Consider the following 144179-nt stretch of genomic DNA (forward strand, 5'->3'; position numbering starts at 1 on the left):
ACTAGATACTAATAGGTATACATTTAAATCGTATTTGGGTGGGGCAATAGGTCAAAAATCCCTAGAATTATATACTCTTCTCCAATTCTAGTGATTGTTTTTTTTTGGCTTAAAATATGTCTTAAGAAATTTATTTGTTTCAATTTTAATTTATGATTTATATTGTGAAAAAATTATTAAAAAAAAAAAAACCCATCTTCTTCACTTTCCCACAATCATATTGAAATAAATCATATTAAAAAAACTTAAAAGCATTAAAGTATAAAAAACTAATAAAATAGATATATTAAAGATAGACATTAGCAGAACATATTATATCATTCTGATAAATTCTTTAAACAGCTCCGCCTCACCATGCTCCACCGTATATAGATTAGATTGACTTAACTTCTTCGGCATATCATGTGTTAGAGTTAGTGACCCGAATTCTTGTTGACCCGACTCGAAAAGCTCGCGGTGCGACCCATTTTGGTGAAACTAATTTTGGAGAAAAATTTGGGGCTCTGTGGTGGAAGCGGAGATCTCGGGCCGGTAGGCTCGAGATCGTAGCCCGACGGGGATGCGGGGGCAGCGCCCCCCGCGGTACGGACCTGTTCAATTTTAGGGTTTCTTCTGTACTATATATACTTAGTTTTCGGCTGTAATTAGGGTTTATGGTATCGCGCAGTCAGGCTCAGCTTTTGTACCAATCTTTCGATATTGGATTTGCTTCTCCCTGCCCGTGGTTTTTCCCGTCAAGGGTTTCCACGCTAATTGTGTGTTTGTTCTTCGTTTTCTTTGTTTCCGTTGATATTTGTTTTTCTCACAATTACGTAACAAGTGGTATCAAAGCCGCGTCAATCTATTTGGGAATTTTTTTCTTTCGATCATGGCAACAAAGTTCGACATTGAGAAATTTGAGCGCAACATGAGTTTCTCCATGTGGCAAGTCAAGATGAAGGCGATTTTGACACAGAACGGTTTACACAAGGCGTTGGTTGGCAAGGAGCAGATGCCGTCTTCGTGGGATGCCGAAAAGAAAGCCGAGGTTGATGAGCGTGCCCTATCCACCATTCAGCTATGCTTGTCCAATGAAGTTTTGAGGGAGGTCCTTGATCAGAAGACAACAAAGGACTTATGGAACAAGTTGGAATCTTTGTACATCACAAAGAATCTCACAACGAAACTGATTGCGAAGCACCGTCTATACACCCTTTCTATGGTTGAAGGTACATCTATTAAAACACACATAGATGATTTTTCTACTATTTTGTTAGATCTGGCGAACATGGACATTAAATATGATGATGAAGATCAGGCCCTAATGCTACTGCGTTCCTTACCCCCATCGTATAAAAATTTTAGGGAGACTTTGATTTACAGTAATAAAACCCTAAAATTGGAGGATGTGAAAGCTTCTTTATATTCTAAGGAGTTGTTTGATAAGGAGTTGACCAGCAGTTCGGATAACAATAATTTTGGGAGTTCCGGAGGAGAGGGTTTGATTGTTAGAGGTAGAACATCATCTAGAGATCAAAATAACAATGGTGGTAGTCGGCCAAGATCGAAGTCAAGGTTCAGAAACCTTATTTGTCACTACTGTAAGAAAAAGGGGCACATCAAAACTGAATGTTGTAAGCTTCAGAATAAAAATAATGAAAAGAGTAAGGAACATGCCGAAGCCAGTGTCGCACATGAGGAAATTGAAGATGGAGATGTTTATTCAGTGACTGAGGATAGTTCGGGCAAGCAGGGATGGATTTTGGATTCAGCCTGTTCGTTTCACATCTGTCTCCATAGGGATTGGTTCTCTTTTTATGTTCCGGTGGATAAAGGTGTTGTGCTGATGGGAGATGATCATCCTTGCTGTGTCATCGGCATTGGAACTGTAAGGGTGAAGATGCATGATGGAATTATTAGAACACTATCTGAGGTACGTCACGTTCCAGATATGTCTAAAAATTTAATTTCTTTATTTGCTTTGGACAAGTCTGGCTGTTCTTTTGCTGGTGGAGGTGGAGTTTTGAGGGTTCTGAAGGGTGCTTTGGTGGTGATGAAAGCTAGCCTGGTTGGTACATTATACAGGCTACAGGGGTCTGTGGTAATGGGGTCGGCTGCAGTTTCAGTATCCATGTCAGATTCTGATGTTACTCGTTTGTGGCATATGAGATTGGGCCATATGAGTGAGAAAGGTTTGGCGATGTTGAGCAAACGGAGTCTGCTTGGTGATCGGAGTATTTCGAAGTTGGAGTTTTGTGAACATTGTGTGTTTGGGAAGCAGAAGAGAGTTAGCTTCAGTACTGGAATTCACAAAACCAAAGGTACTCTAGACTACATTCATTCAGATCTTTGGGGACCCGCACGTACTGCTTCTAAGGGTGGTGGCAGATATATGTTGACCTTCATTGATGATTTCTCCAGGAAGGTCTGGGTATATTTTTTGAAGCACAAGAATGACGTATTTGCTATCTTCAAGCAATGGAAAGCTTTGGTAGAGAAGCAGACGGAAAGAAGGGTGAAGCGCCTTCGTACAGATAATGGATTGGAGTTCTGTGATGGTGTTTTCAATGAGTTTTGTAGAAACGAAGGGATCGTTAGACATCTCACAGTTAGAGGAACTCCGCAGCAAAATGGTGTGGCTGAGCGGATGAACAGAACTCTTATGGAGAAAGTCCGATGCATGCTGTCGAATTCTGGGTTAGCACAGGACTTTTGGGCAGAAGCAGCTGCTACAGCTTGCTACTTGGTGAATCGTTCTCCATCGGCAGCAATCGATTGCAAGACTCCTGAAGAGGTATGGTCTGGAAAACCTGCTAATTATCTAGATTTGAAGGTATTTGGATGCCCTGCCTATGTTCATGTTAATGATGGTAAGCTTGAGCCTAGATCGAAGAAGGGCATATTTCTTGGTTACCCGCAGGGTGTAAAAGGATATAGAGTTTGGCTTCCTGATCCAAAGTCATCTAAGGTTGTGATTAGCAGGGATGTTGTGTTTGATGAGATGGCAATGCTGCATCCAAAAAGGGAGCTCGTTGTTTCAGACAGTGTGCCAAAGCAGGTGGAGTTTAGGGTGGAGGAAGTAAGTACTTCACAGAATGGTTCAGTTTCAGGCCCATTTGAAACACCCACTCATGTGGAAGAAGAGAGAATTGAGGAGGTGCAAGAGCATTCGATTGCCAAGGATAGACCTCGCAGGGAGATCAAGAAGCCCTCTAGTTTAGCAGACTATGTCACTTTTGCTTGTGTTGCAGCACAGGAGATCGAGAGTCCCAGTGATCTTTGCAACTATCATGAAGCCATTTCATGTGAGGATTCTGCAAAGTGGTTAATTGCTATGCAGGAAGAGGTGGAGTCGCTTCATAAGAACCACACTTGGGAGTTAGCATTACCTCCAGAGGGTAAGAAGATTGTGGGATGCAAGTGGGTCTACAAAAAGAAAGAAGGCATCCCTGGTGTTGAAGATGCGAGGTACAAAGCACGTTTAGTAGCGAAGGGGTATTCACAGGTACAGGGAGTTGATTTTAATGATATATTTTCCCCTGTCGTTTAACATACTTCTATTCGTGCTTTGTTAGCGCTAGTTGCTATGCACGATTTAGAGTTGGAGCAACTAGATGTGAAGACCGCTTTCTTGCATGGTGAGCTTGAGGAGACAATTTATATGCAGCAACCCGAAGGTTTCGAGGTTGAAGGAAAAGAGGATCATGTGTGTTTGTTGAAAAGGTCCTTGTATGGTTTGAAGCAATCCCCTCGTCAGTGGTACAAGCGGTTTGATGGGTTTATGTTTAGCCATGGCTATTCTAGAAGCCAATATGATAGCTGTGTGTATTTTAGGAAGTTGGAAGATGGCTCATTTATCTATTTGTTGCTTTATGTTGATGATATGCTGATAGTGGCCAAGAAGAAATCCGATATCAACAGATTGAAAGCAGAATTGAGTGGTGAATTTGAGATGAAAGATTTGGGAGCGGCAAAGAAGATTCTTGGTATGGAGATTGAGAGAGATAGATCTGCAGGTAAACTTTTCTTGACTCAAAGATCTTTTGTTGAGAAAGTTCTGGAGCGTTTTGGAATGAAGAACGCTAAACCTGTAAGTACTCCATTAGCTACTCATTTTAGATTGTCTGCTGATATGTCACCACAGTCGGATAGAGATATTGAGTATATGTCACATGTTCCTTATTCTAGTGCTGTTGGTAGTTTGATGTATGCTATGGTGTGTACCCGTCCTGACATTGCACATGTTGTTAGTGTTGTGAGCCGGTATATGGCTAATCCTGGCAAACAACACTGGCAAGCTGTCAAGTGGATTCTAAGGTACTTGAGAGGCACTACTAACACTTGTTTAGAGTTTGGTGGAAGTAAGGAGGGTGTACGTGGATATGTTGATGCAGATTTTGCTGGGGACCTTGATAGAAGGAGGTCCACTACTGGTTATGTATTTACTCTTGGAGATACTTCTATCAGTTGGAAGTCTGTTTTGCAAGCAACAGTTGCACTATCAACTACAGAAGCTGAATATATGGCTATAGCTGAAGCGGTGAAAGAAGCTATTTGGTTAAGGGCGTTGATAGGTGAGTTGAGCTCTGAGCAGGAGAGTACGGTCATCAATTGTGATAGTCAGAGTGTTATCTATCTCACTAAGGATCAGATGTTTCACGAGAGGACAAAACATATAGATGTTCGGTATCATTTTGTACGTGATGTTATTGCTCGTGGAGATATTGTTGTCAGCAAGGTGAGTACTCATGATAATCCTGCTGACATGATGACCAAGGCACTTCTAGTAGCCAAGTTTGAGCATTGTTTGGACTTGGTTGGTGTTTGTTGTTGAGTTTTGCCTTTAGGGGCTTTTGTGGAAGAGGATGGCAACTTTTATCGAAGATTGGAGTTTTGTATGTTTTTTATTCCTTATATGGAATTCGTGTCAAGGTGGAGATTGTTAGAGTTAGTGACCCGAATTCTTGTTGACCCGACTCGAAAAGCTCGCGATGCGACCCATTTGGTGAAACTAATTTTGGAGAAAAATTTGGGGCTCTGTGGTGGAAGCGGAGATCTCGGGCCGATAGGCCCGAGATCGTAGCCCACCACTGAGCCCGACGGGGATGCGGGGGCAGCCCCCCCGCGGTACGGACCTGTTCAATTTTAGGGTTTCTTCTGTACTATATATACTTAGTTTTCGGCTGTAATTAGGGTTTATGGTATCGCGCAGTCAGGCTCACCTTTTGTACCAATCTTTCGATATTGGATTTGCTTCTCCCTACCCGTGGTTTTTCCTGTCAAGGGTTTCCACGTTAATTGTGTGTTTGTTCTTCGTTTTCTTTGTTTCCGTTGATATTTGTTTTTCTCACAATTACGTAACATCATGCTATACTAGAAAGCTCTTGAGCATGCAGCCAAGTAGCTGCTGTGGCTGCTTTCTTTTTTTATTTTTATTTTTGGGTATTACACGTACAAAATCGTAACTAAAATTTTTATTTAAAAAAAAAAAATTTCCATCTTCATTCCATAGAAACAACCATATAAATATATATATACATCGGACATAACACAAATCGACTACATCACAGTATGATAATTATCATAAAATAAAATAAACATTATCTTAGAAAAAAAAATAAAAAAGAAAAGGATAGCATTGAAGAAAAATGAAAGTAAGAATTAATTAAACAAATAGCCAAAGCACCCCCTGTAAGAGCAGCACACAAAATAGCCAAAGTAAGTGTTATTTTATTGAACATATGATACAGCTATTTATACAAGGATGTGAGCTTTATCTAATGGTTCAAAAGGGTATCAGATATATATTGACTAGATATACATTGGCTGGTATAACAGATACATCAATCCACACGTAAGCTAAGAGACCTATCCAAGGGACCTATCTCAATTGCACAGACTTATCTTTATCATCCCCCTCAAGCGAAATGGGGGAAGGACCACATCGAGCTTATCTCGAAGGAACTGGAAACGGGCAGAGGAAAGGATCTTAGTGAAAATATCTGCCACTTGGTCAACGGAAGGAATATAACGAACCTCCAAATTGTGATTTAAAACTTTATCACGTATGAAGTGGACATCAATTTCGATATGCTTGGTACGACTATGAAACACCGGATTAGCAGCCAGTGAACCAGCACCCTTGTTATCACACCAAAGTGCAGGAACTGCAGGTGAGAAGAGATTGAGTTCTAACATTAATTGGTGCAACCAAGAGATTTCAGCAGCCCCTAGAACGAGTGCTCTGTATTCCGATTCCGTACTAGATCGGGCAACAACTTGTTGTTTTCTTGAGGACCAGGATACCAATGTGTTGCCCAAAAAAATACAATAGCCTTTGTCATAAGAAAATTTGTTTGATCTGTAGGGTCTTAAATAAGGATAACACTCACCACCCAAAGAGCATTTTAAAAAAGAAAAATCAAAATTTTTATTAAATAATTTTTGAAAAGGTCATGAATCAGAATTGAGTACTTTGGTAGGTAATCTATTTATTAAAAAAGTAGCATTGAATCAAAAGATAAGTCCGTGCAGTTGAGATAGATCCCTTGGATAGGTCTCTTAGCTCACGTGTGGATTGATGTACATGTTATACTAGTCAATGTATATCTAGTCAATATATATATCTAATACCCTTTTGAAACAACTTTAGGCAAAATAATATTAGAAGGATGACCTAATCTAAAATGCCATAATTGATGAATAGAAAAGGTAGAATTAAAATTATAAAGCTATCCAGGAGCATTATTCAATGAAGCAAAAAATAAATTAATATTCCTATGAGGAACACGTGACACATTGGGTAAGAGCACTTGATAGAGACCATCTTTAACCCTCTTTGAAGCAGTACCTTCTTCGTATCCTTGTCCTTCACAAAAACAAAATCAAAATGGGAATTAAACTCCATAATAGCATTATTATCAGATGTTAATTTAGATATACTCAAGAGATTTCTTTTAATTTTTGAAACATGCAACATATTATTTAAATGAACTTTTCCATGAGGAGTATGAAAAGAAGAGCAACCAGTATGTTTGATATCCAAACCTTGGCCATTACCGACAATTAGTTTTTCATCACCATAGTAGTCGCTTCTCTCTGTAATATTGGATGGTTCAGAGGTGATGTGGTTTGTAGCTCCACTATCCATGAGCCATTCTGGTGCTGTAACCATATCAGGTGAAGCATAAAAGACATTATTGTTAGATTGAGCAGTGAAAGTATCATCAAACCGATGCTTGCACTTGTCTGCTCCATGACCCGGTATTTTGCAAATCTGACAAACAAGTCTATTTGGAGTACTACGACCACGGCCCCTTCCACGTCCACGTGTGGTCTGATTTCCTCTATTGTTGAACTGATTATTGGAATTATTTCCAAACTCATACGCCCTGTTGGAACCATTATTATGTCCAGTATTGCTAGTTCGGCCATACCTTTTAGATTGCTTATTTGCAATATTGGCTGTCAAAATATCAGATGAGTTTGCTTGTAGAATCCAAGCCTCTTGATTCAATAGTAGAGATTGTATTTCTTCTATATCATACGGCATGCGGCTAGAATTTATATTTGCAATTACAGCATCATACTCCAGAGGCAATCCTGCAAGCAACTGCATAACAAAGTCTTCATCAGAGATATTTAAGCCAGCCATAATTAAAGAGTCAGCAATACTTTTCATTTTAGTGATATAAGATGTCATTGTGAGAGAGTCCTTCTTGGTAGTTTGAAATTGGATCTCGAGTTGCATAATTTTGGCTCATGATTGGCATCCAAATAGACATTCAAGAGAATGCCAGAGTTGATGAGAAGTTGCTGCTGTTGAAGCTTTAGTGATCTGGGTCAATATATCAGAGGAAATCGACGACCGAATCCAAGCAAGAAGAGCTGATCTAGATGCCTCCACAGGTAGAACTCCGAGTTTGGAACTTGCAACTCAACAATTTGATCATTGTCTGTTGAATATGTCGTCACGGTTGGTGGAGGAGGAGTAAGGCTTCCATCAATGAAGCATTCCATATTACCACCTATTATTGCTGCTTATACTTGAGACTTCCAGATGATATAATTGTTTTGTTCTAATTTAAATGGAAAGCTATATGTGGGCAACGTAACTTCAGAGAGTTTAGGAATTGTGGAAGCTGGAACAATAACAGAGGAGGTTAAACTAGCCATTGGATCGGTAATACTCGTATGAGTTTTATGGCACTGATACCACGTAAGAGCAGCACACAAAATAAGGAATAAAGTAAGTGTTATTTTATTGAACAGATGATACAGCTATTTATACAAGGATGTGAGCGTTATCTGATGGTTCAAAAGGGTATCAGATATATATTGACTCGATATACATTGACTGGTATAACAGATACATCAATCCACACGTGAGCTAAGAGACCTATCCAAGGGACCTATCTCAACTGCACGGACTTATCTTCATCACCACCTAGTGGTTGCGGGGGAGCAGTATTAATAGCCAAGATGAAGGATCAGTTTCAACTTATGATGAGTTTGAAAGAATATCCATGCTCCTTCATCTTTGATTGCTTGATCATGAGCTTCTCCTTCAAATCTGTTTTGATGTCCGTTACCTGTACCATTCTGAGGTTAGCCAAGCTCCAGAGTTCATCTGGAAGATTTCTCAAATCTGCACATCCATCGATAACCAGATGCTGAAGGTTAGGCATTGCATGTGTCTCCAGTTCCCACGTTTCAATATCTTTTAAACCAATCATTTTAAAGACTTCCAACTGCGGAAATTCACCCGCCATGAAATGTAGCTGCCGAGACGAAATATCACATCTTTTAATCTTTAGGATCTGTAAGTTGGCAAGTTTCCCAAGACTTTCCATCAAGTGGTTTGAGTCCAAGAATTTGCAACTTTCAAATGTAATCTTGGTGAGTTTTGATGATGATGATGGGAACAAATCCAACCGTTGCCCGAATTCGAACCAACTCAATTTCAAGATTTGCAGGTTTTGCAAAGACTCTAGACTTGCCAATGTTTCTGACGCCACAGATTCATCAATCTCGCTTTCCCATTTAATTATTAAATGCAGTTTCCTCAAATTTGGGAACAAAGATTTTCGAAAGAGAATGGAAGTTTTCTCATCAACTTGTACACAGGAAAGGACTTTCAGGTTACTTAAAGTGTGACCAACTTTTGAAGGTGGTTGTAATTCCATTCTAGGACTCACATAGAGATATCTTAATTGCTTCATCATCCATATCTTATTTGGAATGCACATACCAATCTGTGTCAATTGAATTGTTTCAAGATATGGAAGCTTGCATATGGAAGCAGGAAATGATTCCGAAACAAAAAATGGACTCCGCACAACAAATATTTGCTTATGGCTTGCCCAAAATGCTATTTTGAGGTATCTTAGAAAAACTAGTTGTCCTATTTCATTAAGAAAAGTAGGCGATAGATGAGATGAATACATAACCTCAACGGACAACAACCGGATAAACTTAAAGTTCTTCGAAGCCCATTTCAAAGGGTTGTAATGAAAATATGAGGTAAATAACAACAAAGACCCAACAGAAATTGAATCATTGATAGTGCTTGGGGAGGAAATGCTTTCAGAATCAATGTTACCTTGTATGGATAGTCTTCGAGGGATGGTACTACTTGATGAACATCTAAGGTCAGCATTATTCACACGAACCTCATAAAATTTCTCTTGAATGCTCATCTTTATGCAGAAATCTCTTACAAGATCATGGATACGACAAGTCTTCACGCCTCCGTGGCTTCTCCTACTTGCTACCTGGATCAAACTTCGATCGATGAGCTGTTCCAAGTAGTATTCAGCAACATCAATTTCATCCATCTTTCTGCTGTCATGTTGAATAGATATGAATCCTTCGGCAACCCACATTTGAATTAATGTCCTTGCAGGGATCAGAAAATCTTCAGGGAAGACACCGACATACAAGAAACATAGTCTTAATTTACGTGGCAAGTGCTTGTAGCTCAGAGCAAGAATATCTGAACAATGATTGTTGTCATCGTCGATGAGGAACCAATTGACATTGCCAATAAATTTGGACCATGTTTGTTGTGTCTTCTCTTTGTTTGCCAGAATACCTCCCAATACCACAATAGAAAGTGGTAAACCTTTACAACTTTCAGCAAGTTGCCTCCCGAGACTTTCTAGATTTGAAGGATATTTTTCTCCTCGAAACACCTTCTTGCACAAGAGTTCCCAACTTGTTTCCTTATCAAGAAATGGTAAAAAATAAGGAGGAGTTGAGCTAGCATGCGAGGCAACTTCTTTTTCCCGACTGGTGATTAAAATTCTGCTTCCATTTGAGTCGTCGGGAAAACATGCTCTTATCTCATCCCAAAAGTGAGGTTTCCACACATCATCCATGACGACAAAATATCTCTTTCCTTTCAAGTTGTCACGCAATGTGACTTTAAGTTGTTCGTCAGACATTTTATATGTTTTTTCGTCTGATATATGCCCAACACACTCCAATATATCAAAAATCAACATCCTGGTTTTGTATTCTTTAGATACACTAACCCATGCATAGTGATCAAAATGATTCTTGATATGATTGTTGTTGTAAATTTTTCTAGCAAGCGTGGTCTTTCCCAAACCACCCATGCCTATGATTGAAATTACCTTGCGTTGTAATCTGCCTCGATCGAGAAGCCGATAGACCAATTTTGCTGTGTCATCACCAAAGCCCACCACATCCTCTTCCTCAACATTTCTCCGGCGTTGTTGAAGTGATTGTTCTGCCTCTTCATCTGCATGAGATTGAGCTTCTATGCCAAATGCTGTTTTATTGGCATAAATATTCTCAATCTTTCTTTTGATGCTGGGGGTTTTCTCGGCAACATGGTGAAGCACGGCTGCATGATCAAAGCAATGGAGCAGTTTCAGCAGCAGGTTCCTCCTCCGTTGCTTAATAACTTGAGCCATGTATGTGTTTATGACATCCTCAGCCTCAAAAGCAGTGTCTCTGATTTGGTTGATTAACTCCTTCACCATGTAATGATCATCTCCTTTCTCTTCAGAATCTTTGAGAAAGGCATCCATAAAGCCAAAATCATCTTGAAGCAAATTGACATCGTCCTTCACTCTACGAAACAAATTTGCTTCATGGATGAGCAAATTTTTCAAGTTCTCCAAGGCAAAACTAGCAACAACGTCAGTCATTTTTTTTTTCTTTTTTTTCTTTTTTTTTTCACAACAAAGCTAATTGTATGCTTTACAAGTGATTAGCAAATATGTTTAAATATAGAAGAAGACATATACTTATCTTTGAAGAGGGTTTTGGATATATATGACTTTACTACATAACTTATTTGTTCCTTAATTTCCATGATTATTTGCTGGAAAGGAATGAGATACTAAAGCAGTCTAAAGAGTATGCCTTACAAAAAATAAAAGAAACAACAAAATTCCTAACCTCCATTGTAAACAAGAATTCAAACTAAAAATCTTGTTTTGCACGTTATTATTACACTTCAACATTCACCATGAGAGAATAAAGCACTTGAAAAGTAGTGCTGACCCTTTACGCAAAACGTTGGGGAGAATATATCTAATTTGACATCTTTCTCTCTCTGTAAGAATGGTATATTATCATGAGGAATCAAATGGTATATTATAATGAAGAATCAAGAAAACTATGAATATAATAGTATATATTTTTATATATGTATATGTATATATACAAATAAATTAGTCCAATGCTAGTTGAGCTATTAATGCTCTTTAATTTTGCTTTGAGATGGTAGGTCACATATCATGTTAATTATAGAGATTAATTTTAGCTTTAATATGGACTTTGTGCATGTATACCGAGTTGAGACTTATTTTTATATGGCTAATGTGTTTATAATTTTATATATTTTTAATTTTAGATTTTGATCTAGTATTTTAGTGGTAAATGCATAATACTATCAACATTTTATCTATTTGGTGATATAGCAAACACTATGATGATACTGATTAAAAAAGAAAATTGTATTTGAAAATGCGGCAATTTTGGCAACAGATGGAAATTTTTTTTTTTTTTTTGGGGGGGAATTTACCTCTCTTAACTTATATTGGGATACATGATGGTGATGTGTGCTATGTCATACCAGCAATATCTTTTCAATTAAAAATCCTAATTTAAAAATGTAATAGAAAATATAGCAACCTTTAATATTTATCACATTAAATTTGTATATACCCAATATTAATACTAGCATATTTCATAATCGATGCTAATGGATGTTACTCCCTTCTAGGATGTTAGTTTTTAATCATTGATTGAGATGATCATGCAAATTTGAAGTATTCACAAACAGTACAGTTTCCACTACAGAAGGCAGCATGGTGCCATTAGATTAGAATCATGGATAGATATATAAGTATATATAATTTATACATATATATATATATATATATATAGAGAGAGAGAGAGAGAGGAGTACTATTTAATCAATATTAAACTCATTATAATTATAACGAAAGAGGCAGTTTCGCCTAAATCAACATTTGAAACAACATGAAGATGATAAGAGTTTGGGGAGAAACAATCTGTTTTTTCACCCATACAAAAGAATTTCTTTCAAGTCACAGTTACAGTATGCTACGGTTTCAGAATCCTTTAATCCAATTTCAATTCTTCCATTCTACACGCCCATCCATTCAATTCAGGATTTTAATCAATTTAGAAAGCATATCGAAGATGGTATTTTCTTTGTTATTCGCTCTTTCATGCCAAACCAATAATAAACAGAAGCATTCAAAATAAATCTCGTCTAACTTTATCAAATTAATCTTTATTAACAATCGAATTAGATGTGGCTAAATAGATTTATTTTTTGGCAATAATCTGGCTCAGTAGATTAGTACATATCGGTTTAGATAAAATCATATGATTTGAATTGATGTTAACTTCCAGTAACAAATGAAAGCTCCAATTCACATATTTTAATGAAAATTTGAGACGGTTAAAAAAGGTGGCCACAAGTCATAACAAATTGCTTCATATATTAGAGCAATCACTGAAAAATGTAGTAGAAGAGCAAATTAAAAAGAGACAAATCATGCAACTTAATTCTAAACAACTAATGAAGCAAAAAGCCTAAATGGACAGCAAGGGAATGCGTACTTAAAGACAAAATCCCCAGCCCGGCCTCTACCAAAACCACCATCACCACCACGATAACCTCCACCACCACCGCCACCAAAGGATCTACCACTAGATTCGGACCTCTCAGTAGCATAACTCACACGAATATGACGCCCTTGTAAATCCTGAAAATCAGTATTTCACGATTACCATATACTTATTCAAAAATAAGGTAATAGTTCTTAAAGAAATATAATACATTAGATTATCATCAAACTCTATTTCTAACCTGGCCATCCATTGCAGATAGTGCCGAGCTAGCAGAGTCATCGCTGGAGAAGTTGACAAAACCGAATCCCCTAGACCTCCCAGTATTCCTATCAATAATAACCCTCGTTGTAGAACAAAATCATCCACTTAGAACAATAAAAACGTGGAAAACATCGTAAAACCAAAAAGATATTTCACTAGGGAAAAAGGATAAGGCAGGCAGCTAAAGAAGGAACCATACCCACTACAATCATGGCAAATCCCACATTGCAACAATTAGTGGGGAATAAAAAAAGTAACATAAGCATGAATGAAACTGCCAGGATCAACCCCAAGTTTTTATTTAGTACTCAAAACCTAACCCGATGACAAAATATCCTGCAAAGCACAACACTTGTACTTCTGAACAAATGCACAATGCTCCCTCACTGTAATTAATAACTATTTTCTGGAAGAAAAAGAATATCCCTGAAAATGGGAAAACCGAATATTAAAACCATTGGTAAGTTAATTGTTAATGGTTTTGAAGCTCTGTAATATTTCTGTGTTGTGCAGAAAAATATGAGAGAGAGAGAAAGAGAGGTTAGAGGAGAGAATTGTGTGAGCTCAGCTCCCTTTTCATTCAATATATCAGTATTTATCCAAAATGTTTACATCATTAAAATGATCATTACATTTATGTCATAATAAAGATTCTCACTCACATTTTCATGCACTCTCACTCTTTTACAATTCATAATGACACCTGGCATATGAGCCAAAGTGGGGATACACCTATGCAGCTCACTTATCCATGTCAGACCCTATCTCTGCGTCAGCACAGGAGTTATACTTCAACACTCCCCTGTAACCTCTGTGCTGAAACAACTCCTAGCTTGTCTCTCAAGAAATTAAACCGATCCCTTGATAAAGGCTTAGTAAATATGTCTACAACCTGTTCTTCAAAAGAACAATATGTCAAGTCAATCACCCCATCTTGTAAGGCTTCTTTGATAAAATGATACCTCCTATCAATATGTTTGGTTTTTTGGTAAAAAACTGGATTTTTAGTAATGGCAATAGCTGAAGTATTGTCACAATGTAGAGGAGTGGCTTCAGCTTGCATTTCACCAAAATCCTCAAGTACAAACCGAAGCCATATTGCTTGTGCAGTTGCTTCTGATGCACTAATATATTCTGCCTCAGCTGTAGAAAGTGCTACACAATTCTGTTTTATCGAGGCCCATGAAAGTACTCCACTTCCAAAACTAAAGGCATATCCAGATGTGCTTTTCATGACATCCACAGATCCACTCCAATCACTGTCACAATATCCCACTAACACAATTTGTTTTCCCTTGACATATTTTATTCCATAGTCTAAGGTACCTTTGACATACTTTAGTACTTTCTTTGCTGTACCAAGATGCTTCTTTGTGGGACAATGCATGAATCTTGCTAGAAGACTTGCAGCAAACATGATATCTAGTCTTGTAGCCGTAAGGTATAGAAAACTTCCCACAATTTTTTGATACACCTCTTCATCTGCAGCTTCACTTCCATCTTCTTTGCTAAGTTTCTCATTTGTAACTAATGGTGTGAGAACTAGATTGCAACTTGTGAAGCAAAACTTGTTTAGCAATGTGGAAGCATATTTCTTCTGGTGCACGAAAATGCTTGAACCTGTTTGTATTACTCCCATGCCAAGAAAATGATGCAGCAATCCTAAATCTGTCATTTCATATCGTTTCATCATGTATTCCTTGAACCAATGAAGCATCTCATTATCATTTCCTGTATACACTATGTCATCAACATATATAGCAATAATCAATATGCCTGTTTCTCCCCTGGTCCTTGTATAAAGAGTGGCTTCACTTTTGACTCTTTTGAAACCCACTTTCACACAAGTATGCATCAATTTCACTGTACCAGGCTCAAGGCGCCTGTTTTAAACCATATAGAGCCTTGTGCAATTTGTATACCTTATCTTCATGCCCTTCAATCATAAATCCATCCGGTTACTCTACATACACCTCATTTCACAGCATACCATTTAAAAATACTGATTTAACGTCAAGCTTATACAATTTTCAACTTTTGCGAGCTGCCAAAGCAATTAAGGTTCTAATGGTATCAAGTCTAGCAACTGGGGCAAAGGTTTAATTGAAATCCACACTTGGTTTTTGTGCATACCCCTTAACCATTAATCTGGCTTTATTCTTTTGAATTGAACCATCTAAATTGAATTTAGTCTTGTATACCCATTTAACACTGATCACTGGCTTATCTTTTGGTCTATTCACCAACTCCCATGTGTTGTTTTTCTCAATCATCTCTAACTCATTTGTCATTGCCTTGATCCAAGACTGACTTTGAGCTGCCTCTTTATAATTTTCAGGCTCAATGATACAATTATTGCATTTAGCCAAAATATCAGTACGACTTTGCCATTTTACTGGTGTATGTTTAGAACTAACATGCAATCTATCAGTTTTTGAATGAACAGAACTCATACTTGAACTTTCATACACATTTGACATACCACCCTTGCTATTTGTAGCTCCTTCTAAACCTAAAACTTCTTGTCCTGACTTTTCTGGGGTATGATGAATATCTTCAACCACTGGATTCCTTCTCGAAACCTTACAGTTATCAATTGCTGCAGAAATTACATTTTGACTTCCATTACATGCACTTTCCTGCCAATCCCATGAATTTTCTTCATCAAATACAACATCTCTGGACAAAATCAGCTTCTTAGTTATAGGATCAAACACCCTATAACCCTTCTTACAAGTTCTATATCCTATAAAGATCCCTTTTATGCTTTTAGGATTCCATTTTTGCCTTGTCTCAGCTGGAACATGGACATAACATAGAAAACCAAAAATTTTCAGGCGTGCGATTCCTGGTTTTCTTCCACTATAAGATTCAAAAGGAGTTACACCATCAAGTGCTTTAGTAGGACATCTGTTAAGCAAGTACACAGCTATATGAACAGCTTCTCCCCATAGGTAATAAGGCATTTGTTTATCATGCAACATAGCCTTAGCCATTTCAACAAACTACTCTATTCTTCCTTTCAACTACTCCATTATGTTGTGGAGTGTAGGCTACTGTCATTTGTCTTCGAATAGCCTCAAACTCACAGAATTTAATAAATTCAGCAGATATGAACTCTCCTCCTTTTTCATTTCTCACACATTTGATCTTAAACCCACTTTGAAGTTCAACCATGGATTTAAATTTCTTGAAGCAAGTAAAAGCTTCAGATTTATTTCTTAGAAAGTATACCCAAACCATGCGTGTATAATCATCTACAAGAAGCATAAAGTACCTGTTTCTAGCAAGGGTTTCTGTCTGCATTGGACCACACAAGTCAGTATGAACCAATTGTAATGGCTGACTTGCTATCCAGGCCTTATTCTTTTGAAAGACTTCTCGATGCTGCTTTCCAATTTGACATCCTTCATATATTTTCATGGTTTCCTCAAGTTTTGGTAATCCCAAAACCATATCCCTCTTCTTTAACTCCAGTAGTGCATTCAAGTGTAGGTGTCCCACCCTTTTATGCCAAGTTTCCACACTGAAATCTATTTGAGCTGTTAGAGCAAACTGTTGATAGCATTGGTTTGTCTTTGCTTCAACTTTCACAATAGAATTTTCTAATATAGGTCCATCATATATATAACACATTCCTCCACCAAACATTAGATAATAGCCATGCTCATCCATTTGACCAACACTCAACAAATTTTCTTTCAAACCAGGTAAATACATTGCCTCTTTAATTTGCTTCTTGCCTCTGTCAGTATCAATCACCAATGTACATTTCCCATCTATGCTTTCTAGTGTACCATTGGGCATTTGAACTCTTCCATACAAATTCTTTTTAACATCAATCAAAAAATCCATATTCCTTTTCATATGATTGCTACATCCACTGTCTATATACCATTCACTGCCCTTACTTGACTTTTCAAGCTCACTAGCTGCATAAAACATGTTGCCTATCAACTCCATTTAATTTGTGCAATTTGCTTTCTGCACATTCTTCCCATTTATACACTCTCTTGCCCAATGCCCAAATATGTCACAATTATAGCACTTTGGTTTCGCTTTGAATCTACACTCTCCAAAATGGTATTTGCCACATGTTCTACACTGTGGTTTTGAATTTTCTTGGTTACCTCCAACGTGCCATCTGTTTCCACCATGAACAGTATTCACAGAATGAGCTTGGTTTCCATGAAATTTGTACTGAGATCTCTGCGTCAGTTCCCACTTCTTCTCTCTTGAAGTCCAAGTCTTCTGGAATTTAGCTGCATTGGAGTGTATTACTCCTTTGTTTTGTGTTTTAGAGTTTGCAGCATGATTGTTCACAAATAAGGTGGAGAAGGCTTTCTCTGTGAAATCAATGACATGCAAGTCAAGTGTCTGTTCTTGGCTTTTAAGAATTGCAACCACTTCTTGAAATTCTACTGATTCCAGATCCTTAGTATTTTCTATTATCAAGCATATAAGCTCATAAGGTTTAGTCAAACTAATTAAAACCTTTTGAACCAACCTCTCATTAGATAAGCTCTCTCCGAAGGTTTTCATCTTATTTATCAAATCATTCAATCTAGTAAGATAACTAGATAATGTTTCATCCTCTTTCATTTTGGTATATTCAAATTCCCTCCTTAGACTTTGAGGTTTTACAAATCTTACCTGTTCACCACCATGAAATTCTTTGTACAGTAGCTCCCAAGCTTCTTTCGAGGTTTCTGCATTTACTATCCTTGGAGAGATCTAATCTGAAACAGCACCTTGGATAATTCCCAAGGCCTTTGCATCCTTTATGTAAAACTCCATTGCTGAACTTCCTTCAGCTTCTTCACTTTTTCCCTTTTTCTTCTCATCTGAAATCGGGATTCCTCTCTCCATAAATCTCCAAAGCCCATAAGATTTGAAGATAGTCACCATCTTAATCCTCTAGAACTCATAATTCTCACCTAAGAATATCGGAGCTCTCACTTCAAATCCAACCATTGTTTATGCTGATCTTACAACACAAGAAACCAATATTTTCGATTTTTTTTTCAGACTTGCTCAAATTTGTTTTTTTTTTTTTTTTTTTTTTACCTCATAGTTTTTATCCCAGTCTCAGATTTGATTGAGAAGCTCTGATACCATGTTAATGGTTTTGAACCTCTGTAATATTTCTGTATTGTGCAGAAAAATACAAGAGAGAGAGAAAGAGACGTTAGAGGAGAGAATTGTGTGAGCTCAGCTCCTTTTTCATTCAATATATCAGTATTTATCCAAAATGCTTACATCATTAAAATGATCATTATATTTCTATTATAATAAAGATTCTTTCACTCACACTTTCATGCACGCTCACTCTTTTACAATTCACAATGACACCTGTCATATGAGCCAAAGTGGGGATACACCTATGCAGCTCACTTATCCATGTCAGACCCTGTCTCCACTTCAACACAGGGGTTATACTTCAACATTAATAACCATAAAATTCTAACTTAAAATAAAGTTGATTTTATATCTCATTCTCAAGACACTAGAATCTACTAAAAAGAAGTCAACTGGATCTCATGACATTGACAGCAGCAACATATTCTCCTAAAGTACAATAGCTGGCCTGATATAACAGGGTACAAACCGCCCAACTAGCAGAAGTTCAAACAAAAGTTGTGAATTTGAACCAAGAACAGCAAAACCTGACTAGCAGCTTTTAAAAGGTGAATTTACAGGGAATATGCATTGTGTGGTACACAAGCAACACTTTTAATCCCACCACACAAGTTAGAAATACAGAAACAGAATCTACCATTACACATATTTACAATAGTGATGTAGCTTTTTTGAACAGGGTTGTATTTACTTACACAAATAGAGAACATAAGAACTCACCCTTAACAACATCACCAAAGCCAGAGAAAGCATCCCAAAGAGATTGGACATCTGTTCCATAAGAAAGGCCTAAAATCCACACATCAAAGTGAGCAACTCATGACTCACAAATGTACATGATAATAATATGTAACAGCCCAGTTCACCCGCATGAGATATTGTCCTCTTTGGGCCAAGCCTGCACGGTTTTAAAAGGCCTCTCAAGGGAAAGGTATCTACACCTACTTATATGGCATGCTTCGTTCCCCTTTCCAACCGATGTGAGATCTCACAATCCACCCCCCTTGGGGCCCAACATCCTCGCTGGCACACCGATCCGGATACTGGCTCTGATACCATCTATAACAACCCACTCCACCCGCATGTGATATTATCCGCTTTGGGCCCAGCCCGCACGGTTTTGTCAAAACGCGTCGTAAGGGAAAGGTATCCACACCCACTTATATGGCATGCTTCGTTCTCCTTTTCAACCGATGTGGGATCTCACATAATAAGCTACATATTTATATATTCACCATTTCAATAAAATTTATGCCATTTAAATTACCTCCAACAAAAAGCTTGGATGATGACATGCAGCGGATTGAATTGAACAAAGATGCAGGTGTTTGTGCACTCTGAGAGACTCCATGCCTCAACTTGATGACAAAATTAAAAAATTCTAACAAAATTAAAAAATTCTAACTTAAAAGGAAATAAAAATATAATTCACATATTTAATTAGTTAATGATACATATTTATTCATTTATCAAATTTTATTGATTATTTTAGTTTTTGAATAGTATTAGTTTTGTAATTATATTATATAAATTTATTATAGTTTTAGTTTAAATAAATAAAAATGGCTAAGTTGAAAAAAAATGTGAAGTAAACATTTTTATTATATTAAAACATTTATTTTGCTTTAGTTAAATATATAAAATGAATATTAATTTTATAATAATGAGGAAAAGTGGTGAAAATTTTTTATACTTAACTTCTTTACCTTTAATAATATATAAGTTAAATATATCTTTTAGCAGTTTAAGCCATCATTTTTTCAACCATTTAAATTATTTTTATATCTTATCTATCTTTTCATCCTAATTCTTGAATTTTAAACTTGAATATAAAAATTATCAGCTTGATCCGACATATATATATATATATATATATATATCAAAAAATATAAATAGAGTTACTTATCCCCATCTGAATAGTCTCATTCATTTTAGAAGAAAGGTCAAAATTGTCTCATCCTATTCCAATAAAAATGTTTAAAATTTATCAACAAAAAATAATAACAATATTAATACATACAGAGATTTATACATATTAATTTTAGTTCTCTATACTATTTTATTTTTTGGATAAAACTTTTTTGAAATTGATAGTATCATTTGTAATATCTTAAATTTTATTATACGTTAATAATTTTTTATTAGACAAATCAAATTGTTTAATTTTATATATAACAAAAAAATTAATAAAACAATATTTAACACTATTAAATAGCGGTCCACATGCAACGCATGTGGCCATACCTAGTCATACTAAATAGAGAATTTCTACTCGTACTACCGTTTGGATTCTATACACTCTCATTTTTTATTTATATTTTTATCCCTATTTAAAATTACTATTAAGGATATTTATTAACTAAATTTATTTAAATAATCTCTTTATTCTTCCTCTCAAATAATACATTACATCTCCATCTAACTTATATTCCGTTATAAACTAGAGTTGTAGATACAATAATTATTTATAAATTATGGAAACCCAAAAATATAGAAACAGTAAGATATATTTAATTTTTTTTTTATATTTTGTGATGGTTACTTTAGTTTAGATTTTTTTCCTATCACTTATCAACGAGCAGGTCGGAACAACACTCTTATATTTGATCTTAATATATTAAAATTCGTCTTTTATTTGACAATTTAAAACTGAACATTTTTTAATTTTCAGAAGCGTCCATCCGAGCATTCTTAAGATGTTTGGCTTTTATCTATCAAATATTTTTGTTACCTTTGTTGTTGTTGTAGTTGTTCATGGTATCAGGATGTCTTATGCCGCCAGTTGCTGATAAATGGTTTAAACGTCATTAAATATGTGCCCAAGGATGGAAACACCATATGCACTTCAAATAAAAGCTTTCAAGGATTTAATTTTAGATGATGCAACCATTCAGGAGATGATAGATTTAGACAGTCCATAGTTTTGAACAAATTAGTTTATGATTATGACACTAAATGCAATCTCTAGATGACTTTTTTGTACTTTTATTTTGTGTGATTGATATAAAGCATTTCCATTGTAGTTTTGCATTTTTATCTCTAAATAAAATTAGGACATTTGATAATTTAGTTCAAAATTGAATATCGCTAAATTTAGTTCAAACATTTACAATTGAAAATTTTTAATATGTTCAAAAGTATACAAACAAACATTTTAAAACTGCACAAAAATTTACAACCGAGTATCTAAAAATGTGTCTGTGTGAAATTGCATGTTCAGAAGTATATAACTAAACAAAATAACAACGTTCAGAAGTTTTCAATCTAACATTTGAAAATTTAGACAGAAATTTATGATTGAACACTCCAAAATAATCAATTATAATTTTGAAGATGTTCAGAAGTATACAAGTGAACAACTTTACTATGTTCAGAAGCTTACAATCGAGCATATGTGGTTGTACAAAACTTTACAATTGAACCATTTAAAAATATATTTTTAAAAGAATTTGGAATTATTGGATTGAACAAATTTAACATGCTCAAAAATATATAAAAGGAAAGCACTTCAAAATAATATGTTTATGACAAAATGCATTTTCAATCTTTGCTGGTTGAAGTAGAGTAGCTTGGCTTTGTTTTTGGTGTTTTCATGTGAGCGATTTAAATTAAATTTCAGTGGAGGGAAGTAAATGAAATTAACCAAAATAAAAATAAAAAATAAAGCGAACGCTGAGTAATTTCCTAATATAAGCATTATAACAAAAATCCTAAAATGGGCCGAGTGAGGTGGTCAACGATCTCTTTCTGGCTATCTCTCTCCGGCAGCCGCGCAACTCTTCTGATAATAACTGATATTCATAGGATTTCCGGTTTCGATGTATATTTGAATCGATGGACTAAGTCCGTGAGACGTCAATCCAGGCCCTTGGCTATTCGCTTCACCCATGTCTGTAAGGTATTTTGCGCATTCATCAATCTTCCACTTGTTATTTTGTTTGAGCTCTATTTCTCTCTTAGTGTGGTCATTCGTTTTGGTTGGGGGATTCGGTTAGGGGGTTTGGGAGGTTTAATATATATATATATATATATATATATCTTTTTTGATGTATTTTTGTTATTGGGTATTGGGTTTTCGTTAGTTCAATACTGAAACGCCCATTTATTGTGAAGCTTCTGGAGAAGGCTTTCAAAACGGTATATTTTCTCAAAAGACCTGGGAATTTCACATGATTTATCAAAATAACTTTATAACTCTGTGCATGTGTGCGCAAGTGGTGGCTAGTCTCATATCACATTATCATTTGCATGATTTTTCTTTTGAATACTTTTTGATTTTCTCTCTGTTCTCAGATTTTGCTTTAAAACTTGAAAATAGTGCTTCTAAGTTGTGATTATTTTCATTGTAATTTCTGTTTTCTTAGGTTGTTTTAGCAGGTTAACGATGGCAATGGTGTATGTTAAGAAAGTGCAAGTTTGTTCAATTATCAATATATATGAAATATATATATATATATATATATATATATATATATATATAGATATTGATATATTTATTGTATGGTGTTTGTAACTTGATCTCTTTTATCTTGTTGTTATTTCACAGGTCTACCTTGAAGAAAGGGTTCAAGAAGTTGATAGTCTTACTTCTGAAATTCAGGGGCAATACAGAGAGAAAGAGGAAAGTAAAGGTAATATCTACCTGCATCAGGTAATTCTGTCTCTGTTAGGTTGGGTGTTTTGCTGAAGTATTCCTCACTGGCGAATCTGTTCTGTTTTTTCGACCTTAAACTTTGACATCTGTCCTTTGAGGTTTATGGTTTCTAAAACTTTACGGTATAGAAATCTATGCCTTTTTTTTTTTTTTTTTTTTTTTTTTTTTAATAAGTAGCTTTTCATTTTTGGTTGCTATTGTTTTACTTAAATGTTTACTAGCCCTATGATGCCCATGTAAACAGAAAACAAAATGCATGGCCAAAAGGAGGAAAATCTGACATAATATGGATACGTCCGCAGACTCTTCAAAATGGTGGAACTCATTTGAAACAGTTGAAGCTGATACTTGGAGTGCTTGCTTGCAATTAACACCTACACCTACTTTACCATCTTTTATCATACCTTAATGTTATTTGTGCTATTAACTGCTAATTTTATGGACTTTTCCCTTTCAAGAAAGGAAATTTACTTGCCACTTACGAAATGAACATCCATGTACCAGGTATCTGTTTTATGATGTTCTGGCTGGATCTGTTGGGTCTGGCTTTCATCCAATGCTGGTGATCAGCGGAAAAGGAACAGAACCATTAAGATGAATTAAGTTTTGGTTATTATTCTTCCTGAAATATAGTTTTATCTGTATATGGGAATTTTACTGCGCTTTTGGTTTTTTACAAGAATATTTGTTTTCAGGTTGTTAAACCAAATTGGCATGTGATGTATAACAGACTTCAGACTGCAAAGAGCATAGATGAGGTCTGGTTTCCCACTTACAGAATTTAATCTTTTGGCTGAAAGGGAGTGTGTGTTTTTATATTTCATAGTGATTGTTGCCTTTTTTTCTTCTGATTTTTTGTTGAACTTCTTGCTTTGATATTTAATTCAAAAGTTTTGATTTTTGGTTGCAGGAGGCTCATTGAGCAGGATACTGGCTGTAGGGAAAGTGTGTATGATACATATCAATTATGTTGCATAATACCTATTACAATTAATATTTGGAGTTCTTTTGGATTGTTTTTAATTTTTTGTTGTCTATTGTTGTTATAACAGGATACTGGCTGTAGTGGGAATGTGTTGGGGAAGTAGCTAGACCAAGTTTGTGACTATTACAGGTTAGTTACTCTTTTGCACAATTCACTTTGAGTCTCTTCAAAAGCTAGTGACTACCTTATTCTGCAACTGCTACTGTGCTACATGTGAGATTATGTTACTCTCATTTACATTTCAAAATACATTAACATGCATCCTGTCTGACATTTTGAGTGAATGTCATTTCTCTACTTTCTTTCGTGTCACTTTGAATGGCTATTATTTAGTATGGTTCTGCTTCAGTAGTGTAAGTTATAGCCTCTGTTAATATTTAGTATGGTCATTATCCTTAGTTTGTTGTAAACATTAGCATTCTTGTGTTATTTGTTATTATCTTGCTAATCTTGTTTGGTTAGAAATAAATTTTAAAAAATTTGATTTATTTGCATAGCTACACATTTGGCATTAACATTTCTCTTATGTAAAATACATACTTTGAGCATTTTGACTGTTGAAATATGTCCAAATATCTAAGCTAACCATTCAATTTAGTTTGGAATTTTGACTTGTCAGAAAATTTACTTATGTTCTTCTCTGATTCTTCTTCATTGAGGGATTGTAAGTTTGCCAGTTTTTAACTTTCCTCAATGGAGGTATGATGATTATGTTTGTAGATAAACCAAAACTTGGAATGGAATTCTTGGGCTATGGAATATGTCAGGTCCTTATCAGGGAGGTTTATGGAGGATAAGGGTGGAGCTGCCAGATGCTTATCTTTATAAATCTCGATCTATTGGGTTTATTAACAAGTCTACTATCCAAATGTTGACGAAATGTGAGTTGGCAGATGCTAAACATTTAGCATTTTGGCTTGATATTTTCCTTTTTGAATTCTATAATTTGTAAGATGCAAATCCATTGTGAAGCTAATATTGGAGTCTGACTTCTTTGGTGTTTCTTGACGTCTAGGTCTGGCTCGGCTTTTTTAGATGTTATCAACCAGACATGGAGCTCCATGTTTGGTATGTCAATTCTTTACTTTCTTTGCTTATGGAAACTTTTTATGGTTTAGGAATACAAACCCAACAAGATATATTCTTTTTTGTATTTCTTTTTCTTGCTCAGTGATAATGCTATTACTTTTGGAAATTTAGGATTAATTATTTTCATTTTAAAATTTTTCTCAGACCTCATCAATGTGGTTGAAGTATTTCTTCCTCAGTCCGTTATGTATCCAAACCCATCTGATCCATTGAATGGAGAAGCTGCTGCTCTAATGATGCACGATGCATACTGCTCTTGATCAAGGAGTAAAAGGTTATAACCCTTCTTGTGTTTTGCAATCTAAGCACTTAGTTTGTGTCTTTTTGATTTCCACATGGCATGCAAGATACTTCTTTGTATTTCAGTTTCTTTTTTATGGTTTTTCATTCAGTCATGTTGATTTGGGATTCAATTGCAGGAGTCATAGAATTTTCTATCTTAAGTTAATTGTTGCACAGAAGAAAGTCCTTGATCATTAATGATCAGCAGCAATGGTGTCTTGATATATTTTATAATTTTATATCAAGATAATTGGTTCTCCATCAAGTTATACATTAGAAAAGAAGAATGCAAAATCAAACACGATTTTATTTGCTACTAATCGTGTATGTAAAATATGAAGCTGGCTGTTTTGTTACAAATATAAAAAACATTCGAGTGTGTGTATAATTATTAATGTTTATGATGATCCAAAAAGATTCAATTGGTAGCCGATTGTATGTTATAAATCTTAAACATAAATGAAAACATAAAATAATATGATTATGAACATAACTTCTTTCTAAATCATGTTTTTCTGCTTCCTCATGTTTTGTTTATTTGGTGCTTCATATGAATGCATTAATGTTCTTCTGTACTTTCTTGGGTGTAAATTTTAGGTACCTTTAAGGTGCAAAATTTTCTTAACATTAAATACATAACTTTGATGACGGTCATGATATTGTTATCTTTGTGTTGCAAAAGTGGTGGAAGAAAATACTGGTAGAAGGGAAAATGCCAAGGTCAAAGGTGGAGCACCTGGTTTCAAAGCTGCTATCTTGGGTGCTGCAGGAGGCATAGGATCCTATTTGGAAATGTGCACTGAACGATTGCAAGTACTGATAAGTTTGTTTAATTGTTTTCATATATTAAAAATTAATACACTAATATTCAACGCTATTAAATAATGCCATGCCTAGGATACATATAATATCAGATATCATACAAATTGACTACATCTCAGTAGAATAATTAGCATAAAAATAAAATAAACATTATATTAGGGAAAAAAAATAAATAAATAAACAAAGAAAAGGATAGCATCATTATGAGCTTCTCCTTCAAATCTTGCGCCATTTTGGATACCTGTACCATTTTGAGATTAGTGAAGCTCCAGAGTTCATCTGGAAGATTTCTCAAATGGTAACAATTCTGGATGACCAAATGCAGACAGGTTGGGCATTGCATGTCTCTCCAGTTCCCACATGGGAAAGTTTAAACAAATCGTTTTAAAGGAAATTCACCCGCCATGACATATAGCCTCCGAGACGACATATCACATTCTGTAATCTTTAGGATCCGTAAGTTGGCAAGTTGGCAAGTTTTCCAAAAATTCTCAAGTGGTTAGAGCCCAAGTATTTGCATTCTACAAATGTAATCATGGTGAGTTTTGACGATGATGATGGGAAAAAATCCAAATGTTCCCCAAATTGGCATTTGATTTTAAGAATAAAATTTTTTGAAAAATAATTTATACTTATTTTAATATTTTTATCTTTTTTTTAAAAAAAATAAAATAAAGGATAAAGTACTTCCCTAATTTTATTTTCATGATTTCCTATAAAGATTATTTTTTAAGATTTTTAAATTATTATTGGTAAAACATATTTATTTTGTTGAAAAATACATTTAAAAATATTAGTTAGTTCTTTTTTAGTGTTTATTGCCCCTAAACTGTATATTACTTTATTCTCTCATGATAAAGTTCGTTAGAGACAAATGGTTAGACAAATTAGCAAATTCTTAAAAAAATAAAATAAAATAAAAATAGTTTGAAGGCCTAAATGTGACTATAATATAAAGACTTCTGATTACATTATTCCAAAAACCAAAAAAAGAAAAAAAAATGTCATTCTCATTTAAACATTAGGTAAATTTAAAATAATTAAATTCGTTAAATAAATAAATGCAAAATAGTAAATAACCTTTTGCTCATAATTAAAATAGTTAATAATTGAGAGCACTCGAATGTTTTTTCCCCTATAGTAAAACTATGGGCAACGAGATGTTTATTTACCAACTAATATATCTAGCTGTTTTTAACATTTGCAATCTCGATTGCTTGGCATGCTAACTTGAAATAAATGTTAAATTGAATGAAAAATAAATAAATAAATAAGGCACTTAAATCTGATTAGCATTAAAAATAATAAGGACTTTATTAATATTAAAATTCATCTAAGAAATGTAATAACAAAATAAGAACAAAATCCAGCTCAAACGCATTAAGATTAAGCACCGTTGTTGCTACCTTGAAATGGTGTCTCCTTTCCTTTATAGAAGGGACAATAATATTAAATATTGAAAACATAATATCATACTAATAAAATCTTACAAACTTTATTTTTATCCTGCCACTTTGATAAAGTTTATATTTATTATCTCAAATAAAATTTATCGTCATTTTTGATAAAATTTATATTTATTCTATAAGATATCTTAAACTTTATTTCGTAGCTTAAACATCTGCAAATGACATGAGATTATTTTATTATACAGTACCAAATTTTTTGTAAGCTTTTTGTATTTCATTTAAGTGTTTTTTGTTTTAAAAATATAAAATTAAAGTTCCTTATTTCATAGTAGAAATTCAAAACTATAAAATTTAATCACTAGCTAATCTTATTATATTTTTCTTTCTAGTTTTCAATCATATATATATATATATATATATAATCCATGTTAAATTGAAGTTATGACTTTAAAATTTAGATTTGAGTTTTGGTCTTCTAAAAATAAAAAACTTGAACTTGGTTTGTTTACTTTGATGAGCGTGAATCCTAGACAAACTTTGAAATTGAGCCTAAGCAGTCATATGAAACTAGAACTCACAAAATTTTGAAATTTGTATTATAATACTAATTTATAAAAGTAATACCAACTTATAAAAGTATATTTTTTGGAAAAAAAAAATTATTACATTTGAAAGGAATTATCAACCAATAAATTTGTGGACATATAAGTTCATATCCAAGGTTTAAAATATCCGAAATTTATTCAAAATTTTCTCGAAATTTTTATTTTTTTAAAGGATTGAAATAAAATTTAGCTTCCAAATGAAAACGAATAGAATTTCCATAATATCCATTGAAACTTTTGAAATTTCACTCAAATTTCTATGGAAATTTCCATTAAAATATCTATATTAAATACTTAATAATTTGATTAAAAAATCCATAATATCCATCAAAATTTCAAAATTTTTTATGTAAAAATTTAAAAATTTTCATAAAAATTTTGAAAATATCAATGAATTTTTTTAATAAAACATTTAAAAACATTATGTCTGTTTAGTAAATTATTTTACCAAATTAACTTTAGTAATTTTTTTTAATATTTAATTGTTTTTTAAGTATTTAATAATATAAATAAAATAAAGTGAATTGAATTCAATAACTTTAATAAGTTTAATTCATTGATTAAATATATATATATATATATATACTTGCTATATATTTTGTATAAGATAGATTCATTAGAATCCCATAATTACAAGTTAATAATTGAGTATATAAGAATGAGAAATAATAACATGGAAATATAATATTATGTAGAATTGATATTAATAACATTTAAATTAATAATATTAAGTAAATAAAAATAAAAAATGATAGAATATATTATACTAAACACTAAAGATAATTATATTTAATACAAGATCTTCATAGTTAATATATTAATAATTACATGAAAAATTATTAAAGAGATATATTTTTTAATAGTTACTTTTCATATTTTACATCTCAAAATGAAAATGATAAAAATATTAATAATTTTCAATTATCTAAGAGTTCTATGAGTATTGAATGATATTTATAAATTATAATGTAATTGTAAAATAAATAATTTATCAAATATATATTTTTTGTATATTTTTATCAATAATATTTTATTTATAATTATTAACACTTATTATAAATTAAATTGGTTTAGAAAAATATAATATCTATTTAATATTTTTGTAATTTTTATAATCAATTTGATAATTGATTGTTTAAATAAGCTAATGCTAAAATTTAAAAAAAAAATTATTTTTTAAAATAAATTTCCATCTTTTTTATCGATATTCGATACATTTCGATATTTTCATAGAAATTTTTAAATTTTAAACCTTCGATATTTCCACCGTGATCGAAATTTTATATGTTTCGTCTTATATTTGCACAAAACACTTCAATGTATCAATAATTAACATTCTGATTTTGTATTCTTGAGATACAATAACCCACACAACAATTCTTGATACGGGGTAATGTTATAAATTTTTCTAGCAAGTGTGGTCTTTCCCAAACCACCCATGCCAACGATTGAAAAAATAAATATTAAGCTCTTGAGCATGCAGCGATATGGAGCCTGATCAATGTAGCTCAAAGGCGGACAACGGTTTTGACTTATTTATATGCACACGGCTATGGAAAAATAAACAAGTAAATAAGAAGTCGACTTGGCAAGATTATTTGCTGTATGATCAACATTTACTGTTTAACTAAGAAAAGTATGTGGCCTTGGCCATGTGAAGCAAAATGTTTGCTTCTCAGAGGATTCGGTTTTCTCACTGAACTGTTTGGATTTTCCTTTTTTTTTCTTTTTTTTTTTCAGGGGGGGCCGCTCTTTTTGCTTACATTTTGGTCAATATTAATTTAATTTGTAGCTGTCAATGTTCAACCTTTCAACCCACCTTACAAGGTGCTGGGATAGAAACATATGCTCTTCTCTTTTGATAAAAATAATATTGGATTTGTTCTCGATTTCAATTTCCAACATTTCTTTTATCCCTTGATAGCCATGATTTGGTGGCTTGATAAGCATACTTTCAGATGCTCCAGTAGTGTTGGCGGTAATTTGCATGAACATTGTATAAGTTTATAATAGACCGCAGCTGCGTTTACTCTTTAAATATAGCAGTAAACCTTAGTTCCGGTTTTTAAGAATGATGTTGGTGTTGCATTTTTTATGGAGTTTCCACACCGTCTTGCTGTCATGCTCTGCTATTATACTTGTATCCTAATGTTACTCTTATCAGATTTGGTGTGTATTAGAACTGTCGAACACCTTTTTTGGTAAAATTGCTTTGCCCTGAGTCTCTGACCCTTATACTAAAATGCTAATAAGGATACGAGAAGTAACTAGTTGTAAGATACATATTTCTTTCTACATTTTTTGTTTTTTTATGTTTTTTTTTTCTTTTTGGCATTTGTGGTTCTGGTATCTTTCTACTCTGGCTTTTGTGACTATTTTTTCCGCATATAGTTTTCTTCCATGGCTAGTTTATGGCCTTGCTGACTAGTTGTGATGCATTTTTTTTTGCATGCCTTCTTTGACTAGTTTTAGAATCTGACTTTGACAGTGCCTACTTGGATAAAATTAATGGAAATAAGACCTAGCTGAATTGTAAACAGGAGTGATGCTGGTAACTGCAATGTTGCTAAACCATAATGGACTATGTTATATTCAATGTTTGATGGTTTTTTTTCTGTTTTTTAAAATTAAATCAAGCTCTGAATTGATGCGATATTGCAGGCTAAGTCAAATGCGACAGTCCTTTCGACGTACTGGAAAAAAGTAGGTACAAAGAAAGTTGAAGGGAGTCCTTTCAAAATATGGAGCTGAACAAATGGGAGTATCAGCTCTTTTATACCAAGGAGATGAATTAACAGTTGTCTTATCACTTTTTGAGTCATACTGATACGCTATATTAGCAACGTTATATTTTAAGCCCCTTGTCCCAAAACGACGACTTTGTTTCTTTCCTTTTCTTTTTTGTTGCCTGAGGTGAAACATTTGGTACACTTTGTGATATAAAGTAGACATGGAAAACAAAAAATATGTCTCACAACAAATATTTCTCCTTCAAGCATATGAGTGCCTCTTCAAAGCTCCAAGTGTGAGGTCTGTTTGTAAAAAAACCTGTGCGCGTGTATATGTGAGGTTCATATATCCTATATATAGCCTTCGTATTTCTTAAAAGAAATCGGAGAAAAGAAAAAAAAAAAATAATCACACTGCATAAATTAGCAAGGCAATTATCAAAATGTCTACTGGAAGTCCCAATAGTATCATTGATAATTTCCAAATAGTGCACAAATATCAGGAAAATTTACCGATGACTTGGATCATTATTCCTAAAGGCCATTGCTACACTAGAAGATTGATGGCTTAGTATAGAGCTTCAAAATTTTCACAGTTGGATTTTATTGTTGATGCTATAATACTGGTTGACGATGGAGTTTGAGGAAAAATTTTACCGTAGGTTCCAAATGTCTTGGTTGAGAGGAAGGAAAAGGCTTCTCAGAAAAAATGCTTTATTTCTAAAATTCATTTAACTTAAGGAGATAATCATTAGAGATTGGCAGATCATAATGATGGGCATATACGTTTACACCTTATTTGTGTAGACAATGGACCAAAAATCCCTAGAATTACATTCTCTTCTCCGATTATAGTTTGTTTCTTGTTCTTTATTTTATTTATTTATTTATTTTTGCTTAAAATATGTCTTAAGAAACTTATTTGTTTTAATTTTAATATATGATTTATTTTATAAAAAAGCTCATCTTCTTCACTTTCCTGTAATCATATTGAAATAAATCATATCAAAAAACAGTTAAAATCATTAAAGTGAAACAAAAATAATAAAATAGATAATTTAAGTAGGAGAAATTCTACTCACTCACAATGCAAAACAAACTCTATACAGTCCTAAAAAATTTATATTACAACAATACCCTTGTTAATTTCTTTTTCTTATTTTTAGCTTTCAAAAAGTCTAACTTTTAATTTTTTTTTTTTAATGTCTTCTTCTCCAAACACGACGATGAACCAGAGGAACGCCAATCTGGTACAGCCTGCTACTAGACCTCCAATAACTTACTGGCAATTTTTCGATGCCGTTGATACCTAATTTTTCTCATATATATATATATATATATATATATATATTTTTAATGAAATTTAAAGTTTTCAATTTTTTCTTAAAATGAACTCTGGCCGGCAATGGCTGTGCCTACTGGTGTGAAGGTCACTAATGAAAGCCGATTGCTTTCGATTGATTGAAGTGTTGCTTTAATTCACATTTTCACATTCACCACCACCCACCTCTCTGTCTCTCTCCCTCTTTCTCTCTCTCTCTTTGAAAATGATCATTATATATCTCTATAAAAGCTCAAAAACCCATCTCACAGAATCATCAAAAAATCATTTCGATTTATTTATATCTACAGAGAAAAAATTATATATCTAAATGGGGGCGAAGTCTAAGTTAATGAAAGAGGGAAGCACACTTTAACAATAAAAAATAAAATAGAACAATAGCAAAACTTTAAAAAAAATATATTGAGAAATTGGATGGGGTGTTTTGGTAATTTAAAAACAAAACTGTAATTAGTTATTTTTGGATTGCAAAAAAAATTACTTTTTAAGTAGATGTTGTTAGAATTTTAATTATTCAAAAAAGAAAGGGGTTAAATTTCAATTGCTTGTTCAAAAAAGTATACATTGGACCAAATTATACGAGACAGACACGTTTAAAAAATTTTATTTGCATTAATAAGCGAGCTTTTGCATTAATAAGCGAGCTATATAGACATTTTCATTTGTTGTTTTTCTGTAAATATTTGTCAGTTTTATAAAATTATTATTAAAGATACACATTAACTGAACATAATTATATCATTCTCATAAATTCTTTAAACAGTTCCACCCCACGATTCTCTACCATATGCAGATTAGATTGAGCATGCAGCCATGTACTTCCTGTTGCTGCTTTTTTTTTTTTTTAATAAATATTACACATACAAAATCGTAATTAAAATTTTTATTTAAAAAATTCATCTTCATTCCATGGAAACAACTATATATATATATATATATATAGGACATAACACAAATTGGCTTCATCACAGCGCAATAATTATCATAAAATAAAATAAACATTATCTTAGAAAAAAATAAAAAATAAAAATAAAAAGAAAAAGATGGCATTGAAGAAAAATGAAAGTAAGAATTAATTAAACAAAAAACCTCGGGGGGGGAGGCGGGGGGGGGGGCAGGGGAGGCGAGGGACTGCGGGGTAGGGAGGGTGGAGGAGAATAGTAGCCATGATGAAGAATGAGTTTGCAAGAATATCCGTCCTTCTTCATCTTTGAGTGCTTGATCATGAGCTTCTCCCTCAAATCTGCTTGGATGCCAACTTTGAAATAAATGTTAAATTGCATGAAAAATTAGAGTAAACAAGGCACTTAAATCTGACTAACAAATAATATCCTTTAAATGTCTTAGAAAATAAAAAGGATTAAAAAATGAAATAAAAAGAAGAACAAAACTAAATTAAACCATATTAAAAATAAGCACCACGGTTGTTACGTTCAAATAGTACCATGATCTCCTTTATGTAGGGGTTGAAATAATATTAAATATTCGAATGATAATAATATTTCACAAATAGAATTTGGTCAATTTTATTTTTGCCCTACTATAAATTTATATTTATTCCAGATAAATTCCATCTCCACTCTAGATAAAAGTTATATATATTCTATATGATATCTTAAATTTTATTTCCTAAATTTGCTAGAATTTAATTAGAAATAAAGTGAATAATAATAATAAAATAAATAAAGTGAATAATAATAATAATAAAATAGATAATTTAAGTAGAAACATTGTTAGAATTTTAATTACTAAAAAAAAGGAGTTATATTTCAATTGCGTGTTCAAAAAAGCATGCATTGGACTAAATTATACGAGCCAGACACGTTTAAAAATTTTAGTTGCGTTACTAAGTGAGCTATATATACACTTCCATTTGTTATTTTCTATAAATATTTGTCATTTTTATTAACTGAACATATTATATCATTTTGATAAATTCTTTAAACAGCTCCATCTCGCCATGCTCCACCATAGAGAGATTAGATTGACTTAACTTCTTCTGCATATCATGCTATACTGGGAAGCTCTTGAGCATGCAGCCATGTGGTGGCTGTTGCTGCCTCATTTTTTTTATTTTTTTATTGTTGGTATTATGCGTACAAAATCGTAATTAAAATTTTTATTAAATAAAGAAAAACTTCCATTTTCATTCCATAGAAATAACCATATAAATATATATATACATCGGACCATAACGCAAATCGACTACATCACAGTACAATAATTATCATAAAATAAAATAAACATTGTCTTAGAAAAAAATAAAAAAGAAAAGGATAGCATTGAAGAAAAATGAAAGTAAGAATTAATTAAACAAACAGCCAAAATACCACCTACCTAGTGGTTGCGGGGAAGTAGTATTAATAGCCAAGATGATGGATCAGTTTCAATTTATGATGAGTTTGCAAGAATATCCCTCCTCCTTCATCTTTGATTGCTTGATCACGAGCTTCTCCTTCAAATCTGCTTCGATGTTCGATACCTCTACCATTCTGAGGTTGGCCAAGCTCCAGAGTTCATCAGGAAGGTTTCTCAAGCTTGTACATCGCTCTATAACCAGATGCTTAAGGTTGGGCATTGCATGTGTCTCGAGTTCCCACGTTTCAATATCTCTTAAACCAATCATTTTAAAGACTTCCAACTGCGGAAATTCACCCGCCATGAAATGTAGCTGCGAAGGAGAACTAAGCCGTCCTCTAATCTTTAGGATCCGTAAGTTCGCAAGTTTCCCAAGACTTCCCATCAAGTGGTTTGAGTCCAAGTATTCGCAGCCTACAAATGTAATCTTGGTGAGTTTTGATGACGATGATGATGATGGGAACAAATCCAACTGCTGCCAAAATTTGAAGTTACTCAATTTCAAGATTTGCAGGTTTCGCAAAGACTCTAGACTTGCCAATATTTCCGACGCCATAGATTCATCAATCTGGCCTCGAAATCATTTACCTAAATGCAGTTTTCTCAAATTTGGGAACAAAGATTTTCGAAAGAGAATGGAAGTTTCCTTATCAACCTGTACAAAGGAAAGGACTTTCAGATTGCTCAAAGTGTGACCAATTTTTGAAGGTGGTTTTAATTCTATTCCATATCTTGCGCAGAGATGTCTTAATTGCTTCATCATCCATATCTCATTTGGAATGTACTTGACAATCCATCCTTCCACGTGAATTGTTTCAAGATATGGAAGCTTGCATATGGAAGCAGGAAATGATTTCCAATAATAAACTAAATAACGTCTGCCCGCAGATGCCATACGAATTCGGCCCGTATATGCTATCTTAAGGTATCTTAGAAATACTAGCTGTCCTATTTCCTTAGGAAAAGTACGGGAACGATGAGATGAATCACTAACCTCAACAGACAACAACCGGACAAACCTAAAGTTCTTCAAAGCCCATTTCAGAGGGTTGTAATGAGAATATGAGTTAAATAACAACAAGGACCCAACAGAAATTGAATTATTGCTAGTCCTTGAAGAGGAAATGCTTTCAGAATCAATGTTACCTTGTATGGATAGTCTTCGAGGGATGCTACTATTTGATGAACGTCTAAGGTCAGCACTATTCACACGAACCTCGTAAAATTTCTCTTGAATGCTCATCTTTATGCAGAAATCTCTTACAAGGTCATGGATACGACACGTCTTCACGCCTCCGTCGCTTTTCCTACTTGCTACCTGGATCAAACTTCGATCGATGAGCTGTTCCAAGTAGTATTCAGCAACATCAATTTCATCCATTTTTCTGCTGTCATTTTGAACAGATATGAATCCTTCAGCAACCCACATTTGAATTAATGTCCTTGCAGGGATCAGAAAATCTTCAGGGAAGACACCGACATACAAGAAACATACTCTCAATTTACGTGGCAAGTAGCTGTAGCTCAGAGCGAGAATATCTGAACAACGCTTGTTGTCATCGTCGATGAGGAACCAATTGACATTGCCAATAAGATTGGACCATGTTTGGGGTGTCTTGTCTTTCTTTGCCAGAATACCTCCCAATACCACAATAGAAAGCGGTAGGCCTTTACAACTTTCTGCAAGTTGCCGCCCGAGACTTTCCAGATTTGAAGGACATTTTTCTTCTTGAAACACCTTTTTGCATAAGAGTTCCCAACTCTCTTCCTTATCAAGAAATGGTAAGAAATAAGGAGGATTTGAGCCCGCATTCGAAGCAACTTCTTTTTCCCGACTAGTGATTAATATTCTGCTTCCATTTGAGTCATTGGGAAAACATGCTCTCATCTCATCCCAAAATTGAGGTTTCCACACGTCATCCATGACGACAAAATACCTCTTTCCTTTCAACTTGTCACGCAATTCGCCTTTAAGTTTTTCATCAGACATGTTATATGTTTCTTCTGATATTGGCCCAACGCACTTCAATATATCAAGAATCAACGCTCTGGTTTTGTATTCTTGAGATACATTAACCCAAGCACAGTGAGCAAAATGATTCTTGATACGAGTATTGTTGTAAACTTTTCTGGCAAGTGTGGTCTTTCCCAAACCACCCATGCCTATGATTGAAATTACCTTGCGTTGTGATCTGCTTCGATCGAGAAGCTGATAGACCAATTTTGCTGTGTCATTGCCAAAGCCTACCACATCTTCTTCCTCAACATTTCTCCGGCGTTGTTGAAGTGATTGTTCTGCCTCTTCATTTGCACGAGATTGAGCTTCTATACCAAATGTTGTTTTATTGGCATAAATATTCTCAATCCTTCATTTGATGCTCTGGGTTTTCTTTGCAACACGGTGAAGCACGAGTGCTTGATCAAAGCAATGGAACAATTTCATCGGCAGCTTCCTTCTCCTTTGCTTTATAACTTGAGCCATGTATGTGTTTATGACATCCTCAGCCCCAAAAGCAGCTTTTCTGATTAGGTCGATTAGCACCTCCACCATTTCCTGACCGTCTCCTTTCCCTTCAGAATCTTTGAGAAATGCATTCATAATGCGAAGATCATCCTGAAGCAAATTAACATCGCCCTTGACTGTACGGAGCAAATCTGCTTCATGGATGAGCAAATTTTCCAACCTCTCCAACACAAAACCAACAACAGCTTCAGTCATTTCGTTAATTTGTCTTCCCTCAGCTTGGCGAGATTTGAAGCTTGAGTGATCAGATCTGAAGCTTCTTGTACTCGTCGTTCAGTTGGTGGCGACTGGTGATGGGTGGCTTTTCATTCAGTTCTTGATCTGAAGCTTCTTTTTCATCGCTCTGTAGTCCTCATCGTTGTTCGCGGTCAACGGTGGCTGGTTGGTTTTAGAAAGTAAAGAAGATGAGCATCCAGTCTAAAGTTTGGCCTGTTGGTTTATTCTTTGCTTTTTCTTTGTTCTTTCGCATCAGCGATGACAACATCATTACCGACCACATTGATTGGGACACATCAACTAAACTTTTTTTTTCTTTTTTTCTTTTTTGTTTTTTTGTGGCGTTGGGGGGGGGGGGGGGGGGGGGGGGGGGGGCGGCACCTGGGGGGTGATGCACGCGGGGGTGTGGTAAGAGTTTATATTAATTATTTTCATATTATTATTATTATTTTGTTAAATAGGGTAACATGAATTATTGGCAGTTGAGGGATGGGTGAATGAGATAGTGTGTGTGCACGTGGGAATCAAATCCTATGGTGAGGATTAACATGTGATAGGTTTAGGTTCTATCCTAGCAAAATATTCTAACTTATTAATAGATGCTATGTACAAAGGATAATTAGCAGTACGACATATTTTGGAACTTTACTTTGAAATTCTTTTTTTTGGTATTTTATTTTTTGAATCTAAATTTTACTTACATAAATGATTTCTAAATTGATCATTATTTACGTATTTTAAGGACAAAATTTTAAAAGAATTCCACTAAAAAAAATTTAGAAACTAAAAGTTCTTCAATCCATGGGGGAATAGAATAATAATATACTCAAAAATTGAAATTTATATCTATATCGGTTTGACGCCCACCCAAGTTCATATAGAACACACATTAGCATAATTCCTAATCAGTTTTTCTCTTCATTTGATAATATTTTCTCTCTTTTTTTTTTTTTGGTGCCATTTTATAATATTTTCATTTGGCTTATTATTTTACCAATTTCCTTTTATATATCCTCCCTATTTCCTTCTCACCGATACTTTTGAAGGCAAAAAATTCAAGAGCAACAGAAATATTTATAGTATCTGTAAATTAAAGTTGGGTCTAATAAATGCAACTGGCTCATTCTTCTTCTAGATTCACCAAAAAATAATAATAATAATAAAGATTCATAAGCTATATTATTAGCGGCACTTAGATATTCAAATTTTATTTTTTTGACAAATAAGTTTACGAAGTTACTAATTAATTTTCCATCTAAAGTAAAATTTTTATGTAATTTAGGGATCACACATGCAATAAATACCAAAAAAAACTTAAATAATCCTTTAAAATATATTTTTAAATAAAATAAATATTTATTTAAATAGTGTTTTGTACACCCCACTTTGTCCAGAATTTAGCTAACTGGCATTTGATTTTAAGAATAAAATTTTTTGAAAATAATTTATATTTAATTTAAAATTTTTATCCTTTTTAAAAATATTTCAAAGTATAAATTACTTCTCAATTTTATTTTCATAATTTTCTATTAAAAAAATATTTTTAAATAATTATTGATGGAAAATTTATTTTATTGAAAAATATTTTTAAAAATATTATTTGATTCTTTTGTAGTGTTTATTGTTTTTAAACTATCAAAAAGTTTTACTTTAACCGTTAGAGCATATGCAATGGGAGAAATTTTTTTGTGCACAATGTGCACCAAGGTGAAATCCTTGCTGGTGCACATAACCAATAAAAAAAATACCATGTGTAGCATACATCCTAGTCATTTATAAAAAGCCATGTCAATTTGCTAACCCCATTAACCCTCTGTTATCCTTTTTATTTTACTTTATTTGTTATTTCTTTTTGCTCCTCTTCCACCTTCTTTTCATACCATTTTTTCTTCCCAGAAAACTAGAAACCCCCATTCCCAAACCAACGAGAAATGCACCACAGACCAAAAGGATGATTATGGTTCTATTTTGGAAAGGTTCCCATACATGATACAGAAACCCTTTTGTAGAAGGTTCCTTGTAAGTGTTGTTCCAGCAGATGGGTTGTTCTTGGAACAGAACTGTAGGAGACCAAGTTCCAGCAGATGAGTTGTTCTTGGAATAGAATTGTTGTCTGCAAATGGATGAATCAAGCATGACAAGGGAGAGTGACTATACAAAAGTTAACCATAACTAAAATCCCTTCTTGTTCTCTGGTACTAATGTGGTTGTTGGCAAGGTGATCATACCATCTGTTCCACCAAAACAACATTCATCCATCAATTCAGGAGAAAGGGGCTTCGTTGGAATTGATCGAACAAGCCTAGAAAGGGGCTTCTTTCGAATAGATCAAAAAAGTCTAGTTCATCTTGTGAGGAAGAAGAATCTCGATGAGTTTCAGAAATTGGGAGGTGTTGATGGGATAGCATTGGTTTGGGAATGGAACTCAATGGACAGAGGGTTTCTATTTTTCTAGGAAGAAAAAATGGCGTGAAGAGAAACTAGAAGAGGAGCAAAAGCAAATAAGAAATAAAATAAAATAAAAAGAATAACAGAGGGTTAACAGGGTTAGCAAGCTGACGTGAATTTTTACAGATGATTAGGATGTATGCTATACATGTTATTTTTTTATTGGTTATGTGCACCAGCAAGTATTCCACCTTGATATACATTGTATATAGGAAAATTTCTCCTACAATGGCTATGTATATAGAGTCTGTCCATTTAAAAATTTATTGTCACATCAGATAAATAGATAGGATTTTAAAAAAATTCTTTTTAATGGTTTTGTGCATTAGTTCTGTCAAGCTAATGTGGAAACAAAAGAAATAGAAGTTGTGAATGATACTGTCTACTTCTGTAAGCTCTGTTAAACACGCTAAGTTAGTATTTTATTTATTTTACTGACTTTTATAAAAAAAATAATAATTCCTAAGCGAGCTTTTGATTTTTTAATTAGATATAATTTTAAAATAAAAAATTATATATTAGCATTCTCTAACATTTTAAACAGAACCCATTAGAGAAAAATTATCCAAAACATTATTTATTAAATAGAGAGAATATCAACCAAGGCTAGTTGGTTCAGGTGGTTTGGCACCTGTTCCCCTTAAGTAAGGTCTCGGGTTCGAGTCTTGTGAATAGAGAAAATTGGAGCTGGAAGAGCTTTACACACTTGTGATCCGATCCGACTCGACCGGGATTAGTCGGGGCCTAGTGACCACCGGAAAGATAGAATCCTATGGCTTAGTGATCTCTGAAAAGATGAGATCTACTGGATACCGAGGGTCTAAGACCTAAAAAAAATAAAGAGAATATCACATAAACATGAATACTTTCAAAAATCAATACCATATAGACTCGTCTAAGATCTAAAAAAAATAAAGAGAATATCACATAAACATGAATACTTTCGAAAATCAATACCATATAGACTCTAATAGAAAGAACCATGCTCTTATGATAATGAAAATTTGGATAGAAAGTTAGTTAGACTAACATGGTTGAACAAAGTAGCAAATCAAAAGCCGATTTGACCCAAAAAATCCAAAAAAAGAAAAAAAATGGTAATTCTTATTTAAACGTTAGATAAATTTAAGACAATTAAATTCATCAAATGAATAAAAGCAAAACAATAAATGGTTTTTTTGCTCATAATTAAAGTAATCAACAGTGGAGAGAGCTTGAATATCTTTTCCCCTATAATAATATTATAGGCAACAAGATATTTATTTACCCAACTTTTAAATGAATGTTAAATTGAATGAAAAACAGAGTAAATAAGACATTTAAATATGACTAACAAATAATGTCCCTTTAAATGCCTAGGAAAATCAAAACGATTTTATTAATAATAAATTTTAGTTAAGAAATGAAATAGCAAAAGAAGAAAAGAAGAACAGAAGTGAGCTAAAGCATATTAAAAATAAGCACTACCATCGCTACCTTCAAATACAGCCCTCCTCTCCTTTATAGAGGGGCTCACAGTTTAAAGTTAATATCAATGAAGAGATACAAATAAAATCTAGTCTATTTTATCTTTAACCCCCTTCCTTGTTAAAGTTTATATTTATTCCAGATGAATTTCATCTCCACTTAAAATTTATATTTTTATATAATATCTTAAACTTTATTTCTAAATTTACTATTTTCTAGTTCAAACATCAGCAAATGGAAAAAGTATTATCTGCAACAGTTATTCTATATCAGCATATTTAATGTGGTGTCAAGATCAACTTACTTTTTTGCCATGTGTTTCTAACTAAGCAGAAATATGTTTTAATTCTCCAAAAGTGCTAGAGGAGAGAATGGTGTAATCAATATATATCAAAAGTGCTTACATCATTAAAATAATCATTACATTTCTGTTATGATAAAGATTCTCTCAGTCACACTTTCATGCACGCACACTCTTTTACAATTCACAATGACACCTGGCATATAAGCCAAAGTGAAAATACACCTATACAGCTCACTTATCCACATCAGAATTTGTCTCCATGTCAGCACAGGGGTTATACTTCAACACTCCCCTGTAACCTCTGTGTTGAAACAACTCCTAGCTTGTTTCTCAAGTAATTAAACCGATCCCTTGGTAGAGGCTTAGTGAATATGTCTGCAACCTACTTTTCAAAAGGACAATATGTCAAGTTAACCACTCCATCTTGTAAGGCTTCTTTGATAAAGTGATACCTCCTGTCAATGTGCTTAGTTTTATGGTGAAAAATTGGATTCCTAGTGATAACAATAGCTGAAGTATTGTCACAATGTAGAGGAGTGGCTTCAGCTTGCATTTCACCAAAATCCTCAAGTACAAACCGAAGCCATATTGCTTGTGCAAGTTCTTCAGATGCACTAATATATTCTGCCTTGGCAGTAGAAAGTGCAACATAACTTTGATTAACTGAAGCCCATGAAAACACTCCACTCCCAAAACTGAAAGCATATCCAGATGTACTTCTCATATCATCCACAAATCCACTCCAATCACTGTCACAATATCCTACTAAAACAATCTGTTTTCCTTTGACATATTCCAAACCAAGTCTAAGGTACCTTTGATGTATCTTAGTACTCTCTTTGTTGTGCCAAGATGTTTGTTTGTAGAACAATGCATAAACCTTGCTACGAAACTTGCTGCATACATGAAAATTGGTCTTGTTGCTATAAGATATAGTAGGCTTCCCACAACTTTTTGATAAAACTCTTCATCTACAGCTCCACTACCACCTTCTTCGCTAAACTTCTCATTTGCAATCAATGGTGTGAGAACTGGATTGCAATTTGTTAATCCAAATTTATTTAGTAATGTGGAAGCATACCTCTTCTGGTGAACCTAAATCTGTGATTTCATACCTTTTCATCATATCTTCCTTAAACCAGTGAAGCATTTCACCATCATTCCTTGTATACACTATGTCATCGACATATATAGCAATTATCAGTATTCCTTTTTCTCCCCTGGTCTTTGCATAAAGAGTAGCCTCACTTTGACTCCGTTGAAACCCATTCTCACAGAAATATGTATCAATCTCACTGTATCAGGCTTGAGGAGCTTGTTTCAAGCCATATAATGCCTTGTGCAATTTATACACTTTATCCTCATGCCCTTTAATCACAAAATCCATCTAGTTGTTCTACATAAACCTCCTCTTGCAGTACTTCATTTAAAAATGCTGACTTAAAATCAAGTTGATATAATTTCCAGCTTTTGTGAGCTGCTAAAGCAATTAAAGTTCTGATGGTACCAAGCCTAGCAACCAGGGCAAAAGTTTCATTAAAGTCCACACCTGGTTTCTGTGTATACCCCTTAATAACTAATCTAGCCTTATTGTTTTGAATTGAACCATCTAGATTGAGTTTGGTCTTGTATACCCATTTAACACCAATCACTAGTTTATCTTTTGGTCTGTTCACCAACTACCAAGTTTAGTTTTTCTCAATCATTTCCAATTCATCTGTCATGGCCTTGATCCAAGACTAACTCTGAGCTGCCTCTTCATAATTTTCAAGCTCAATGATGCAATTATTACATTTTGCTAAGATATTAGTGAGACTTCTCCATTTTACTGGTATTTGATCAAAATCAGCATGCACTCTATCAGTTTCTGAGTGAATAGAACCCGTACATGAATTTCTATGCATATTTGACACACCACTTCTACTGCTTATATACTCTTTTGAACCAAAAACTTCTAGTTTTGACTTTTCTAGTGTATGCTGACTATCTTCAGACACTGAGTTCCTCCTTGAAGCCTCACAACTATCAATGGTTGTAGAAATCACATTTTCACTTCCATTATTTGCACTTTCCTTCCAATCCCATGAAGTTTCTTCATTAAATACAACATCTCTAGACAAAATCAGCTTCTTAGTTATAAGATCAAATATCTATAACCCTTCTCACAAGTTCCATATCCTATAAAGACTCCTTTTATGCTTTTAGGATCCAATTTTTGCCTTGTTTCAGCTGGAACATGGACATAGCATAGGGAACCAAAAATTTTCAAGTGTGCAATACCTAGTTTTCTTTCACTATTAGCTTCAAAAAGAGTTACGCCATCAAGAGCTTTGGTAGAACATCTGTTAAGCAAGTACACAGCTGTGTGAACAGCTTCTTCCCACATGTAATAAGGATCTGTTTATCATGTACATAGCCTTAGCCATTTCAACAACTACTCAATTCTTCCTTTCAACTACTCCATTCCGTTGTGGAGTATAAGCTACTGTCATTTGCCTTTGAATGCCCTTAAACTCACAGAATCTAAGAAATTCAGTATACATGAACTCCCCTCCTCTATCACTCCTCATACATTTGATCTTAAACCCACTTTGAAGCTCAACCATGGATTTAAATTTCTTGAAACAAGTAAAAGCTTTAGATTTATTTCTTAGAAAGTATATCTAAACCATGCATGTATAATCATCCACAAGAAGCATAAAGTATCTGTTTCCAGCAAGGATTTCTGCTTGCATTGGACCACACAAGTCAGTATGAACTAATTGCAGTGGTTGACTTGCTCTCCATGCTTTATTCTTTTGAAAAACTTCTCGATGTTGCTTTCCAAATTGACATACTTCACATATCTTCGTAGTTTCCTCAAGTTTTGGTAATCCCAAAAACCATATCCTTCTTATTTAAACTTTAGCAGTGCATTCAAGTGTAAGTGTCCCATCCTTTTATGGCAAGTTTCCACACTGAAATCTGTTTGAGCTTTTAGAGTAAGCTGTTCACTTGATGTCATAGTTAAAGGATATCATCGGTTTGTCTTTGCTCTAACTTTTACAACCAAATTTTCTAATGTAGGTCCATCATATATATAACACATCCCTCCATCAAACAATAGATAACAGCCATGCTCATCCATTGGACCAACACTAAGCGAATTTTATTTCAAACTAGATAAATACATTACCTCTTTAATATGCTTTTGCCTCTGTCAGTATCAATCACCAATCTGCTCTTCCCAGCCATGCTTTCTAGTGTACCATTAGGCATTTGAACTCTTCCATACAAATTCTTTTTAACATCAATCAAAAGATCCATATTTCCTGTCATATGATTGTTATATCCACTGTCTATATACCATTCACTGCCCTTACTTGACTTTTCCATCTCACTAGCTGCATAAAACATGTTGCCTGCCAGTTCCATTTGATTTGTGCAATTTTCTTTCTACACATTCTTCCCATTTGAACATTCTCTTGCCTAATGCTCAAATCTGTCACAGTTATAGCACTTTGGTTTACCTTTGAATCTACACTCTCTAAAATGGTATTTGCCATATGTTCTACACTGTGCTTTTGAATTTTCTTGGTTCCTCTAACCTGCCATCTATTTCCACCATGAATGGTATTCACAGAATGAGTTTGATTTTTATGAAATCTTTTCTGAAATCTCTACTTCGATTCCCACTTCTTCTCTCTTGGAGTCCAAGTCTTCTAGAATTTAGCTGCATTAGAGTGTATTACTCCTTTGTTTTGTGTTTTAGAGTTTGTAGCATGAGTGTTCACAGATAAGGTAGAAAAGGCTTTTTCTGTGAAATAAGTAACTTGCAAGTCAAGTCTCTATTCTTGACTCTTAAGAATTGCAACCACTTCTTGGAATTATACTGTTTCCAGATCCTTAGTGTTTTCTATCACTAAGCAAATAGGCTCATAGGCTTTAGTCAGACTAATTAAAACCTTTTGAACCATCCTCTCATTAGATAAACTCTCTCCAAATTTTTCATCTGGTTTATCAAATCATTCAATCTAGTAAGATAGCTAGATAATGTCTCATCTTCCTTCATTTTAGTATATTCAAATTCCCTCCTTAGACTTTGTAATTTCACAAATCTCACTTGTTCACCACCATTAAATTCCTTGTACAGCAACTCTCAAGCTTCTTTTAAGGTCTCTGCATTTACTATCCGATCTGAAACAGCACCTTGGATAATTTCTAAAGCCTTTGCATCCTTCATACAAAACTCCATTGTCTGTTCATCACCCTCCATTTCTGAACTTCCTTCAGCCGCTGCACTCTTTCCCTTCTTCTTCTCATCAGAAATAGGAATTCCTCTCTCCACGAACCTCCAAAGTCCCTAGGATTTGAAAATGGTCACCATCTTGATACTCCAGCACTCATAATTCTCATCTGAGAATATTGGAGTTCTCACTTCAGATCTAGCCATTGTTTATGCTGGTCTTTTCAGTACAAGAAACTAGAGTTTCGAATTATTATTATTATTATTTTTTTACCTCACAGTGTTTATCCCAGATTCAGATTCTACCAAGAGCTCTGATACCATGTTAATGGAGTTAGAAGCTCTGTAATATTTCTATATTATGCAGAAAATATGAACATTCGAGAGAGAAAGAGAGAGAAAGAGAGGCTAGAGGAGAGAATTGTGTGAGCTCAGCTTCTTTTTCATTTCAATATATCAATATATATAAAAAATGCTTACATCATTAAAATAAACATTACATTTCCGTTATGATAAAGATTCTCTCACTCACACTTTCATGCACGTACACTCTTTTACAATTCACAATGACACCTAGCATATAAGCCAAAGTGAAAATATACCTATACAGCTCACTTATCCACATCAGACTTTGTCTCCACGTCAGCATAGAGGTTATACTTCAACAGCTCTGCTATTGAACTTGTATCCTAATGTCACTGGCATCGGATTTTTTTTTTTTAGTAAAATTGCTTTGCCTTGACCCTCAATAAGAATATGAGGAGTAACTAGTTGTAAGATACATATGTTTTCTACATTTTTTTTTTTTTTTGGGCCTTTGTGGTTCTGGTATCTTTCTACTATGGCTTTTATGATTAGTTTTTTCGCATGGCTAGTTTATGGCCTTACTAACTAGTTGTGATGCATTGTTTTTGCTTGTCTTCTTTGACTAGTTTTAAAATCTCACTTTGATAGTGCTTCCTTGGATAAAGAAAGTTGAAGGGAGTCCTCTGAAAATATGGAGCTGAGCAAATGGGAATTTCAGCTCTTTTATACCGAGGAGATGAATTAATAGTTCTCTGTTACTTTTGAGTCATATTGATACACTATATTAGCAACATTCTATACTAGGGCCCTTGCCAAAATGACTTCTTTGTTTCTTTCCTTTTCTTTTTCACCGCTTGAGGTGAGACACTTGGTACAATTTGAAATATAAAGTAGACATGGAAGATAAAAAATATGTATGACAACGCACAAAGATTGCAGCCACAACATATTGTATGTTAATAATTGTAATATCACATGGAATAGAATAAATAAATAAATAAATAAATAAGAAGGGAAAAAAAAAAAAAAGAAAAGCACACTGCACAAATTAGCTGAGGCAATTACTGAAATATTTATTGAAAATCCTGATAGTATTCATTGGTAATTTTCTAAATAATGTACAAATCTCAAAAAAAAAAAAAAAAATTATCTGATAGCTAGATTGTCATTTCTAAAGGGCCATTACTACACTGGATGATTGATGGTGCAGTACTACAGCTTCAAAATTTTTACAATCTCGGTTGGATTTTGTTGTTGCTCTTTTAATAATGGTTGACGATGGAGTTTGAGGAAACATTTCCCGATGGGTTCCAAAGGTCTTGGTTGAGAGGAAGGAAAAGGTTTTTCAGCAAAATTTTTAGGATATAATGTGTAAGATTGGTAGATCAAAAAATACTAGATTCTAATAGGCATACATTTAAACCCTATTTGGGTAGGCAATGGGTCAAAAATCCCTAGAATTATATACTCTTCTCCAAATCTAGTTTTTGTTCTTTTTTTTTTTTTTTCTTTTTCTTTTTGCTTAAAATATGTCTTAAGAAATTTATATGTTTTAACTTTAATATATGATTTATTTTATTAAAAGTTTATTAAAAAAAGACTCATCTTCTTCACTTTCCCGCAATCATATTGAAATAAATCATATTAAAAAAGAGGAGTTATATATTAACTGCGTGTTTTTTTTTTTGGTAAAAAATATATATTTATTGCGTGTTGAAAAAAAGTATACATTAGACTAGATTATACGAGGCAGACACTAAAAATTTTAGTTACATTACTAAGGGAGCTATATATATATTTCCATTTGTTATTTTTCTATAAATATTTGTCATTTTTATTAGAGATATACATTAACTGAACATATTATATCATTCTGATAAATTCTTTAAACAGCTCCACCTCACCATGCTTCACCATATAAAGATTAGATTGACTTAACTTCTTCTGCATATCATGCTATACTGAGAAGCTCTTGAGCATGCAGCCATGTGGCTGCTGTTGTCCCCTTCTTTTTTTTTTTTTTTTTTTAATTACACAAACAAAATCGTAATTAAAATTTTTATTTAAAAAAAAAAATTTCCATCTTCATTCCATAGAAACAACCATATAAATATATATATATATATATATATATATATATAAACGTCGGACCATAACGCAAATAGACTACATCACATTACAATAATTATCATAAAATAAAATAAACATTATCTTAGAAAAAAATAAAAAAGAAAAGGATAGCATTGAAGAAAAATGAAAGTAAGAATTAATTAAACAAACAGCCAAAATACCACCTACCTAGTGGTTGCGAGGGAGTAGCATTAATAGCCAAGATGATGGATCAGTTTCAATTTATGATGAGTTTGCAAGAATATCCATTCTCCTTCATCTCTGATTGCTTGATCACGAGCTTCTCCTTCAAATCTGTTTCGATGTTCGATACCTCTACCATTCTGAGGTTGGCCAAGCTCCAGAGTTCATCAGGAAGGTTTCTCAAGCTTGTACATCGGTCTATAACCAGATGCTTAAGGTTGGGCATTGCATGTGTCTCGAGTTCCCACGTTTCAATATCTCTTAAACCAATCATTTTAAAGACTTCCAACTGCGGAAATTCACCCGCCATGAAATGTAGCTGCGAAGTCGAAATACGCCATCCTCTAATCTTTAGGATCCGTAAGTTTGCAAGTTTCCCAAGACTTCCCATCAAGTGGTTTGAGTCCAAGTATTCGCAGTCTACAAATGTAATCTTGGTGAGTTTTGATGATGATGATGACGATGAGAACAAATCCAACCGTTGCCCAAATTTGAACATTCTCAATTTCAAGGTTTGCAGGTTTCGCAAAGACTCTAGACTTGCCAATATTTCCGACGCCATAGATTCATCAACCACATCTTGAACCAGGTTACCTAAATGCAGTTTTCTCAAATTTGGGAACAAAGATTTTTGAAAGAGAATGGAAGTTTTCTCACCAACATGTACAAGGGAAAGGACTTTGAGGTTGCTTAAACTGTGACCAACTTTTGAAGGTGATTTTAATGCTATTCCACAAGGTATATAGAGATGTCTTAATTGCTTCATCATCCATATCTCATTTGGAATGCTCATCTCAATCCATCCTTGCACATGAATTGTTTCAAGATATGGAAGCTTGCATATAAAAGCAGGAAATGATTTCCAAACATTAACTGCATATCCTCCTCGCCATTGTCCTCTTAGAAATACTAGCTGTCCTACTTCCTTAGGAAAATTAAGATCAAGATTTAAATCATTAACCACAACAGACAACAACCGGATAAACCTAAAGTTCTTCGAAGCCCATTTCAAATGGTTGAAACGAAAATCTGAGGTAAATAACAACAAAGACCCAACAGAACTTGAATTATTGCTAGTGCTTGTGGAGGAAATGCTATCAAAATCAATGTTACCTTGTATGGATAATCGCCGAGGGATCCTTCTATTATTTAAGGAACGTCTAACGTAAGCACTATTCACATGAACCTCGTAAAATTTCTCTTGAGAACTCATCTTTATGCACAAGTCTCTTAGGAGGTCATGGATACGGCACGACTTCACACCTCCGTCGCTTCTCCTACTTGCTATCTGGATCAAACTTCGATCGATGAGCTTTTCCAAGTAGTTTTCAGCAACATCAATTTCATCCATATTTCTTCTGCCATTTTGAACAGATATGAATCCTTCAGCAACCCACAATTGAATTAAATCCCTTGCAGGGATCAGAAAATCTTCAGGGAAGACACCAACATACAAGAAACATAGTCTCAATTTACGTGGCAAGTGGTTGTAGCTCAGAGCAAGAATATCTGAACAACGCTTGCTGTCGTCATCGTTGATGAGGAACCAATTGACATTGCCGATAAAATTGGACCATCTTTGGTGTGTCTTCTCTTTGTTTGCCAGAATACCTCCCAATACCACGATAGAAAGTGGTAAGCCTTTACAACTTTCTGCAAGTTGCCGCCCGAGACTTTCCAGATTTGAAGGACATTTTTCTCCTCGAAACACCTTCTTGCATAAGAGTTCCCAACTCGCTTCCTCATCAAGAAAAGGTAAGAAATAAGGAGGAGTTGAGCTAGCATTTGAAGCAACTTCTTTTTCCCGACTAGTGATTAATATCCTGCTTCCATTTGAGTCGTTGGGAAAACATGTTCTTATCTCATCCCAAAACTGAGGTTTCCACACGTCATCCATGACGACAAAATACCTCTTTCCTTTCAACTTTTCACGCAATTCGCCTTTGAGTTGTTCATCAGACATCTTATTTGTTTCGTCTGATACTTGCCCAACACACTTCAATATATCAAGAATCAACATTCTGGTTTTGTATTCTTGAGATACATTAACCCATACACAATGATCAAAATGATTCTTGATTACAGAATTGTTATAAATTTTCCTGGCAAGTGTGGTCTTTCCCAAACCACCCATGCCTATGATTGAAATTACCTCGCGCTGTAATCTGCCTTGATCGAGAAGCTGATCGACCAATTTTGCGGTGTCATCGCCAAACCCCACCACATCTTCTTCCTCAATATTTCTCCGGCGTTGCTGCTGAAGTGATTGTTCTGCCTCTTCGTCTGCATGAGATTGAGCTTCTATGCCAAATATTGTTTTATTGGCATAAATATTCTCAATCTTTCTCTTGACGCTGGGGGTTTTCTCGGCAACATGGTGAAGCACGGCTGCATGATCAAAGCAATGGAGCAGTTTCAGCAGCAGGTTCCTCCTCCGTTGCTTAATAACTTGAGCCATGTATGTGTTTATGACATCCTCAGCATCAAAAGCAGTATCTCTGATTTGGTTGATTAACTCCTTCACCATGTAATGATCATCTCCTTTCCCTTCAGAATCTTTGAGAAAGGCATCCATAATGCCAAAATCATCTTGAAGCAAATTAACATCATCCTTCACTCTACGAAACAAATTTGCTTCATGGATGAGCAAAGTTTTCAAGTTTTCCAAGGCAAAACTAACAACAACGTCAGCCATTTTTTATTTTTTTTCTTTTCTCTCCCTCTCTCTCTTTTTTTTTTTTTTTTTTTTTTTTTTTTTTAACAACAAAGCTAATAGTATGCTTTACAAGTGATAAGCAAATATGTTTATATATAGAAGAAGACATATACTTATCTTTGGAGAGGGTTTTGGATATATATGACTTTACTACATAACATATTTGTTCCTTAAATTTCCATGATTATTTGCTGGAAAGGAATGAGATACTAAAGCAGTCTAAAGAACATGCTTTACAAAAAATAAAAGAAACAACAAAATTCCTAACCTCCATTGTAAACATGAATTCAAACTCGAAAATCTTGTTTTGCGTGTTATTATTACTCTTCAACATTCACCATGACAGAATAAAGCACTGAAAAAGTAGTGCTGACCCTTTACGCAATACCATGAGGAGAATATATCTAATTTGACATCTTTCTCTCCCTGCAAGAATGGTATATTATCATGAGGAGTCAGAAGGTATATTATAATGAAGAATCAAGAAAACTATAAATATAATATTATATATATATATATATATATTTATATATGTATTTCTATATATATATATATATATATGCATATGTGTATATGTACAAATAAATTAGTCCAATGCTAGTTGAGCTATTAATGCTCTTTAATTTTGCTTTGAGATGGTAGGTCACATACCATGTTAATTGTAGAGATTAATTTTAGCTTTAATATGGACTTTGTGCATGTATATTGAGTTGAGACTTATTTTTATATAGCTAATGTGTTCAATATTTTATATATTTTTAATTTTAGATTTTGATTAGCATTTTAGTGGTAAATGCATCATACTATTAACATTTTATCTATTTGGTGACGTTGCAAATACTATGATAATAATGATTAAAAACGACAACTATATTTGAAAACGCGGCAATTTTGGCAACAGTTAGAAGTGGTTTTTTTTTTTTTTTTCTTTTTTTTCGTGGTTGGAATTTACCTTTCTAACTAATATTGGGATCATGATGGTGATGTGTGCTATGTCATACCAGCGATATCTTTTCAATTAAAGATCTTAATTTACAAATCTAAAAGAGAATATAGCAATATTTATCACATTACTATGTTTCATTAAATTTGTTTATACCCAATATTAATACTAGCCTATTTCATAATGGATGCTAATGGATGTTACTCCCTTCTAGGATTTTTATTTTTAATCATTGATTGAGATGATCTTTCAAATTTGAAGTATTCACAAACAGTACAGTTTCCACTATAAAAGGGAACATGGTGCCAATAGATTAGACCGATGGACAGATATATATATATATATATATAAATCTATATATATATATATATAGAGAGAGAGAGAGAGAGAGAGAGAGAGAGAGAGAGAGAGAGAGAGAGAGAGAGAGAGAGAGAGAGAGAGAGAGAGAGAGAGAGAGAGAGAGAAGAGTACTATTTAATCAACATTAAACTCATTATAATTATAACCGAAGGGACAGTTTCGCCTAAATCAACATTTGAAACGACATGGAGATGATAAGAGTTTGGGAAGATACAATCTGTTTTTTAGCCCATACCAAAGAATTTCTGTCAGGTCACAGTTACAGTATGGTATGGTTTCAGAATCCTTTAATCCAATTTCAGTTCTTCCATTCTACACGCCATCCATTCAATTCGGAATATGATATTTTTAATCAATTTAGAATGCATATCGAAGACGGTATTTTCTTTGTTATTCGCTCTTTCATGCCAAACCAATAATAAACAGATGCATTCAAAATAAATCTCGTCTAACTTAATCAAATTAATCTTTATTAATAATCGAATTAGATGTAGCTAAATAGATTTATTTTTTGGTAATAATCTGGCTAAGTAGATTAGTACATATCGGTTTAGATAAAATCATATGATTTGCATTGATGTTAACTTTCAGTAACAAATGAAAGCTCCAATTCACATATTTTAATGAAAATTTGAGACGGTTAAAAACGGTGGCCACAAGTCATACAAATTGCTTCATATATTAGAGCAATCACTGAAAAATGTAGTACGAAGAGCAAATTAAAAAGAGACAAATCATGCAACTTAATTCTAAACAACTAATGAAGCAAGAAGCCTAAATGGACAGCAAGGGAATGCATACTTAAAAGTCAAAATCCCCACCCCGGCCTCCACCAAAACCACCACCACCACCACGATAACCTCCGCCACCACCGCCACCAAAGGATCTACCACTAGATTCGGACCGCTCAGTAGCATAACTCACACGAATATGACGCCCTTGTAAATCCTGAAAATCAGCATTTCACAATTACCATATACTTATTCAAAAATAAGGTAATAGTTCTTAAAGAAATAAAATACATTAGATTATCATCAAACTCTATTTCCAACCTGGCCATCCATTGCAGATAGTGCCGAGCTAGCAGAGTCATCGCTGGAGAAGTTGACAAAACCGAATCCCCTAGACCTCCCAGTATTCCTATCAATAATAACCCTCGCTGCAGAACAAAATCATCCACTTAGAACAATAACAACATGGAAAACATCGTAAAACCAAAAAGATATTTCACTAGGGAAAAAGGATAAGGCAGGCACCTAAAGAAGGAACCATACCCACTACAATCATGGCAAATCCCACATTGCAACAATTAGTGGGGAATAAAAAAAAGTAACATAAGCATGAATGAAACTACCAGGATCAACCCCAAGTTTTTATTTAGGACTCAAAACCCAACGCGATGACAAAATATCCTGCAAAGCACAACGCTTGTACTCCTAAACAAATGCACAATGCTCCCTCACTGTAATTAATAACTATTTTCTGGAAGAAAAATAATATCCCTGAAAATGGAAAAACCCAACATTAAAACCATTGGTAAGTTAATAACCATCTGACTTAAAATAAAGTTGATTTTATATCTCATTTCTCAAGACACTAGAATCTACTAAAAAGAAGTCAACTGGATCTTTTTAAAAAATATTTTTCTCTTCCATTTTTATTTGTTGGAAAATATCATTTAAGAATTTTAATAATTAAAAAATAATTTTTTTTTACAATAAATAAATGAAGTATATAAAAAGAAACTTAACTAAATGGCATTTGATTTTAAGAATAATTATTTTGAAAATAATTTATACTTAGTTTAAAATTTTTAATCTTTTTTAAAAATATTTCAAAAATGAAGTACTTCCTTAATTTTATTTTCATGATTTTCTATAAAAATAATATTTTTAAAGATTTTTAAAAATTATTGATAAAAATTTATTTTATTGAAAAATATTACTTGGTTCTTTTTTAGTGTTTATGGTCCTTAAACGGCATAAAAATTTTACTTTAACTCTCATGATAATGATATTCAAAAAAAAAAAAAAAAAAGACTCTCATGATAATGGAAATTTGAATAGAAAGTTAGTTAAACTAACGGTTTAATAAATTAGCACCTTCAAAAAAACAATTTGAAGAAAAAAAATTAATTTAAAAACCTAAATGTCACTTATCTCTTATGATATTATTCTAAAAAAGAAAAAAAAAAGTAATTCTTATAAAAGCAAAATAATAAAGAATTTTTTTTGCTCATAATTAAAGTAGTCAACAGTTGAGAGAGCTTGAATATTTCTTCTCCTATAATAAAACTATGGGCCACTACATGTTTATGTAACACCCCGTCCCAAATCGCACCGGAATCCGTGCACGTTGACCGAGGTTGACTGTTGACCGTTGACTGAAAGGGGTCAAAAGTTGACTTTTTGACTCGGTGGGAATTTCGAGTTGACCAGGGTACCGTAGCGAAGTGCACGATGCCACGAGTTTGTAGACTGGTAGCACGTTGAACACGGAGCTACGGTTTGGAAGTTATGGGCGAAACAAGTTGCGGTCCCAACTATCCAAGGGGTGCCGAAGTTGACTTTTTGTTTATGGGGAAATGAGCTTTGACTCGTGCATGGTTGTGAAGTGCTCGTCGATACGAGTTCACAGACTAGCGACACGCTCAAAACGGACATCCGGTTAAAAAGTTATGGACGTTTGAAGTTTACCGGATACCGTATTATTTTAATGTTTTTGGGTCGGTGAACAGTAAAATGCCACGTGTCAACTTCTGATTGGTCCACGTGGCATGAACAGTGTCACACAGGGGTTTTTATTTGTTAAAAGTCTCGGGGAAGAGAGAGAAAGAGAGAGAGGAGAGAGAAAGAGAGAGAGAGAGAGAGAGGACCGCCGGCCACCGGAATTTTTCCACTGTTCCGGCCGATATACAGTACACGCGCCAGCCAGCAAGCTTGCCCTCCTCATTTCCGACAAAACCTCCAAGTTTCACGGCGAACGGCCGCCGGACGCACCCGGATCGGAGCTCCGAAGTTCGGCGGTGAGTTTTTCCCCTCCACCGCCGGCCACCGCAAATTGACCCTTTTCCGGCCATTTTCCGGCCACACGCACCAGCTAGTCTTCATCCTCTCCTCAAGTCCGGCCGACCCACCAAAAATCACGGCCATCGGACCACCGACGCGCCGGGATCGGAGCGTTTTCCGGCGAGGGGCCGGAAATCTTCAAACGGTGATTTCTCCGCCGTCCGACCTCCGTTTTGCTCACCGCCAATCCCGTTGGGTTGCTCTCCTCGAGATCTACAAGTCTGCAAAATTTCAAAAGCAACGGCCACCGTACGCGCCACTACCGGCGACGATTGCCGGTGACCGTGGCGGCTCGTCGGAAAATACTGTTCCGGCGAGTACCCGAAATTCCGGCCAGCTCCAGTCCGCAGTGTTCGACCTCCTGAATCCGAATCCGACTTCCGTTTCCGTCAATTCGCGACGGTTTGGGAGAATTGCGGAGCCGAAATTCGAAAAGCTTTCCGGCGAGATTCCGACCCCGTCGGGTCCGATCACCAGAAAGTAAGACCGAATCCGTGATCCTCATCACGCGAGCTTTGATTCGGTATATGACTCGTAACTCATAGATATCGTTTGCTGTTCGCTCCCCGGGTATCTATTTGGGAATTATCCGAATAAAATATTAATATTTTTGGTTTGTGCACTGTGGTTGTTTAGGTGCACGCGCGAGTAGTGGAGTTAATCCCGAGGAGGATCTTAGTTGATTTGTGTGCTCCAGGTGAGTGACCCACCTTCAAAAATTATTTTGGGCATTTAATTATATTTAATTGGTATTTAAATTGATATTTAAATTTATGCTCATGTGGTGTGGTTTAATTTAATTTATTTGTTATGCATGAGCAAGGTATGTTTCGGTATTAATTTTACGTGGTTTCAAATGTGATTTCTCGGGCATAATTGAGTTAAATATTTTATGAAAATATTTGGTTAAATTTATGAATTATGCCCGCGGTATTTTTATGGTTGCATCTCGTATTTCGAGGAAAATTGTGGTTTGTTGATTATCTCTGTTTCGTACCGGGTTGTTGAATAAAAATATGTGGGATGGTGTTTTGTGAAAATTTGGTATACTTCCCACGGTGGTTTTTGGAAAAACGGTACGGTTGGTTATTATTGTTTATTTTTAGACGCACTCATACAGTATTGGTGTTCTGGTGTATGGTGTATGGACACGTGGTAGTGCGCGATTATTATCTGGTTTAGCGCACGGTTTTTACTTCACCCGTGAGTTGCCATTGGACCGTGGGCAAGCAAGTTGTTATTGGCCACAGCCGCCCCCCTCCTTGGCCGGGTGATAGTTTTTAGCAGTCGGTACTGTCGGGACGCCGAAGTGACCGCTGCAGGTTTCTCTCTTTAACCCCCCGCCAGTCGGTGCTCGGGACGCTGGGTATCGGAGGGCATCACCGGTATATGGTGTGGTGCGTCAGGTGTAATTGTCGGTGTAAATTGCAAATAATGGTTTAAACCCCAAAGGTGTTCAAAATTTATTTACGATAATTTACTATATTTTTATTATATATTTGGGGTATGTTTTCTATTTATTTATTGTGTATCAACTGGTTTAATCCCTTGGTTTTTGGGAGGTATGTACATTGGGTTTTGCGAAAATGTTTTAAAAAGGGAACATTTCAAACGGAGCGATTGGTGAGAGTTTTGAGGGAAATTATTATTTTCCAACCGTTAATATTATTTATTTATTTATTAATTGTTGGTATTTGTTCTATTCCTTAATTGCTATTACTATTATTTTTATTATTAAAAGGTGTTCAGTAGTTCGGGTTACTCACGGAGATGATTAGTATCTCACACTCTTAAATTCCGTTCCCTTATGTGCAAGTGGTGGTAGACGTTCTTTCGGAGCGAACCAAGTTTTCCGCTGCTGTTGTGTTTCGAGAAGTTTCTTTGTACTCTTTCATTTCAGTGTATTATTTCTTTCAGCCTTGTTGTATTTCTGTTGTTTAGCACTTCTTAAAGCTCTGTATACTATTGGGATACTTTTGTTTTATTTATGCACTGGACTGTTGTTGTTTTTGAGAAGTGCTGCAATTTGTGGAAACAATTTGTAGTCTGTGGGAGGAATAAGGGGATGTTGTTAGAAGTGTGTTTTCAGTGCAGGTAATTTGTGGTAAGTAAATCCCTTAGGGGAGGCTCTGCCGGATTTTCCGTTGGAGGGTTCGGTAGGGTTTCCCTGGGATCAGGACTGTCTAGGGTTCCGGGGAAGGAATTCTGGACGGGTCCTGACATTTATTTGCCTGCTAATATACCTAGCTGTTTATAGTATTAGCAATGTCGATCATAAGACATGGCAACTTTAAAATAAATGTTAAAATTGATTTTGAAAAAGAGTGAAAATGGCACTTAAATTTCACGAACAAACAATGTCCTTTAAATGCCTAACAAAATAAAACGAACTTTATTAATAATAAAATCCAACTAAGAAATGAAATAACAAAAGGACAGAACTGAGCTAAAGCATGCTAAAAATAAGCATTACTGTTGCTACTTTCAAATGATGTCTTCTTCCCTTTTATTAGATGTTCGCAGTTTAAAGATTATATCACATATCAAAAAGATAATATCTCATAAGTAAAATCTAGCCAACCTGATCTTTATCCTGTTATTTTGATCAAGTTTATATTTATCTCAGATAAATTTCATCTCTACTTTAGATAAAATTTATATTTATTTTATATGATATTTTAAAATTTATCTCCTACATTAGCTATTTTTTGGGTCAAATATTTTATATGAGATTATTTTACTTTGCACTATCAAATTTTTTGTAAGTTTTTTATATTTCATTCAAGTGTTTTTTATTTTTAAACATAAAACTAAAGTTCCTCATTTCGTAGTGGAAATTCCAAACTATAAAAATTCTAAACCATGATCTAAATTTTATTATATTTTTCTGCTCATTTATCAAAAAAAAAATATATATATATATATATATATATATACAATCCAGGTTAAATTGAAATTATGGGTTTAAACTTTAAGTTTGAGCTTTGATCTCATGAAAATAACAAAATTCGAACTTTTTTTTTATTTTTTTGGGACAAAAGATATTTTCATTTAGAAGAAAGAGTTATCAGCAAATAAAAGCTTGTGCAAAATCTGGAAAAGAAGGAATCTCCCAAGAAGGAATAAAGAACTACTAGTTGTTTGTTTGGCAGAGTTTTTTTTAGCCCAAAAGTTCTATTTAAAAATCAAAAATTTTTTTGCTAAAAAATAAAAGTGTTTGACAAAAATTAACAAGTATTTGTTGTTAAAAAATAATTTTTTTACAATGTTTTAGAAAAGTTCAAATTTTGTGCTCATTTAGAAATTTTTTTTTTAACTTATATGAAAACTCAATAATCATTAATACAACTTTTTAACTTATATAGTTATTTATTAAGCATTTAATATTATTTTTTTTATTTACAATCAAATATTTATTAATTTTTAAAAAAAAATTAAAAAAATTTATTATGTAAAACTTTATAAAATAAACCTCTATTTTCATCACATGCACCAAATGGATTCTATCTTGAATACCCAATCAGGCCGATTTATTGGCCTACGAGAAATAAAAATGCAATAAACAAAAGAAGATTTAAGAAACAAGATATCATCAAAAATTGCACTACGCTCCTGCATGTGGCAACTCATAATATAGTTACATAATTTAATATTATTAACTCAATCTAACCAACACTAAACTTTCTTACCTAATAAAGCGGCCAATCAAATAATTTCTTGACAATAAAGTAGTCAAAATTACGAATTACTTTTTAGTTTTTTTAACAATCTAAAATTTTTTGGAGTCGTTGTTAAGCTGGTCGCGACTAATGGTGGCTAGCGGTTACCCTGACATATATCATGTAAAAAAAAAAAAAAAAATTGAGATAAGTTTGAAAGGACAAAATGACATAATGCGAAGACTTAAAGTGAAGGGACACTCGAAAAGAAAGTGAACTTGTTTGATTGAGGAAGAATAATTGGGCGCAATTTGAGGGATAAAGACCAGGGAACCACCCACGTACATTTACGACCCCACTCTAGCATAATCCCGAACCAGTCTTTTTTTTTTTTTTTTGATTTTATAATATTTTCATTGGATTTTATAACTTTATAACTTTAGTAATAATTTTTTTCTAATTTTTTACATCTCTAATAGACTTAGGCATATTAATTTTTATTTTTGAATAAATAAGTATTATTTTAATAATTTTTATTTTATATTTTTTAATTAATAATACAACATTCAATAAGTTTGATATTTAGTAATAAAAAAAATATTCGTTAAAGTTTTATTAATGGTAAATTTCATATATTAAAGTTATAATTTAAATAGATTATAATCGTATCGGATTGAATTGATACGTTTAATTAAACGGGATGAATTCAAGTCAATTTCAGATTAAGCAGATTAAGCTAAAACTGACATGTTTATTAATCGTATTAAACAGGTTGATTCGAATATGATCCAAACTTATTTACAATAAATCCAAACTCGTTAAGTTTGTGTCATTTTCAAATTATATTACCATATCATGATCTAAATTACCACCTCTATTACTTACCAACATTTATTTGACCAATTCCCATAAATATACCCTCCCTACGTTTTGAGGGCAAAATATCAATAGCACCAAAAATATTGGCAGTATACATATATATATATATATATATACACACATACATGAATACATAGATTCGAGTATCATGGGGAGGTCTTAGGGGATAACCCCAAAAAAAAAAAAAAAAAAAAGGTCATAAATGCAACTAGCTCATTCTTCTTATGACAATAAATAAATTCAACATTTTTACCCAAAAAAATCAAAATAAGTAAAATCAAAATGGTCAATAATTTTTTACTCACAATTTAAAGTTGTCAATATATATATATATATATATTTTGGATTAAAAATGTAATCAATAGTTGACACAGCTCCAATATTTCTTCCACTGTAATAAAACTATGGGCAACGATATGTTTATTTACCACCTAATCTAACTGTCTATAATGCTAACAAGTCTCTTTGATTTTGGAATGTGAATTTTTAAAATAATTAATAAATTTAAGGAAATAACAAAATAAATAAAGTGCTTAAACCTAACTAACAAACAAATAGCTTAGATAAGCCAAGGAAAATAAACAGGGCTTGACTCTAAGATTACTGAACTAATAATAAAAAAAACAGCTGATTGATTGTTAGTGCTGCCCCCAAACGGTGTCCCTCCTCCTCTTAAACAGAGATTCACACTTTAAAGATATTACACTTAAATATTGAAAATATAATATATCAACGATAAAGTTTTTCAGACTTTATCTTTTATCTCATTACCTTAAAACTTTATATTAATCTAACATAAAATTAATCTTCACTATGAGATAATTTTACTATGCAATACCAAATTTTTTTGTAGACTTTTTGCTAAACATGAATGTTTTTTATTTTAAAAAACATGAAACCAAAGTTCTTTATTTCACAGTAAAAATTCAACGTTGTAAAGTTCTAAACTACAAAATAAATTTTATTATATTTTTTCTTATTTATCAATTATATATTTATATATATATATATATATATATACTCCAGGTTAAATCGAAGTTATTAGTTTAAACTTCAGTTTCGAGCTTCGGTCCTCCTCCTAAATAACAAAACTTAAGTTGTTCTGTTTGCTTTGTTGAGCATAAATTCTAGCCTAACTTTGAATCCTAAACAAACTTTGAAATTGAGCCTAATCAGCCATAAGAAACTAGAATTCACAAATTTACAAATTTATAATAGTAATTTTTTTTGGAAAAAAATTGTAATAGACATTTGAAACGAAATTATCATTAATTAAATTTGTGGACTTATATATATACACGAAGGAACAAGGTTCAAAATTTTGACATCAATAAAAATATCGAAAGTTCAAAATATAAAAATATTCATAAAAACATCAAAAATTATCAAATATCAACAAAAATTTATAAAAAAATGATAGAAATTGATGAAAATTTATTTAAAAAAATAAATTTTTTTATTAAAACTTTAGTATTAGCTTATTTAATTAATTAATTATCAAATTGATTATTAAAATTATAAAAATATTAAATGAATATTATATTTTTCTTAATAAATTCATTTATAATAAGCATTAATAGTTAAAAATATATTATTATTAATCAAAAATGCAAAACAATACATATATATTAAATTATTTATTAATTACAATAACATTATATTTTATAAATATCATTTTAATGTTTTAAAAATTCCTAGTTGGTTGAGAACTGTTTGTCTTCTCCTTGTTCTCATTTTAAAATACGACTTGTGAGAAATAACAATTAAAAAATATATATCTTTGATAACTTTGCATATAATTATCAATATATCATCTATATGAATATTTAAGAGTTAAATTCGCATAAATCAAATACCATCAATATTGAAATTTTGAATCTTGATTTTTAAAAAATATATTTTCTGCATATTTTTCAATTTTTATCTACATTCTAATATTTATCTACTTTGTAATATTTATACAAATATTAAATTTATTATTGTAAAAAAAATCATAATAGGTAAGTAAACTTGTAACTTTTAATACTAATTTTCTCTAAAAATATAATAGGTAGACTTATCTAATGTAATTTTGAATAATGTTTGTTAAATGTGAATTTTTTTATTTTTATTTACTTGATTATTGGAAGACAATTAAAAGGTAAAACAAACTATCAATAATATTAATTTGATAAATTTTTTTTACCAAACATCAATAATATTTATAAAAATTTTTGATAAAAAAATTTAACAAAAAAATCATAGATATTTCTAAGGAAATTTGTAAAAAAATTTATGAAAATTTCAAAAATTTTCATAGAAATTATAAATTTTTAAACCAAATTATGAAAGATTCGAGATGGATATCATGATGAAAATTTTCATGAAAATTATGGAGAAATATAAAAAATTTTAATAGATACTATGAAAATTATATCCGTTTCACTTAAAAAGTGAATTTTTTTTTCGATATATTTGAAAAATAAAAATTTCATGAAAATTTCACGAAAAATTTTGAAAATTTAAACCTTGCAAAGGAATGACCACAAACAAGCCCAAATTGAGGTTGGAATGTAGTAGGTTACAAGATTCAAAAAATTAGTATTGACAGAAATATCGAGATTTTAAAATATGAAAGTTTCAATGAAAATATCCGAAAATATTGAATATCGATAAAAATATTATAAAAAATGATGGAAATTTATTTTAAAAAATAAAAATTTTTTATTTAAATTTTAGAATTGGCTTATTTAATCTATCAATTATCAAATTGATTATAAAACTTATTAAAATTTTAAATGGATGTTATATTCTTCTTAGTTAATTAATTTATAATAAGCATTAATGACCATAGATAAATTATTATTAATATAAATATGTCAAAAATACATATTTGATAAAATTATTTATTAACTAAAATATATAAAAAGATTATTACAATTACATTGATTTCATAAATATTATCTTAATACCATATAGAACTTCTGGGTGGTAAAAATCATCGATCTCTTCCTCATTTTGATTTTAAGATGTAAAATGTGAGAAGTAATTATGAAAACATATATCTCCTCAATAATTTTGCATATAATTATTAATATGGCAACCATATGAATCTTGCATTATTAGTTGACTATATGCATAACTACTATTTTCTTATAGTTGAGTTTGAGCAGGTATTCATAAGTTGCTACTTGATGACATTCGAATAAGGGTTATGAAAATGACTTCCAACCCTTATTGATATAAAATTCATTGAAATCGAATAATCTTCTTGTCGTGATATCTCCATTATAGATTTCTCTTTACTTATATAATATTTTCTAATAGCACCGATTTCTTGACCTGCATCTCTATTCCAATGATCTTTATCTTGTGTTGCATGTATATAATATTGTTCACCAGTAAATGAGCTTAATCAAACTCTTCAACTTGATGATTCCCTTTTGGCCACTATCTCTTCTAACTTCTAATTCAAATAATTTATTGAAGTTATTTTATCACCACTTAAGCTAGAACAACTACTAAAAGTGTCAAATTGTGAATGTGTACCACTTGATGGGCTGAAGTATTAATAATTCTAGTTGGCTCTCTCATAAGCCTTTAAAATTAATCATCACTACTAGATTTTTCTTTTTCAAAAATATTAAAAAAAAATTATGAGTTATCAGGAATATATTTTTATTTTTCAAACAAACATTATTTTTTCACATGTATATGTTTCATCATCTATTTATCCACATTTGTAAAAAAGATATTTCCAGCAATAAGATTTGCCAGGTTAAAAAATATAATCCAATTTTTGTATTTTACTTTATCAATATTCAATAAATAGAATTTATTAATGTTATTCAATTCAATTCATTCTATTTTGTTTATATCACTAAAAGATTAAAAGGCTATTAAAGGGTAAAAAACTATCAATGAAGTTAACTTGAACAAAATATTTACTAGTAATATCAATAATATTTGTGAATTTTTTTTAAAACAAAATCGAAAAGATTTAGAAAATCTTATGGATATTTTCGACATTTCGATGGAAATTTCATAAAAATTTTAGAAATTTCCATAAAAATTATAGCGAAAATTTCAAAAATTTTGACTAATTTTATGGAAATTTTATCCGTTTCTATTTGGAATTTAAATTTCATTTCCACCCCAAGAAAAATTGGATATATCGAATAAATATCGAGAATATTTTAGATTTTTTAAACCTTGGTGGGTTCCAATACCAATATTCTTCTCCAATTCTAGTTTGTTTTTTATTTTTGTTCTTGTTTAATATACACCTTAAAAAGATTTTTACTTGTTTTATTTTTAATGTATTTATTTATTTATTTTTATAAAAAATTATAAAAAAATACTCATCTACTTCTCTTCTCCCTCAATCATATTAAAATAAATCATATATTAAGAAACAATCAAAATAATTCAAATGCATGTATAAAGACAATAAAATAGATTATTTTTTGATTAAAATAAAATAGATAATTTAAGTAAAGATGTTGGTAGAAATATAATTATTTGAAAAAGAGGGGGTATGTTTCGAATGCGTGTTCAGAAAAGTATACATTGGGCTAAATTATACACAGTTGAAGAAGCCAGTTGCATTACCAAGCAGCGAGCTATGCATACATTTGCATTTGTTGCTTTTCCATAAATATTGTAATTTTTATAAAATAAATTTATTATTAAAGATATACATTAACTGAACATACTATATTATTTCGAAAAATCTTCAAGCAGTTCCACCCCAGCATACTCCACCATATATTGCATTAACTATCTTCTTCTCCGTATGATGCTAAATATTAATAGGGAAGTTCTTGAATTAAACATACAAAATCCCGAAGGAAAAAAAAAAAAAAAGGAAGCAAACTTCCATTTTCATTCCACAGAGCACAACCATATACATATAGAGTCAGATTCATGTTAGAATGATTTTAATTTTTTTTTTTTTTTACTATTATTTCTTGACTTACAGTTGTTTCTCAATTCCTTCTTTCTACATTCACAACTCTTTTCTTTATTTATTTATTATTATTATTTTTTTTGTTACAGATTTTTTCATTGTTGTTGAGTTGGTGTTTGTTAATGCATTTTCCAATTTTTGCTGGTTGAAAAGAGTAGCTTGGCTTTGTTTTTGGTGTTTTCCCGTGAGTGATTTAAATTAGATTTCTGAGGAGGGAAGTAAATGTAGTTAACTAGAAAATAAAAATAAAAAATAAAAGGGAACGCTGAGTAATTTCCTAATATAAGCATTCGAACAAAAATCCTAAAATAGGCAGCCGCCCAAGTCCTCTGGTAATAGCTGATATTCATAGGCTTTCCGATTTCGATATATGTCCGAATCGATGGACATAGCGTAAGCTTAATAAATTCCTTTTGTGCAATTATTTGAATTTTCGATATCAATATATGTTCAAAACTTTGTTTTCTGGTAAAGTAAGTATTTCTTGACTTATTCTTTCTTCATGTATTTTTGTTGTTGGGTTTTGGTTAGTTCAATATTGAAACGCCCATTTTGTTGTGAAGCTTCTGGATAAGGCTTTTAAAAGGGTAAATTTTCCCAAAAGACCTGGGAATCTCACCTGTTTTGGCGGGTTAACCGATGAAGTCAACAGTCGTCCAACCTTTACATCACATCACAGCAACAACAGAGAGCACAAGGAGGAAATCAAAGTTTCAAATTCTAGCAACTGACCATGTGAACCATATGTGGAAACACACTCCTCACATCCAAAAGGACTCTCTTTTTAGTCTTGGCCTGTGAGTGCCAGGTTCGAGTCTATGGGGTGGGTTGGGGTGCCTGGGGGCAACAGCCACACTAGCAAAAAAAAAAAAAAAAAAAAAAAAAAAGGACTCTCTTTTTAGTTAGGTAAAAAAGTATTACAGGAATTGAAATTTTTTTACCGTGCTTTCCTTTCGTTACAAGAGCAGTGCAAATGTATAAATATTCCTGACTGAATATCTTGCTTAGTCAAGAAAGAGTGAATAAGAAAATTTTATTTTATTTTCTTCACTTCGTTGCTTTCTAATAAAAATCATTATTAATGATGGCAATGGTGAATGTTAGGAAAGTATGCAAGTTTGTTCAATTATCAACTTTTATGAAATAATATATATATGAAACAACAAAATGAGAACGAAATTGAGCTAGAACACATTAAAAATGAACACACTGTTGCTTCTTTTTTAATGGTGCCTCATTTCTTTATTACACGAGATGATAATATTAAATATTGAAAAAGATAATACCGTACTAATAAAATTTAGTTATCTTTATTGTACTATCTCGATAAAGTTTATATTTATCCAATATAAAATTTATTTTCACTTTTGATAAAATTTATATTCATTTTATATGATAGCTTAAACTTTATTTCTAAGCTCAAACATCAACAAATGAAAAAAGATTATTTACTATGCAGCACCAAGTTTTTTGTAAGCCTTTTATATTTCATTCAAGTGCTTTTAATTTAAAAAACATGAAATTAAAATTTCTTATTTCATAGTGAAAATTCAAAACTATAAAATTTATAAATCACCAACCAAATCTTATTATATTTTTCTTTCTAGTTCTCAATCATATATATATATATATATATTCAAACAGGAAAAAATTTCAATTTCCTAGAAAATTTTAAATTTCTACTAACTTTACCACTACCTAAACATCCCATAAATAAAACTATGGCAATGAGATTTCTATTTACCAATCTAATATATCTATCTGTTTACAGTATTACCAATCTCAGTCGTGGGATTCACCGAAAAAAAAATCTCGATCGTGGGACATGCTAACTTTGAAATAATTGTTAAATTGAATTAAAAAAAAAAAAGATAGTAAATAAGACACTTAAATCTGACTAACAAACAATGTCTTTTAAATGTCTAGGAAAATAAAAAGGATTTTTATTAATACTAAAATTCAACTAAAAATTGAAATAACAAAAAAAGAACAGAACTGATTTAACCAAAAAACAGAAGAAGAAGAAGAACAACAACAACAAAAGAATTGAGCCAAAGCATATTAAAAAATAAGCACTACTATTGCTACCGTCAAATAGTGCCCTCCTCTCCTCTATGTAGGGGTTGACAGTTAAAAGATAATATTAAATATTGAAAAGATACAAATAATCTAGTCTATTTTATCTTTATCACACTATTTTGTTAAAGTTTTCATCTCCATTCTAAATAAAATTTTTATTCATTCTATATGATATTTTAAACTTTCTCTCCTAGATTTGCTATTTTCTACTTCAAATATCAGCAAATGAAGAAAGTATTTCCTGTAACAGTTATTCCATATCACCATATTTAATGTGATGCCCAGATCCCCTCATTTTTTGCCATATGTTTATAATTAAGCAAAAATATGTTTTAATCCCTCTCAACCAGATTATTAATTAAAAGCCAAAAAAAAAAAAAAAAAAAAAGGGGCATCATGGCTTTCCTCCAAGGATTTAGATTGCAGTCCTTTCTCGTGGTGGCATGGTTAAGGTTCTTCTTGATGGAAGCACAAAGTGGGGTTTCTTCTCTATGGCAGCAGTGCTAGGGCTCTTTTTCAATGATGATAACTTGTCAATGGCAGCAGGTTGGGTTCTTCTATGCAGCGGTGATGGAAGTTTTGTCATCAGCCATAAGTTTTTTTCTTTCCTCTTCCATTAGCAACTCATATCTGTACACTTAAGCAATTCAAATTTATATCAATTTCATAATTAAAAAATAAATAAACTCAGATTTGTAACAGACCTTTGGAAAGAAAATAAGGAGATATCTACATTTAAAATAGAAAATACATAAATAAAAAAATTCAAAAATATATTATTTTAATTGTGTAACTTTTTACATTGTTGAAAACATATGACAAAAAATGAGTGAATCTCGATACCACATTAAATATACTTATGTGGAATCACTATTACACGAAATACTTTTTTCCAGCAAATGACATGAGATTATTTTACTATGAACTACAAGCGCTTTTTATTTTAGAAACAGGAAATTAAAGTTCTTTATTTCATACTAGAAATTCCAAACCATAAAAATTCTAAACCACCAACTAAATTTTATTATATTTTTCTTTTTATTTATCAATTATATATATATATATATATATTAATCCAGGTTAAATTGGTATTATGGTTTTAAACTTTAGGTTTGGATATTTGATCTCTTAAAAATAACAAAACTTGAAATTGGGTTGTTTATTTTGATGAGCAGGAATCCTAAACCAATTCTGATTTGAGTCTAAGCAGTCATATAAAATTAGAATTCATTTGAATTATAATATGAATTTATATATAATAGTATTTCGGGGGAAAAAAAATTATTGTAGACGTTTAAAACGAAATTATCAATAAACAATGGGGAATTTGGCCCAATATCCCTTTCAGGATGAGCTTAGTGATATTTGCCCATTTATTTGCTATTATTTTTTTTCTACCCTTCAATATCTATTTTTACCTTAAAACAATAAAAAATAACTTGGATATCCTTTTATGTTTTAAACAAATAAATAACAAAAATATACTTTTTAGAAAAAGAAAACAAAGTACATCAAATAATTGATTTTATAAAAATACACAAAAATACAAAAAAACAAAATTTGCCGTGGAAAAAACAAAGGAAGCTTCATCTCAGCACCCTTAAAAATACAAAGAAAAAACAAAAAAACAAAACTTCATCTCATCTCAGCAACCTTGAACGACTATCTCTAAGGTAATTATTTTAATATTTTTGTTTATTTGTTGCCGTGGACCGGTGTGGGTTTGTTTTTGTGTTAATTTTTTGCCTTGCCGTGACCGGTGTGGATTTGTTTTTGTGTTTATTTGTTGCCTTGCCATCGACCTGTGTGGGTTTTTTTTTTTTTTTGTGTTTATTTGTTGCCTTGCCATCGACCTGTGTGGGTTTTTTTTTTTTTTTGTGTTTATTTGTTGCCTTACCATTAAATACTTACAGATTTAGTACAATGTGATACATTGAAACTTTTGATTTGTGTTTAGAACCGGTTAAAAATGTGGAATTTTTGAAGTTTATTTGAAATTTAGGTTTTTGTATGGAAGTGATTATAACCTAGGTTTTAGGATAGATTGATATGGGTATCAATAGGAAATAAAGAGAGGAAAAAAAGGGGATCGGTTTGGCCTTAAACGGTGGCTAGAGGTGGGAGAAATAACCGGGTCAAAAATTGGATCGGGATCGATTCAGGTGGGTTCGGGTCAACCTGGCTAAAGGTTGAAGATGGAGCGAATGACATGTCGTCTAAGATGAACGACACCCAGACGACACATCGTTTTTAATTTTTTTTTTTTTTTTTTTTGGGTTCCATCGACATCCCTGAGCATGAAAGCAGGGAAATCAATGAATTTGATGAAGAAAAATGTTAATGTTCGTTTGTAATAAATAAATATAATATATGTATATATATATATATATATATTTGTTACAACTTAGGGATATAAGGATTTTTACCCTGATCGAAGTTTAAATCCTAAAGCTAAAGGTTTTATCTCACTAGTGCATGATACTCAAACTCTATCTAGAAAACTGCTTTTGTGGGTTGAAAAAAAGAATTTTTATAAAAATGTACTTGTCTCTTAAGAAACTAATTATTTTGCTTTTTTGATTTGTATACAGATAAATCCTTGATCCTAAACTAATTATACAGATAAAATAAATATAAAGTGAATGATTTGTATAGCATATATAGCTGTCGGTAGGTCTGAGCTTTTATAACCAAATCAGGTTAAACACAAGCAGTATGGGGAAGAGATGTAGCTACATTAGTTGACATACTCATATAGAAGTGGTGGACATGTTGCAGTCCAGCTTAACCTATATGTTCAGATTATAGTCTGCAACTTTCTGTGCATATTCTTTAGACATATATTGTATGTTAAGAAATAATTAAATATAACATAAATATGATATGTATATATACAGTCTAAGGGCTTTTGATTGGCTTATAACAATCTGTCTGTTGCGTAGCTTCTATGTAGTCTTCCACCTCTATACTTCACTTTCTTGTTTTTCTTTTTTGGGTGAATTGACTACTTCCTCTCCAGTCATTTCAATGTTTCACTTTATCTGCTTCTGCATGTAGCATCCTAATTGGCCACAATTGTGGGTTGCTCTATTAAAACCTCACTTTAAACTATAGCCGCATTAGAAATCTTAGTTGCTTTTCAGACCTTTTTTTCCTTTTAAGTTTTTTCTTCTTCCTTTTTGCTAGGGTAATTTATCACTAAAAATCAATACTTGGAGATAAGAAAAAAATACTTTATGATTAATTAGAATTGAAGTTGAGATTTCCAGAGTTAGTACTTGTTAATTGTTAGTACTTTCTAAAGGTATAGATATATATATATATATATATATAGAGAGAGAGAGAAGATCGGTGCATAAAATTTTAGGTACATGGTTAGCTAGAAGCAAACACGCAAACACTTTATCCCCAAAAAAGAAAAAATAAAAATAAAGAAGAAGAAGAAGATAGAAAGAGTTAAAAGTAAACACACTGCTATACAGTAAATGTTCAATAAATATTTTGTAGATGGCATACACAATATCCTTAGGAAGAGAGCGTATGAAATTGAGGATTGTGGATATTTATATATGTAAATATAGTTGACAATGTGGTTAAAGGTAGATAAAAATTTATTAATGTTCTCAATGTACATTTGTAGGTTGTACTTTATAATGGCACCAAAGAGGAACTTGCGAGCTCAACCAAAGAAAGGAGGTAAGAAGGTGCAAAGTAAGAGACGCGGTGGTAGCACATCAGCACCCAACTTTAAGCATCGACGAACTACTAGGCAGCAATCCAAAGCTGAGACGGAAAGCACTAAACTTCCAGGGCACATTCCACTCTCCTCTCCCCCATCTGAGATGGTAAGTTTTATATTCATTTATGTTGTTTTGTGCAGTAAATGATAAGACATCTGTCAGTATTTATTCATGAATGTGAAAACTCGAGAAAAACTTCACCTGATGGCCATCGGTAATTGCCCTATAGGCCATCGGGATTTTTTTTAGTTCATTGTAGGTTGATTACCGATGGTTTCATCAGTAATTACCACTAGTGCAAAAATGTGAACCCATATGTCTTAAGATTTGGTTGGAAATTATTATTATCAAGTTAGGGTGGAAAAATAGGGTATGATTAAATGGTTAACGTCCGTTCCATTTATGTAATTCATTTTGTAGCCCATCGACGCTCCAAAGGAACAGATCTTTCAGGATGCCGATATATTTAAAGTTAGGGCACATTCATTCGGGAATCCAATAGAAGCGAACAAAGTAATTACAAGTGTCCTCACAAGTGAACAGCTGGAAAAGTATAGAAAAACATGTTTTGGACACTTACTTGACATGAAGAACCTCAGGTTCTCTGGTCATCTAATGCATCACCTGCTTTGCAGACGAGTTGTGTCCAACAATCCAGAAGTACTGGAGTTTAACTTCGGCGGATCTGGAGTGCGATTTAAGAAGTGGGAATTCGCACTCATTAGTGGCTTAAAGTTTTGTAGGTACCCTTCCATATATGATATGCAAATTTCCAAAGGAAAGGAGCTGCTCACGAGGTTGCTAAATGATAGGACTGACTTGAAACTGCTCGAACTGGAATGAATATTCAAGGGTACACATTTTGTGGATGATTGGGATGCTGTAAGAATTGTGTGACTATATTTCCTAGTTCATGGTGTACTCGGAATGGATCCAAGGGTTCAAATAAATAGAAAATTCATTGATTTGGTTGCTGATATTGAGGTATTTAATTCCTACCCATGGGGCATTCTGAGCTACAAGGAGACGATCAACTCATTTCACAATGCATTCCAGCATAGAGGACATGCAGTAAAGAATAAATCACAGTCATATGACCTAAAAGGTTTTCCATTGGCATTTCAGGTACGGTAACATACTTAATACATGTAGCGTTTACTTAAAAATTATATTTAATAACTTATAATTTATATTTTGTAGTTATAGGGGTTTGAAGCAATCCATGCTTTTGGTAACCATTTTGGCGAGCGGCAGGAAACCCGTTGTCCGAGGATCCTTGGATGGCATGCTACAAGTCAACAAACCATTTTGCTGTCCATAATTGGTTCACCTAAATAGCAATGTAAGCCAAATTTATTTAGACTACATGGTACGACTACATTCAAGTTACATTACCAAAGTTAGTTACCAAATTCACTTTTTTTTACTTTCTTCATTTCATGTAGTATGTTATGCACTGGAGGTTAGATGCTACCGATAAGGAGAAGACTATGGATTACTGGAGAACAATAGCAGTGAACATACATAAAGTTCGCTATACAACACCACCATTTGTAGCATCGATAGCCACCGTTGGCGCTAAAGATGTGTCCAAAACTGAGGAGCATTCTAGTGGCCCTCCAGATGCTAATTTCAAGGTATGCAATTGTTACTTACATGCAAATTTGTATTTCATATGTTGTACTAATATATATTGACTTATGTTTTGGATATTGATATTGATTAGCTTGCTTGCTTGGAGGCAAAATTTGATGAATTAAAGAAAGAGATGGCATCGTTAAGGAAGATGCTTAATTCTGTTATTGACCAACAAAAGCATCAGGTATCATTTAGACAACTTAGTATACTTTAGGGTTTCAGCATTATTAAATTATATATTGTAATTCAGCAATTATTTGTTGTTAGGGTTTGGGAACTGCAAAATAACCATTGTGTTTTGCAGGCCGAACATCATATGCACACCCAAACCATCATCCCCTGTGGCACCGTCATTTGGAGAGTAAGCTGAAGAATTTGATGCACCCATAGACGGTTCCAATGGTAGGAAGGGGGATGAGGATTGTACAACACCGTTTGAGCCTATCGTACCTGGAGGACCTTATGTGGAGGATTCCTGGGCTTTGGTGCCATATCAACCTTTGCATTTGGGGTGGGATATTAGTGCTTCAGTTGACAATCCACATCATGACCAATCAGCTGAGATTGAGGTGGAGGATTGGACACATAACGTTGGTGATACAAGCCGATTCGGTAGAGTTTACCACCAGTCACATCACGTCATCTCTCCTTACACCGACCCATGTAAGAAGAAGGTTAAATTTAATCTTAATCAACATATTGATGCATCGAAAGAGAGGGCATTCAATGAGTGGTATAGGGTGGCACCGAACAAAGCAACCGTGTGTAAATCTTACCAATTTTTTGGCCCCCACAAGTCCCCTATGGTAATCATTTAAGAATCTATATTTTGCATGTTTTTACATTTAACACATATTAGGGGACTTGTGGGGGCCAAAAAATTGGTAAGAAATGATTACCATAGGGGTTTTGGTAATTACCGATGAAACCTACGGTAATTTTTCCAACAAGTATAAATTGATTACCGTAGGTTTCATCGGTAATTACCGAAGGCTTACAGTAATCATATTTTTTTGTCAATTTGAGAACTTTTTTCAAAACGTTTGGGGTTTTTTCTCCTTAGGATCATTTAAGAATCTATATTTTGCATGTTTTTGCATTTAACACACATTAGGGGACTTATGGGGGCCAAAACATTGGTAAAATATGATTACCATAGGGGTTTTGGTAATTACCAATGAAACCTACGGTAATGTTTCCAACAAGTATAAATTGATTACCGTAGGTTTCATCGGTAATTACCCAAGGCCTACAGTAATCATATTTTTTTGCCAATTTGAGAACCTTGTCAGAACTTTTGGGGTTTTTTTCTCCTTAGGATCATTTAAGAATCTATATTTTGCATGTTTTTGCATTTAACACTTATTATGAGACTTGTGGGGGCCAAAAAATTGGTAAAATGTGATTACCATAGGGGTTTCGGTAATTACCGATGAAACCTACGGTAATTTTTCCAGAAAGTATAATTTGATTACCGTAGGTTTCATCGGTAACTACCGAATGCCTACAGTAATCGTAATTTTTTGCCAATTTGAGAACTTTTTCAGACCGTTTGGGGTTTTTTCTCCTTAGGATCATTTAAGAATCTATATTTTGCATGTTTTTGCATTTATCACACATTAGGGGACTTATGGGGGCCAAAATATTGGTAAAATGTGTTTAGCATAGGGGTATTAGTAATTACCAATGAAACCTACGGTAATTTTTCCAGAAAGTATAATTTGATTACCGTAGGTTTCAGCAGTAATTACCGAAGACCTACAGTAATCATATTTTTTTGCCAATTTGAGAACTTTTTCAGACCGTTTGGGGTTTTTTCTCCTTAGAATCATTTAAGAATCTATATTTTGCATGTTTTTGCATTTAAAACACATTAAGGGACTTATGGGGGCCAAAATATTGGTAAAATGTGATTACTATAGGGGTTTCGGTAATTACCGATGAAACCTACTGTAATATTTCCAGTAAGTTTAATTTGATTACCATAGGTTTCATTGGTAATTACCGAAGGCCTGCAGTAATCATATTTGTTTGCCAATTTGAGAACTTTTTCTGAACTTTTGGGGTTTTTTCTCCTTAGGATCATTTAAGAATCTATATTTTGCATGTTTTTTTCATTTAACACACATTAGGGGACTTGTAGGGGCCATAAAATTGGTAAAATATGATTACCACAAGGGTTTCGGTAATTACCGATGAAACCTACGGTAATGTTTGAAGCAAAAACAAATTGAACATTTTCACTTATTAATGTCATTTTTTCTCTTACTTTATTAGCAGTTATCATTAATAATGCTACATTTAGCATGTTCTTGGTTGGAACACACATGATTGAAGTTGTCAGATGGAATTGTGATGATTCTTTTACGACGGGGTACAAATGTCAATTACCGACGATGCATCGGTCATTACCAGTGGGCAGTAATATCATCCGTGCAACAGTAAGAAACATACCAAAAACTGAACATAGAATGATATGTTATCAACACAATGTGGCAGATGACTTTGACAACAAAAGAACACATAAAACCAACGTCTATTATGCCAAAACACATGTTACGCAGTTGAGCTACTAATTGCACTCCTGACTACATTGCATAACACATGCATACCGCATAACATGCCCCCATTGTCTTAATATAGCGTCGAGCGCTTTATGGTCCTTCGGTTGAATGGTACTGTTTGTTGGTAGTGCTATCAAGAGGTACGGCAACCGAGCATGATCGACTGCTGCGACCAATCTGTTTGCACCTCCTGCATCTATATTGATGACGCTCCTCTCCTTGAGATTGAATCCTCTTCTTTCTTGGTCTTCTTGACTGTTTACCAATCTGAGGTGGAAGTACAACCTGGTTTATGACATCATCTGGAGCATGCCACTGACATTTATCTCCAAGTGGATATATGGTTTCCGAATATGCGTCATGGAGTGAGTCAACTGAGTAATGCGCTAAGCATACGATATATGGAGAAATATGTCGATGCTTACATGCTGCAATTGCATGGACACAAGAAAATCCATCAATGTCAAATTCCTTGCATGAGCACGTCTTATTTTCTAAGTTGACAACTCCAACGAACACGTTATGGCCAACAACTTGAAACTCATATAAGTTCAATGGAATAACACGTAAACCTCTGCCATTATTTGAGCGCTCTTGCATGATATTTTCCACCCAATTAGTAACAGGAGTTTACATTGCAGCTGCGTTAGTTCGACGTTCATACCACCACTTTTACAAGACATCACAAATGTGATCTAGTAATGGCAAAACAGGTTTATCCCTAGAATCAAGAAGCACAGAGTTCATGCTCTCTGCGATGTTAGTGGTCATTATGTTGTATCTATTGCCCGGAAAATGTGAACTAGCCTATTTTGCAGGATTTGCATCCTTGAGATATTGTACAACTTCAATACTAATCCCTTCTAAAAGCTGCATGGCCTTATCAAAATCCTCAACAATATATGCTCTAGCTGCATCATTAAAACTTGATATAATCGCATTGACATTACCTTTAAACTTCTTAGCACGTAAATTTGTACCAAGATGATATGTGCAGTGGCCATGGTGATTATTAGGGAAAACTGTACGTATCGCTTTTGCAATGTTCTTGTGTCTGTCATCCCCAGGGCCTATTCCATAAGCAAGTGGATAAATTTGATTGTTCCCATCCAAACATGATGCAATATATAACAAACCTCTATATCTATTCTTCAGTTTAGTTCCATCGACAGCTACGACTCTCTGCATATGCTGGAACCCTCTAATGTTAGCTCCAAGTGCCATGAAAAAATATAAAAATCTATTTTGATCGTCAGTTTCAATTCGAGTAAACATGCCCGGATTTTTGCTCTTCAAAACGTGACTCCATAAAGGAAGTTTTGCATATGACTCTTCTGGCGTGCCCCATAAACCTGATAGTGCAACTTCCTTAGTGGCCTATGCTTTGTTGTAGCTTATGTTTACTCCGTAATTAGGCGAATGTCATGCACGATATCTCGGGGTTTGTATTGCTGTGAAATCCCATCAAATGTTGGCTAGATGATGTCTTCGATAACTGAATTTATTGCTTGACGATGATCCCTTTTCATGATATTTAAAGAGCAAATATGCTCATCCTTGAAGGCCCTAATCATGAAGGCCTTTGTATTATCACCATGTAGCTTGGTAGCATGCAATCGCCACATGCAATTGTCGTTTACACATACAATCTCATATCGGACCCTATCTGACTTCGACCTTGAATTCAAAATTTCTCCTTAGTGCATAAAGACTAAGCTTCTTCTATAGCGCATTCTTACTCGCAAAGAGTTGGTTGATTCGAATGATTTCATGGGCATTGACAGATAAGAAGCGACGGTTAACCCTATGTTCATCCATGGATGCGGTAGAATCCTGTCGAATGTCCAAATGGTTTTCGGTATAAGGAGAAGTAAGCACATCATCATTCACATTATCAATTGGACTATTACCATAAGGAGAATCGCCATGTCGACTATCACCAGCTGAAAGTCCCGAATGTTGGGTCCAACAAATGTCACGTAACCCATATTCACTATGATCAGTGTTGACCTCAACCTCAAATTGTTCATCTTGATCATAATCATGTCCACGATATTCATTCATATAATTAATGTAGAAGCACTTATTATCATGATCATGTTCCACAGATTGCACATCGTTTTCACAAATTTGATTTTCCAAAGAATCCAGGTTGAGTTTCTAGCGCATGAAGTTCGGTCACTGGGGACTGCATGTCAGCATCAGAGGTACATATAGCTGTCTCTGGAACTACAAATAGTGGGGCAATAGTCATAAATCCTGAACTTGTAGGTATCCTATTCACAACACATCTAGCAGTATTAATACTCTGTGGAACCCTGGATAACACATCAACAATAAGTGGAGATCTGTCTTGAGGGCTGTGTGAACTATACTCTTTTATAAAACTCTATAGGTCTTCCTCATTTTCCACGACGTACGGCTCACATAACAAACACCCATGGTATATAAACTTGAAGATTAATTGATGTTGTGTAGAATCTAAGTTGAGAGCATTGTAGACAACATCTTCAAGTTCTACCAACGTTCAATTCCTTTTGATACATATAATCTTCGTTCTTTGACGTTGGTATCTCCAAGTACCTTCAGAACATAAACTCTATGGTCCATCATAGAACAGTAGAACTGAAATTTGTGACATTGACCACAAAGGGTTTACCAATTCAAAACATAATAAGTATCTCCTTGTCACAAGCTTGTGGTAATTTGTGAGATCGTATGGCTAAAAATAATTGCATTTGTAGAATCTTTGCTGGAAGGTTTAACTATAATCCTGAACCAAAAGTAATGAAAAAATACAAATGCATTTTCAGAAAATGAGTACAGAAAATAAGCCAAATAATTATGTTTAAACGTTGCATATTAACGCCTAGTAGAATAGCTACTTCTAACAGAAATAGTGGATCAAGTAGATTAACATGTCAAGTTTGTGGCACATGTGCTAAATCATAACATAACGTTAGCTTGAATGGATGCAATGTTGACATTGTGGTGTTTTGTGGATTATTTTGTTCAAGATCATAAATATAGTTACGTTTAGTATGTCATTCGTATACAATAACATTATCAAAGTGGACAAATTCGATTGTCTAATCGGTTTTCTTTCAGAAAATGGAAATATTAAATATTCCGATGGAACCGCCGCTAAATTTTCCAACAAGCAAGTGTTTCGTAATTATCGATGGACCGTATGTAACGAACAAAGGTTGTAATTTTCAAATGGAAATTTTCAAACCATTTATGGATTGTTTTACATAAAATAGCACCAACATAGAACTTGCATTTATATATCATGTCAAAACATGACAAACAATGAATCCAATATAGGGGAAAAATATATACATATCTGTACATATATTTATATATATATCCACAGACCAAAAAATCTTTAACTCTGATCCGCACAAACTACACTTTAATTACACCCTTTTGAAGTCTACGGGCTCCACAATGAAGATTTTCAATCTTGTTGTTATCACAAAAGGTTGGGGGTATGCAGGGAGAGTGAAATGAATTGAAGGTGGTATTGTGTTTTCTGCAATGGTTGGTCAGTGCGAAGAAAGGCTGAAAGGTACGTAACCAACAAAGGAGAAAGAGAGAGGGAGACACACAGGATTCATTGAATGTGGTAGCAGGGAGGGTAGATGAGAAATGGGAGATGGTAAAAAAAATTGTTTAAATATTTTGCACTTTATTTGACAGTTAATGAGAAATGAGGGTAGATGAGAAATGGGAGACTGTTCCATTTATTCTATACTTTCATATCCATTTATTTAAATATTTTCCACAAGTGCACAATGAATTCCCTCCTGACAACTTTCGTTTGGACATACTACCATGGAGTCGCATTTTAAAAGTGATTGGAAGAAGCTTTCAAGCTGGGAATAGTCTACAATATAAAACTAACTACATTTCAATGCATGTCATTCAAACAAGTTCAAATGGTCAGAAGCTAGAGAGCCAATATTTGAGAACTCAATTACCATCCATTTAAATTCTCATCCTTCTTATTTATTGCTTTTCCACATCTCAAATAATATGGAGAATTTAATAATGAAATTGGGTCCTTACACATCATCTTGACACGAGAATCATGTACAAAAACTAAAAAAATCTTAATTAGCAAGAGAAAATTGTACAAGTGTTTTATGAATAAAAACTAGAGAATATTACAGCTCCTACAAAAAGCTCTGTTGGTATCAGTCCAAAATTGACCCAATGTTCCGCATCAATGTCAAAATCTCAAACACCAATTGGCACCACAATTGGTATAATGCCAAACTTTAGTGACAGCATTAAAAGCAGACGGGGCACCTCCACTAAAACGGAGACCGATTTGATACCTGGATGAATTTGATACGTGGATGAAATCAAATGAAATATCTGCAGTTAGTTACAATATTTAACATACAAGTTTCAAGGAAAATAATTAAATACCTAAAGTATCTATAAAGAAGTATAAATGTTCAAATCTAACAATTGAGGCAATAGCTCATACCCAGTAATATCCCTTGCTCTCTATGAATTGTATAGAACCAAAATCCAATTTCATAGACTGATTTGCTAAAGGATGCCCAAATCTCCAAAACAGCAACAAAAACACCAATTTCAATCAATACATTGAGTAGATGGCCAACCTTCAACAAATATTAATCTAGACTGCCAGAAAAATATAAATATTACAAAAAGTCATTTTTAATTTTTTTAAAGGATAAAATAGGTATAAAAGGGTAGATAAAAGAATTTTGAAATGGAGAAGGTATATTTCATTAACATATACATATCAACACAAGGGGGGGTATTTTTCATTAAAGCTTTCAAAATAGGGGCATTCATCCAAATTCGTTTCAAAAAATAATATATAATTTCATACATCTTCAGGAACTAAAGGAGTCAGAAAAATATGCTAAAAGGACGTCCGCAGATACATTCTATGAATTTCCTAAAGGTAAGACAAATAAAATAAGATATAATTAAAAGTAACACAGGAAACATTTCCATGTCAAGTAACACATTCAAACTTATAAACATGTCAAATTCAAAATAACAATGCAAAAATTCCATCAATGGCATCGAAAATGCTATAAATGTTGGAAGCTATCTACGAATGAGTATAATGAAGGAAAAAACACTCGCAAATAAAATACACACTTACCGTGAAATAAAGGAATGAAAACAGAGATGCTATTGGCAGCACTGCAAACAAATCGAGAAAGACAGTCAATCATAAACAATTAATATGCTGAGAAAATCATATAGATCATAGATCATACAAATGGTCCCAGACATGTGTGATTCAAGCAAGAAATGAAGAAGAGATCATTTCTTAAAAAAATTCTATAAAAACATGGTATAAATAATATTGATCTAAGTAAAAAGTACCAAATGACAAAAAATATCAGTGTGATGCACAACGAAATTATGTTTGAAAAGGAAAACAAAAGGCAATAATAAATGTCTAATCTATTTACAGATAAAATAAAATAACTTGAAAAAAAAAATATAAGGTTGAAGATGAAGAAGAAGAAACAAGGCTATAAGTCGGACTTCAAAAAGGTTAACAAAACTGAATTAAAGTTAAAGATGTTTGTTGGATCTTCATTCAATCCTACTTCAAAGCATGTCTATCAAAAACAGAGTGTCAAGAAGAAGAAAGAATGTGAAAATGTTTTCCATCAAATTCTTTTGCTACTTCCTTGTCAACCTCTGCCAACCTTCCAAAGTGCAGCATCAAATTCATCCACCAGTAATCTAACAAGTACAAAATATATAGCAGAGAACAAAATACACATCATAGATGCAACAAATCAAACAAAACATCAACATGATCAACATTCAACAATGCTTTGGAATGCCAAAAACAAAAAATTAATAAAAATAAATAAATAATAAACAGTAGAAGAATAAGAAAAAGCATACCATTACACAACACAACAATCCAAATAAAAAGAAGGTCTCGAATTAGTAAACCACATTGTATCTCTTTATACTGTTCCACTTTACAACCTGGGCAATTCTCATAGTAAACCACATTCTTCAGCAGCCTCTCTCTACTCTCTTCCGCCAATTTTTTTTTTTTTTTTTAACTTACTTCTTGGGTTTTCAATACTCTCACAGATTTCTCGTTTATATTGAGAGATTGAGATGAATGAAACTCTATTATTGCTTTACCATTAAATGGATTTTAGTAAAGCACTGACTAAGCATAGCCAATGAAACATGGCAGACAAAGACAAAGACACCTTGCTCGTCCTTTATTAAGTCCCAACTTATCTGGTGAAACTATAACAAATAACGTGTGGTTCTAACTCCTAACAATGTATATAAACTTATTTGTCTTTTTTTTTTTTTTTTCTCCCATCTTTGTCTATTCCAGAAAGTCATATCTAGTAAAAATAAAATAAAATAAAATATATATATATATATATATATATATATATATATATATATATATATATATATATATACCAATAATAATAATACATATTAAACACATTTTTCATTTCCTCTTTAACTATCATCATTCAATGCGTCAGCCAATCATAATTTATACAGAACCGGTGGCAGATAAGCGATGGCACCAGGCAACTAAGTAAAGCAAAGACATACATTAAATAAGTATCACATGCAACTACGTAAAGCAATAAATTAAATAAGTATCACATGCAAAACCGTGACTAATGAACAGTTGAAGTTTTACCCTTATTTTGCAAGAGCTCATTTGTTCTATCTATGGAGAAACCACAAACATTACTTAAATTTAATAGCATCTAGCTACCATTTTTAGAGCTGTCAAGGAAGAAGATTAATACAAATCTAAAAGACCCAAGTATCCATGCAAAACAACGTACACCTAAATGCAGATAAAAAAATTGCCACTACAGTATGCATCATATTTGCAATACCAAATGCAAATTATCAAACATGTAGAAACCTTAAAGGCAACAGATTTTGCATCATAATTAGAAGCATAACCATAAGCAACTAACCATCATTACTTAATCAATTTTTCATACCAACCACAAATTTCCAATAAATAGACAAAATTATTCTAAATTTCATAAAATGTTTTAGAACCTTTAGCATATATGTTGAAACATTCCTTACATAATTGCCAATGAAGAGTTCACGTTAATATTCAATTTCATTTCTGCCTTTTCATTTTCCAAATAGACCTTTCAACAAAATACCAAACAAATTTTTGGTTCTTATTCAACACATATTCCACTCGTTAGCCTAAAGCTACTTAAAAAAATTATTAGATAACCTCTTGCACTTTGATGTCAATGGAATAGGGTAAGCCGTAAGTCTCAATAGCTCCAGAATTGTCTTTCAGACTAACTATTCAAAGGGCAATATTTTCTCTTTTGGAGTGGGGGAACCGTATTACAAACCCCCAACTTTAACCAGTTCAGCAATCAAGCTCAATAGGAAAAAATGAACTCTTGTCCTAATAAAGTTAAAATTACTTTTACATATATATATATATATATATATATATTAATGAACAACAGACAACAAACAACAAAAACCAAATGCAATCCCTAAATCACCATAGGAGACACTTTTGATGAGTGAGAAATAAGAGATACGAGAATCTAAACCTTTTGGTCGTTGTCTTCTCTCTTGAGATAGAAGTAGAACTCCATGTAAAGTGAACAGCAGACCCAATTCCAAAAACTCCAACGGTTTCATTCACATAAAGCGATTTACAATCAGGATTTTCTGTTTCCCTCGACATAAAAATAGAGGAAAAACCTCGGAAGACTCTGACTAATAGGCAAACCAATCCAAAGCTTTCGTACTGGAAGGCACAGCGACTTGTAGAAATCCTCACAGAATCACATATGAAATGAAAACCAAACAAAACGACATAGTATCAAAACAGTAAAGTCTTACGGAATTTTCCAGTACCTGAAACCGAAAGAACCCACTGGAGGTAAAAGGAGGATTCAGCTTCAACTTCCCCACAGCATCTTTGATACTCTCTAATCCCTTCTCAAGTGTCAATGCTGGGGGTAGAGTACGTGTAATGCAAGTCTCCACCTCAAAACCCCTGTCCTCCATTCCCGAATCCTTGCCGATTTCCATTATCGGACCGTCAAATCGCACACTGAACACTACTTAAAACAAAAATTACAAAAGCATAAGGAAAAAAATTACAGAAATAGCAAAAAAAAAAAAAAACATAACCCTAATTTCGATTGCAACTTATCCCAAAATCAATTAGAAAAAAAAAAAAAAAAAACACCCCATAAATGTTTTAAAAAAACCCTAGAAACCACTTAAATCGAAAAGTCAAAGGAAAAATGAAGCAAATAGACCAGGCATTTTATCAGAGAGGCCAAGTGAAACAGCAAGCTTAGGCATCTGCTTCCACCATGCAACACCACCCTTGAGCTTCATATACAAATCCACGTCCTCCTTCTTCACAATACCCTAATTTCGAATTCCAAACCATCAATTTCTTTGTATGGAATTTTGGTGACCGGAGAGACGAAACGGGGTTGTTTGGCAAAAGAGCAACTAAGTGAAGAAAGCTTGATGAATGAGAAGAGATGAGCTTGATGAATGAGAAGAGATGAGCCAGCTTTGGGGAAGGGTAATGAAGGAGAAGAGAATAGTTGGGTGAGAAAAGAAAGAAATAACATAAAAAAAAAAAAGAAGTAAAAATATTTAATTTGGATATAAAGGTATTTTGGGATTATTAAAATTGAAAAGGTAGAAAAGAAAAAAAAAGATACCAAATGAAGGGGTAAAAATCATGAAGCTTATCTCTATAAGGACATTTGGCCAAATTCCCCATAAACAATTCGTGAACTTGAACATGCAAAGTAACAGAGAACGACTACAAACGGGCCCAAAGTGAGGTTTGAGTGTGGTGGGTTATTCTGTCCAATACCAGTTTTTTTGGGCTTTGAATTGAATTATATTCTCTTCTCCAATTTTAGTTTATTTTTTGGTTGTTGCTTAATGTACGTTTTGAGATTTTTTTTTTTAATTTTAATATATAATTTATCTTAAAAAAAAAACTTATCTTATTTACTCTTCCCTCAATCATATTAAAATAAATCATATATTAAAAAATTTTAAATCATTAAAGAGAATATATAAAAACAATAATATATATAATTTAAGTAAAAATGTCCGTAGAATTAAATTATTTGAAAAAGAGGGGTATATTTCAATTGCATGTTCAAAAAAGTATACATTGGACTAAATTATAGAGGTTTGATGATAATATATATATATATATATATGTATATATTATACACGTTTAAAAACTCTATTTGCATTACTAAGCGGCGATCAGCAAGCTATATATAGTACATTTCCATTTGTTGTTTTTCTATCAATATTTATCATTTTTGTAAAATTATATATTATAAAAGATATACATTAACTAAGAGCATATCATATTATTATGAGAAATTCTTTAAACAGTTCCACCCCAGCATACCCTACTCCATATATAGATTAGATTGACTATCTTGTTCCGCATATCATACTATATTGAGAAGCTCTTGAGCATGCAGCGGTATGGAGCTTGATCAATGCAGCTCATAGGCGGACAATGGTTTTGAATTATTTCTATGCATACGGCTTTGAAAAAATAAATAAATTTAAAAAAAAAAAGTCGACTTGGCAAGATTATTTGCTGTATGATCAACACTTGCTGTTTAACTAAGAAAAGTATGTAGCCTTGGCCATGCGAAGCAAATGTTTTGCTTCTCAGAGGATTCGGTTTTCTCGCTGGACTGTTTGGATTTATTTTTTAATTTTTTTTACTTTATTTTATTTTATTTGTGTGTGTTGTTTTTTGCTTGCATTTAGGTCAATATTAATTTAATTTGCAGCTGTCAATTTTCAACTTCTCAACCCACCTTACAGAGTGCTAAGGTAGAATCATGTAGTCTTCTCTTTTGATAAAAATAATATTGGATTTGTTCTCAATTTCAATTTCCGACATTTCTTTATCCCTTGATAGCCATGATTAGGTAGGTTGATAGGCATAATTTCAGATGCTCCAATTGTGTTGGTGTTGCATGAACATTGTATAAGTTTATCATAGACCGCAGCTGCGTTTACTCTTTAAATATTGCAGTAAACCTTAGTTCTAGTTATTAAGAATGATGTTGGTGTGGCATTTTGGATGGAGTTTCTACATCGTCTTGCTGTCATGCTCTGCTATTGAACTTGTATCCTAATGTTACTCTTATCAGATTTGGTGTATTAGAACTGTCGAACACCTTTTTTGATAAAACTTCTTTGCCCTGATCCCTTATACTAAAATGCTAATACGGATATGAAGAGTACCTAGTTGTAAGATAAGTATGCTTTCTACATTTTTTTATTTTTATATGCTTTCTACATTTTTTTATTTTTTTTTTGGGGGGCATTTGTGGTTCTGGAATCTTTCTACTCTGGCTTTTATGACTAGTTTTTCCACATATAGTTTTCTTGTATGGCTAGTTTATGGCCTTACTGACTAGTTGTGATGCATTCTTTTTGCATATCTTCTTTGACTAGTTTTAAAATCTCACTTTGACGGTGCCTACTTGGATAAAATTGCAAATGAGACCTAGCTGAATTGTAAACAGGAGTGCAATGTTGCTAAACCATAATGGTCTATGTTATATTCAATGTTTGATAGTTCTTGTTTTCTGTTTTAAAACTAAATCAAGGTCTGAATTAATGCGATATTGCAGGCTAAGTCAAATGCGAAAGTCCTTTCGACGTACAGGAAAGAAGTAGGTACAAAGAAAGTTGAAGGGAGTACTCTGATGGAGCTGAGCAAATGGGAGTATCAGCTCTTTTTTACCGAGGACATGAATTAATAGTTCTCTGTTACTTTTGAGTCATATTGATACACTATATTAGCAACATTATATTTTAGGCCCCTTGCTAAAATGACTATTTTGTTTCTTTCCTTTTCTTTTTTGCTGCCTGAGGTGAAACACTTGGTACACCTTGTAATATAAAGTAGACAACGCACAAAGATTGCAGCCACAACATACTGTGTTAATATTTGTAATACCACATGGAATAGAATAAAAAAATTAAAAAAGAGGAAAAAATAAAAGAGCACACTGCACAAATTAGCGAGGTAATTACCAAAAAGTCTTTCGAAGTTTCCGATAGTATTCATTGGTAATTTTCTAGATAATGTACAAATCTCAGGAAAAATTATCGATGGCTATATTGTTATTCCTAAAGGGCCATTGCAACACTGGAAGATTGATGGTGAGTAACAGAACTTCAAAATTTTTTACAATCTCAGTTGGATGTTGTTGTTGCTGCTTTAATAATAGTTGACGATGGAGTTTGAGGAAAAATTTCACGATAAGGTCTCAGTTGAAAGGAAGGAAAAAGCTTTTCAGCAAAATGTTTTATTTCATAAAATTATTTTAACTGAGGGATATAATGTGTAAAGATTGGTAGATCAAAAAATACTAGATACTAATAGGTATACATTTAAATCGTATTTGGGTGGGGCAATAGGTCAAAAATCCCTAGAATTATATACTCTTCTCCAATTCTAGTGATTTTTTTTTTTTTGGCTTAAAATATGTCTTAAGAAATTTATTTGTTTCAATTTTAATATATGATTTATATTGTGAAAAAATTATTAAAAAAAAAAAAACCCATCTTCTTCACTTTCCCACAATCATATTGAAATAAATCATATTAAAAAAACTTAAAAGCATTAAAGTATATAAAACTAATAAAATAGATATATTAAAGATAGACATTAGCAGAACATATTATATCATTCTGATAAATTCTTTAAACAGCTCCGCCTCACCATGCTCCACCGTATATAGATTAGATTGACTTAACTTCTTCGGAATATCATGCTATACTGGAAAGCTCTTGAGCATGCAGCCATGTAGCTGCTGTGGCTGCTTTCTTTTTTTATTTTTATTTTTGGGTATTACACGTACAAAATCGTAACTAAAATTTTTATTTAAAAAAAAAAAAAAAATCCCATCTTCATTCCATAGAAACAACCATATAAATATATATATATATATACATCGGACATAACACAAATCGACTACATCACAGTATGATAATTATCATAAAATAAAATAAACATTATCTTAGAAAAAAAAATAAAAAAGAAAAGGATAGTATTGAAGAAAAATGAAAGTAAGAATTAATTAAACAAATAGCCAAAGCACCCCCTGTAAGAGCAGCACACAAAATAGCCAAAGTAAGTGTAATTTTATTGAACAGATGATACAGCTATTTATACAAGGATGTGAGCTTTATCTAATGGTTCAAAAGGGCATCAGCTATATATTGACTAGGATATACATTGACTGGTATAACAGATACATCAATCCACACGTGAGCTAAGAGACCTATCCAAGGGACCTATCTCAACTGCACGGACTTATCTTCATCACCACCTAGTGGTTGCGGGGGAGCAGTATTAATAGCCAAGATGAAGGATCAGTTTCAACTTATGATGAGTTTGAAAGAATATCCGTGCTCCTTCATCTTTGATTGCTTGATCATGAGCTTCTCCTTCAAATCTGTTTTGATGTCCGTTACCTGTACCATTCTGAGGTTAGCCAAGCTCCAGAGTTCATCTGGAAGATTTCTCAAATCTGCACATCCATCGATAACCAGATGCTGAAGGTTAGGCATTGCATGTGTCTCCAGTTCCCACGTTTCAATATCTCTTAAACCAATCATTTTAAAGACTTCCAACTGCATGAAATGTAGCTGCCGCGAAGACATGTCACATCCTCTAATCTTTAGGATTCGTAAGTTGGCAACTTTCCCAAGACTTTCCATCAAGTGGTTTGAGTCCAAGAATTTGCAACTTTCAAATGTAATCTTGGTGAGTTTTGATGATGATGATGGGAACAAATCCAACCGTTGCCCGAATTCGAACCAACTCAATTTCAAGATTTGCAGGTTTTGCAAAGACTCTAGACTTGCCAATGTTTCTGACGCCACAGATTCATCAATCTCGCTTTCCCATTTAATTATTAAATGCAGTTTCCTCAAATTTGGGAACAAAGATTTTCGAAAGAGAATAGAAGTTTTCTCATCAACTTGTACACAGGAAAGGACTTTCAGGTTGCTTAAAGTGTGACCAACTTTTGAAGGTGGTTGTAATTCTATTCTAGGATTCACATAGAGATATCTTAATTGCTTCATCATCCATATCTTATTTGGAATGCACATACTAATCTGTGTCAATTGAATTGTTTCAAGATATGGAAGCTTGCATATGGAAGCAGGAAATGATTTCCAAACAACAAATGGATTCCGCATAACAAATATTTGCTTATGGCCTGCCCAAAATGCTATTTTAAGGTATCTTAGAAATACTAGCTGTCCTATTTCATTAAGAAAAGTAGGCGATAGATGAGATGAATACATAACCTCAACGGACAACAACCGGATAAACTTGAAGTTCTTCGAAGCCCATTTCAAAGGGTTGTAATTAAAATATGAGGTAAATAACAACAAAGACCCAACAGAAATTGAATCATTGATAGTGCTTGGGGAGGAAATGCTTTCAGAATCAATGTTACCTTGTATGGATAGTCTTCGAGGGATGGTACTACTTGATGAACATCTAAGGTCAGCATTATTCACACGAACCTCATAAAATTTCTCTTGAATGCTCATCTTTATGCAGAAATCTCTTACAAGATCATGGATACGACAAGTCTTCACGCCTCCGTGGCTTCTCCTACTTGCTACCTGGATCAAACTTCGATCGATGAGCTGTTCCAAGTAGTATTCAGCAACATCAATTTCATCCATCTTTCTGCTGTCATGTTGAACAGATATGAATCCTTCAGCAACCCACATTTGAATTAATGTCCTTGCAGGGATCAGAAAATCTTCAGGGAAGACACCGACATACAAGAAACATAGTCTTAATTTACGTGGCAAGTGCTTGTAGCTCAGAGCAAGAATATCTGAACAACGCTTGTTATCATCGTCGATGAGGAACCAATTGACATTGCCAATAAATTTGGACCATGTTTGTTGTGTCTTCTCTTTGTTTGCCAGAATACCTCCCAATACCACAATAGAAAGTGGTAAACCTTTACAACTTTCAGCAAGTTGCCGCCCGAGACTTTCTAGATTTGAAGGATATTTTTCTCCTCGAAACACCTTCTTGCACAAGAGTTTCCAACTTGTTTCCTTATCAAGAAATGGTAAAAAATAAGGAGGAGTTGAGCTAGCATGCGAGGCAACTTCTTTTTCCCGACTGGTGATTAAAATTCTGCTTCCATTTGAGTCGTCGGGAAAACATGCTCTTATCTCATCCCAAAAGTGAGGTTTCCACACATCATCCATGACGACAAAATATCTCTTTCCTTTCAAGTTGTCACGCAATGTGACTTTAAGTTGTTCGTCGGACATTTTATATGGTTTTTCGTCTGATATATGCCCAACACACTCCAATATATCAAGAATCAACATCCTGGTTTTGTATTCTTTAGATACACTAACCCATGCACAGTGATCAAAATGATTCTTGATATGATTGTTGTTGTAAATTTTTCTAGCAAGCGTGGTCTTTCCCAAACCACCCATGCCTATTATTGAAATTACCTAGAAACAGATCTAGAAATAGAAACAACTTCAGAAACGAGGGGGACTAAACAGGAATAAGAGAGATCCACCGAAGAAGATCCTTCTCCTTCCCTTTTTTCGGAAGAAAAGGAGGATCCGGACAAAATCGATGAAACGGAAGAGATACGAGTGAATAGAAAGGAAAAAACAAAGGATGAATTCCACTTTAAGGAGACACGCTATAAAAATAGACCCATTTATGAAATTGATTGAAATTACCTTGCGTTGTAATCTGCCTCGATCGAGAAGCCGATCGACCAATTTTGCTGTGTCATCACCAAAGCCCACCACATCCTCTTCCTCAACATTTCTCCGGCGTTGTTGAAGTGATTGTTCTGCCTCTTCATCTGCATGAGATTGAGCTTCTATGCCAAATGCTGTTTTATTGGCATAAATATTCTCAATCTTTCTTTTGATGCTGGGGGTTTTCTCGGCAACATGGTGAAGCACGGCTGCATGATCAAAGCAATGGAGGCGTTTCAGCAGCAGGTTCCTCCTCCGTTGCTTAATAACTTGAGCCATGTATGTGTTTATGACATCCTCAGCCTCAAAAGCAGCGTCTCTAATTTGGTTGATTAACTCCTTCACCATGTAATGATCATCTCCTTTCTCTTCAGAATCTTTGAGAAAGGCATCCATAAAGCCAAAATCATCTTGAAGCAAATTAACATCGTCCTTCACTCTACGAAACAAATTTGCTTCATGGATGAGCAAATTTTTCAAGTTCTCCAAGGCAAAACTAGCAACAACGTCAGTCATTTTTTTTTTTCCTTTTTTTTTTTGTTTCTTTTCACAACAAAGCTAACTGTATGCTTTACAAGTGATTAGCAAATATGTTTAAATATAGAAGAAGACATATACTTATCTTTGAAGAAGGTTTTGGATATATATGACTTTACTACATAACTTATTTGTTCCTTAATTTCCATGATTATTTGCTGGAAAGGAATGAGATACTAAAGCAGTCTAAAAAGTATGCTTTACAAAAAATAAAAGAAACAACAAAATTCCTAACCTCCATTTTAAACAAGAATTCAAACTAAAAATCTTGTTTTGCATGTTATTATTACACTTCAACATTCACCATGAGAGAATAAAGCACTTGAAAAGTAGTGCTGACCCTTTACGCAAAACCTTGGGGAGAATATATCTAATTTGACATCTTTCTCTCTCTGTAAGAATGGTATATTATCATGAGGAATCAAATGGTATATTATAATGAAGAGTCAAGAAAACTATAAATATAATATTATATATTTTTATATATGTATATGTATATATACAAATAAATTAGTCCAATGCTAGTTGAGCTATTAATGCTCTTTAATTTTGCTTTGAGATGGTAGGTCACATATCATATTAATTATAGAGATCAATTTTAGCTTTAATATGGACTTTGTGCATGTATACTGAGTTGAGACTTATTTTGCTTTTTTTTTTTTTTTGTTTTTTCTTCACAACAAAGCTAATTGTATGCTTTACAAGTGATTAGCAAATATGTTTAAATATACAAGAAGACATATACTTATCTTTGAAGAACGTTTTGGATATATACGACTTTACTACATAACTTATTTGTTCCTTAATTTCCATGATTATTTGCTGGAAAGGAATGAGATACTAAAGCAGTCTAAAGAGTATTGTAACACCCCGTCCCGAACCATGTCGAAATTTTTGCACGTTGACCGAGGTTGACCGTTGACCGAGTGGATCAAAAGTTGATTTTTTGTTCCAGTTGAAATTTCTAGTTGACCGTGGTACCGTGGCGAAGTACATGATGTCCCGAGTTCATAGACTGGTAGCACGTCGAAAACGGAGCTACGGTTTGAAAGTTATGGGCAAAACAAGTCGATGTGCAAACTGTCCAAAAGGTGCTTGGAGTTGACTTTTTATAGTTGTATAATTTTGTTTTGACTTTTGTATAGTTATAAAGTACTCGTCGATACGAGTTCATAGACTAGTGGCACGCTTAAATTAGACATCTGGTTAAAAAGTTATGGACGTGTGAAGTTTGCCGGATACCATAATATTTTATTATATCTGGCTTAAGTGCACAGTGACACCACGTGTCAACACCTGATTGGTCTACGTGGGTGAACAGTGTCACCCACGGTGGCTTTTATTTGGCAAAAATGACGGGGAAGGAGAGAGAGGAGAGAGAGAGAGGGAGAGAGAGAATCGCTGGCCACCGGAGTTGTCAAATTTTCCGGCTGATTCTTGCTACATGCGCCGGCTCATTCTCGGCCAAATCCTAAAATTTCAGGGCCAACCGACTGGCGACGTGCCCGGATCGAGATCTCCTTCCACCGTCGAGATCTCCACATTCCGACCTTCGTTCTTGTCACCGCCGGTACCGTTCGAACCCTCTCCCTTCAAGCTATAAGACCTCCAAAAATCACGGCCATCAACCGCTGCACGCGCCGCCGGTGGCGACGATTGCCGGTGACCACGACGGCTCGCCGGAGAACTCCCTGTTCTGGCGAGTACCCAGTCCGGTCTCCGGTCCCTCTCCACTAATTCTGACCTCCTGAATCCAAATCCAGTGTCCTTTTCCTCCAATTCACGACGGTTTGGGAGAATCGAAGAGTTGAATCTTGAAAGCTTTTCAACGAGATTCCGGCCACCTCGAGTCCGATCTCCGGGAAGTGAGACCGGATTTGTAATCCTCGTCACTCAAGCTTCGATTCGGTATATTACTCGTAATTTTTGGTTGTCGTTTGTGTTCGCTCCCCGGGTACCCATTTGGGTGTTACCCGATTAAAATATTAATATATTTGGTTTGATGTACTGTGGATGTTTTAGGTGCACGTGTGGGTAGTGGAGTTGATCGTGCGGAAGATCTTAGCTGATATACGTGCTTGAGTTGAGTGACCCACCTTTAAAAATATTTTGGGGCAATTAATTATATTTAATTGGTGTTTAATTGATATTTGGAATTATGCTCATGTGGTGCAATTTAATTATAATTGTGGAAAATTATTATTTTATTGTGATTTAATTTTATTTATTACGCATGAGCAAGGTAGTTTCAGTAATAAATCGTATGTGATTTTAATATTATCTTTTAGGCATATTTGGTTTAAATATTTTAAGAAAAATATTTGTTTAATTGGTGGGTTAAATTTTATAATTATGGCCGTGGAATATTATTTGTTGGACCTCGTGTTACGAGAAAAATTATTTTTATATTGTTATCGATGGTTTCGTACCGGGTATGTTAAAGGAAAATATGTGGGATGGTAAATTTGAAAACTGGTATATTTCCCACGGTGATTTTGGAAAATCAATACGGTTATAATTAATTTAGTAATTATTTTAGATGCACTCATACAGTATTGGTGTTCCGGTGTATATGTGGTTAGCGCACAAGTTATTATGTCTTCCGTGAGTTGCCATTGGACCGAGGGCAAACAAGTTTTATAGTGCACATAGCCGCCCCTCTCCTTGGCCAGGATGACGGTTTTAGCAGCGGTACTGTCGGGACGCCGAAGTGCCGTATGCAAGTTTCTCTCGTTAATCTCCCCACCAGTCGGTGCTCGAGACGCTGGGTATCGGAGGGCATCACTGGTATATGGTGTGGTGCGTCAAGTATAAATTTTCGGATCGAAATTTCAAACCCCAAGTGTTCAAAAAATTATTTATTATATTTTATTACATTTTATTTATATTTGGGGTATTTATCTATTGTTTATTAAATTGTTTGATCCCTTGGTTTCCGGAAAACACGAATATTGGGTTTTGTGAAAATGTTTTAAAAAGGGAATATTTCCAACGGAGTGAATAATGAGGGTTTTGAGAGAAATTATTACTTCAATTATTTATTATTTAATTGTTGGTATTAATTAAATTCCTTTATTGTTATATTATTAATATTAAAAGTGTTCAGTAGATAGGATTACTCATTGAGATGATTAGCATCTCACGTTTTTAAATTTCGTTCCCTTAGGTGCAAGGGGTCGTAGACATTCTTCCGGAGCGAACCAAATCTCCGCCGCTATCGTAGTTCGAGAAGTTACTTTTGTCTTCATTTATTTCCTTTGTATTATTTCTTTCATCCCTGTTGTATTCTATGCTTAATAGTACTTCATGAAGCTCTATATACTGTCTCGGACATTTATGTATTAATTATGCACTGAATTACTGTTATTCATTAAAGTGCTGTAAATTGTGGAATCAATCTGTAGTATTGTGGGAGGAATAAGGGGACGAATATAGAAGTATGTTTTTCAGTGCAGGAAATTTGTGGTAAGTCCAACCCTTAGGGGAGGTTCTGCCGGATTTTCCATTGGAGGGTTCGGTAGGGTTTTCCTGGGATCAGGGCTTGTCTAGGGTTCCAACGAGGAATTTTAGACGGATCCTGACAGTATGCTTTATGAAAAATAAAAGAAACAACAAAATTCCTAACCTCCATTGTAAACAAGAATTCAAACTAAAAATCTTGTTTTGCGTGTTATTATTACACTTCAACATTCACCATGAGAGAATAAAGCACTTGAAAAGTAGTGCTGACCCTTTACGCAAAACCTTGGGAGAATATATCTAATTTGACATCTTTCTCTCTCTGTAAGAATGGTATATTATCATGAGGAATCAAATGGTATATTATAATAAAGAATCAAGAAAACTATAAATATAATATTATATATTTTTATATATGTATATGTATATATACAAATAAATTAGTCCAATGCTAGTTGAGCTATTAATGCTCTTTAATTTTGCTTTGAGATGGTAGGTCACATATCATGTTAATTATAGAGATCAATTTTAGCTTTAATATGGACTTTGTGCATGTATAGAGTTGAGACTTATTTTTATATAGCTAATGTGTTCATAATTTTATATATTTTTAATTTTAGATTTTGATCTAGTATTTTAGTGGTAAATGCATCATACTATCAACATTTTATCTATTTGGTGATATAGCAAATACTATGATGATACTGATTAAAAAAGAAAATTGTATTTGAAAATGCGGCAATTTTGGCAACAGATGGAAATGTTTTTTTTTTTTTTTGGGGGGGAATTTGCCTCTCTTAACTTATATTGGGATACATGATGGTGATGTGTGCTATGTCATACCAGCAATATCTTTTCAATTAAAAATCCTAATTTAAAAATGTAATAGAAAATATAGCAACCTTTAATATTTATCACATTACTATGTTTCATTAAATTTGTATACACCCAATATTAATACTAGCATATTTCATAATCGATGCTAATGGATGTTACTCCCTTCTAGGATTTTAGTTTTTAATCATTGATTGAGATGATCATGCAAATTTGAAGTATTCACAAACAGTACAGTTTCCACTATAAAAGGCAACATGGTGCCATTAGATTAGAATCATGGACAGATATATAAGTATATATAATTTATACATATATATATATATATATAGAGAGAGAGAGAGAGAGAGAAGAGTACTATTTAATCAATATTAAAACTCATTATAATTATAACGGAAGAGGAAGTTTCGCCTAAATCAACATTTGAGAAAACATGAAGATGATAAGAGTTTGGGAAGAAACAATCTGTTTTTTCACCCATACAAAAGAATTTCTTTCAAGTCACAGTTACAGTATGCTACGGTTTCAGAATCCTTTAATCCAATTTCAATTCTTCCATTCCACACGCCCATCCATTCAATTCAGGATATGATATTTTTAATCAATTTAGAAAGCATATCGAAGACAGTATTTTCTTTGTTATTCGCTCTTTCATGCCAAACCAATAATAAACAGAAGCATTCAAAATAAATCTCGTCTAACTTTATCAAATTAATCTTTATTAACAATCGAATTAAATGTGGCTAAATAGATTTATTTTTTGGCAATAATCTGGCTAAGTAGATTAGTACATATCGGTTTAGATAAAATCATATGATTTGAATTGATGTTAACTTCCAGTAACAAATGAAAGCTCCAATTCACATATTTTAATGAAAATTTGAGACGGTTAAAAAAGGTGGCCACAAGTCATAACAAATTGCTTCATATATTAGAGCAATCATTGAAAAATGTAGTACGAAGAGCAAATTAAAAAGAGACAAATCATGCAACTTAATTCTAAACAACTAATGAAGCAAGAAGCCTAAATGGACAGCAAGGGAATGCGTACTTAAAGACAAAATCCCCACCCCGGCCTCTACCAAAACCACCATCACCACCACGATAACCTCCACCACCACCGCCACCAAAGGATCTACCACTAGATTCGGACCTCTCAGTAGCATAACTCACACGAATATGACGCCCTTGTAAATCCTGAAAAACAGCATTTCACAATTACCATATACTTATTCAAAAATAAGGTAATAGTTCTTAAAGAAATATAATACATTAGATTATCATCAAACTCTATTTCTAACCTGGCCATCCATTGCAGATAGTGCCGAGCTAGCAGAGTCATCGCTGGAGAAGTTGACAAAACCGAATCCCCTAGACCTCCCAGTATTCCTATCAATAATAACCCTCGCTGCAGAACAAAATCATCCACTTAGAACAATAAAAACGTGGAAAACATTGTAAAACCAAAAAGATATTTCACTAGGGAAAAAGGATAAGGCAGGCAGCTAAAGAAGGAACCATACCCACTACAATCATGGCAAATCCCACATTGCAACAATTAGTGGGGAATAAAAAAAAGTAACATAAGCATGAATGAAACTGCCAGGATCAACCCCAAGTTTTTATTTAGTACTCAAAACCCAACCCGATGACAAAATATCCTGCAAAGCACAACACTTGTACTTCTAAACAAATGCACAATGCTCCCTCACTGCAATTAATAACTATTTTCTGGAAGAAAAAGAATATCCCTGAAAATGGGAAAACCGAACATTAAAACCATTGGTAAGTTAATTGTTAATGGTTTTGAAGCTCTATAATATTTCTGTGTTGTGCAGAAAGATATGAGAGAGAGAGAAAGAGAGGTTAGAGGAGAGAATTGTGTGAGCTCAACTCCCTTTTCATTCAATATATCAGTATTTATCCAAAATGGTTACATCATTAAAATGATCATTACATTTATGTCATAATAAAGATTCTCTCACTCATATTTTCATGCACTCTCACTCTTTTACAATTCATAATGACACCTGGCATATTAGCCAAAGTGGGGATACACCTATGCAGCTCGCTTATCCATGTCAGACCCTGTCTGTACGTCAACACAGGAGTTATACTTCAACACTCCCCTGTAACCTCTGTGCTGAAACAACTCCTAGCTTGTCTCTCAAGAAATTAAACTGATCCCTTGATAAAGGCTTAGTAAATATGTCTGCAACCTGTTCTTCAAAAGAACAATATGTCAAGTCAATCACCCCATCTTGTAAGGCTTCTTTGATAAAATGATACCTCCTATCAATATGTTTGGTTTTCTTGTGAAAAACTAGATTTTTAGTAATAGCAATAGCTAAAGTATTGTCACAATGTAGAGGAGTGGCTTCAGCTTGCATTTCACCAAAATCCTCAAGTACAAACCGAAGCCATATTGCTTGTGCAGTTGCTTCTGATGCACTAATATATTCTGCCTCAGCTGTAGAAAGTGCTACACAATTCTATTTTACCGAGGCCCATGAAAGTACTCCACTTCCAAAACTAAAGGCATATCCAGATGTGCTTTTCATGTCATCCACAGATCTACTCCAATCACTGTCACAATATCCCACTAACACAATTTGTTTTCCCTTGACATATTCTATTCCATAATCTAAGGTACCTTTGACATACTTTAGTACTTTCTTTGCTGTACCAAGATGCTTCTTTGTGGGACAATGCATGAATCTTGCTAGAAGACTTGCAGCAAACATGATATCTAGTCTTGTAGCTGTAAGGTATAGAAGACTCCCCAAAATTTTTGGATACACCTCTTCATCTGCAGCTTCACTTCCATCTTCTTTGCTAAGTTTCTCATTTGTAACTAATGGTGTGACAACTGGATTGCAACTTGTGAAGCCAAACTTGTTTAGCAATGTGGAAGCATATTTCTTCTGGTACACGAAAATGCTTGAACCTGTTTGTATTACTCCCATACCAAGAAAATGATGCAGCAATCCTAAATCTGTCATTTCATATCATTTCATTATGTCTTCCTTGAACCAATGAAGCATCTCATTATCATTTCCTGTATACACTATGTCATCAACATATATAGCAACAATCAATATGCCTGTTTCTCCCCTGGTCCTTGTATAAAGAGTGGCTTCACTTTTGACTCTTTGAAACCCACTCTCACAGAAGTATGCATCAATTTCACTATACCAGGCTCAAGGCGCCTATTTTAAACCATATAGAGCCTTATGCCATTTGTGTACCTTATCCTCATGCCCTTCAATCATAAATCCATCCAGTTGCTCTACGTACACCTCATTTCACAGCATACCATTTAAAAATGCTGATTTAATGTCAAGCTTATACAATTTTCAACTTTTGTGAGCTGCCAAAGTAATTAAGATAATAATGGTAGCAAGTCTAGCAACTAAGGCAAAGGTTTAATTGAAATCCACACTTGGTTTTGTTGCATACCCCTTAACCACTAATCTGGCTTTATTCTTTTGAATTGAACCATCTAAATTGAATTTAGTCTTGTATACCCATTTAACATCGATCACTGGCTTATCTTTTGGTCTATTCACCAACTCCCATGTGTTGTTTTTCTCAATCATCTCCAACTCATTTGTCATTGCCTTGATCCAAGACTGGCTTTAAGCTGCCTCTTTATAATTTTCAAGCTCAATGATACAATTATTGCATTTAGCCAAAATATCAGTAAGACTTCGCCATTTTACTGGTGTATGATTAGAACTAGCATGCAATCTATCAGTTTTTGAATGAACAGAACTCATACTTGAACTTTCATACACATTTGACATACCACCCTTGCTGTTTGTAGCTCCTTCTAAACCTAAAACTTCTTGTCCTGACTTTTTTGGGGTATGATGAATATCTTCAAGCATTGGATTCCTTCTCGAAACCTTACAATTATCAATTGCTGCAGAAATTACATTTTGACTTCCATTACATGCACTTTCCTACCAATCCCATGAATTTTCTTCATCAAATACAACATCTCTAGACAAAATCAACTTCTTAGTTATAGGATCAAACACCCTATAACCCTTCTCACAAGTTCTATATCCTACAAAGATCCCTTTTATGCTTTTAGGATCCCATTTTTGCCTTGTCTCAGCTGGAACATGGACATAACATAGAAAACCAAAAATTTTCAGGTGTGCGATTCCTGGTTTTCTTCCACTATAAGCTTCAAAAGGAGTTACACCATCAAGTGCTTTAGTAGGACATTTGTTAAGCAAGTACACAGCTATATGAACAGCTTCTCGCTATAGGTAATAAGGCATATGTTTATCATGCAACATAGCCTTAGCCATTTCAACAAACTACTCTATTCTTCCCTTCAACTACTCCATTATGTTGTGGAGTGTAGGCTACTGTTATCTGTCTTTGAATACCTTCAAACTCACAGAATTTAATAAATTCAGCAGATATGAACTCTCCTCCTTTTTCACTTCTCAAACATTTGATCTTAAACCCACTTTGAAGTTCAACCATGGATTTAAATTTCTTGAAGCAAGTAAAAGCTTCAGATTTATTTCTTAGAAAGTATACCCATACCATGCGTGTATAATCATCTACAAGAAGCATAAAGTACCTGTTTCTAGCAAGGGTTTCTGTCTGCATTGGACCACACAAGTCAGTATGAACCAATTGTAATGGCTGACTTGCTATCCAGGCCTTATTCTTTTGAAAGACTTCTCGATGCTGCTTCCCAATTTGACATCCTTCACATATTTTCATGGTTTCCTCAAGTTTTGGTAATCCCAAAACCATATCCCTCTTCTTTAACTCCAGCAGTGTATTCAAGTGTAGGTGTCCCATCCTTTTATGCCAAGTTTCCACACTGAAATCTATTTGAGCTCTTAGAGCAAACTGTTCACTTAATGTCATAGTTAAGGGATAGCATTGGTTTGTCTTTGCTTCAACTTTCACAATCGAATTTTCTAATGTAGGTCCATCATATATATAACACATTCCTCGACCAAACAGTAGATAATAGCCATGCTCTTCCATTTGACCAACTATCAACAAATTTTCTTTCAAACCAGGTAAATACATTACCTCTTTAATGTGCTTCTTGCCTCTGTCAGTATCAATCACCAATGTACATTTCCCATCTATGCTTTCTAGTGTACCATTGGGCATTTGAACTCTTCCATACAAATTCTTTTTAACATCAATCAAAAAATCCATATTCCTTGTCATATGATTGCTACATCCACTGTCTATATACCATTTACTTCCCTTACTTGACTTTTCAAGCTCACTAGCTGCATAAAACATGTTGCCTGTCAACTCCATTTGATTTGTACAATTTGCTTTCTGCACATTCTTCCCATTTGTACACTCTCTTACCCAATGCCCAAATCTGTCACAATTATAGCACTTTGGTTTCGCTTTGAATATACACTCTCCAAAATGGTATTTGCCACATGTTCTACACTGTGATTTTGAATTTTCTTGGTTACCTCCAACTTGCCATCTGTTTCCACCATGAACAGTATTCACAGAATGAGCTTGGTTTCCATGAAATCTGTACTGAAATCTCTGCTTCAGTTCCCACTTCTTCTCTCTTGGAGTCCAAGTCTTCTAAAATTTAGCTGCATTGGAGTGTATTACTCCTTTGTTTTGTGTTTTAGAGTTTGCAGCATGATTGTTCACAAATAAGGTAGAGAAGGCTTTCTCTGTGAAATCAATGACTTGTAAGCCAAGTGTCCGTTCTTGGCTTTTAAGAATTGCAACCACTTCTTGAAATTCTACTAATTCCAGATCCTTAGTATTTTCTATTATCAAGCATATAGGCTCATAAGGTTTAGTCAAACTAATTAAAACCTTTTGAACCAACCTCTCATTAGATAAGCTTTCTCCGAAGGTTTTCATCTGATTTATCAAATCATTCAATCTAGTAAGATAACTAGATAATGTTTCATCCTCTTTCATTTTGGTATATACAAATTCCCTCCTTAAACTTTGAGGTTTTACAGATCTTACCTGTTCACCACCATGAAATTCCTTGTACAGTAGCTCCCAAGCTTCTTTCAAGGTTTCTGCATTTACTATCCTTGGAGAGATCTGATCTAAAACAGTACCTTGGATAATTCCCAGGGCCTTTGCATCCTTTATGTAAAACTCCATTGCTTGTTCATCATCATCCTCCATTGCTGAACTTCCTTCAGCTTCTTCACTTTTTCCCTTTTTCTTCTCATCTGAAATCGGGATTCCTCTCTCCATAAATCTCCAAAGCCCATAAGATTTGAAAATAGTCACCATCTTAATCCTCTAGAACTCATAATTCTCACCTAAGAATATCGGAGCTCTCACTTCAGATCCAACCATTGTTTATGTTGATCTTACAACACAAGAAACCAATATTTTCGATTTTTTTTTTTTCACACTTGCTCAAATTTGTTTGTTTTTTTTTTTTACCTCATAGTGTTTATCCCAATCTCATATTTGATTGAGAAGCTCTGATACCATGTTAATGGTTTTAAACCTCTGTAATATTTCTATATTGTGCAGAAAAATACAAGAGAGAGAGAAAGAGAGGTTAGAGGAGAGAATTGTGTGAGCTCAGATCCCTTTTCATTCAATATATCAGTATTTATCCAAAATGCTTACATCATTAAAATGATCATTATATTTCTATTATAACAAAGATTCTCTCACTCACACTTTCATGCATGCTCACTCTTTTACAATTCACAATGACACCTGTCATATGAGCCAAAGTGGGGATACACCTATGCAGCTCACTTATCCATGTCAGACCCTGTCTCCACGTCAACACAGGGGTTATACTTCAACATTAATAACCATAAAATTCTAACTTAAAATAAAGTTGATTTTATATCTCATTTCTCAGGACACTAGAATCTACTAAAAAGAAGTCAATTGGATCTCATGACATTAACAGCAGCAACATATTCTCCTAAAGTACAATAGCTGGCCTGATATAACAAGGTACAAACCATCCAACTAGCAGAAGTTCAAACAAAAGTTGTGAATTTGAACCAAGAACAGCAAAACCTGACTAGCAGCTTTTAAAAGGTGAATTTACAGGGAATATGCATTGTGTGGTACACAAGCAACACTTTTAATCCCACCACACAAGTTAGAAATACAAAAAAAGAATCTACCATTACACATATTTACAATAGTGATGTAGCTTTTTTGAACAGGGTTGTATTTACTTAGCACTAATAGAGAACATAAGAACTCATCCTCAACAACATCACCAAAGCCAGAGAAAGCATCACGAAGAGATTGGACATCTGCTCCATAAGAAAGGCCTAAAATCCACACATCAAAGAGAGCAACTCATGACTCACAAATGTACATGATAACAATAAGCTACATATTTATATATTCACCATTTCAATAAAATTTATGCCATTTAAATTACCTCCAACAAAAAGCTTGGATGATGACATGCAGCGGATTGAATTGAACAAAGTTGTAGGTGTTTGTGCACTCTGAGAGACTCCATGCCTCAACTTGATGACAAAATTAAAAAATTCTAACTTAAAAAGAAATAAAAATATAATTCACATATTTAATTAAGTAATGATACATATTTATTCATTTATCAAATTTTATTGATTATTTTAGTTTTTGAATAGTATTAGTTTTGTAATTATATTATATAAATTTATTATAGTTTTAGTTTAAATAAATAAAAATGGCTAAGTTGAAAAAAATGTGAAGTAAACATTTTTATTATATTAAAACATTTATTTTGCTTTAGTTAAATATATAAAATGAATATTAATTTTATAATAATGAGGAAAAGTGGTGAAAATTTTTTATACTTAACTTCTTTATCTTTAATAATATATAAGTTAAATATGTCTTTTAGCAGTTTAAGCCATCATTTTTTCAACCATTTAAATTATTTTTATATCTTATCTATCTTTTAATCCTAATTCTTGAATTTTAAACTTGAATATAAAAATTATCAGCTTGATCCGACATATATATATATATATATCAAAAAATATAAATAGAGTTACTTATCCCCATATGAATAGTCTCATTCATTTTAGAAGAAAGGTCAAAATTGTCTCATCCTATTCCAATAAAAATGTTTAAAATTTATCAACAAAAAATAATAACAATATTAATACATACAGAGATTTATACATATTAATTTTAGTTCTCTATACTATTTTATTTTTTGGATAAAACCTTTTTGAAATTGATAGTATCATTTGTAATATCTTAAATTTATATTATACGTTAATAATTTTTTATTAGATAAATCAAATTGTTTAATTTTATATATAATAAAAAATTAATAAAACAATATTTAACACTATTAAATAGCGGTCCACATGCAACGCATGTAGCCATACCTAGTCATACTAACTAGAGAATTTCTACTCGTACTACCATTTGGATTCTATACACTCTTATTTTTTATTTATATTTTTATCTCCATTTAAAATTACTATTAAGGATATTTATTAACTAAATTTATTTAAATAATCTCTTTATGCAATCCCATTCTTCCTCTCAAATAATACATTACATCTCCATTTAACTTATATTCCATTATAAACTAGAGTTGCAAATACAATAATTATTCATAAATTATGGAAGCCCAAAAATATAGAAACAGTAAGATATATTTAATTTTTTTCATATTTTGTGATGGTTACTTTAGTTTAGATTTTTTTTCCTATCACTTACCAACGAGCAGGTCAGAACAACACTCTTATATTTGATCTTGATATATTAAAATTCATCTTTTATTTGACAATTTAAAACTGAACATTTTTTAATTTTCAGAAGCGTCCATCCAAGCATTCTTAAGATGTTTGGCTTTTATCTATCAAATATTTTTGTTATCTTTATTGTTGTTGTTGTAGTTGTTCATGGTATCAGGATGTCCTATGCCGCCAGTTGCTGATAAATGGTTTAAACATCATTAAATATGTGCCCAAGGATGGAAACATCATATGTACTTCAAATAAAAGCTTTCAAGGACTTAATTTCAGATGATGCGGCCACTCAGGAAATGATAGATTTAGACAGTCCATAGTTTTGAATAAATTAGTTTATGGTTATGACATTAAATGCAATCTCTAGATGACTTTTTATACTTTTATTTTGTATGATTGATATAAAGCATTTACATTGTAGTTTTGCATTTTTATCTCTAAATAAAATTAGGACATTTGATAATTTAGTTCAGAATTGAATATCGCTAAATTTAGTTCAAACATTTATAATCGAAAAATTTTAATATGTTCAAAAGTATACAAACAAACATTTTAAAACTGCACAAAAGTTTACAACCGAGTATCTAAAAATATACCTGTGTGAAATTGCATGTTCAAAAATATACAACTAAACAAAATAACAACGTTCAGAAGTTTTCAATCGAACATTTGAAAATCTGGACAGAAGTTTATGATCGAACACTCCAAAATAATAAATTATAATTTTGAAGATATTCAGAAGTATACAAGTGAACAACTTTACTATGTTCAGAAGCTTACAATCGAGCATATTTAGTTGTACAAAACTTTATGATTGAACCATTTAAAAATATATTTTTAAAAGAATTTGAAATTATTGGATTGAACAAATTTAACATGCTCAAAAATATATAAAAGGAAAACACTTCAAAATAATATGTTTATGACAAAATGCATTTTCAATCTTTGCTGGTTGAAGTAGAGTAGCATGGCTTTGTTTTTGGTGTTTTCATGTGAGCGATTTAAATTAAATTTCAGTGGAGGGAAGTAAATGAAATTAACCAAAATAAAAATAAAAAATAAAGCGAACGCTGAGTAATTTCCTAATATAAGCATTATAACAAAAATCCTAAAATGGGCCGAGTGAGGTGTTCAACGATCTCTTTCTGGCTATCTCTCTCCGGCAGCCGCACAACTCCTCTGATAATAGCTGATATTCATAGGATTTCCGGTTTCGATATATGCTCGAATCGATGGACTAAGTCCGTGAGACGTCAATCCAGGCCCTTGGCTATTCGCTTCACCCATGTCTGTAAGGTATTTTGCGCATTCATCAATCTTCCACTTGTTATTTTGTTTGAGCTCTATTTCTCTCTTAGTGTGGTCATTCGTTTTGGTTGGGGGATTCGGTTAGGGGGTTTGGGAGGTTTAATATATATATATATATATATATATATATATATTACTCTTTTTTGATGTATTTTTGTTATTGGGTATTGGGTTTTCGTTAGTTCAATACTGAAACGACCATTTATTGTGAAGCTTCTGGAGAAGGCTTTCAAAACGGTATATTTTCTCAAAAGACCTGGGAATTTCACATGATTTATCAAAATAACTTTATAACTCTGTGCATGTGTGCGCAAGTGGTGGCTAGTCTCATATCACATTATCATTTGCATGATTTTTCTTTTGAATACTTTCTGATTTTCTCTCTGTTCTCATATTTTGCTTTAAAACTTGAAAATAGTGCTTCTAAGTTGTGATTATTTTCATTGTAATTTCTGTTTTCTTAGGTTGTTTTAGCAGGTTAACGTTGGCAATGGTGTATGTTAAGAAAGTGCAAGTTTGTTCAATTATCAATATATATGAAATATATATATATAGATATAGATATATATATTGTATGGTGTTTGTAACTTGATCTCTTTTATCTTGTTGTTATTTCACAGGTCTACCTTGAAGAAAGGGTTCAAGAAGTTGATAGTCTTACTTCTGAAATTCAGGGGCAATACAGAGAGAAAGAGGAAAGTAAAGGTAATATCTACCTGCATCAGGTAATTCTGTCTCTGTTAGGTTGGGTGTTTTGCTGAAGTATTCCTCACTGGCGAATCTGTTCTGTTTTTTCGACCTTAAACTTTGACATCTGTCCTTTGAGGTTTATGGTTTCTAAAACTTTACGGTATAGAAATCTATGCCTTTTTTATTTTTTTTTTTTTAATAAGTAGCTTTTCATTTTTGGTTGCTATTGTTTTACTTAAATGTTTACTAGCCCTATGATGCCCATGTAAGCAGAAAACAAAATGCATGGCCAAAAGGAGGAAAATCTGACATAATATGGATACGTCCGCAGACTCTTCAAAATGGTGGAACTCATTTGAAACAGTTGAAGCTGATACTTGGAGTGCTTGCTTGCAATTAACACCTACACCTACTTTACCATCTTTTATCATACCTTAATGTTATTTGTGCTATTAACTGCTAATTTTATGGACTTTTCCCTTTCAAGAAAGGAAATTTACTTGCCACTTACGAAATGAACATCCATGTATCAGGTATCTGTTTTATGATGTTCTGGCTGGATGTGTTGGGTCTGGCTTTCATCCAATGCTGGTGATCAGCGGAAAAGGAACAGAACCATTAAGATGAATTAAGTTTTGGTTATTATTCTTCCTGAAATATAGTTTCATCTGTATATGGGAATTTTACTGCGCTTTTGGTTTTTTACAAGAATATTTGTTTTCAGGTTGTTAAACCAAATTGGCATGTGATGTATAACAGACTTCAGACTGCAAAGAGCATAGATGAGGTCTGGTTTCCCACTTACAGAATTTAATCTTTTGGCTGAAAGGGAGTGTGTGTTTTTATATTTCATAGTGATCGTTGCCTTTTTTTCTTCTGATTTTTTGTTGAACTTCTTACTTTGATATTTAATTCAAAAGTTTTGATTTTTGGTTGCAGGAGGCTCATTGAGCAGGATACTGGCTGTAGGGAAAGTGTGTATGATACATATCAATTATGTTGCATGATACCTATTACAATTAATATTTGGAGTTCTTTTGGATTATTTTTAATTTTTTGTTGTCTATTGTTGTTATAACAGGATACTGGCTGTAGTGGGAATGCGTTGGGGAAGTAGCTAGACCAAGTTTGTGACTATTACAGGTTAGTTAGTCTTTTGCACAATTCACTTTGAGTCTCTTCAAAAGCTAGTGACTACCTTATTCTGCAACTGCTACTGTGCTACATGTGAGATTATGTTACTCTCATTTACATTTCAAAATACATTAACATGCATCCTGTCTGACATTTTGAGTGAATGTCATTTCTCTACTTTCTTTCATGTCACTTTGAATGGCTATTATTTAGTATGGTTCTGCTTCAGTAGTGTAAGTTATAGCCTCTGTTAATATTTAGTATGGTCATTATCCTTAGTTCGTTGTAAACATTAGCATTCTTGTGTTATTTGTTATTATCTTGCTAATGTTGTTTGGTTAGAAATAAATTTTAAAAAAATTTGATTTATTTGCATAGCTACACATTTGGCATTAACATTTCTCTTATGTAAAATACATACTTTGAGCATTTTGACTGTTGAAATATGTCCAAATATCTAAGCTAACCATTCAATTTAGTTTGGAATTTTGACTTGTCAGAAAATTTACTTATGTTCTTCTCTGATTCTTCTTCATTGAGGGATTGTAAGTTTTCCAGTTTTTAACTTTCCTCAATGGAGGTATGATGATTATGTTTGTAGATAAACCAAAACTTGGAATGGAATTCTTGGGTTATGGAATATGTCAGGTCCTTATCAGGGAGGTTTATGGAGGATAAGGGTGGAGCTGCCAGATGCTTATCTTTATAAATCTCGATCTATTGGGTTTATTAACAAGTGTACTATCCAAATGTTGACGAAATGTGAGTTGGCAGATGCTAAACATTTAGCATTTTGGCGTGATATTTTCCTTTTTGAATTCTATAATTTGTAAGATGCAAATCCATTGTGAAGCTAATATTGGAGTCTGACTTCTTTGGTGTTTCTTGACGTCTAGGTCTGGCTCGGCTTTTTTAGATGTTATCAACCAGACATGGAGCTCCATGTTTGGTATGTCAATTCTTTACTTTCTTTGCTTATGGAAACTTTTTATGGTTTAGGAATACAAACCCAACAAGATATATTCTTTTTTGTATTTCTTTTTCTTGCTCAGTGATAATGCTATTACTTTTGGAAATTTAGGATTAATTATTTTCATTTTAAAATTTTTCTCAGACCTCATCAATGTGGTTGAAGTATTTCTTCCTCAGTCCGTTATGTATCCAAACCCATCTGATCCATTGAATGGAGAAGCTGCTGCTCTAATGATGCACGATGCATACTGCTCTTGATCAAGGAGTAAAAGGTTATAACCCTTCTTGTGTTTTGCAATCTAAGCACTTAGTTTGTGTCTTTTTGATTTCCACATGGCATGCAAGATACTTCTTTGTATTTCAGTTTCTTTTTTATGGTTTTTCATTCAGTCATGTTGATTTGGGATTCAATTGCAGGAATCATAGAATTTTCTATCTTAAGTTAATTGTTGCACAGAAGAAAGTCCTTGATCATTAATGATCAGCAGCAATGGTGTCTTGATATATTTTATAATTTTATATCAAGATAATTGGTTCTCCATCAAGTTATACATTAGAAAAGAAGAATGCAAAATCAAACACGGTTTTATTTGCTACTAATCGTGTATGTAAAATATGAAGCTGGCTGTTTTGTTACAAATATAAAAAACATTCGAGTGTGTGTATAATTATTAATGTTTATGATGATCCAAAAAGATTCAATTGGTAGCCGATTGTATGTTATAAATCTTAAACATAAATGAAAACATAAAATAATATGATTATGAACATAACTACTTTCTAAATCATGTTTTTCTGCTTCCTCATGTTTTGTTTATTTGGTGCTTCATATGAATGCATTAATGTTCTTCTGTACTTTCTTGGGTGTACATTTTAGGTACCTTTAAGGTGCAAAATTTTCTTAACATTAAATACATAACTTTGATGACGGTCATGATATTGTTTTCTTTGTGGTGCAAAAGAGGTGGAAGAAAATACTGGTAGAAGGGAAAATGCCAAGGTCAAAGGAGGAGCACCTGGTTTCAAAGCTGCTATCTTGGGTGCTGCAGGAGGCGTAGGATCCTATTTGGAAATGTGCACTGAACGATTGCAAGTACTGATAAGTTTGTTTAATTGTTTTTATATATTAAAAATTAATACACTAATATTCAACGCTATTAAATAATGCCATGCCTAGGATACATATAATATCAGATATCATACAAATTGACTACATCTCAGTAGAATAATTAGCATAAAAATAAAATAAACATTATATTAGGGAAAAAAATAAATAAAGAAATAAAGAAAAGGATAGCATCGTTATGAGCTTCTCCTTCAAATCTTGCGCCATTTTGGATACCTGTACCATTTTGAGATTAGTGAAGCTCCAGAGTTCATCTGGAAGATTTCTCAAATGGTAACAATTCTGGATGACCAAATGCAGACAGGTTGGGCATTGCATGTCTCTTGAGTTCCCACATGGGAAAGCTTAAACAAATCGTTTTAAAGGAAATTCACCCGCCATGACATATAGCCTCCGAGACGACATATCACATTCTGTAATCTTTAGGATCCGTACGTTGGCAAGTTGGCAAGTTTGCCAAAAATTCTCAAAGTGGTTAGAGCCCAAGTATTCGCATTCTACAAATGTAATCTTGGTGAGTTTTGATGTTGATGATGGGAAAAAAATCCAAACGTTCCCCAAATTGGCATTTGATTTTAAGAATAAAATTTTTTGAAAAATAATTTATACTTATTTTAATATTTTTATCTTTTTTTTAAAAAAATAAAATAAAGGATAAAGTACTTCCCTAATTTTATTTTCATGATTTCCTATAAAGATTATTTTTTAAGATTTTTAAATTATTATTGGTAAAACATATTTATTTTGTTGAAAAATACATTTAAATATATTAGTTAGTTCTTTTTTAGTGTTTATTGCCCCTAAACTAAATATTACTTTATTCTCTCATGATAAAGTTCGTTAGAGACAAATGGTTAGACAAATTAGCAAATTCTTAAAAAAATAAAATAAAATAAAAATAGTTTGAAGGCCTAAATGTGACTATAATATAAAGACTTCTGATTACATTATTCCAAAAACCAAAAAAAAAAAAAAAATGTCATTCTCATTTAAACATTAGGTAAATTTAAAATAATTAAATTCGTTAAATAAATAAATGCAAAATAGTAAATAACCTTTTGCTCATAATTAAAATAGTTAATAATTGAGAGCACTCGAATGTTTTTTCCCCTATAGTAAAACTATGGGCAACGAGATGTTTATTTACCAACTAATATATCTAGCTGTTTTTAACATTTGCAATCTCGATTGCTTGGCATGCTAACTTGAAATAAATGTTAAATTGAATGAAAAATAAATAAATAAATAAGGCACTTAAATCTGATTAGCATTAAAAATAATAAGGACTTTATTAATATTAAAATTCATCTAAGAAATGTAATAACAAAATAAGAACAAAATCCAGCTCAAACGCATTAAGATTAAGCACCGTTGTTGCTACCTTGAAATGGTGTCTCCTTTCCTTTATAGAAGGGACAATAATATTAAATATTGAAAACATAATATCATACTAATAAAATCTTACAAACTTTATTTTTATCCTGCCACTTTGATAAAGTTTATATTTATTATCTCAAATAAAATTTATCGTCACTTTTGATAAAATTTATATTCATTCTATAAGATATCTTAAACTTTATTTCGTAGCTTAAACATCTGCAAATGACATGAGATTATTTTATTATACAGTACCAAATTTTTTGTAAGCTTTTTGTATTTCATTTAAGTGTTTTTTGTTTTAAAAATATAAAATTAAAGTTCCTTATTTCATAGTAGAAATTCAAAACTATAAAATTTAATCACTAGCTAATCTTATTATATTTTTCTTTCTAGTTTTCAATCATATATATATATATATATATAATCCATGTTAAATTGAAGTTATGACTTTAAAATTTAGATTTGAGTTTTGGTCTTCTAAAAATAAAAAACTTGAACTTGGTTTGTTTACTTTGAAATTGAGCCTAAGCAGTCATATGAAACTAGAACTCACAAAATTTTGAAATTTGTATTATAATACTAATTTATAAAAGTAATACTAACTTATAAAAGTATATTTTTTGGAAAAAAAAAATTATTACATTTGAAAGGAATTATCAACCAATAAATTTGTGGACATATAAGTTCATATCCAAGGTTTAAAATATCCGAAATTTATTCAAAATTTTCTCGAAATTTTTATTTTTTTAAAGGATTGAAATAAAATTTAGCTTCCAAATGAAAACGAATAGAATTTCCATAATATCCATTGAAACTTTTGAAATTTCACTAAAATTTCTATGGAAATTTCCATTAAAATATCTATATTAAATACTTAATAATTTGATTAAAAAATCCATAATATACATCAAAATTTCAAAATTTTTTATGTAAAGTTTTAAAAATTTTCATAAAAATTTTGAAAATATCAATGAATTTTTTTAATAAAACATTTAAAAACATTATGTCTGTTTAGTAAATTATTTTACCAAATTAACTTTAGTAATTTTTTTAATATTTAATTATTTTTTAAGTATTTAATAATATAAAATAAAATAAAGTGAATTGAATTCAATAACTTTAATAAATTTAATTCATTGATTATATATATTTAATATATATATATACTTGCTATATATTTTGTATAAGATAGATTCATTAGAATCCTATAATTACAAGTTAATAATTGAGTATATAAGAATGAGAAATAATAACATGGAAATATAATATTATGTAGAATTGATATTAATAATATTTAAATTAATAATATTAAGTAAATAAAAATAAAAAATGATAGAATACATTATACTAAACATTAAAGATATTTATATTTAATACAAGATCTTTATAGTTGATATATTAATAATTACATGAAAAATTATTAAAGAGATATATTTTTTAATAATTACTTTTCACATTTTACATCTCAAAATGAAAACGATAAAAACATTAATAATTTTCAATTATCTAAGTGTTCTATGAGTATTGAATGATATTTATAAATTATAATGTAATTGTAAAATAAATAATTTATCAAATATATATTATTTTTGTATATTTTTATCAATAATATTTTATTTATAATTATTAACACTTATTATAAATTAAATTGATTTAGAAAAATATAATATCTATTTAATATTTTTGTAATTTTTATAATCAATTTAATAATTGATTGTTTAAATAAGCTAATGCTAAAATTTAAAAAAAAATTATTTTTTAAAATAAATTTCCATCTTTTTTATCGATATTCGATACATTTCGATATTTTCATAGAAATTTTTAAATTTTAAACCTTTTCGTCCGTGACCGAAATTTTATATGTTTCGTCTTATATTTGCACAAAACACTTCAATGTATCAATAATTAACATTCTGATTTTGTATTCTTGAGATACAATAACCCACACAATAATTCTTGATACGGGGTAATGTTATAAATTTTTCTAGCAAGTGTGGTCTTTCCCAAACCACCCATGCCAACGATTGAAAAAATAAATATTAAGCTCTTGAGCATGCAGCGATATGGAGCCTGATCAATGTAGCTCAAAGGCGGACAACGGTTTTGACTTATCTATATGCACACGGCTATGGAAAAATAAACAAGTAAATAAGAAGTCGACTTGGCAAGATTATTTGCTGTATGATCAACATTTACTGTTTAACTTAGAAAAGTATGTAGCCTTGGCCATGTGAAGCAAAATGTTTGCTTCTCAGAGGATTCAGTTTTCTCACTGGACTGTGGGGAGCTCTTTTTGCTAACATTTTGGTCAATATTAATTTAATTTTTAGCTGCCAATGTTCAACTTTTCAACCCACCTTACCGTAGGTTCCAAATGTCTTGGTTGAGAGGAAGGAAAAGGCTTCTCGGAAAAATGTTTTATTTCTAAAATTCATTTAACTTAAGGAGATAATCATTAGAGATTGGCAGATCATAATGATGGGCATATACGTTTACACCTTATTTGTGTAGAAATGGACCAAAAATCCCTAGAATTACATTCTCTTCTCCGATTATAGTTTGTTTCTTGTTCTTTATTTTATTTATTTATTTATTTTTGCTTAAAATATGTCTTAAGAAACTTATTTGTTTTAATTTTAATATATGATTTATTTTATAAAAATGCTCATCGTCTTCACTTTCCTGTAATCATATTGAAATAAATCATATCAAAAAACAGTTAAAATCATTAAAGTGAAACAAAAATAATAAAATAGATAATTTAAGTAGGAGAAATTCTACTCACTCACAATGCAAAACAAACTCCATACAGTCCTAAAAATTTATATTACAACAATACCCTTGTTAATTTCTTTTTCTTATTTTTAGCTTTCAAAAAGTCTAACTTCTAATTTTTTTTTTAATGTCTTCTTCTCCAAACACGACGATGAACCAGAGGAACGCCAATCTGGTACAGCCTGCTACTAGACCTCCAATAACTTACTGGCAATTTTTCGATGCGGTTGATACCTAATTTTTCTCTTATATGTATAGATATATATATATATATATATATATATATATAATATGTATATGTATATATGTTTTTAATGAAATTTAAAGTTTTCAATTTTTTCTTAAAATGAACTCTGGCGGTCAATGGCTGTGCCTACTGGTGTGAAGGTCACTAATGAAAGCCGATTGCTTTCGATTGATTGAAGTGTTGCTCTAATTCACATTTTCACATTCACCACCACCCACCTCTCTCTCTCTCCCTCTCTCTCTTTGAAAATGATCATTATATATCTCTATAAAAGCTCAAAAACCCATCTCACAGAATCATCAAAAAATTATTTCGATTTATTTATATCTACAGAGAAAAAATTATGTCTAAATGGGGGCGAAGTCTAAGTTAGTGAAAGAGGGAAGCACACTTTAATAATAAAAAATAAAATAGCACAATAGCAAAACTTAAAAATAAAATAAAAAATTAAAAAAAAATAAAAAATTGAGAAATTGGATGGGGTGTTTTGGTAATTTAAAAACAAAACTGTAAATAGTTATTTTTGGATTGCAAAAAAAATTACTTTTTAAGTAGATGTTGTTAGAATTTTAATTATTCAAAAAAGAAAGGGGTTAAATTTCAATTGCCTGTTCAAAAAAGTATACATTGGACCAAATTATACGAGACAGACACGTTTAAAAAATTTTATTTGCATTAATAAGCGAGCTTTTGCATTTTATTTGCATTAATAAGCGAGCTATATAGACATTTTCATTTGTTGTTTTTCTGTAAATATTTGTCAGTTTTATAAAATTATTATTAAAGATACACATTAACTGAACATAATTATATCATTCTCATAAATTCTTTAAACAGTTCCACCCCACGATTCTCTACCATATGCAGATTAGATTGAGCATGCAGCCATGTACTTTCTGCTGCTGCATTTTTTTTTTTTTTTAAATATTACACATACAAAATCGTAATTAAAATTTTTATTAAAAAAAATTCATCTTCATTCCATGGAAACAACTATATATATATATATAGGACATAACACAAATTGGCTTCATCACTAATTGGCTTCATCACAGCGCAATAATTATCATAAAATAAAGTAAACATTATCTTAGAAAAAAATAAAAAGAAAAAGATGGCATTGAAGAAAAATGAAAGTAAGAATTAATTAAAAATACCTCGGGGGACTGCAGGGCCATGGAGGAGAATAGTAGCCAGGACGAAGAATGAGTTTGCAAGAATATCCCTCCTTCTTCAACTTCGATTGCTTGATCATGAGCTTCTCCCTCAAATCTGGTTGGATGGCCGATACCTCTACCATTCTGAGGTTGGCCAAGCTCCAGAGTTCATCAGGAAGGTTTCTCAAATCGTCACATCCGCGTATAAACAGATGCTGAAGGTTGGGCATTGCATGTGTCTCGAGTTCCCACGTTGCAATATCTCCTACACCAATCATTTCAAAGACTTCCAACTGCGGAAATTCACCCGCCATGAAATGTAGCTGCCTAGACGACATGTCACAGTTTTTAATCTTTAGGATCTGTAAATTGGCAAGTTTCCCAAGAATTCCCATCAAGTGGTTAGGGTCCAAGAATTCGCATTTTACAAATGTAATCTTGGTGAGTTTTGATGATGATTCTGATGATGATGATGGGAACAAATCCAACCGTCGCCCGACTTTTAAGTCACTCAATTTAAAGATTTGCAGGTTCTGCAAGGACTCTAGACTTGCCAATATTTCCGACGTCGTAGATGTATCAATGACGTGTGGAGAATATATACCTAAATGCAATTTTCTCAAATTTGGGAACAAAGATTTTCGAAAGAGAATGGAAGTTTTCCCATCAACCCGTACAAAGGAAAGGACTTTGAGGTTGCTTAAAGTGTGACCAACTTTTGAAGGTGGTTCTAATTCTATTCCACCACTTGCGTAGAGATGTCTTAATTGCTTCATCATCCATATCTCATTTGGCATGGGCATAGCAGCCCCTCCTTTCAGGTGAATTGTTTCAAGATATGGAAGCTTGCATATATAAGCAGGAAATGATTTCCAAGAACCGACCGTAACAATTGGACCCCAGAATGATATTCTAAGGTATCTTAGAAATACTAACTGTCCTATTTCCTTAGAAAAAGTAAAGAAATAATCAGATGATTTACCAACCTCAACAGACAACAACCGGACAAACCTAAAGTTCTTCAAAGCCCAGTTCAAAGGGTTGTAATGAAAATATGAGTTAAATAACAACAAGGACCCAACAGAAATTGAATTATTGCTGGTCCTTGAAGAGGAAATGCTTTCAGAATCAATGTTACCTTGTATGGATAGTCTTCGAGGGATGCTACTATTTGATGAACGTCTAAGGTCAGCACTATTCACACGAACCTCGTAAAATTTCTCTTGAATGCTCATCTTTATGCAGTAATCTCTTACAAGGTCATGGATACGACACGTCTTCACGCCTCCGTCACTTCTCCTACTCGCCACCAGGATCAAACTTCGATCGATGAGCTGTTCCAAGTAGTATTCAGCAACATCAATTTCATCCATCTTTTTGCTGTCATTTTCAACAGATATGAATCCTTCAGCAACCCACATTTGAATTAATGTCCTTGCAGGGATCAGAAAATCTTCAGGGAAGACACCGACATACAAGAAACATACTCGCAATTTACGTGGCAAGTAGCTGTAGCTCAGAGCGAGAATATCTGAACAACGCTTGTTGTCATCGTCGATGAGGAACCAATTGACATTGCCAATAAGATTGGACCATGTTTGTTGTGTCTTCTCTTTGTTTGCCAGAATACCTCCCAATACCACAATAGAAAGTGGTAAGCCTTTACATTTTTTGGCAAGTTGCCGCCCGAGTCTTTCCAGATTTGAAGGACATTTTTCTCCTCGAAACACCTTCTTGCATAAGAGTTCCCAACTCCTTTCCTTATCAAGAAATGGTAGAAAATAAGGAGGAGTTGAGCTAGCATGCGAGGCAACTTCTTTCTCCCGACTAGTGATTAAAATTCTGCTTCCATTTAAGTCGTCGGGAAAACATGCTCTTATCTCATCCCAAAATCGAGGTTTCCACACGTCGTCCATGACGACAAAATATCTCTTTCCTTTCAAGTTGTCACGCAGCATGACTTTAAGTTCTTCATTAGACATTTTATACATTTCGTCTGACAATTTCACAAAGCATTTCAATATATCAAGAAGCAGTACGCTGGTTTTGTATTCTTGAGATACATTAACCCATGCACAATGATCAAAGCGATTCTTGATACGAGCGTCGTTATAAATTTTTCTGGCAAGTGTGGTCTTTCCCAAACCACCCATGCCTATGATTGAAATTACCTCGCGATGTAATCTCTGTTCATTGGTGAGCTGATCGACCAATTTTGCTGTGTCGTCGATGAAGCCCACCACATCTTCCTCCTCAACATTTCTCCGGCGTTGTTGAAGTGATTGTTCTGCCTCTTCGTCCACATGAGATTGAGCTTCTATGCCAAATGTTGTTTTATTGGCATAAATATTCTCAATCCTTTTCTTGACGCTCTGGGTTTTCTCTGCAACGGCGTGAAGCGCAAATGCGTGATCAAACCAATGGAACAATTTCATCAGCAGCTTCCTTCTCCTTTGCTTTATAACTTGAGCCATGTATGTGTTTGTGACATCTTCGGCCTCATAAGCCGTGTCTCTGATTTGGTTGATTAGCACCTTCACCATATAATGATCGTCTCCTTTCCCTTCAGAATCTTTGAGAAAGGCATTCATAATGCCAAGATCATCTCGAAGCAAATTAACATCGCCCTTCACTCTACGGAACAAATTTGCTTCATGGACGAGTAAACTTTCCAACTTCTCCAACACGAAACCAACAACAGCGTCAGTCATTTTCTTAATTTTGTCTTCCCTCAGCTAATTATATATCTTTTAGGCGAGATTTGAAGCTTGAGTGGCCAGATCTGAAGCTTCGAAGCTTGAGTGGCCAGATCTGAAGCTTATTGGAGTCGTCGTTCAGTTGGTGGCGACTAGTGGTGGCTAGGTGTTCTTTAGGTTCTTGATCTGAAGCTTAACTGGCCAGATCTGAAGCTTCGAAGCTTGAGTCGTAGTTCAGTTGGTGGCGACTAGTGGTAGCTAGCTGTTCTTTCAGTTCTTGATCTGAAACTTCTTTTTCATCGCCGCTCTGTGTTCGTCGTCGTTGTTCGTGGTCAACCGTGGCTGAAGATGAGCATTCAGGCTAAAGTCGGACTGTTAGTTTATTTCTTTGCCCTCCGTTTTTTGGATAATGTAACCCTCCTTTTCGAGCAAAAAACTAAAAAAGTAATAAGAGATATTTTTTTGGGTAACAGAGAAAGGATAAGAGTTTATTAGGATTATATGAATTATTATTATTATTATTTTGTTAAATAGGGTAATATGAATTATTGAGATTTGAGAGATGAGTGAAATCAGATGGTCTTTGCACGTGGGAATCAAATGATATGGTGGGTATTAACATGTGGTAGGGTCTATCATAGTAAAATATCTCAACCTTTTTTTTCTTTTTTTTTTTTCTTTTTTTTTTTTGGTAATAATATCTCAAAACCTATTAATAGACGCTATGTATACGATTATGATAACGATAACTGCCGCAGTTTTTCTTAAATTTGACATGATTTGGAATGTTAGTAGTGACTTATTATTATTATTTTTTTTTTTACTAAATTATACCTAAATTTAGATTTTTGAAATGCGGGATTTCTAGTTACATTGCTTTTTGAATTCTATATAATTTTATTATTAATTTATATTTTTATTCCTATTTAAAATTATTATTAGGAATATTTATTAACTAAATTTATTTAAATAATTTGTTTATACAATTTCATTCTTCTTCTCAAATAATATATTATATATATATCCATCTAATTTATATTCCATTAAAAATTAAAGATGCGAATATAATAATTATTTATAAATTATGAAAGCCCAAAAATATGAAATAGTAAGATATATTTAGCTTTTTCTTCTTTTTCTTTTTTTCTTTTTGTGATGATTGCTTTAGTTTGAATTATATTTTCTATCATATACCAATGACAAGGTCGGCTTATATTTGATTCTAATATGTCAAAATTTATCTTTTATTTGGAAGTTTAAAACTGAATATTTTTTAATTGTTCAGAAGCGTTCATCCGAACATTATCAGGATGTTCAGCTATTATCCGTCGAGCATTATATATATATATATATACACATATATTAAATACCTTACGCTATAAAACATGCAATTTTTTTTTTAATCATTGATGGTTTATATCTAATTGAATGTAAAACATATGCTTTCCAAATAAAAGCTTTCAAGAACTTAATTTCAGATGATGTAGCCACTCATGAGACAATAGATTTAGACAGTCTATAGTTTTGAACAAATTAGTTTGTGATTATAACACTAAATGCAATCTCAAAATGATCTTTTTATATTTTTATTTTTTGTGATTGATATAAAGCAGCTCCATTATAGTTTTGCATTTTTATCTCTAAATAAAATTAGGATATTTAATATCTCTAAATTTCGTTCGAACAATTTTAACATGTTCAAAAGTATACAAACAAATTTTTTAATGGTGTACAAAAGTTTATGATTGAATATCAAAAAATGTATCCATGTGGAATTGCATGTTTAAAAGTATACAGCTAAACAAAATGATAGTGTTCAGAAGCTTACGACCGAACATCTAAAATACGTATAGAAGTTTATAATCAAACACTCCAAAATAATAAGTTATAATTTTAAAGATATTCAAAGGTATACAAAGGAATATTTTAATGCTGTACAAAAGTTTACGATTGAACATTCAAAAATGTACCCATGTAGAATTCCATATTCAGAAGTAAACAACTAAACAAAATGATAACGTTTAGAAGTTCACAACCGAACATCTACAAATTTATGATTGAATGCTCCAAAATAATAAGTTATAATTTTGAAGATGTTTAAAAATGAAAATCAACCCTAATTCAAACGAGAAAGAAGAAAAAAAAATATTTTAATGAAATTAATTTTAAAAGGACTATATACAGTTATTTTAAAATTGTGAAAAGAATTTTTATTTGTAAAAGATATATAATTTTAGGATGGTATGAATTAGGAATATTTTAGAAATAAATAATATTGTATTAAGTAATTTTATATTTTTTATATATTTAATTAATAGTGTATAAAGAATGAAACTGTAAAAAAATTATTTTAGAATTGTAAAAAAAATCAATTTTAGTTGTGAATTATTATATTTGTTGGCGCTTTTATATCTGAATTTAAATTTTATTTGTATAAATAAATTTTAAATTAATTTTATTTACATAAAATTATATAAAATGATCTTTAAATTGATCATAATTAAAATTTTGAATTTCAAAAATCAAAATGAAAAAAAAATCAAATCTTAAAGTGCCGTATATTCAATCGAGAAGGTAATATAATAATAATATATTCAAAAATTGATATTTATACGTATATCAATTTGGTGGCCAGCCACACACGTTCATAATCATATAGACCTCCCATTAGCATAATCCCTAAGGTTGTATTTGATACGCAAAGCAAGATAAGGCCAAATTGAACTGGATTGGACAGGATGGATTTGAATTAGACAGGATAAATAGTGCAGTTCTATGTTTGACATATCTACGGATTGAATGATAGACTAGTTGTTCCATGATTGATGCAGGATGGGATTAAATTGGATTGTTTTATAATTTTTTTAAATAAAAAATTTAAAAATTATATTTATATTTTATTAAAGTTGTAAATTTATATATTTATATTTACATATAAAATTTAATTTTTTTTACACCCACAAATTATATTAATATATAATTTTAGAAATAAATTAAAATTAAATTATAACATACAATGTCATAAATAACAATTAATTAAAAATAAAAATAATTTAATGATATTTATAAGACAATTGTATTTTCTTTTTTTACACCCATAGATGACGTTAATATATTGTTTTCAAAACCAATGAAAATAAAATTATAATATGATAAATCATAAATAACAATTAACTACAAATAAAAAAAAGTTAACTTTATATTTAATTAAAAATTTGTTGATAACATAAGAATATCTATCTCCATTTCATACATATATATATATATATATATATATATTTCACATGTAGTTTTACTTTTAACAATTACTGCATACACACACACACATATATATATATATATATATATTAGATTTTACAAAGATAATCTGCTTATATAATAAATAAGTAAATACACTCATTGATAGTAATCCAAGTAAACATCCTAATATAAAACTATCATGCCACTCGTTATTCAAGTGAGTACGTGTATGTACAGGGGTATTTTGTATTGGTTTTGCCTCATTACAATTCCTTGTCAGTTGTTCCACATACTCAACATATGCAATTTTAGCTTTTCCAGTTACATTATAGGCTTGATATAAATAATTTTTAAATTCTTGCACTTGTTGATGACATTCAAACCAAGAATTATATATCTTGGGTTGTCTACCTTTAAATACAACATAAACTCTTCTTTTTGTCATTCAATATTCCTGTATATAATAATAAATGCTAATATAATATAGTAATATAATTAAACAAAATAACAATTAGCCAAATCAATCAAGTGCATGTTAATATACTAAAACATAATACATAGTCATACAATTGTCTTTACATGCATAATTAGAAATCAACATCCACTATCATACAACATATGTCCATAAGTTTCAAATCCAATTGTTTATAAATGTCATCCCCTTGTACATAGACATAGATATATAATCCACAACAGTTCTAATTTAGTTGTCTAAAAATCCATTAGCAAATTCAATTTTCTCTGCATCCGTTTCAATAATCTTAAAAAAATCTATATTCAATGGATCCGATCTCATTGCCTTAGAAATTTTGAGATTGTCAGTAACAAAGAATCCTAACCTTTTAAGCTCCACAGCTAAGTATTGTGAACAATTGGTTTCAGATTTTTCTAACTTTGCAGCCAATTTATCAAACAATTTTTTTGCTACATTGCCAAACCCGCTTGCAAGGTCATCATCATTTAATCTAGATTTCCTCTAACCTCTTGATTGGAATTATGAGGATGGTTCACTATGTGTTTAATCCACAGACATTGGAAAACATACATCATTAAATTGTTCATTTGCAGCCTTCATATTGATATCATTAACCATATCAATTGGAGTTTGTTCCCATGTCCTGTTGTCTAATCCTTCCCAAATATATTAGCAAGCCTTTCATACACCGAAAAAGGTTTACCTCTCTAACCTTTTGCATTTGGATTATTCTAAAATAAAAAATAAAAAAAACAACCATCGTTCAAGTGTTAAAAAAAAAACATAAGTTCATATATTATGAACAAAAATTAAAGATATTAAGTTAAAGAATTTAATAAAAGTAGATGTCCAAAGTTTCGAAACCTGCACATATGCTTTCCAAACTTCGTCACTATCAACATCCATACATTTAAGAGAGTCATTCCATCCAAATCCACTTTTGTTCAACGTATCATATATTATACTGTATTGCTTCTTCCACTTTTCATTTTTGACTCGATGTGTGGATTTGCTCGCAACCACGAGTTGGGATATATCTCAAATAGTTGCCTTGCAGTCACATTAATTATGCCAAGTTTGAATGATCTTGTGTTACAACGTTGGCCACTACCTACAGCCTCATCTAAAACAAACAGAAAAGTATCTTTCTCACTCTCACTCCATGTACGTCTAGATTCAACCTCCCTAATATCGTTATCGCTACCTCCAGCTTCCATTGATATTGAAATGAAAATTTTATAATTTCAACAATACCATAACAGCAAGCAAACAAAATATAACAGGAAAGTCAAATATTGCACATAATATAAATCTGTTTTCATACAAATTATCCAAAATGTTTAACAAACAGTATAAAATAAAATAGTTACAAGATAACTGAATACAGAACCGTCTAACACGATTAACCATGATGACCTCTCCACTCATTAAACATTCGCTTAGCTAACTCATCTCTCCAGTTAGTCCATTGATCCGAAGAAGCAACTGATCCGATAATGTCATCCTCTCTACTAACGTCAACATCTTCACTCCTATCAAACTCAAGTTTTCCACGATCAAGTGCCATTTCTCTTTTAATAAGATTATATATAAGACAACATGCGGTAATAATCTTGATTTGTGTTGAAATAAAATAGAAAGATGGACTTTTTAAAATCACCCACAGCTTTTTAAGAACCCCAAAACATCATTTTAAGACATTTCTAGCAAATACATGCTTCATGTTAAAACACTCTTCACGATTTATAGATGCATAACCATCTCTCCACTTGGAAAGGTGATATCTTGTTCCTCTATATGATGCAAAAACTCATTTACCATTAGTGTAACCAGCATCCACTAAGTAATAACAACCTAAAAAAGAAAAAAATATCTTTTATTAGTTTATGCAATGTTGGCTACTACAATGTAAAACTTGAGAATTAGTCTTACCGGTTGGTACTTTTAACCCATTTGGTCTAGTTAATGCATCTCAGAGTACTCATGAATTCGAAATAGAACATTTCCAACCAGGTAATACAAATATAAATTCCATATTCGAATTACATACACGTGAAACATTTGTGGCTATCTCACCCTTCCTTGTTCGATATCTTGGCTTATCGATTTCAAGTATATTCACCTTAATATAAGTCTCATCTAATGCTTTCAAACAATTCTACATCACAAACAAAGTTACTAATGTCAGATAATGTTACAAATAATTTAACTGTAATATTGGTAACCAAACTAGTCCACAATCGTACCTTAAATACTTTCCATTTATCATCCCAACAATTATCTGACACAGATTCTAGATATCTCAACAAAACCTCATGTAAGCGTAACACTCCATTCAACACTGAATTGAAGTATCTACTTATCGTCTCCCCCAATCTATAGAATCTAATGATAATTATGCGGTTCTTTGCATGATGATCAATTATGTACAAAAATATACACACTTGCTCTTTCACTGCAACAGTACCATCTCTTTTAACATATCTATCCTAGTGTAATAACTGACACAAAATACCAAATGTTCTTCTATCCATCCTAAGTTGACTAATACAATCAACATTATTGTTTAACAAACTATTTCATCTTTGTGGTTCATGCTTTATTTTTCTTTAATGGTAAATATTATTAATATTATTTTATTTTCTTGCCATATGTTTTTATTTTTTTTATATATATTAAAAAATTATATATACTACATTCGTAGTCATGTTGCTTTAACAAATTTGATTCAGAATACAAGTATGTTGAATTTATTAGAATAGGTATTGTAAAAGATTATTAAATATATATATATATATATATATTTTTAAAGTTTGCATTACTTTTATCGAAAATGACATGTATTTGTGTGTCTTTCATAGGTGCATGCAATCCCCCAAGAATACCAAAGATTTGGATTTAATGGCAATCATATCATTGATAATAACAAGAATATATGGAGGCTTGACACGGGTATAGAAACATTGAGACTAAGTTTTATATTATTTGTTTTTACTATTTAATGTACTTTAGAAACATCTATTACATTTTGTTAGAGATAAAAATAGCATTCTTTTATATATATGCATATATATATATATGGTGAATAAAATATTCTTTTACATTTGGTGATAAATGTATTTTGTTGATATTATAAATTAATGTTTCATTATATATAATGTACTACACCACTATTAAGAAACCATAAAAGTTTGTGTGGTGCATTTCGTTGTAGATAAATAGAGCCTTAAAAGGGGTTATATTGTAGGAAAAAAGTTTTTGTAGCACCGTAGAGTAAAAAGAAAAATAGGGAAAGAAGTTGCTGCAGTGCCGCATAGTAAAAAGAAAAATAGAGAAAGAAGTTTTAATAGCTGCTACTGCCCTACAGTAGAAAAAAATAATAATAATTAAAAAATATATAAAAATTATGGGTTGAAATAGAAGAATGGCAAGGGAATTGCACAAGAAATAAAATAAATAAAAAAAGTTTAGAAAAAAAGAAGAATGATATGGGGCTTCTTTTAAACTTTAATGAGGTGGGATCCGGTTGGTATAATAATAATTAAAAAAACATAAAAGTTATGGGTGAAGGAGAGAAGAACGGCAAGAATTGCATAAGAAATATAAAAAAAATAGAAAAAAAAAATTAATCTAGGACTTCTTTTAAAATTTTAATAAAGTGGAGGCAAGTTGATATTTTGCATTCACAAGAAAGTTTAGTCCGTTAGTATAAATTAATGGAGAGTAATGTAAAAATATGAGAAAGTGTGTGTTGGTATTTTAAATGAGGTGTCAATTTTTTATTAATGAGACAGAATTGGGGATAAAATTTTGAGGACAGAAGATCCATATCCAAGAAATACTAGGTACTAATGGGTGTTCGTTTACATCCTATTTTGGTAGATATTAGAGAAAAGTATAAATAAAATGAAAATCCATATTCTATCATATTAAACTTTTAGAAAAGTAGTAAGTCAACATGTTATCAGAGTCGGTGTTAGAAAAAAATATAAATGAAATGAAAGCCCACTAGAATTTAAAAAAATATGTAAGGACCTACAAATAAAACCAAAAAAGACAGGCCTACATGTGAGGGGGAGGGGGAGTGTTAGAAAAAAATATAAATGAAATGAAAGCCTACCGGAATTAAAAGAATACATGAAAGGACTTAGAAAAAAGTATTAGAGAAAAATATAAATGAAATAAAAACCTATCAGAATTAGAAAAACACATGTAAGGACCTAGAAAGAAGCCCAAAAGAGGTAGCCTACATGTGAGGGAGAGAAGGAGTGTTAGAGAAAAATATAAATGAAATGAAATCCCACCAGAATTTAAAAAAACACATGTAAGAACCTAGAAAGAAGCCCAAAAGAGACGGACCTATATGTGAAGGAGTAAATGAAATGAAAGTACACCTTCTATTAGTTTAAGCTTTTGGAATCAATGGCAATTTAATATCTTTATATGATAGTGAAATTTTTCATAATCCTGAACTACGTCAAGGCACTATGGGAGCACTTCAGTACCTGACAATAACCAAGCCAAAAATTTCTTTTCAATGAACAAGTTAAGCCAGTTTCTCCATGCTCCTAAAACGGCACATTGAAAGGCTTGCAAGAGACTACTAAGGTATCTAAAAGGTACTATACATGTTGGTTTTCAGCTACAAGCTTCAAATCAGCTACTATTACATGCATTTGTTGATTCAGATTGGGCCAGTAATCCTGATGATAGAAAATCCACAAGTGAATACTGTTTTTTTTTTTTTGGGTGCAAGCTTAATCTCATGGAGTTCAAAAAAGCAACACTAGTTGCTAGATCAAGTACAAAAACTAAATATAGAGCCTTGGCTCATATTGATGCGAATCCGCCCGAACTCTTACAACCGACAACCCGCTGGGGTGCCGATCCGTTACAGATGATGGTGGGACCGATCACTAGAGCCCTAGCCAAGAAGTTCAAAGACATTATTGCTGTATTTATACAAGGAATAAGTCATATTCAAGAGGGGTTGGCCATATCTAAACAACCAAGGCCTGTTTTACTCATACAAGCAATAGAAGCCAAAACGGGCCCGGGTGGCGGTTTTGGTACATTTTTGGAGTCCGGGAAGCATGAAATGGTTCCAATGCTTTATGGGTTCAATAAATATGCCTAAGAGGTCATGGAATCAAGTTAAAGCAGCCTCAAATGCAATCAAAAAGGGCTTGTACGGACAGCATCAACAATTTGGCCGAATTTGCTGTATTGCTTGCTGGCTTTACTGTATTTTACTGTATTAGCCTTTTCTTATTTTTCCAAGCATGAGCAACGTGTGGGACTTCATATTCACTTTACTTGGCATCCTAAAAAGCATCTAGGAGCTGATTTGAAGCTCAAAGAGGTCAAAGATTGATCAAAGTCAACTTGATCAAAAGGTTAGCATTTTTAGTTTCCTAATTTGTTTTTACTTTTTGTTTTAGGAAACTACCATTACTTTTTGGCTTTTATTTATTTATTTTCTGGACAAATAACTTTAGAAAGGTTTTTATTTTATTCTTTCCATTGTAAATTAATTAATTCCTAATTTAATATAAAGGAATTAATTAATCAAACTTAGATTAGGAAAGGAAGTATAGTTTCGGCCAACTAGGTTTCTTTATGTGTGGTGGCTGGTTTTCTTTATGTTCTAGGGTTTTATTTCGTGGCTTTGTAGCCTATTTAAAGGCTTAGTTATCAATAAGAAAACAACTTTGATTTGATTGAGAAAATACTTGTGAGATTAATTATCTCTTTGTTCTTTGGGAACACCTAAAACACCATTAGAGAATTGGTTGTTTTAGCTTAACTTATCAATAGGTTTTCCATCCTCTATTGTGGTGTCTACATTATACCAAGGTTTCTAACCACAGGTTGGTTAGGGGTTGAGGTCCATTCCATTAGAACTTGAACTTAATTGAGATCCGGCTAGTATAATACGGGTTTAGGAGCAGGTCGTCCTAGGTTCGTATCATTTGGTATCAGAGCTAAATTTTGTTCAGGTTTGAATCTATCTTTATTTGCTTTATTTGTTTTTGTGTTATTCTGCAACTTTAGCATTAGATTAAGGTTGCATCCATCCTATACACGTTCTGCATCTTTAAAAAAAAAAAAAAATCATTCCTAGTTGAATTAGGATTTCCTAGTTTTACCGTATTTTTGTTTCCTAGTTTGTTGGTTGTTTTTCATCATTGTTCTTGTTGATTTTGGTTTTTGTTGATTTTTCTTTGCTGTTTTAGTCTTAAATATTTGCATTCATATATTCAAAAAAAAAAAAAAAGAAGAAGAAGTTTGCGGCAACATTTAAAAAAAAAAAAAAAAACTGCACATTTGTGTTTATTTGGAGGTCACGGGTTTGGTGTTTGTTTTGGAGTTGGAATTGCAATTTTGGTAATTATTCTTGTTACTGCAGTTGTTTATGTTCTGTGAGTGAAAAAAAAAAAAAAGGAAAAAAAAAGAAGAGGTAAAGCCGAATAAAAAAAAAAAAAAAGAAAAATATTTCGGTTTGTTGGAGTTTGATTTGTTTGCTGGAAATTTGTTGAAGCTGCTGGTTTTTTGCGTATTTATTCAATATTTGAGTTGCTGGGGAATTATTTTTGCTACTGGATATTTGGATTTTGGGTGCTTAAATTATTTGGATTAAAATTAGTTAAAGGAATTGATACAGAAACTTGAATTACAAAGAACAACAACCAACAACTATTCTATATTTTTGTTCAATTTGATTCTTGTTCGTATTTGAATTTCTTTTTTTGGAATTTTATTCTTGAACTCATAATCTACTACCATCTGGTGCAGTTTTCAAAAATTCCAACGTTTTCCCATTATTTTGTGTTTTCTTTTCTAGAAAGCCAAAAAATTAGAATTTGTTGGATTCTTTCGGTATTGCCTACTTTTTGCTACTGTTTTGTTGATAAGTTTAATCAAAACATACTAGTGATCTAATTGATATTTTGTAGGTATTTTAATTAGAACTTTGAGATAACTCATTGAGTGAAAAAAGGCAAGAGTGTGTGAGCTTAAAAGAGGGTAAAAAGCCAAAACAAGTGTGCAAACACGAGTGTCGAGTCCTTATTTGAGTGAAACACATAAGGGAGTGAAATTGGTAAGGTCCTATTTTATTTTTATTGCATTATTATACTAACATGATAGAATCAAGAATGAGAAGAGGAGATCCACCTTTGAGGATCAATGAGGAGGAGTCCGTAGCATTCCATGGCGATGCCCGAGCTACCGGGAGTGGAGACCAAGTGGACATGAGAGCTGTTTTGGAGTCAATACAGCGGGTTAGTGCTCAAGTTGAGCATGTGAATCAAAGGATGGGAAGGCTAGAAGTTTCCCAAGGAATTCCGAACACAAGAAATAGGCAAGAATTCCATGGAGGACGAGGAGGTCACGAGAGACCGAGAGAGGAATTTTATGAGGAGCCATTCGGTGGAGACTTTGAGGAAGGTATGGACGAAACTTTTGCTGTCCAAGATAGAGTTGGCCGTGGAATATATAGGAGGGAAGAAATAGATGACAATCTTAGCAATATCAAGATCAACATCCCACCATTCATGGGAAAAAGTGACCCCGAAGCATATTTGGAGTGGGAAGAAAAGATGGAGATGATATTTGACCGCCATAATTATTCAAAGGCTAAGAAGGTGAAATTGGCAGCAATGGAGTTTGGCCATTATGCACTCCAATGGTGGACCAATGAGCAAAACACCCGAAGGAGAGTTGGTGATGACTTGATTACTACATGGCGACAAATGAAAGGAGCCATGCGGAAGCGATTTGTACCATCACACTATCATAGGTTGCTGCATCAAAGACTTCAAACTTTATCTCAAGGACATGGATCCGTGGAGGATTATTACAAGGAGATGGAGATGCTTATGATGATATTGAACTTGAATGAAGATAGGGAAGCAACCATGGCAAGGTTTCTTGGTGGTTTGAATCGTGAAATAGCCAATCAACTAGAACTGCAACAATATGTGAAATTGGAGGAGTTGTTGCATGTGGCTATTAAATTAGAGCATCAATTCAAGAGGAGGGGTGTAAGATCATGGTTTGGAGGTGTTACCAACAGTGGAAGGTCCAATTCTAGTGGCTGGAGGAACAATCCCATCTATGAAAGCAAGCCAAAGCCAAAAGTCAAAGAAGAAAGTTCAAATTGGCCAAGAAAGGAGACTAGAACCGAATCTGTCCAAACACCAAAGAATGAGGTAAAATTAGATCCTAAACCTTCTAGAACTCATGATGTTGTGTGTTTTAAGTGCCAAGGAGGAGGACACATCGCTAGCCAATGCCCGAATAGAAGAATCATGGTGTTAAAGGGCAGTGACAAGCTAGAATCGGAAAGTGAAGAAAGTGAGGATGAAGCCAAGCAAGAGGAGGAGGACTTGGAGGATGAACACGAAACCTTGCAAGCATCCAATGCTAAATTAAACTTGCTTTCTAGGAGAGTACTTGCTACATACAAAGTTGAGGATGAAATTCAAAGAGAGAACATCTTCCACACCCGATGTGAAATTCAAGGTAAGATTTGTAGTATGATTATTGATAGTAGAAGTTGTACTAATGTAATAAGTAACCTTGTAGTTGATAAATTGGGCTTAAAAACAATAAAACATCCTGAACCATATAGATTACAATGGCTTAATGATAGTGGTGAGATGAAAGTAAACAAACAAGCCAAAGTAAAATTTAATATAGGTAGATATGAGGATGTAGTTTTATGTGATATTGTACCCATGATTGCTGGACATATACTATTAGGTAGACCATGGCAATTTGATAAAGATGCTACTCATTTTGGTCGAGAAAATAGTATTGTTTTTAGGTTTAAAGGGAAGAAGGTCAAGCTGGAACCATTATCTCCTAAAGAGGTTTACAAAGACCAATTACAAATGCAACAAAGGAGAGAAGCCGAAAAACTCAAGGAAAAAGCAAGTATGGCACCAATGGCTTCACCAACCTTTCAAGAGGGTAAGAATGAGGTTGCTGATCAAGGTAAGGTTTCTAAGACTCATATTGAGTGGAAAGATCAAGGAAAAGCTTAAAGAGAGGGGAAAGAAAGTGGCAAAACCGAGAGCATGGAGAAGGAAGAAAAATCCGAAGGTTTGCGCCAATCCAAGGAAAAAAAGAAAAAGAAAGAAAAGAAAGATTAAGTAGCAATTTTTATTTGAGTTTAGGGGATATTAATAAGGTTATTGAGTGTAAGAAACCTTTGCTGGTCATGATTTATAAAGAAAATTATTTTAATGATCAAACTAACATTGAAGAACTTGAATTACCAAGTTCAATGATTTCTCTTTTGAAGGAATTTGGAGATGTCTTCCCAAATGAAATTCCAAGTGGACTACCATCCAATCAAGAGGGAAAAGGTGAGCTTGCTGTCCAAGGTAAGTCTTCTAATACTCAGGTTGTGTGGAAAAATTTTAATAAAACCAAGAGTGAAAAATTTGGTGCAAAAGCCGAGAGTGAGGAAGGTGAGATGGCCGTGAGTGAGAAAGGAAAAGGAAGACAAGAAAGGAAAAATATAAATTTTTATCTTAGCTTTGGTGATGTTAATAAAGTAATTATGAATAAGAAATCATTGCTGACCATGAACTTTAAAGATACTTATTTAAAGATGTCTTTATTGCATAGAACTTTATCTGCATTGTTGAGAGCTTTACTTAGTGGCAATTTGAAAATTTGGGAAATATTGTTTGCTAACTTTAAAAAGTGTAATTTTTACCATAATGAGCATGTATTTCTAGATTTTATTGTAATAGTGTATGATCCAGGAGAATTGGTTTGGTCGCACTTACGAAAGGAAAGGTTTCCTAAACAAAGAAAGTCAAAGCTCATGCCACCTATGGATGGACTTTTTCAAGTTTTGGAGCGGATAAACGACAATGTCTACAAACTTGATCTACCGAGTGAGTATAATGTTAGTGCTACCTTCAATGTTGCTGATTTGTCTCCTTTTTATGCAAGTGATGACTTCGATTTGAGGACAAATCCTATTCAAGAGGAGGGGAATGATGCGAATCCGCCCGAACTCTTACAACCGACAACTCGCTGGGGTGCCGATCCGTTACAGATGATGGTGGGACCGATCACTAGAGCCCTAGCCAAGAAGTTCAAGGACATTATTGCTGTATTTATACAAGGAATAAGTCATATTCAAGAGGGGTTGGCCATATCTAAACAACCAAGGCCTGTTTTACTCATACAAGCAATAGAAGCCAAAACAGGCCCGGGTGGCGGTTTTGGTACATTTTTGGAGTCCGGGAAGCATGAAATGGTTCCAATGCTTTATGGGTTCAATAAATATGCCTAATAGGTCATGGAATCAAGTTAAAGCAGCCTCAAATTCAATCAAAAAGGGCTTGTACGGACAGCATCAACAATTTGGCCGAATTTGCTGTATTGCTTGCTGGCTTTACTGTATTTTACTGTATTAGCCTTTTCTTATTTTTTCAAGCATGGGCAACGTGTGGGACTTCATATTCACTTTACTTGGCATCCTAAAAAGCATCTAGGAGCTGATTTGAAGCTCAAAGAGGTCAAAGATTGATCAAAGTCAACTTGATCAAAAGGCTAGCATTTTTAGTTTCCTAATTTGTTTTTACTTTTTGTTTTAGGAAACTACCATTACTTTTTGGCTTTTATTTATTTATTTTCTGGACAAATAACTTTAGAAAGGTTTTTATTTTATTCTTTCCATTGTAAATTAATTAATTCCTAATTTAATATAAAGGAATTAATTAATCAAACTTAGATTAGGAAAGGAAGTATAGTTTCGGCCAACTAGGTTTCTTTATGTGTGGTGGCTGGTTTTCTTTATGTTCTAGGGTTTTATTTCGTGGCTTTGTAGCCTATTTAAAGGCTTAGTTATCAATAAGAAAACAACTTTGATTTGATTGAGAAAATACTTGTGAGATTAATTATCTCTTTGTTCTTTGGGAACACCTAAAACACCATTAGAGAATTGGTTGTTTTAGCTTGACTTATCAATAGGTTTTCCATCCCCTATTGTGGCATCTACATTATACCAAGATTTCTAACCACAGGTTGGTTAGGGGTTGAGGTCCATTCCATTAGAACTTGAACTTAATTGAGATCCGGCTAGTATAATACGGGTTTAGGAGCAGGTCGTCCTAGGTTCGTATCACATATTATAGGTGAATTATGTTAGCTAAAAAATCTTACAAAGAATTGCAGCTTCTGTTTCAAAGGCCAATAATATGGAGTGAAAATATTGGTGCAACATTATTAGCTTATAATCAAATACATCATGCTCGTGTTAAGCATATCGAGATTGATTTGTATTTTATTAGAGATAAAGTGTTAGATAAAGAGATTGAGATTTGTTATGTACCTTCAAAGGAGTAGATTGCTGATATTTTTACCAAGCTTTTGGGTAATTAGTTTCTGATGAACAAATTAAGAGTGAGTGAAGTCCTGCAATCATGAAATATGCAATGTTGTATGTTTTTTTTTTTTTTTTTTTTTTAAGCTTGAAGGGGCATATTGTGGAGTAATGCCAACTTAGCTTATGTTCTGTTTTCACATGCCAGATCATCACAATAGTTAGAGGAGGTGATGTGGCTTATCAAGTGTTTGTAATTAGTTATTAGCTTGTTAGCTTTAGTCCTACGCTGGGTAGTAGAATTTGTTTTTAGTTTTTGACTATAAATATTATAATATCAGACTCCTGCAAGTGTGGCTTCTGAAGAATTATGAAACATAGCTTTCAAGAAATTTCCTAGTCTTCTTCTTTCTTGTCTACTTTCTTGCACTTTCTCTTCCTTTCTTGCATTTTCTTTCTTTACGGTAGGCGATGGGCAAAAAATCCCTAGAATTATATTCTCTTCTCCAATTCTAGTTTGTTTCTTGTTCTTTTTTTTCTTTCTTTTCTTAAAATATGTCTTAAGAAATTTATTTGTTTCAATTTTAATGTATGATTTATTTTATAAAAGAACTATTGAAAATAAGAAAACTCATCTTCTTCACTTTCCCGCAATCATATTGAAAAACAATTAAAACCATTAAAGTGAACAAAAATAATAAAATAGATAATTTAAGTAAAAACATTGTTAGAATTTTAGTTATTCGAAAAAGAAGAGTTATATTTGAATTGCGTGTTCAAAAAAGTATACATTAGGCTAAATTATACGAGCCAAACACGTTCAAAAATTTTAGTTGCATTACTAAGCAAGCTATATATACATTTCCATTTGTTGTTTTTCTATAAATATGTGTCATTTTTATAAAATTATTATTAAAAATATACATTAACTGAACATATTATATCATTCTGATAAATTTTTCAAACAGTTCCACCCCACCATGCTCTACCATATATAGATTAGAGCTAACTTCTGCATATCATGCTATGCTGGGAAGCTCTTGAGCATGCAGCCATGTGGCAGCTGCTGCTGCTTCTTCATTTTTTTTTTTTTTTAAAGTATAACACATACAAAATTGTAATAAAAATTTTACTATTAAAAAAAAAAATCTTCCATCTTCATGCCATAGAAACAACCACATATATACAAATAAACATTATCTTAGAAAAAACAAAAACAAAAAAAAAAGGAAAAAAAGAAAAAAAAAATGATAGCATTGAAGAAAAATGAAAGTAAGAAATAATTAAACAAACAGCCAAAATGCCACCTAGTGGTTGGGGGAAACCATTATTAATAGCTAAGATGAAGGATCAATGTCAATTTACGATGAGTTTGCAAGAATATTCGTCCTCCTTCATCTTTGATTGCTTTATCATGAGCTTCTCCTTCAAATCTTGTCGGATTTCCGATAACTCTACAGTTCTGAGGTTAACCAAGCTCCAGAGTTCATCTGGAAGATTTCTCAGATTCTTACACTCTTCAATGGCCAAATGCTGAAGGTTGGGCATCGCATGTGTCTCCAATTCCCATGTTTCAATATCTATTAAACCAATCATTTTAAAGACTTCCAACTGTGGAAATTTATCCGCCACGAAATGTAGCTGCCAAGATGTATCACATCGTCTAATCTTTAGGATCCGTAAGTTGGCAAGTTTCCCAAGACTTTCCATCAAGTGTTTTGAGAAGAATTTGCATCTTACAAATGTAATCTTGGTGAGTTTTAATGATAATGGGAACAAATCCAAAAGTTGCCCGAATTTGAAGCTACTCAATTTCAAGATTTGCAGGTTTTGCAAAGACTCTAGACTTGCCAATATTTCTGACGCCATAGATTCATCAATGATGTGTTCAATGAAGATTCGATACCGTTTACCTAAATGTAGTTTTCTCAAATTTGGGAACAAAGATTTTCGAAAGAGAATGGAAGTTTCCTTATCAACTTGTACAAAGGAAAGGACTTTGAGGTTGCTTAAAGTGTGACCAACAATTACAGGTGGTTTCAATTTTATTCCAAGACTTGCATCGAGATGTCTCAATTGCTTCATCATCCATATCTCATTTGGAATGCACTTGTCAATCCATCCTTCCACGTGAATTGTTTCAAGATATGGAAGCTTGCATATGGAAGCGGGAAATGATTTCCAATAACAAGTTGAATATAATACGGATGAAGACCAAGATGCTATTTTAAGATTTCTTAGAAATACTATTTTAAGGTATCTTAGAAATACTAGCTGTCCTATTTCCTTAGCAAAAGTAGGCGAACGATAAGATGAATCATTAACCTCAACAGACAACAACCAAATAAACCTCAAGTCCTTCAAAGCCCATTTCAAAGGGTCGTAATGCAAATATGAGTTAAATAACAACAAAGACCCAACAGAAATTGAATCATTGCTAGTGCTTAGGGAGGAAATGCTTTCAGAATCAATGTTACCTTGTATGGATAGTCTTTGAGGGATGCTACTATTTGATGAAGGTCCAAGGTCAGCACTATTCACATAAACCTCGTAAAATTTCTCTTGAATGCTCATCTTTATGCACAAGTCTCTTAGGAGGTCATGGATAAGACACGTCTTCATGCCTCCATCGCTTCTCCTACTTGCTACCTGGATCAAACTTCGATTAATGAGCTCTTCCAAGTAGTATTCAGCAACATCAATTTCATCCATCTTTCTGCTGTCATGTTGAATAGATATGAATCCTTCAGCAACCCACATTTGAATTAATATCCTTGCAGGGATTAAAAAATCTTCAGGGAAGACACCGACATACAAGAAACATAGTCTCAATTTACATGGCAAATGGTTGTAGCTCAGAGCAAGAATATCTGAACAACGCTTGCTATCATCGTCTATGAGGAACCAATTGACATTGCCAATAAAACTGGACCATGTTTGTTGTGTCTTCTCTCTATTTGCCAGAATACCACTCAATACCAAAATAGAAAATGGTAAGCCTTTACAACTTTCTGCAAGTTGCCGCCCGAGACTTTCAAGATTTGAAGGACATTTTTCTCCTCAAAACACCTTCTTGCATAAGAGTTCCCTGTTGGAATCATATATACAGCGGAAGCCTGATCGAGATTGAATAAAGCATGTAATAAATTATAACATTATCCATTAATTTTACTAACCTTTATGCGCAAGACCTTCCAAACTATTCTCTAGTGACAGATCTGCAGGTGGGCACACCTGATCACAAAAAAAAAAACAAGAAGGTTAATCTTAAAAAATCTTGAAACTCACAGTTTCTGTTTTTCTCTCAAGATGTTTTTAATTCTCTACTGAGATTCTCAATCTCTAGAAACTAATACGTAAAACCTATTTTCTGGATGCTAGTAAACAGTATATTTATACACTGCAGACCACAATCCTTCTAGGGTTTCATAACACCTTAGGCCCACTTAATGGGCTCTTTCTTATATCTTAATAATCAGTTAAATGGGCTTTGTCATTTAATGAGCTAGTTTGGGGATCCCACGATCCATTATTAATCAAGGCTCCTGATTATGGATTAGCTTGCTCCAAGAGCATAAATCCAACAATCTCCCACTTGCTCTTAGCAAGCCTGGGACTTTGGTCTCATCCAGTGCTACTCCACTAAAAACCTAGATGTGAACTCCAAGATTAATAATGTTTATATTAAATGTATTTTTCCTTTGTAAAATATCAATAATTAATTGATAATAATTTCTGTTAATCAATTATTATTTATTCTTCTGATTTATCAGTTTCTCTAACGGATCCAATGCACTGGCCAGTGACTTTCACTATCCGAGTACCGAAACATATCAAGAGGATATTTCATACAAATTCTATTTTGTATATTTCATAAATACTTAGTAATCAAAGAACCATGATTCCCAAATCATCAAGATATTGGCCATTCAAAATAGACCTCACTTATTGATAATTCAAAGAATCATAGTCACTTAATTACCTATTTATAATATCCTCAGGATTAAGAAAAATAGCATATCCAATATTGCCTGAAATTTAATTCCTTTTACAGAAATTTATCCTTAATTAATCTCTTCCAATCCTCTCAGAATAACTATAATTCATTCTAATATTTTATAATAATCAAGACAAATTATTTCATAAAATATTGCAGTCTCAATAAAGTGTCCAGCTTAATTTAAAAACTGTGAGATAATTCATTAATTATGAGAACCTATGATCATGTCTTCTATGGACTTATCCATATGATCACATACTGCATAATTAATCTGGACCTTATACGTAATATATTGTGTATAAAAAATAACTTAATATTATTGAATCAGAAAATGAAACTACAACTTGTCTTGCTCCAAGAGCACAAATGTAATTAATTCCCGCTTACTTTAAAGTAAGCTTGGGACCCTCTTAAGACCCATACAATTTACATGCTTCTCAAACACACGTTTAGGAAAAGTCTTATAAAAGGATCTGCTAGATTCTCCTCAGATGCTATTTTAGTAACCATTGTATCTCCTCTTTCAATGGAATCACGGATCAAGTGGTACTTTCTTAATATGTGTTTCTGCTTTTTGTGAGACCTGGATTCTCTGGATTGTGCTACGGCCCCACTACTATCACAGTAAAGGGTAATGGGCTGATATGCACATGGTATCACATGAAAATCCAAAAAGAATTTCTTAAGCCATATAGCTTCCTTTGCAGCTTCAGATGCAACCACATATTCAGCTTCAGTTGTGGAGTCAGCAACACAAGTTTGTTTAACACTCCTCCAACAAATGGTTCCTCCATTTATAGTAAACACATATCCTGATGTTGACTTACTAGAATCAATATCCCCTTGAAAATCAAAATCCGTATAACCAAGGGTTTCAAGACTTCCATTAGAATACACCAACATATAATCCCTCATTCTCTTGAGATATTTGAGTATATGCTTCACTGCAGTCCAATGTTCTACTCCGGGATCTGATTGGTACCAGCTTACTACTCCCACTGCATAGCCGATATCTGGCCTAGTACATAGCATGGCATACATGAGACTACCAACAGCCGAAGCATAAGGTTTCTTACTCATGAGTTCTTTCTCTTCGGGAGTTTTTGGTGATTGCTCCTTCGAAAGATGAATTCCATGTCTAAATGGTAGAAGTCCCCTTTTGGAATTTTCCATGCCGAACCTGGTCACCATTTTATCAATGTAGAAAGCTTGGGATAGAGCTAACACCTTATTTTTCCAGTCTCGTAAAAGTTTGATTCCTAGAATATAGTTAGCTTCACCTAAATCCTTCGTATCAAACTGCTCTTTCAAGTAACTCTTTACGTCTGACAACACTTTCACACTGTTTCCAATTAACAGAATGTCATCTACGTAAAGAACAAGAAAGATTACCACTATACCTTGAATCTTTTTATACACACATGGTTCATCTGGGCTTTTTTCAAAACCGTATAATTTGATAACTGGATCAAACCTGATGTTCCATGACCTGGATGCTTGCTTAAGTCCATATATTGACCTATGCAACTTGCAAACCATGTGTTCTTGACCTTTTTCTATGAACCCTTCCAGTTGCTGCATATAGATGTCCTCCTCCAGCTCCCCATTTAGAAAATCCGTTTTGACATCCATTTGCCAAATCTCATAATCGAGAGCTGTTGCTACAGCTAAGAGAATCCGAACAGATTTAAGCATGGCTACTGGCGAAAAGGTTTCATCATAATCTATAGCCTCTTTCTGGGTATAACCTTTTGCCACCAATCTAGCTTTGAAGATTTCAACCTTCCCATCTAGTTCTCTATTTCTCTTGTAAATCCACTTACAGCCAATTTGTTTTACCTCTTTAGGTGCTTCTACAAGAGACCAGACTGAGTTAGAATCCATAGATTCCATCTCACGGTCCATGGTCTTTCTCCACTCTTGCATATCAATATCCTCCAATGCCTCTTTGTATGTGGTAGGGTCGCCATCAGGATTATCCAAAATAACTTGATAAGTCTTTCCTAACAAGACAACCTTGCAGGTTTACGTATCATTCTCCCACTACGAGTTTGTTGTACTGGTTGTTGTACATGTACAGGAGGATCCAAGTTTTGTCGTTCAGGTGGATCACCAACCTCTTCATTATGATCTTGTTCTTGAGTTTCTTGAATTTGGTCCTGACCTGTTTCCTGTGTTTGTTCACCTTCGGGTACAATTGTATATTTTTCCCTCTTTGAACATCAACAGGAAACAGGGGTGGAAGACTGGGAGTTTCTAGTGGATCTCGAACTGAGTCAAGCTCTTCTAGAACCACTTTACTCTTAGGATTAAAATTTTTCATATAATTCTCTTCTAAGAAAGTGGCATGAGTACTTACTATCACCTTCTTTTCCTTTGGATTATAAAATATTCCACCTCTTGTTCCCTTAGGATAGCCAATAAACATACATAATTCCGTACGAGATTCCCATTTTTGAGATTTCTGTGCTAAGACATGTGCCGAGGTACCCCAAATCCGAATATGGTTTAAACTAGGTTTGTGCCCTTTCCATAATTTCGTGGGTGTCTTTGAAACAGATTTAGATGAAACCAAGTTTAGTATGTATGCAGCTGTTTCTAACTCATATCCCCAAAATAATTCAGGTAATTGTCAGGACCCGTCCAGAATTCCTCCCCGGAACCCTAGACAAGCCCTGATCCCAAGGAAATACCACCGAACCTTCCAACGGAAAATCCGGCAGCACCTCCCCTAAGGATAGGACTTACCAAAAATTACCTGCACTGAAAACACACTTCCATATTCACCCCCTTATTCCTCCCGCAAAACTACAAGTTGTTCCACAATTTACAGCACTTTACAACAATAACAGCAGCCCAGTGCATAAATAAATCATAAGTGTCCAAATAGTATACAGAGCTTTATGAAGTGCTAATTAACAGAAATACAACAGAGATGAAAGAAATTATACAACTGAAATAAATGAGTACAAAGGTACTTCTCGAAACACGATAGCAGCGGAAAATTGGTTCGCTCCGGAAGAACGTCTACCACCCCTTGCACCTAAGGGAACGGAACTTAAAAACATGAGATGCTAATCATCTCAATGAGTGACCCTAACTACTGAACACTTTTAATGATAATAATAATAATAATATAACAAATAAGGGAATTGAATTAATACCAACAATTAATAAATAAATAATAACAGTTGGAAATAATAATTTTCCCTCAAAACTCTCACCAATCACTCCGTTGGAAATGTTCCCTTTTTAAAACGATTTCACAAAACCCGATATTCGTACTTCCCGAAAACCAAGGGATCAAACATTTGATAAACAATAAATAAAAAAATACCCCAATATATAATTAAAATGTAATAAATTATAATAAACAATTTTTTGAACACCTTTGGGGTTTGAAACTTATTTGAAAATTACACTTGACGCATCACACCATATACCGGTGATGTCCTCCGATACCCAGCGTCCTGAGCACCGACTGGCAGGGAGATTAAAGAGAGAAACTTGCAAACGGCACTTCGGCGTCTCGACAATACCGCTGCTGAAACCATCATCCCAGCCAAGGAGGAGGCGGCTGTGGCCAATAACAAACTTGCCTGCCCACGGTCCAATGGCAACTCACGGGTGAAATAATAATACTTGCGCGCTGAACCACATATACATATACCAGAACACCAATACTGTATGAATGCGTCTAAAATAATTATTAAATCAACCGTACCGTTTTCCAAAATTACCGTGGGAAATATATCAAAATTTCTCACTTACCATCCCACATATTTTTATTTAACAAATCGGTATGAAAACATCGATAACAAATAAACCATAATTTTCTCGTAATACGAGGTTCAACAATTAAAATACCACGGGCATAATTTATACAATTTAAACAAATATTTTCATAAAATATTTAACCCAATTATGCCCGAAAATAATACTTAAAACCTCGTACGATTATTACCGAAATATACTTTGCTCATGCATAATAAATAAATTAAATCACAATAAAACCATAACTAAATTATACCACATGAGCATAATTTAAATACCAATTAAACATAATTAATTGCCCAAAATATTTTTTGAAGGTGGGTCACTCACCTTAAGCGCGTAAATCAGCTAAGATCCTCGGCAGGATCAACTCCACTACTCGCGCGTGCACCTAAAACATCCACAGTATACCAACCAAATATATTAATATTTTATTCGGGTAATTCCCAAATGGATACCCGGGGAGCGAACACAACGAAAACTAAAAGTTACGAGTTATATACCGAATCGAAGCTTGAGTGATGAGGATCACGGATTCGGTCTTACTTTCCGGTGATCGAACCCGAGGTGGCCGGAATCTCGCCGGAAAGCTTTCAGGTTTCGACTCCTCAATTCTCCCAAACCGTCGTGAATTGGCAGAAAAGGATGCCGGATTCGGGTTCAGGAGGTCGAAACAATGGACAAAGACCAGCGGTGCGACTGGGTACTCGCCGGAACAGTAACTTCCGGCCAGCCGCCGCGGTCACCGGCAACCGTCGCCCGCGGCGGCGCGTGCGGTGGCCATTGGCTGAGATTTTTTGTAGATTTGTAGATCAAGGGGAGAGGAATCCAACGGGATCGGCGGTGAGGCAAACGGAGGCCGGACGGCGGAGAAATCGGGGTTTGAAGAATTTCGGCCCCTCGTCAGAAAAAGCTCCAATCCCGGCGCGTCGGAGGTCCGATGGCCGTGAAATTTGGTGGGTAGGCCGGACTTGAGGAGGTGGTGAGGGGTGGCTGGCGCGTGTGGCCTAAAAATGGCCGGAAAGGGGTCAAATGGCGGTGGCCGGTGGTGGAGGGAAAAATCACCGCCGAACTTCGCCGCCTCGATCCGAGGCGCGTTCGGCGACCAACGGTCGTGAAATTTTGGGGTTTTGCCTGAAATAGGGAGAGGCTTCCATCTGGCCGGCGCATGTAATGTGAATCGGCTGGAAATTTGAAGATTCCGGTGGCCGGTCGGTTTCTCTCTCTCTCTCTCTCCTCTCTCTCTCTTTCTCTCTCTTCCCCGAGATTTTTGTCAAATAAAAGCCACCGTGGTGACACTGTTCATTCCACGTGGACCAATCAGGTGATGACACATGGCGTCACTGTGCACTTAAGCCAGATATAATAAAATATTAAGGTATCCGGCGAACTTCAAACGTCCATAACTTTTTAACCAAACGTCCGATTTAAGCGTGCCGCTAGTCTATGAACTCATATCGACGAGTACTTTACAACAATACAAGAGTCACAACAAAATTACACCACAAGAAAAAGTCAACTCCTGGTACCTTTTGGACTGTTTGCACCTCAACTTGTTTTGCCAATAACTTTCAAACCGTAGCTCCGTTTTCGACGTGCTACTAGTCTATGAACTCGGGCATGTACTTCGCCACGGTACCCTGGTCAACTAGAAATTCCCACTGGGACAAAAAGTCAATTTTGACCCGCTCGGTCAACAGTCAATCTCGGTCAATGTGCACGGATTCTGGTGCGATTTGGGACGGGGTGTTACATAATGATGAATAACTAAGCATTGACCTCACCATATCTAGAAGGGTTCTATTTCTTCTTTCAGAGACTCCATTTTGCTGGGGCATTCCAGGAAATGATAATTGAGAAACTATCCCCTCTTTAGCTAAGTAAGACTTGAACTCTCCAGATAAGTATTCACCGCCTCGGTCAGACCGGAGCTGCTTGATTTGGACACCCAATTGCTTTTCTGCCTCAGTCTTATACTCTCAAAATTTATCAAACGCTTCAAACTTATGGCGCATTAGGTAAACATAACCATATCTTGAGTAGTCATCGGTAAATGTGATGAAATACTCATACCCGCCTCTGGTTTGAACGCTCATTGGTCCACATACATCAGTATGTACCAATTCTAATTGTATGGTGGCACGATTTCCTTTGGCCTTGAAAGGCCTTTTTGTTATTTTACCTTTTAAACATGATTCACATACTGGTATAGGTTCAAAGATTAAGGAATTTAAAATTCCACTTTTAACCAAAACATGAATTCTGCTAGAATTAATATGACCCATCGCAAATGCCATAGATAGGTTTCATTTGAAACTTCCTTTTCTTAGATAAGGGAAGTTGCTCTTCATCAGTATTTTCAATGGCATTTATACTATAAGATAAAGGAGTTAAAAAATATAGACCATTCATCAATAATCCAGAACAAATAAAAGTATTATTACTCTTTATTGAAACTAAGGAATTAAACTGCACTGTTAAACCATGTTCAACTAAACAACTAACAAAAACCAAATTCCTCTTAAAATCCGGAACAAATAAACAGTCTGATAAACATAAAGTTTTATTATTAAAACATAACTCCACCAGTCCTACTGCCATTACGGAGACATATTCCCTGTTTTCCAATTTCAAACTTCTTTGTCTTTTATTAAGTGGACTGCTTTGTTTGAACCACTGCAAAGAGTAACAAGCATGGTTAGTGGCTCCTGAATCAATGATCCATTATCATTGTAATTCTCCACTAGACAAGCCTTAACAACATTTAGATTACCCATACCTAATTTAGGATAATCCTTCTTCCAGTGACCTTTTTATCCGCACTTGAAGCACTTGCCTTTCGGCTTCTTCATTGCAGCTGGTTTGGTAGCTAGATCTGTTCCCTTCTGCTTTTGGTTCTTCTTTCCACCCTTAGGTTTTCCTTTAGGTTTTGAAGAACCTTCAGTATGATAAGCACTTTCTTGCTTCCCAAGAGACCTTTCAGCACTCTCGAGCTCGTGCATCAGTTCAACAGGAGTAAGCTTCAGTTTGTTCATATTATAGTTCATTTTGAACTGACTAAAGCTATTTGGTAGAGATTCCAAGATCATGTCTATCTTCATCTCTTGTTCCAGCTTAGCCCCCATCACTTCCGCAGTACTGATATGCGCCATCATCTTTAGACAATGGTCCCGCACACTTCCTCCAGTCATACGAGTGTTCATTAATGCCCCTATAGCTGCTTGTCTAGCAGTACTGCTACTTTTAGCAAACATCCCATCTAGAGTCAGAATTATTTCTGATACACACTCTAGATTATTAAGTTGCTTCTACAGCACTGGCAAGAATATAACAGTGAGCTGTTGTATTTGCCCATTGCCGATCTGCAAATTACTTCTTAGTTTCTTCTAAAGCATTAGTAGCGGGCTCTTGGGTTTCGGAGTTGTTGTAATGAATTTAATTCTCTCAAAATCAATGACAATGTAGAGATTGGTTTTCCAAAGCTCGTAGTTATTTCCATCCAATGGTTTTTGATTCAGAATTGTAGCAAGAGGATTAAAGGATGTCATTTTCTGAATATTAAAATGCACACATATTAACACGTAATCAACAGAACAAATATACAAATATGTAGATCCCTTAAACTACTATTATTAATATTTATTGTAACAATAATTTAATTTCCATTACAAATACTTACGTTGGGCAAGACATTTGTAATAAATTAAACTTTGAACATGGTATGTTTTAATGTCCTACTAAGTTAGCTCCCAGGAAAGGTGAGGTGGGTCTAAGACTCTTTAAAAATCTACCTCCTTAGACAGAGCCTTCTTAGATAACACCAACACACACCACTCAAAATTGATTTAAAAAAAATTAAAATTTTTTGAACCCGATATGTATAGTGTCCTATCAAGTCAGCTCCTAGGAAAGGTGAGGTGGGTCAAAGACTCCTTAAAAACCTACCTCCTTAGACATAGCCTTCTCAAATAACACAAACACACATCATTCAAAATTAATTTTAGAAATCAACCATTGTTTCAATAATTTTTGGGTTTTTAATAACACTGACAGAGCCTTGTTGGGAGGATTATTAATGTCACTAAAATTGAATGTAATAACCATTAATTTAATTTCAAAATTATCTTTAATATCTAAGTATTGTCGACGTTGGACCGTACAACCTTATTAAAATTTTGAAATTATTTTAGATCCAATCCAATCAAATCCGGTCATGCTTATTCACATAACCATTTTATTATTAGACCCT

General features: G+C 33.2%; 7 protein-coding genes and 2 pseudogenes across 7 annotated transcripts; 2 read left to right on the plus strand and 7 right to left on the minus strand.

Moving 5' to 3' along the window:
- Positions 1-8474: 8474 nt before the first annotated feature.
- Positions 8475-11156, minus strand: LOC132803108 (disease resistance protein RPP13-like). The gene has a single exon (XM_060815348.1). The coding sequence runs from the start codon at positions 11154-11156 to the stop codon at positions 8475-8477; it is 2682 nt and encodes an 893-aa protein (XP_060671331.1).
- Positions 11157-12871: 1715 nt separating this feature from the next.
- On the minus strand, positions 12872-21275 carry LOC132803109 (glycine-rich RNA-binding protein 4, mitochondrial-like). Its single transcript, XM_060815349.1, has 5 exons — positions 21251-21275; positions 19787-19900; positions 19236-19308; positions 13358-13460; positions 12872-13253 (listed from the first exon to the last, which is right to left on the minus strand). The coding sequence occupies exons 1-5, from the start codon at positions 21273-21275 to the stop codon at positions 13056-13058; spliced, it is 513 nt and encodes a 170-aa protein (XP_060671332.1). The 3' UTR covers positions 12872-13055.
- Positions 21276-22143: 868 nt separating this feature from the next.
- On the plus strand, positions 22144-25933 carry LOC132803052 (ubiquitin-conjugating enzyme E2 5-like; annotated as a pseudogene).
- Positions 25934-34822: 8889 nt separating this feature from the next.
- LOC132803110 (putative disease resistance RPP13-like protein 3) lies at positions 34823-37513 on the minus strand. Its single transcript, XM_060815350.1, has 3 exons — positions 37195-37513; positions 35450-37119; positions 34823-35362 (listed from the first exon to the last, which is right to left on the minus strand). The coding sequence occupies exons 1-3, from the start codon at positions 37511-37513 to the stop codon at positions 34823-34825; spliced, it is 2529 nt and encodes an 842-aa protein (XP_060671333.1).
- Positions 37514-48631: 11118 nt separating this feature from the next.
- LOC107434765 (disease resistance protein RPP13-like) lies at positions 48632-51292 on the minus strand. The gene has a single exon (XM_016046243.3). The coding sequence runs from the start codon at positions 51290-51292 to the stop codon at positions 48632-48634; it is 2661 nt and encodes an 886-aa protein (XP_015901729.3).
- Positions 51293-53280: 1988 nt separating this feature from the next.
- LOC107405604 (disease resistance protein RPP13) lies at positions 53281-90563 on the minus strand. The gene is made up of 8 exons (XM_060815351.1): positions 90024-90563; positions 87753-89783; positions 83516-83630; positions 83106-83311; positions 82796-82995; positions 80347-80387; positions 53669-53775; positions 53281-53564 (listed from the first exon to the last, which is right to left on the minus strand). The coding sequence occupies exons 1-8, from the start codon at positions 90561-90563 to the stop codon at positions 53418-53420; spliced, it is 3387 nt and encodes a 1128-aa protein (XP_060671334.1). The 3' UTR covers positions 53281-53417.
- Positions 90564-95789: 5226 nt separating this feature from the next.
- On the minus strand, positions 95790-103437 carry LOC132803111 (glycine-rich RNA-binding protein 4, mitochondrial-like). Its single transcript, XM_060815352.1, has 5 exons — positions 103414-103437; positions 102289-102379; positions 102103-102175; positions 96179-96281; positions 95790-96074 (listed from the first exon to the last, which is right to left on the minus strand). The coding sequence occupies exons 1-5, from the start codon at positions 103435-103437 to the stop codon at positions 95877-95879; spliced, it is 489 nt and encodes a 162-aa protein (XP_060671335.1). The 3' UTR covers positions 95790-95876.
- Positions 103438-104660: 1223 nt separating this feature from the next.
- LOC132803053 (ubiquitin-conjugating enzyme E2 5-like) lies at positions 104661-108920 on the plus strand (annotated as a pseudogene).
- Positions 108921-114385: 5465 nt separating this feature from the next.
- Positions 114386-117106, minus strand: LOC125423371 (disease resistance protein RPP13). Its single transcript, XM_060815353.1, has one exon. The coding sequence runs from the start codon at positions 117104-117106 to the stop codon at positions 114386-114388; it is 2721 nt and encodes a 906-aa protein (XP_060671336.1).
- Positions 117107-144179: the final 27073 nt, after the last annotated feature.

The sequence above is a fragment of the Ziziphus jujuba genome, chromosome 3 (genome assembly GCF_031755915.1).
Source record: "Ziziphus jujuba cultivar Dongzao chromosome 3, ASM3175591v1".
Classification (NCBI taxonomy): Eukaryota; Viridiplantae; Streptophyta; class Magnoliopsida; order Rosales; family Rhamnaceae; genus Ziziphus; species Ziziphus jujuba.

What these genes read in the sequence shown, in the direction of transcription:
- LOC132803108 (XM_060815348.1), bottom strand. Translation starts at nt 11,156, where the DNA reads ATGACTGACGTTGTTGCTAGTTTTGCCTTGGAGAACTTGAAAAATTTG.
- LOC132803109 (XM_060815349.1), bottom strand. Translation starts at nt 21,275, where the DNA reads ATGAACAACTACAACAACAACAAAG. An exon ending in CAACTACAACAACAACAAAG is followed by an intron (nt 19,901 to 21,250) that starts GTAACAAAAATA and finishes TAATTTTGTTAG; the next exon opens with AATTTTTTAATTTTGTCATC. An exon ending in ATCCAAGCTTTTTGTTGGAG is followed by an intron (nt 19,309 to 19,786) that starts GTAATTTAAATG and finishes TGTGGATTTTAG; the next exon opens with GCCTTTCTTATGGAACAGAT.
- LOC132803110 (XM_060815350.1), bottom strand. Translation starts at nt 37,513, where the DNA reads ATGACTGAAGCTGTTGTTGGTTTTGTGTTGGAGAGGTTGGAAAATTTG. An exon ending in TCAAGCACTCGTGCTTCACC is followed by an intron (nt 37,120 to 37,194) that starts GTGTTGCAAAGA and finishes CATTTGGTATAG; the next exon opens with AAGCTCAATCTCGTGCAAAT. An exon ending in AAGTCCTTTCCTTTGTACAG is followed by an intron (nt 35,363 to 35,449) that starts GTTGATAAGGAA and finishes TTTCGAGGCCAG; the next exon opens with ATTGATGAATCTATGGCGTC.
- LOC107434765 (XM_016046243.3), bottom strand. Translation starts at nt 51,292, where the DNA reads ATGGCTGACGTTGTTGTTAGTTTTGCCTTGGAAAACTTGAAAACTTTG.
- LOC107405604 (XM_060815351.1), bottom strand. Translation starts at nt 90,563, where the DNA reads ATGACTGACGTTGTTGCTAGTTTTGCCTTGGAGAACTTGAAAAATTTG. An exon ending in GAGGCAGATTACAACGCAAG is followed by an intron (nt 89,784 to 90,023) that starts GTAATTTCAATC and finishes ATCTGTTTCTAG; the next exon opens with GTAATTTCAATAATAGGCAT. An exon ending in CCTCTCTGATAAAATGCCTG is followed by an intron (nt 83,312 to 83,515) that starts GTCTATTTGCTT and finishes TGTTTTAAGTAG; the next exon opens with TGTTCAGTGTGCGATTTGAC.
- LOC132803111 (XM_060815352.1), bottom strand. Translation starts at nt 103,437, where the DNA reads ATGGAATATAAGTTAAATGGAGAT. An exon ending in ATCCAAGCTTTTTGTTGGAG is followed by an intron (nt 102,176 to 102,288) that starts GTAATTTAAATG and finishes TGTGGATTTTAG; the next exon opens with GCCTTTCTTATGGAGCAGAT. An exon ending in GGTGATGTTGTTGAGGATGA is followed by an intron (nt 96,282 to 102,102) that starts GTTCTTATGTTC and finishes TTCTGCAGCGAG; the next exon opens with GGTTATTATTGATAGGAATA.
- LOC125423371 (XM_060815353.1), bottom strand. Translation starts at nt 117,106, where the DNA reads ATGACTGACGCTGTTGTTGGTTTCGTGTTGGAGAAGTTGGAAAGTTTA.